This window comes from Dasypus novemcinctus, chromosome 20 (genome assembly GCF_030445035.2).
Source record: "Dasypus novemcinctus isolate mDasNov1 chromosome 20, mDasNov1.1.hap2, whole genome shotgun sequence".
NCBI lineage: Eukaryota > Metazoa > Chordata > Mammalia > Cingulata > Dasypodidae > Dasypus > Dasypus novemcinctus.
Genome location: NC_080692.1, coordinates 12,574,150 through 12,676,009, shown reverse-complemented (window position 1 = coordinate 12,676,009; position 101,860 = coordinate 12,574,150). Strand labels below are relative to the sequence as shown.

General features: G+C 37.6%; 2 protein-coding genes and 1 non-coding gene across 6 annotated transcripts; 2 read left to right on the top strand and 1 right to left on the bottom strand.

Moving 5' to 3' along the window:
• Positions 1-30,946: 30,946 nt before the first annotated feature.
• KIN (Kin17 DNA and RNA binding protein) lies at positions 30,947-69,102 on the bottom strand. Its single transcript, XM_004480072.5, has 13 exons — positions 68,932-69,102; positions 66,028-66,122; positions 61,393-61,436; positions 61,187-61,309; positions 59,237-59,418; positions 56,764-56,812; positions 55,803-55,860; positions 50,729-50,858; positions 48,836-48,886; positions 45,565-45,633; positions 38,066-38,165; positions 36,539-36,639; positions 30,947-33,425 (listed from the first exon to the last, which is right to left on the bottom strand). Exons 1-13 carry the CDS (start codon positions 69,043-69,045, stop codon positions 33,363-33,365), a joined length of 1,179 nt encoding a protein of 392 aa, XP_004480129.1. The 5' UTR covers positions 69,046-69,102; the 3' UTR covers positions 30,947-33,362.
• Positions 69,103-69,213: 111 nt separating this feature from the next.
• On the top strand, positions 69,214-96,268 carry ATP5F1C (ATP synthase F1 subunit gamma). Of its 4 annotated transcripts, none has more exons than XM_004480078.5 (10): positions 69,214-69,359; positions 83,833-83,867; positions 84,480-84,611; positions 88,257-88,461; positions 89,016-89,159; positions 89,288-89,352; positions 90,576-90,731; positions 91,037-91,133; positions 93,452-93,488; positions 94,157-96,268. In XM_004480078.5, exons 1-9 carry the CDS (start codon positions 69,304-69,306, stop codon positions 93,456-93,458), a joined length of 897 nt encoding a protein of 298 aa, XP_004480135.1. In that variant the 5' UTR covers positions 69,214-69,303; the 3' UTR covers positions 93,459-93,488; positions 94,157-96,268. The 4 variants fall into 4 exon arrangements, with proteins under 4 accessions (XP_004480135.1, XP_023440857.1, XP_023440858.1 ...); XM_023585089.3 differs by having other exon boundaries at positions 69,257-69,374; XM_023585090.3 differs by lacking the exon at positions 93,452-93,488 and having other exon boundaries at positions 69,257-69,374; positions 94,157-94,377.
• Positions 80,797-80,930, top strand: LOC111761052 (small nucleolar RNA SNORA72). Its single transcript, XR_002794528.1, has one exon. It is a non-coding gene; the product is annotated as a small nucleolar RNA SNORA72 (small nucleolar RNA).
• Positions 96,269-101,860: the final 5,592 nt, after the last annotated feature.

The window sequence follows — 101,860 nt, the reverse complement described above, 5'->3', positions numbered from 1 at the left end:
AGTTCATTCTGTTCACATGGCCAAAGTGTCCAAGCCAAATATAACACAACAGAGTAGGCTTCTGCCTATTAAATAACAGTCCTGCCTTCCCGAGATTACTCGAGATCACCTTAGAGTTTATGTTGCTCCCAAACTCTTGACTTACTTAAATCTACTTTGGATACTATCCCAGATGGCTAATTGCATTCCGTGTTAATGTCACCAAAGGAATTCTGAGGGTGTCATAATTCTACCTTCTCTGGATGCCCATCTGTGAAACACATTTCCCACAAATTTACATACCCCAAGCAGTCTTCCTTAGTAGTCCTTGTAGACCTTTAATTTTGTATTTATATAATTTCTAAAAAGACCATTTACGTTTTAAACTTTATGTTAAGACTTTATTTCAAAATAACTGGCAAGTTATGCCCTACCAAAATGCTAATGATATTTATAAGGCAATAATTAACCCAAATGTAAACAAAATTGGGTCAGTTTATTAGCTCTGCAATAGTATAGAGGAGTTTGGTGATAACGTGGAAGTCTGATCCATTATAATTCTGTGGTTTCTTTCATTTATTACTTTCTTTAAAAATGAATTTCTAAAATGGTTATATTTTCAAAGGCCAAAGTGGTAAAGTTACACTATTAGAAAAAATTGAAAGGTACATTTTTATGAAACCTTTCTATAATCTGGTAAAAAAAATTTTTTCATTTTTGAAAGTATACAACACTCCCCCTTTTTGCACATTCCTGACTCATATTTGAAAAACAAGTGCTTGTTTTTTTGGCCTAGTGTAAAATATTAAAGAAATGCCATTTCTATTTTCTAAAGACAACCCGATTACTGAAGAGTAAATAGCACTGCCTTTTAACTTCATTTGTCTATAAAATTGGTGACCAATGGTACATTTTCCGAAAAATCCACTGTCTGCTATCCACTTTCTATTTCAAAAATGCTCATATTCAATGCAAACCTCAAAAGTGGGTTCTTATCATTAGTTCTGTATCAGTAAAAAGTTGACTTCAAAACTTCTTTTAGATAAATTGTTTGACTCCTAATATTTTATGCTTGCTCCATTTTTAAAATGATGAAACTCTTGGGATTTATATTTATATGCAGAATATTGGGCAAAAGACGTATAAAAAACTGATTTAAAGTCAAATCCATGTATGCGATTCAAATTATCAAAACTTTTATTAATAGCTGGTGTTTTGAAAGTCATTGAGTGTAAAAATAATCTATAAATAACTGTTCATGTGTTCCCCTTGAGACATAAATATGCCTTCTCTACATAATTAGTTTTAAATTACAGTTAATCAATTGTGAATTTCAAATGATGGAACCAAATTAATGAGAATTAATGAGAATATACAGGGAACTATTCCACTGTCTACCTCCAGATTAGTTTCTAAAAGTATTATGTCTCTCAGGAATGAAGGAAGACAACTTGATAAAGACCTATATTTTGTTTATTCCTTGGAGCACTTTGTAACCTGTCGGTAGTTGATCAATATTTAATTTTGTATAGAGTAGCGATATTCAATTTAAATCTCAGCTGGTGTATGGCAGGGCTATTTGTTAGAAATTCTAATCTTTAGGACTTACATAACCTGTCTTCAAAGCTTTCCTAAGTATCAATCTAGACAGTTGCCGTTAAGCAAAGTTGATACATGTCATTGTCAGGAAAATGGAAACTTTGTGTTTGACAAAAAACAGCCTCTTGGCCCAGACCATACCTTTGTCATAAGTTTTTGTATGTTTGTGCTTTCAAATTTCTGAAGATTTAATAAATTTTCTTAGGGTTGGAAAAGTGCCAATCCAAAGAAACAACTAAAGAGAATAAAAAACATCTCATTCAATGTGTAGTAAAAATGAACTATGAATCAGGTGTTATGCAAGTCACAGTCCATGCTTTAAAGGATCACTTAATGGGAAACGGACTTTGGCCCAGTGGTTAGGGCGTCCGTCTACCATATGGGAGGTCCGCGGTTCAAACCCCGGGCCTCCTTGACCCGTGTGGAGCTGGCCATGCGCAGTGCTGATGCGCGCAAGGAGTGCCGTGCCACGCAAGGGTGTCCCCCGCGTAGGGGAGCCCCACGCGAAAGGAGTGCGCCCGTGAGGAAAGCCGCCCAGCGTGAAAAAGAAAGAGCAGCCTGCCCAGGAATGGCGCCGCCCACACTTCCCGTGCCGCTGACGACAACAGAAGCGGACAAAGAAACAAGACGCAGCAAATAGACACCAAGAACAGACAACCAAGGGAGGGGGGGAATTAAATAAATAAATAAATCTTTAAAAAAAAATAAAAATAAAAAAAAATAAAGGATCACTTAATACCATAAAAAGGGAAGCAGGCTTGGCCCAGTGGTTAGGGCGTCTGTCTACCACATGAGAGGTCCGCGGTTCAAACCCCGGGCCTCCTTGACCGGTGAGGAGCTGGCCCATGCCATGCCCATGCAGTGCTGATGCGTGCAAGGAGTGCCCTGCCACGCAGGGGTGTCCCCACGTAGGGGAGCCCCATGCACAAGGAGTGCACCCCGTAAGGAGAGCCGCCCAGCACGAAAGAAAGTTCAGCCTCCCCAGGAATGGCACCACACACACGGAGAGCTAACACAGCAAGATGACACAACAAAAAGAAACACAGATTCCCATGCCGCTGACAACAGAGGTGGACAAAGAAGAACACACAGCAAATAGACACAGAGAACAGACAACGGGGGGCGGGGGGGAAGGGAGAGAAATAAATAAAAAAATAAAAATAAAAAATACCATGAAGAGTGGCATCTTGTCTTCAGCCTGATCCCAACAGAAATAGCTGTAAGTAACTTCAGTAAGATTAAAGGGAAAATTATGTGGCTGTCTAAATACATATAAATGCTTGCATACTGTAAGAATGTAGTACCATTTTTTTAATTAACATTTTTTCACACTGGCCAGTTTTACTTTTTTTTTTCTGAAATATCCACAGAAGGGCAAGAAAAATCAAGGGTGCTGCCCTTTCCCGGCATAATGATTCAATTCTCCAATTAACGAAGGCTCAGTTACAATCAAGCATGACTCATATTCTAAATCCTGTGATTCCATTTTACCAAATTAGGAATTGAGATGTACAGGTATCAATTAATAGTCATTTACTGAGAATCAGGGAAGTTGGGCACATTTTTAAAATTATGTTTTTTTATTACAGAAGTTGTGAACTTACAAAACAATCATGCACACGTGTAGAATTCCCATACAACAACTCTTCACCAACACACCACACCATTGTGGAACATTTGTTACAGATTATGAGATATCGTCAGACTATTACCACTAACTATGGTCCATAGCACACATTTGGCATATTTTTCTATACTCCCTATTATTAACACAGTACATCTTTGGCATTGATGCAAAAATACTACAGTATTGCTGTTAACTATAATCCATATTTTTGTATTTTTCCCATGCTTCCCTGCATTCCCACCACCCTGCAATAGTGATGCACATTGGTTCTAGTTCACAGAAGGACATTCCTGCATTTGTACTATTAACCATAAAACTCATTCATCTCTGGGTTCACTGTGTTATTCAGTCCCTAGATTATTCTCCAGCTTTCTTTCAACTGACATTTACATCCCTAGACTACCGTTTTCAGATACAATCCCATCTTTAAATCAGTTGCTAGTCACTATAACGTGTTACCATCAACTCTATCCATTTCCACACATTTACAGTCAAGTTAATTAAAACTTCCACATACGTTAAGCATCAGGATTCCTTCACAGACCTCTCTTATCGCCTAATAACCTATAACTCCAAGTTTTAACTCCATGTGTTTATTCTTCATATTTAGTTCATGTTAGTGAGACCATTCAATATTTGTCCTTCTGTAGCTGGCTTATTTCACTCAGCATAATGTCTTTAAGATTCATCCATTTTAACTCATGTATCCCAATTTCATTTCTTCTTACTCTGGCATAGTATTCTGTTGTATATATATACCACATGTTGTTTATCCATGTGGTTGATGGACACTTGGGTTGTTTCCATCTTTTGGCAATTGTGAACAATGCCGCTATGAACATCAGTGTGCAGATGTCTGTTTGTGTCATAGTTTTCAGTTCTTCTGGATATATTCCTAGTAGAGGAATTTCCAGATTATATGGCAGTTCTATATTTAGCTTCCTGAGGAACCACCAAACTGTCTTCCATAAAGACTATTCCACCAACCATAGCACCATTTTACTATTCCACCAACAGTGAAGGAGTGTTCCTATTTCTCCACATCCTCTCCAGGCCTTATTGGTTTTTGTTTTTTGTTTTTAATAATGGCCATTCTATGAGGAGTGAGATAATGTTTTATTGTCGTTTTGATTTGCATTTCCCACAAAAGCTAGTGATAGTAAACACTTTTTCCATGGGTTTTTTTGGCCATTTGTATTTCCTCTTTGGAGAAATGTCTTTCAGTCTTTTGCCTTTTTCAGTTGGATTGCTTGCTCTTTTATTGTTGAGTTATATAGTCTCTTTATATAGAATGGAAATCAAACTCTTTTCAAAATGTGGTTTCCAAATATTTTCTCCCATTGAGTGGGCTGCCTTTTCACCTTCTTGATGAAGTTCTATGAATCACAAAAGTATTTGTGTTTGAGGAAGTCCCATTTATCCATGTTTTCTTTTATTGCTCATGCTTTCAGTATAAGGTTTAAGAAAGCACCACCTACCACCAGGTCTTGAAGAGGTTTTCCTACATCTTCTAGGAGCTTTATGGTTCTAGCTTTTATATTTATGTCTTTGGTCCACTTTGAGTATATTTTTGTAAAAGTGTAAGATAGGGGTCCTCTTTCTTTCTTTTGGCTATGGATATCCAGTTCTGCCAGCACCATTTGATGATTAGACTCTTCTTGCCCAGCTGGGGGGGTTTGGCAGGCTTACCAAAAATCACTTGGCCATAGATGTGAGGGTCTGTTTCTGAACCATCAATTGGTTACATTGGCTTATGTGTCTGTCTTTATGCCAGTACCATGCTGTTTTTACCACTGTAGGCAATATGATTTAAAGTCCAGGAGTGAAAGTCCTCCAACTTCACTTTTCTCTTTTAAGATGTTTCTGGCTATTCAGGGTCCTTTACCCTTCCAACTAATTTTGATAATCGTGTTTTCCATTTGTTTAAAAAATGATGGTGGAACTTTTATTGGGATTGCATTGAATCTGCATATCAATTTGGGTAGAATAGATATCTTAATAATATTTAGTTTTCCAAACCCATGAGTATGGAATGTTCTTGCAATTATTTATGTCTTTTTAAATTACTTTTAGGAATGCTTTGTAGCTTTCTGAATACAAGTGCTTTACATTCTTGGTTAAGTTTATTCCTAAATATTTGATTCTTTTAGTCACTATTAAAAATAGAATTTTCCCCTGACTTCCCCCTCAGATTGCACATTACTAGTGGATAGCAACACCACTGATTATTGCATATTGATCTTATGTCCTGACACATTACAGAAATTGTTTTTTAGCTCTAGCAGCGTTGTTGTAGATTTTTTGGGACTTTCTAGGTATAGGATCATATCATCTGGAATAGTAAAAGTTTTACTTCTTCCTTTCCAATTTGGATGCCTTTTATTTCATTTTCTTGCCTGATTACTCTAGCTAGAACCTCTAGCACTATATTGAGCAACAGTGGTGACAGTGGGCATCCTTGTCTTATGCCTGATCTTAATGGGAATGTGTTCAGTCTTCACCATTGAGTACAATATTAGCTGTGGGTTTTTCATATATGTTGAGAAAATTTCTTTCAATTCCTATCTCTTGTATTTTTATCAAGAAAGGATGCTGTATTTTGCCAAATGCCTTTTCTGCATCAATGGATAGTATCATGTGATTTTTTTCTTTGATTTTTTAATGTGGTGTATTATGCTGATTGATTTTTTTGTGTTGAAACACCCTTCCATGCTTGATATAAAACCCACTTGTTCATGATCAATAATTCTTTTAATGTGTTTTTGAATTCAATTAGCAAGTATTCTGTTGAAGATTTTTACATTCATATTCATTAGGGAAATGGGTCTGTAATTTTTTTTTTCATAATATCTTTACCTGGCATTGGTATTAGGGTGATATTGGCTTCATAAAATGAGTTTGGTAGTGTTCCTTCTTGTTCAATTTTTTGGAAGAGTTTAAGTAAGGTTGGTGTTAAGTCTTCTTCAAATGCTTGGTAGAATTCAATTGTGAAGCCATCTGGTCCTGGGCTTTTCATTTTGGGGATTTGTTTGATGACTATTTCAATCTCTTTACTTGTGATTGGTTTGTTGAGGTCTTCTATTTCTTCTAGTGTCAGTGTAGTTAGTTTGTATGTTCCTAGGAATTTTTCCATCTCATATACATTGTCTAGTTTCTTGGCATATAGATGTTCATAGTTATGATCTCTTTTATTTCTGTGGAGTCAGTAGTAATGTCCCCATTTTCATTTTTTATTTTATTTGTTTGCATCTTATCTCTTTTTTTATTTGTCGGTCTAGCTAAGGGTTTGTCAATTTTGTTCATCTTCTTGAAGAACAAACTTTTGGTTTTGCTAATGCTTTTTATTGCTTTTTTTTGTTTGTTTGTTTTCAATTTCATTTATTTTTTCTCTGGTCTTTGTTATTTTATTCCTTCTCCTTGCTTTGGGAATAGTTTGTTCTTCTTTTTCTAGTTCTCCCAGATGAATAGTTAGGTCATTGATTTTAGCTTTCTTCTTTGTTAATGTAAGCACTGAGAGTTATAAATTTCCCTCTCAGCATTGCTTTCACTGTATCCCATAGGTTCTTTAATTTTTCTTTTCCCAGTTAGGCCAGTAATTTATTAAGGGATGGTGAGAAATGGGAGAAAATAACAAATCATAGGTCCCAGGTAGAGAGGAAGGGGCTGAAGAGTGATAAAGTAGGTCAATTTATAGATCACAATTCCCCATTATAGATTATAAATGCCCAGGTTTTACCTGCATATTGATCCAGGCAGGGATGAAGCCAGAATAAGGCACAACAGGCACCGGGACAGGGTGAAGGAAAGAGCGAGCAAGACAGTTCCATAGGTTTTGATATGCTCTGTTCTCATTTTCATTCATCCTGAGATATTTATTGATTTCTCACAGTTTCTTCTTTGACCCACTGATTATTTAAGAGTTTGTTGTTTAATCTCCATATATTGGTGAATTTCCCCTTTTTCTGCCTCTTGTGGATTTCCAACTTCATTCCATCATTATCAGCTTTGTATAATTTCAATCTTGTTGAATTTATTGAGATCTGATTTGTAACCCAATGTGTAGTCCATCCTGGAGAAAGATCCATGAGCACTTGAGAAGAATGTATATCTTCTTTTGGGGTGCAATATTCTGTATATCTCTATTAGACTTAGGCCATTTATTATAATACTCAAGCTTTCTGTTTCTTTATTGATCCTCTGTGCAGATATTCTGTCCAATGCTGAGAGTGGTGTATTGAAGTCTCAAACTATTAATATTATTGTAGAGATATCTATTTCTCCTTTCAGTTTTGCCATTCTTTGCCCCATGTATCTTGGGGCATCCTGGTTAGGTGCATATACATATGATTGTTATTTCTTCCCGGAGAATTGCTCCTTTTATTAATATATAATATTCTTCCTTGTCTCTAATGGTTGTGAACTTACAAAACAAACATACATAACATCATACAGGGACATCATGCCTCATCCTACCAACAATACCTTGCATTGTTGTGAAACATTTTTAATTAAAGATTAAAGGAAGTGGATTTGGCCCAATGGATAGGGCATCCGCCTACCACATGGGAGGTCTGTGGTTCGAACCCTGGGCCTCCTTGACCCGTGTGGAGCTGGCCCATGCGTAGTGCTGATGTGCGCAAGGAGTGCCATGCCATGCAGGGGTGTCCCCCATGTAGGGGAGCCCCATGTGCAAGGAGTGTGCCCTGTAAGGAGAGCCACCCAGCGCAAAAGAAAAGTGCAGCCTGCCCAAGAATGGTCCTGCACACACGGAGAGTGACATAAGATGACCCAACAAAAAGAAACAGATTCCTGGTGCCGCTGAAAAGGATAGAAGAAAACACAGCGAATGGACACAGAGAGCAGACAACTGGGGGGGGGGGGGGGGAGGGAGGGGACGGGGAGAAGGGAAAGAAAGAAATAAAAAATAAATCTTAAAAAAAATAAATATAGATTAAAGAGCATCCTACCAAATACTACTACCAACCAAAGTATCTTATATTTGGTGTATTTTTTCCATCAACCCACCCTATTATTATTATTATATCATTTACATATGAACATACATAAACAATAAGTGTATAGTAAAAGTTGTGAATTTACAAAGCAAACATGCATAACATCATACAGGGGTCCCACACATTTACCCACTACCTATACCTTTCATTGTTGTGAGATATTTGTTACAAATGATGAAAGAATATCATCAAAATCTTTCTACTAACTATAGTCCTTATCTTACATTTAGTGTATTTCCCCCAAACCCACCCTATTATTATTTTTAAGTATATTTTGATGACAGAAGTTGTTAAACTTACAAAACAGTCATGCACATGTGCAGGATTCCCACACGATATCCCTCTATCAACATACCATACAGTGGTGGAACATTTGTTACAGATTATGAGATAATACCAACAGACTATTACCAGGTCCATAGCACACATTTGGCATACTTTTTCCATACTCTGCCATTATCAACACAGTACATCTTTGGCTTAGATGCATGCATATTACATTAATACTGTTAACCACAGTCCATAGGTCACTCTAGTTGTATTTTTCCCATCTTCTCCACATTTCCACCACCCTGCAATAATGATGTATATCTGCTCTAACTCACAAAGGACACTCTTGCATCTGTACCATCAACAATAATTCTCATCCACCTCTGGGTTTACTGTTTTATTCAGTCTCTAGATTGTTCTCTAACTTTCTGTCAGTTGGCATTTACATCCTTAGATTACCCTTTTCAGCCACATTCCCATTTATAAACCAGCTGTTATTCACTATAATGTGTTACCATCAATTCTATACATTTCCACACTTTTGCAGTAAAGTTAAAAAAATTTCTACTTATACTGAACATCAGTAGTCCATCTTAGTCCTCTTTTTTTATCTCCTTTAAGAATCCACTACCTACCACCAGGTCTTGAAGATGTTTCCCTACATTTTCTTCTAGAAGCTTTACGGTTCTTGCTTTTATATTTAGGTTTTTGGTTCATTTTGAGTTAATTTTTTAATAAGGTGTGAGATAGCAGTCCTCTCTCCTTCTTTTGGCTACAGATATCAAGTTCTCTCAGGACCATTTGTTGAATGGACTGTACTGTCCTAGCTGGGTGGATTAGACAGTCTTGTCAAATATCACTTGCCATAGATGTGAGGGTCTGTTTCTGAACTAGCAATTCAGTTCCATTGGTCTATATGTCTGTCTTTATGACAGTCCCATACTGTTTTTTACCACTGTAGTGAGGTAATATGATTTAAAGTCTGGAAGTGAAAGTCCTCCAACTTCATTTTTCTTTTTTAAGATGCTTCTGGCTACTTGGGACCCCTTACTCCTCCAAATAAATTTGATAATCATGTTTTACATTTATTTAAAAAATGCTGGTGGAATTTTGTCAGGATTGCTTTGAATCTGTATATCAATTTGGGTAGACTTGACATCTTAATGATATTTAGTCTTTCAAATCCATGATCACAGAATGTCTTCCAATTTTTTAGGTCTTTTTAAAATTTCTTTTAACAATGAGTTGTAGTTTTCTGAATACAAGTGCCTTACATCATTGGTTAAATTTATCCCTAAACATTTGGTTCTTTTATTTGGTATTGTGAATGGAATTTGTTTTTCCTGACTTCCTCCTCAGATTGCACATTACTAGTCTTTTAAAGTCTATTTCATCTAATGTAAGTATAGGTACTCAGGCTTTTGTTGTTGTTGTTACTGAATGTGTGGAATACATTTTCCAGGTTTTCACTTTCAGTCTATCGGTATCCTTAGTCTAATGTGAGTCTCTTGCAAACAGCACATAGATGCCTCATATTTTCTTATCCATTCTGCCAGTCTTTGTCTTTTGATTGGGGAATTTAATCCATTAACATCAATGTTATTACTATAAAGGCAGTTCTTATTTCACCCATTTTGACCTTTGGGTTTTATCTGTCATATTTTATTTTCACCACTCTTTTTCCATTTTCAGTTACTTTTACTGATATAATCTTTATTTCTAGACTCTCTTCCAGGCCTCTCTCTCCTGTTTTTTTCTTTTCAGACTGTAGAACACCCTTTAGTATTTCCAGCAAAGCCAGTCCCTTGGTTACAAACACCCTCAGTTTCTTTTCATCTGTGAATACTCTAAACTAATTTTTTACAGACAATCTTACTGGATATAAGATTCTTGACTGGAAGTTTTTCTCTTTAGTATCTTAAATATATCATACCACTGTCTTCTTGCCTCCATGGTTTCTGATGAGAAATCAGCATTTAATCATATTGGGTATCCCTTATATGTTATGCATTGCTTTTCTCTTGCTGTTCTCAGAATTCTCTTTGTTTGGCATTTGATATTCTGAGTAGTATGTGTCTCAGAGTTGGTCTATTCAGACTTATTCAGATGGGAGTACATTGTGCTTCTTGGACATATATATCCATGTCCTTTAATAGGATTGGGAAAGTTTCTACCATTATTTCTTCAAATATTTCTTCTGCCCCTCTTCCTTTCTCTTCTCTTTCTGGGACACCCATGATATGTAAGTTTGCACGTCTCTTGCTGTCATTTAGTTCCCTGAGACCTTGTTCAATTCTTTCCATTCTTTTAGTCATCAGTTCTTTTGTATGTTCACTTTTGGAGGCCATTTCTTTGTTTACCAATCCTTTCTTCTGCTTCCTCAAATCTGCTATTATACAATTCCAGTGTATTTTTAATTTCATATATTGCACCTCATTCCCATAAGATCTGCTATTTTTCTATGTATGCTTTCAAATTCTTCTTTGTGCTTGTGCAATGCTTCATAATATCCTTGATCTCTTCAGCCATCTCAATGAATTTATTAAGGAGATTTGTTTGAAATCTATGATTAGTTTCTCAACTCCTTTAGGTCATCTGGAGGCTTATCTTTTTTTTTTTAAGATTTACTTTTTATTTTATTTATTTTTTTCTCTTTCCCCCAACCCCCCCCCCCTCCCCACCCTGGTTGTCTGTTCTCTGTGTCTATTTGCTCCATCTGGAGGCTTATCTTGTTCCTTTAACTGGGCCATTTCTTCCTGTTTCTGGGTGTGGATTGCAATTGTTTGTTGGCATCTTGGCATATGGCTTACTAGATGTGTTCTTGGTGCAGTTTCTCTCTCGAGTTTAGGGCTTGATTGCCCTTTCTTCCTTGCTGGTTGTGTAGTCAGAGCCAAGGATGTAGTTGATGCTGTAAGCTGTGGAGGTCAAGCTGTCTGCATTGCCCAAGAGACAGATCAAGCTTCTCCTAACTTTCTCCTTTGCCAGGGGTAAGGACAAAACCACAGTGTAATAATCCAAGTTGTACAGACCTAAACTCTAGTTGCCTTGAGAGACTGGTGAAGCTTCATGTCCCTTCCTCCCTTGCCTGTGGTGGGAATGGAGTTGCAAGTTTGAGCAGCAGCCTATGCCATGTAGGTCCAAAATGACCACAGTTACCCCAGAAGACTTCCGACTATCCAGTCTGTGCCAACTGAATGTACCTGAAGTTACCTGGGAGGCTGGTGCAGGGCTAGAGGTGGGGCTGAAGCCTAGGCTAGGTTTATAGGCTGATCTGAGTGAAAGAAGCTGGTCCTTATTGTCATTGTGATTTTTCATTCAGCCTGCCTTCCCCTCATGCCAGGAACAGAGTCAAAATTGCAGCTACCAGACTCTTTCTGACCTGGAGAGCTTCAAACTTTAGCTCTTCTTAGGGTTATACTTCAGCCAGCTGAATTTACTAATCAGTAGCTGAAGTCCATGGCCAACCTTCACTCCCTCCCATTTTTGGGAAGTGGAGCTTCCAACTCCAGCTACAGAACAGCTCCTGGAGCTTGCACTGCCATTGTAGAATGATCACCAGCCTCTGCAGCATGTCCTGTATTTTCCCAGAAAGGCTGGTGCAGGTGTCCCCAGCTTCCTCCCTGCCAGAGGTGGGGCTGGGACTTAAGCTATAGCTGCAGTCCAATTTGGATGGAAGGAAACTTGTCCCTACAAGCACTGTGATTTTCAGTCAGCCCTGCTTCCCCTCATGTCAGGGGCAGAATTAAAATGGCAGCTACTGGCCTCTTTCTGACTTGCACAGGTTCAAACTTTAGCCATTCTTAGGGTTATACTTTAGCCAGCCAAGTTACTAATCATTAGCTGACGTTGGTCCACAATTGTCTCTTCCTCCTCCATTTTTGCAAAGTGGAACATCTAATTCCAGCAGCAGAAGAGCTCCCAAGGTGGCTTGCACCACCAGTGGAGGATGGGCACCAGTCATTGTGATGTGCTCTACTTATGAATCTTCTCTGCAGATGGGCAGTCTCCTTCCATTCTTTCAAGGATGTTACAGGATGTTCTTCTGGTCTCCTGGAGGCCTCAAACAGGTGCTTTAGACAGCTCTGGGTGATTAGTAATTGTCTCATAGCCTGAGTGGACTCTAGGAGCTCCTTACTCTGCCACCATCTTGCTGGTTATCTGCAGCTTTATTTTTGGTTACTGCATGTGTAGAATATCTTTTTTCCAACCTTCTGCTTTCAAACTATTGGTGTCCTTGGATCTAAGATGAGTCTCTTGTAGACAATATTGAGATGGCTCATATTTTTAAAATCCATTCCACCAGTCTTTTGATTGGGGAGTATAATCCATAACTTTCGATGTTATTATTATAAAGGCAGTTCTTATTTCACCCATTTTGACCTTTGGGTCATATCTGTCATATTTTATTTTCTCAACTCTTTTTCCATTTTCAATTACTTTTACTGATACACTCTTCATTTCTAGACTATCTTTGAAGTCTCTTTTTCCTGACTTTTATTTTCAGGCTATAATACTCCCTTTAGAATTTCCTACAAAGCCAGTTTCCTGGTTACATACTTTTTTGTTTATCTGTGAATATTGTAAACTCATGATCATTTTTGAAAGACAATCTTGCCAGACATAAGATTATTGACTGGAAGTTTTTCTCCTGCAGTATCTTAAATATATCATATCACTGTCTTCTTGCCTCCATGGTTTCTGATGAGAAATTGGCACTTAATTTTATTGGATATCCCTTACATGTTATGAATCACTTTTCTCTTGCTGCTGTCAAAATTCTCTTTGTCTTTGGCATTTGACATTCTGATTAGTATCTGTCCCAGAGTTGGCCTATTCAGATTTATTCAGAAGGGAGTATGTTGTTCTTCTTGGACATGGATATCTATGTCCTTCAATAGTGTTGGGAAATTTTTTACCAGTATTTCTTCAAGTATACCTTCTGCCCCTTTTCCCTTCTCTTCTCCTTCTAGGACACCCATGACATGTCTGTTTGCTTGTCTCTTGCTGTCATCTGGTTCCCTGATACACTGTTCAATTTTTTCCATTCTTTTCTTCACCTGTTCTTTTGTATGTTCACTTTTGGAGGCCATGTCTTCCAGCTCACTGACCTTTTATTCTGCCTCCTCAAATCTGCTAGTATATGCCTCCAGTGTATTTTTTTAATTTCATTTTTATTGTGACTTTCATTCCTATAAGATCTGCTATTTTTCTATGAATGTTTTCAGATTCTTCTTTGCTCATCCAGTGTCTTCTTAATATTGTTAATCTCTTTAGCTGTCTCACTGATTTTATCAAGATTTGTTTGAACATGATTAGTTGTCTCAACTCCTTTATGTCATCTGGAGCCTTATCTTGTTCCTCTGACTGAGACGTATCATCTGATTTCTTGGTATGGATGGTAAACTTTTGTTGGTGTCTTGGCAACTGGCTTACTAGCTCTATTCATTCTAGGTACAGTTTCTCTCTTTAGTTTAGGGCTTTCTTGCCCTTTGTGCTAGTAGGAGTCTTGGACGTAGTTTTTGGTACTGTAAGTTATGGAGGCTGAAGCTGCCCATATTGCCCCAGGGACAACTTCTCCCACCTTTCTTCTCTGCCAGGGGTAGGGACAGAGCCACAGCTATGTGTGGTAAACCAAGCTGTGCAGACCAAGACTATCTGTAGTTGCCCAGTGAGACTCACGAAGCTTTACCCCCTTCCTCCCCTGCCTGGGGTGGAAATGGAACTGCAAGTGTGGGCAACAATCTATGCTGTGTGGGTCCAAAATGACTACAGTTGGAAGCTGAGCACATTTTTAATTAGCTGCTCCAGATTACCAAAAGTTTCTGCTCAATGGCCTATCATTTCTTTTGAATATCAATTCACTAAACATTGTTAATTCCTATCCAACACACACCTTGGGTCTATACCTTTTTCTCCTTCTTCTATCTCTTGGATCTAGTGTATTCCCTTACATACCAGAGGCACTCAGTAAATGTTTGCTAATGAATTTTACTCTAATATATCCACAAAAATTTATAGGCATTTAGAAGCAGATTACAGGAGTTCCAGGAAGATGGCGTTGGACTAGGTCACTGCTCTTACCAAAGCAGTGGGGGAAGGGCAGCAGGTGTCTGAAGGCGATGCTTTGGTGATCTGCAGACCAGGAGGGAGTGGGGACAGAGAGGCCAAAATGAAAACTGTGAGTTACTCGCTCCCACAGTTGGGAACGGCATCCATACCCCACCTTTGAGGCAAATAGCTGCCTATTTGGAGACAGCGGCCGACTGAGAGGGAAGTGAATATTTTCCTCCCAGTAAAGAGGGAGGGTGCAGTGGAGGGCTGAGTGTGGTTTCTCTTCAGGGAGGTTAATCAGTAGGGCCTCGCTTTCAATACGGGCTTTAAGCAGCCTGGAAACACCAGCCAGTGGAGGTTAGAAGAGTCACCTTCATAGAAAGGTTCAAAAGAGTGCCATCAACTGGTGGGTCAGGAAAGTGCAGCAAAACAAGGCTTTTGGAGTCTCTCTTATTCCCAGGCCCCTTTGGATCTGGTCTGTGGCCCATTAGTGGGACCCTGGCCCTGCTTTGATAACTTAATCAGGGCATTCTAAGGATTCAGAATAAATTGAAACAAAAACCAAAGAAAAGTCATGAAACAAAACCACTAGGCAGAGAGAGAAAACATCCACCACAGTAAACTTACCAACATAATCAGATGCCTATAGACACTAGCAAAAAATTATAAACCTTAGAAGAAACAGGAAGAAACAGCCCAGCTAAAGAAACAAAATTAAAAATCCTAATGAGACTCAGAATGCAAAATGCTTAATCAATAAAGTTCATACAAATGTCATAAATCAATTCAAGGAGCTGAAGGAAAATATGGCTAAAGAGTTAAAGGATATTAAGAAGACACTGGGTGAGAACAAAGAAAGATTTGAAAGTTTGAAAAAAAAGGTAACAGATCTTATGGGAATGAAAGACATAATGGATGAGATTAAAAATGCATTAAAGGCATATAACACCAGATTTGAAATGGCAGAAGAACAGATAAAAGAATGAGATGACAGAACATCTGAATTTGATAAGACAGAAGAATGGACAGAGAAAAGAAAGGAAAAAATTGAACAGGGTCTCAGGAAATTGAATGAGAGCATGAAAAGCACAAATATATGTGTTATGGGTGTTCTGGAAAGAGAAGAGAATAGAAAAGGGACAGAAAGAAAATTTGAGGAAATAAAAGTTGAAAATTTCCCAACTCTTATGAAAGATATAAAGATCAATTTCCAAGAAGGTCCACATATACAAAACAGAATAAATCCAAACAGGCATACTCCAAGACACATGCTATTGAGAAGGTCAAATACCAGAAATAAGAGAATTCTCAAAGCAGCAAGAGAAAAACAATTCATCACATACAAGGAACACTCAATAAGATTAAGTACTGATTTTCATCAGAAACTATGGAGGTGAGAAGGCAGTGATATTATACATTTAAAATAATGAAAGAAAAAACTGCCAACCAAGAATTCTTTATCCAGCAAAACTGTCTTTCAAAAATGAGGGTGAGTTGAACATTTCACAAATAAACAGAAACTGAGCTTGTCACCATGAGTCTGCCTTACAAGAACTACTACAGGGAGTGCGGTAGCCTGAAAGGAAAAGACAGGAGAGAGAGGCTTGGAGAAGAGTATAGAAATGAAGATTATTAGTAAGGTTAACTAAAAAGGTAAAAGACAGACCACAGTAAGATATGACATAGGAAAGCCAAAGGATAAAATGGTCCAAGTTAAGTAATGCCTTTATAGTAATAACATTGAATGTTAGTGGATTAAACTCTGAAATCAAAAGACACAGACTGGCAGAATACATATTTCTGTGTATGTGTGCCATCCCTATACTGTCTATAAGAGACTCACCTCAGACACAAGGACACAAATAGGCTGAAAGTAAAAGGTTGGAAAAAGATATTTCATACGAACAATAACTGAAAAGGAGTGGAGTAGCACACTAATATCAGACAAAATAGATTCTAAATGCAAAACTATTATAAGACATGAAGGTCATTATATACTAATGATAGGTGCAATTCACCAAGAAAAAACGGTAATAAATATTAATGCATCTAACTAACCTGGGTGCCTCAAGATACAAGGCACACACTAGCAAAATTGAAGAGAGAAATAACATCTCTACAATAATAGTTGGAGGCTTTAATACACAACTCTCAGCATTGGAGAGAACATCTGGACAGAGGATCAATAAGAAAAAAAAGCTTGAATAAATTAAGTGAACTAGACCTAACAGACATATATAGAACATTGCATCTCAAAACAGCAGGAAATACATTCTTCTCACATGCTCATGGTTTTTCTTACAGGATAGACTATATGCTGGGTCACAATTAATGATTGAAACTATGCAAAGCACTTTCTCTGGTCATAAAGCAATAAAGCTGAAATCAATTACAGGTAGAGAAAGGAAAAATTAACAAATACATGGAGGTTCAACAACACTCTTAATCAGTGAGTCAAGGAAGAAATTGCAAGAGAAATCAGTAAATATCTTGAGAATAAAAATGAGAACACAACATAACAAAACCTATGGGATGTAGAGAAGGCAGTGGTAAGAGGGAAACTTATAGTCCTAAACACATACATTAAAAAAGGAGAGCTAAAATCACAGACCTAACTGCATACTTGGAGGAACTAGAAAAAGAAGAGCAAATTAATCCCAAAGCAGAAGAAATGAAATAACAATGAAACTGAAAACAAAACAAAACAAAAAACAATAGAATCAGCAAAACCAAAAGTTCACTCTTTGAGATCAACAAAATCAACAAACCCTTAGACAGACTGATAAAGAAAAAAAGAGGCAGGCCGCGGCGGCGAGAGGCGGACGCCGGAGCTGGGCCGGGCCGCTGTAGAGAGCGGAGCCGGGCGGAGCTGGGTCAGGCCGCGGCGGCGTACGGAGCCGGGCGGGGCCGTTCCAGGACGCGGCGGCGAGAGGCGGACGCCGGAGCCGGGCCGGGCCGCTGTAGCGAGCGGAGCCGGGCGTAGCCGGGCCGGGCTGCGGCGGCGTACGGAGCCGGGCGGGGCCGGTGTAGGCTGCGGCGGCGAGAGGCGGACGCCGGAGCTGGGCCGGGCCGCTGTAGCGAGCGGAGCCGGGCGGGGCCGGGTCGGGCCGCGGCGGCGTACGGAGCCGGGCGGGGCCGGTCCAGGCCACGGCGGCGGGAGGTGGACGCAGGAGCCGGCTGGGCCACTGTAGCGAGCGGAGCCGGGAGGAGCCAGGCCAGGCCGCGGCGGCGTAAGGAGCCGGGCAGAGCCGGTCCAGGCCTCCGCGGCGGGCAGCGGTGGGCGGAGCCGGGCCTGCAGAGAGGTTTCTGTTCTTTGTTGTTGTTTTTTTTTGTTTTTTTTTTTTGGAGCATCTGCAGTACTGGGGAGTTCGTGGGCCCTGGGCGGCCTATTGGGGGTTTGTGGGAAGGGAGGTGCTTGCAGACCCATTTGGGCAGACAGATGGGGGGTTTTAGGGCACAGCGGGGGGAAGTTGTTGTTTTAGATAGTGTTGCAATTGTGACACGTGTATACCTGTATCTCTCTTCCCCCTATCCGTTCCCCACCGTTTGCCCATCCTCTTTTTCTTTCTTCCTTTCTTCTTGTCTTTCTTTTTTTCTTTATTATAATTAGTTTTTTTTTTTTTCGGTTTTCTCTTTCCCTCTTGTCCCTCATCTTCCACTCATTTTATTTTAATTCAAGTATACAATAGGTGCTACAGGGAACACCTCACATTTGCTGGGTTTTCCCATCCTCCACTGCCTCATTTCTGTGTGAACTGATTTAGGCTACCTACACTATCCCCCTTCCCCTGCATCTTGATATCCACTATCATCTACTGTCTCTCCTATATTCCACCCCCCACCTCCCGTTCTTTGATCCACAAAGTGTCTAACTCTTAATTTCTAATACCTTTGTTCTGTTTTCTGTCTGTTATCCACTCTTGAAACTCCTACCTTTCTTTTCTTTTTCCCTCTCTCATGAAAACAATAGCTTTATAGTTCATACCATATTCCTCCCATATTCAGTCATCTACTTCATAAAAGGTACTCTACCTACAGCTATAAATCTATACAATCTACATGAATCTAACCTCCATCCTCCCAGATCTCATATTCTTGCTTTGTTAACATACATCACCAATACTACTTTACACTTTTCCCTTGCTTACACAATTGCCTTTCCCCAACACTAATACTTTCCTCTAAAGTGAACTTAACCAACAACAAGTAACCAGAATAAGAAGAAAAAAGTGACAAAGAGAAGAGATAACACCTATGCAAAAATAACAACTAATTAACCTCCAAGAGCAGACAAAGAAGCTAAGGAACTGATTAAATTCGTCAAAATAAAGAGATGACCAGAAAGCAACAAAAATCTACAAACCAAACCAATAATCAGGAAAACATGGCTGAATCCAATCAACAAACCAATAATCACGAAGGGGAGCAAAACTTGGCACAAGCAATGAAAGATCTCAGAACATTTATCACCGACAAATTTGATGCAGTAATGAAAGAGGTTAACAACATGAAGACATCACTCGGAGGGGAAATTGCAGACATACGCAAAAACATAACAGATATGATGGGAATGAACACCACAGTTCAAGAAATCAAAAATACACTTGCAGCAAATATCAGCAGACTAGAAGAGACAGAGCAGAGAATTAGTGATGTGGAAGACAGTATATCAGAAATCAAACAGATAGTAGAAGGGGTCAATAAGAAGATAGAAAAAATCCAATTAGGATTTAGGGACATGAATGACAATGCAAAACGCTCAAACATATGTATTATAGGCATTCCAGAAGGTGAAGAGAAGGGAAAGGGGTCAGAAGGAGTGTTGCAGGAAATAATGGCTGAAAACTTCCCAAATCTACTGAAAGAGACAGATGTACATATCCAAGAAGCACAGCGCACTCCACAAGTCATAAACCCCAACAGGCCCACCCCAAGACATATACTTGTCAAATTATCCAATGCTCAAGACAAAGAGAAAATCCTAAAAGCAGCAAGAGAAAAGAAAACCATCACATACAAGGGAAGCTCAATTAGATTAAGTGCTGATTTCTCTTCTGAAACCATGGAGGCAAGAAGACAGTGGTATGATATAGTCAAGGTACTAAAGGAAAAAAATTTCCAACCAAGAATACTCTATCCAGCTAAACTAGCATTCAAACATGATGGAGAGTTCAAAATATTCGAAGACAAACAGAAACTGAAAGAGTATACCAACAAGAAACCTCCCCTTCAAGAAATTCTAAAGGGAGTTCTGCAGGAAGAAAGGAAAAAACAGGAAAGGCAAAGTTGGAGGAGAGTATAAGACCAACAACAACAACAAAAAAGACAAAAAAAATATACAAACAAAATATGACAAACACAAATCCAATCAAAATATGGCTAACACAAATAATTCCTTGATAGTAATAACACTGAATGTCAACGGATTAAACTCACCTATCAAAAGATTCAGACTGGGACATTGGATAAGGAAATATGACCCATCCATATGCTGCCTACAAGAGACACATCTTAGACCCAAGACGCATGGAGATTGAAAGTGAATGGCTGGAAAACAATCATACAAGCTAACAATAACCAAAAAAAGGCAGGAGTAGCTATATTAATATCAGACAAAATAGACTTTAAATGTGAAACAATTGTGAGAGACAAAGAAGGATACTACATTTTAGTCAAAGGGAAAATCTGTCAAGAAGATCGAACAATCATAAATATCTATGCCCCTAACAAGGGTGCCTCTAAATACGTCAGGCAAACGCTGGAAAAACTAAGTGAAAGAATAGATACATCTACAATTATAGTGGGGGATTTTAATACACCACTATCAACTCTGGACAGAACATCTCAAAAGAGAATCACCAAAGAAACAAAACATCTGAATAGTATATTAGAGGAGCTCGACCTAATAGACATATATAGATCACTACACCCAAACACAGCAGGATATACATTTTTCTCAAGCGCACATGGATCATTCTCCAAGATAGATCATATGCTAGGCCACAAAGAAAGGCTGAACGAATTCAGAAAGATTGAAATCATACAAAACATTATCTCTGACCACAGTGGAGTCAAGCTGGAGATTTGCAAGGGACAGAAGCCCAGATTTCACACCACGATTTGGAAATTAAACAGCACACTCTTAGAAAAACAGTGGGTCAAAGAGGAAATCTCAAAAGAAATCAATGACTACCTTGAAACAAATGATAATGATAACACAACATACCAAAATTTATGGGATGCAGCAAAAGCAGTACTGAGAGGGAAGTTTATAGCCATAAATTCATATATCAAAAAAGAAGAAAGAGCAAAAATTGAAGAACTAACTGCACATTTGAAGGAATTAGAAAAACAACAACAAAGTAACCCAACAGGAAGAAGAAGGAAGGAAATAACAAAGATAAGAGCAGAACTAAATGAAATAGAAAGTAAGAAAGCACTTGAACACATAAACAAGACCAAGAGCTGGTTTTTTGAGAAGATTAACAAAATTGACAAACCTTTAGCAACACTAACAAAGAAAAAAAGAGAGAAGATGCAAATACACAAAATAAGAAATGAGAAAGGCGATATCACCACTGACCCCACAGAAATAAAGACTATCATAAGAGGATATTTTGAAAAACTATATTCCAAAAAAAATGACAATCTAGAGGAAATGGACAAATTCCTAGAAACACATAAGCAGCCCATATTGACAGAAGAAGAAATTGATGATCTTAACAAACCAATCACAAGCAGAGAGATAGAATCAGTTATTAAAAATCTCCCAACTAAGAAGAGCCCAGGGCCAGATGGCTTCACAGGTGAATTCTACAAAACATTCCGGAAAGAACTGACACCAATCCTGCTGAAACTATTCCAAAACATCGAAACAGAAAGAACATTACCCAACTCCTTCTATGATGCCAACATTACCCTAGTACCAAAGCCAAACAAAGACATCACAAGAAAGGAAAATTACAGACCAATTTCTCTAATGAACCTAGACGCAAAAATACTTAACAAAATACTTGCTAATCGTATTCAACAACACATTAAACATATTATACACCACGACCAAGTGGGATTCATCCCAGGTATGCAAGGATGGTTCAACATAAGAAAATCAATCAATGTAATACACCATATAAACAGATTGAAGGAAAAAAATCACATGATTATATCTATTGATGCAGAAAAAGCATTTGACAAAATACAGCACCCTTTCTTGATAAAAACACTCCAAAAGATTGGAATACAAGGGAATTTTTTGAACATGATAAAGAATATATATGAAAAACCTAAAGCCAATATTGTTTACAATGGAGAAATCCTAGACTCCTTCCCTCTAAACTCAGGAACAAGACAAGGATGCCCACTGTCTCCGCTCCTATTTAACATTGTCTTAGAAGTACTTGCTCGAGCACTGAGGCAAGAACCAGAAATAAAAGGCATTCAAATTGGAAAGGAAGAAGTCAAAATTTCATTATTTGCAGATGACATGATCCTATACATAGAAAACCCTGAGAGATCTACAACGAAGATTCTAGAACTCATAAATGAGTTTAGTAAAGTTGCAGGTTATAAGATCAATGCGCAAAAATCAGTAGCATTTCTGTACACCAATAATGAGCAAGATCAGGAGGAAATCAAGAAACAAATACCATTCACAATAGTAAATAAAAAAATCAAATACTTAGGAATAAATTTAACTAAAGAGGTAAAGAACTTATACACCGAGAACTATACAAGATTGTTCAAGGAAATCAAAGAAGACCTAAATAAATGGAAGACTATTCCTTGTTCATGGATAGGAAGACTGAACATTATTAAGATGTCTATCCTACCAAAACTGATCTACACATTCAATGCAATCCCAATAAAAATCAACGCAGCCTTCTTTAAGGAACTAGAAAAACTAACTATGAAATTTATTTGGAAAGGAAAGAGACCCCGAATAGCCAAAGACATACTGAAAAAGAAAAACGAAATTGGAGGAATCACACTACCTGACTTCAAAACATACTATAAAGCTACGGTGGTGAAAACAGCATGGTATTGGCATAAGGAGAGACACATAGACCAATGGAATTGAATTGAAAACTCTGATATAGAACCTCACATATACAACCACATAATATTCGATAAAGCCACCAAACCCTCTCAACTGGGAGAGAGTGGCCTATTCAACAAATGGTGTCTGGAGAACTGGATAGCCATATGTAGAAGAATGAAAGAGGATTACCATCTCACACCTTATACAAAGATCAACTCAAGATGGATCAAAGACCTAAATATAAGAGCCAAGACCATAAAAACCTTAGAAAGCAGTGTAGGGAAACATCTACAGGACCTTGTAATAGGAAATGGATTTATGAATATCTCACCAAAAGCACGAGCAGCAAAAGAACTAATAGATAAATGGGACTTCCTCAAAATTAAAGCCTTCTGCACCTCAAAGGAGTTTGTCAAGAAAGTAAAAAGGGAGCCCACACAGTGGGAGAAAATATTTGGCAACCATATATCTGATAGGAGACTTACATCCTGCATATATAAAGAACTCCTATATCTTGAAAATAAAAAGATAAACAACCCATTTAAAAAATGGGAAAAAGACTTAAACAGACACTTCTCCAAAGAAGAAATACAAATGGCAAGAAAGCACATGAAAAAATGTTCCAAATCTCTAGCTATCAGGGAAATGCAAATCAAAACTACAATGAGATACCATCTTACACCCATAAGATTGGCAGCTATGAAAAAAACAGAAGAATACAAGTGCTGGAGAGGATGTGAAGGAAGGGGAACACTCATCCACTGCTGGTGGGAATGCAGAAGGATCCAACCATTCTGGAGGACAGTATGGCGGTTTCTCAAAAAACTAGCCATAGATTTGCCATATGACCCAGCAATACCACTGCTGGGTATATACCCAGCAGAACTGAAAACAAGGACACAAACCGATATATGTACACCAATGTTCATAGCAGCATTGTTCACTATTGCCAAAAGTTGGAATCAACCCAAATGCCCATCAACAGATGAGTGGATCAATAAAATGTGGTATATACACACAATGGAATACTACTCGGCTGTAAGAACAAACACACTACAAACACATGTGATAACATGGATGAATCTTGAGAACCTTATGTTGAGTGAAGCAACCCAGACATTGAAGGACAAATACTACATGACCTCAATGATATGAAATAAACAAGCTGCTCTAGATAGCAAGAGACTGAACGATAGGCTTACAGGAAATCGGAGGGTGGAGGAAGGATATGAGCCGATGTCTGCAAGGGTGGAATTTAAGACGAGATGGTGGTAAGTATGAACACAAAGAAGAGATAAAAGGGGGGCAAGGGGTTGCCTTTGGTTGGGGCTTTGCGGGTTTGAGGGTGGCTGGGGAGGGACGGATGGGTAACGTTGCCCAAAAGTGGGGGGAGGGAGGGGTAGCATACGAACACAGGAGAGGGTCAGGTGTTGGTGGAGAGTAAAATGCCGAGAAAATCATATCAAAATATAATAAAGAGGGTTACCTGTTTAGAATGCTCGGAGGGGAGGGTCTGATGCAGGACGGGCTCCTGGGGAATGTCTAAATGCTCATTCTGCCAGAGTGGGTGACACCATGGGGTAGAAACCCAAGTAGTGAGAGTGGGGGTGGACCCACATCCTGGGGAGGACTAATGCCATCAAATAGAGGGAACTGTATCCCTCGAGAGAAAGGGTGGCTCCCAGGACATTGGGGCAGTTGAGCAAGTTAGGCCCTGAACACTATTCCATCTATCTCTGGAAGTGGCTCCTCAGGAAACGGAGGTTGGCTGTCACTGTGGGCACCAAGGTGGAAGGGAAAATGGACGTTAAATGTGTGGAACCAAAGTAAATGGGGGGTAAGAGAGGAGTTTCTTGAGAGTACACAAGGATGGATATAAAACATGTAATATTACACCATAACATGTAGGAGATGACAGACTGATAATGTAAACCATAATGTAAAACATAGGATAACTAAAAATGTAAAGAACTGTGTATCCTAAAGTATGCACCATAATGTAAGCACAGATGTTACCTTGTTAGAAAGCTAATGTCTCAGACTCTGTACATCACTTTAAGTAAATATGATATGAATAGGGCGTAAGAGTATCACTGTGGAAGGGAAAAGGTTTTCTGGTGGATGTGTGGGAGTGCTGTATATTATATATATACATTGCTGTGGTCTAGGACTCCTGTGAAGAAAAGCTGAATAATTAGGAGGGGAAAAAAAAAAAAAAGATAGGATGTGGAATTTTTTCAAGTCAACATTCTTTATCTAAGTTCTTTAACTTTATCCAAGTTCTTTATCTATCCTTTAAACCCATCGCTATATGCCATTCCCTAGTAAGGGACCATGACATTATATTGGGCTTCAAATTTCGGGGAGTTCTGGATCACAGAGTGTTTCAACAATGGCAATGGAGGGATACTGGTATGGGATACCAATGACAGGTGATATATGGCTGACAGGGAGCTGTACAGAACATATGTCCAGGGTGCATGGTAATGTTTGGATATACTCATAGTGGCAACAATTAAAAACCACAGCAGGGAGGGTACTGGGTTCCTGGCCAGTGGTGCTCTGTCGTGGTCCCTAGGGGAGCAGCGACAGTCTCCCAGGTACAGTGGCGGGGACCGGGAGGGAGTGAGGGTTCAACAGTGAGCCCCTGATGCTAATGACTATGCTTGTGAGCTGATAAACCTAAAATAAGAACAAGGCCTAGAGCAACATTGTGCCTGGGAATTTCCTCCTGTCAGCCTTCATGTTACTCAAATGTGGCCAGTCTCGAAGCCAAACTCAGCATGTAAATGCAATGCCTTCCCCCCAGCGTGGGACATGACACCCGGGGATGAGCCTCCCTGGCACCGAGGGACCACTATCAACTACCAACTGATGATGCAACTGGAAAATGACCTTATACGGAAGGTTCAATGCGGATCAGCAGAATATCCCTGTCTACATAAAATAACATGACTTTAAAATGCTGTTTGACCTAAAGTAAGGGGGAAATGGAAAGGAGAAATGAGTTTATATGGCTACGAGTTTCTAAAAAAGAGTCTGGAGGCTGGCAGAAGGATTGCCCTCATGCACAACTGAGCAGAGTCAGAGAGACAGATAAAGCAGATACAACCCCCAGATATTGGTTCCTTTGAGGGCTAAAGAGACCCATGGGAGTTATGGTCATGGCCGATGGGGTTAACTACCAGGGCAGATGGCCCCTCTTTGGAAATGGTGTTTATGTGTGATGAATCTGGACTCAGATGGGATCTCCCTTCATAAGACTTTCATGCTAATGTGCTGGAGGTGCAGTTAATGTTGGGGTTTAAGATATATTTAGGGGATTTGAATCTCTGGACTGACAATGTGATAGCCAGGTCCTGAGCCTCAACAGACTCCAACACCTACAATCTGAACTATTGGATTTACCACACTCAGCTAAGATGGAGTTGAAGAAGGACAACCACCACACCATGGAGCCTAGAATGATTACAACTGAAAATGGGAGGATTGCATCCAGCATCCATGTGGAATCTGAGCCTCCTCTTGACATAGAGGTGCAATGGACACAACCAATCCAATGTCCACATAGAAGAGGTGGCATTGGATTGGGAAAAGTGGACATGGTGGACGATGGGTATGGGGAAAGGCAGGAAGAGATGAGAGGTGGAGGCGTCTTTGGGACATGGAGCTGCCCTGGATGGTGCTTCAGAGGTAATCACCGGACATTGTAAATCCTCACAGGGCCCACTGGATGGAATGGAGGAGAGTATGGGCCATGATGTGAACCATTGTCTATGAGGTGCAGAGGTGCCCAAAGATGTACTTACCAAATCCAATGGATGTGTCATGATGATGGGAACGAGTGTTGTTGGGGGGGGGAGAGGGGGGCTGGGGGGGTGGGGTTGAATGGGACCTCACCTATATATTTTTAATGTAATATTATTACAAAGTCAATTAAAAAAAAAAAGAAAAAAAGAGAAGATACAAATAAAATCAGAAATGAGAGGAGGGATATTACTATGGACTCCACAGAAACAAAAGAGATCCTAAGAGGATACTATGAACAACTGTATGCCAACAAACTAGACAACATAGATGAAATAGACAAATTCCTAGAAATACATGACAAACCTACACTGACCTTAGAAGAAATAGAAGACCTCAACAAACCAATCACAAGTAAAAAGATTGAAACACTCATCAAAAAACTCTCCAAAATAAAGAACCCAGGACCAGATGGCTTCACAGGTGAATTCTACCAATTGCTCCAAGAAGAAACCAATGTTTTTTTTTTTTCAAGGTTTGTTTGTTTGTTTATTTATTTATCTCTCCCTTCCCCCTTCCCCAGTTGTCTGCTCTCTGTGTCCATTTGCTGTGTGTTCTTCTGTGACTGTTTCTATCCTTTTCAGTGGCACCGGAAATCTGTGTTTCTTTTTGTTGCATCATCTTGTTGTGTCAGCTCTCCGTGTGTGCAGCAACATTCTTGGGCAGGCTGCACTTTCTTTTGCACTGGGTCGCTCTCCTTACAGGGCATTCCTTGCGTGTGGGGCTCCCCTACGCGGGGTACACCCGTGCTGCGTGGCACGGCACTCCTTGCGCGCATCAGCACTGTGCATGGGCCAGTTTCACACGGGTGAAGGAGGCCTGGGGTTTGAACCGTGGACCTCCCATGTGGTAGGTAGATGCCCTATCCATTGGGCCAAGTCCGCTTCCCTTTAATACCAATCTTGCTCAAACTCTTCCAAAAAATTGAACAGGAGGAAATGCTACCAAACTCACTCTATGGAGCCAACGTCTTCCTAATACCAAAGCCAGATAAATATATTATTAAAAAATAAAATTACAGACCAATCTCTCTAATGAACACAGATGTGAAAATTCTAAACAAAATACTTGCAAATAGAATTCAACAGCATACAAAAATAATTATACAGCAGACAGGACTTTGCCCCAAGACAAACTGTATTTTTTAAATTGATTGTAATAGGATTTAGTACTTGCATTATTACTGATTTAAGGTTTTTTTCAAATACTGTAATGTCTTCTTGGAATTCAGAGGGTGGAGGGTAGCAGTTTGATATGGTTATGAATTCCAGAAATAGATATTGGATTATGTTTGTAATTTGATCTGTACCCAGGCATGACTGAGTTATGATTAGAACATTGAGTCCCCACCCCTTGGTGGGTGAAGACTCACAGATAAAAGGCATAGCAAAGGACAGAGTTGAGGGTTTCTGATGTTGGAGTTTTGATGTCGGCATTTGATGCTGAAGACTTAAGCTGGAGCCCCGGGAAGTCAAAGCAGAGGAAAGAGTAGCCAGCACCAGGAAGGAAGGAACCTTGAACCCAGAGAAACACACGCCCCAGGAATGTAGGAATCCAGGAAGCCTGAACCCTACCAGACATCGGCAGTCATCTTGCTCCAAATAGACTTTGGTGTGGGAAGTATGCTTTATGGCCTGGTATCTGAACGCTCCTACCCCAAATAAATACCCTTTATGAAAACCAAAAAAACACCAAAAACAAAACAAAGAATTATACACCACGATGAAGTGGCTTTTATTCCTGGTATGAAAGGGTAGTTCAACATAAGAAAATAAATTAACATAATATACTACATTAACAAATCAAAGGGAGAAAACCACATGATCTGATCATCTTGATTGAAGCAGAAAAGGCATTTGACAAAATCTAGTCCTTTCTTGATAAAAACACTTCAAATGATAGGTATAGAAGGAAAGTTCCTCAACATAATAACTGTCATTTATGAAAATCCCACAGCCAACATAATACTCAATGGGGAGAGGTTGAAAGCTTTCCCTCTAAGATTGGGAACAAGACCAGGATACCCACTGTCACCACTGTTATTCCACATTGTGCTAGAAGTTCTAGCTAGAACAATTAGGCAAGAAAAAAAAAAGGCATCCAAACTGGAAAAGAGGAAGTAAAACTCTATTTGCAGATGACATGATCCTATATTTAGAAAATACCCAGACATCTACAACAAAGCTGTTACACTTAATAAATTAGTTCCGCAAAATGGCAGGATCAATTCACAAAAATCAGTAGCATTTCTAAACACTAGCAGAGCAAGCTGAGGAAGAAATCAAGAAAAAAATTCCATTTACAATAACAACAAATGGTTTAAATATCTAGGAATTAATTTAACCAGGAATGTAAAGGATCTGCATTCAGGAAACTATGTAACACTGCTAAAAGAAATCAAAGAAAAGCTAAACAAGTGTTAGGACATTCCATGTTCATGGATTGGAAAAGACTGAACATTGTGAAGAGGTCAAGGCTACCCAAATTGATTTATAGATTCAATGCAATACCAATCAAAATTTGAATAGCCTACTTTACAAAAATAGGAAAGTCAACTACCAAATTTCATTGGAAGGGGAAGGGGTCCCTAATAGCCAAAAACACCCTAAAAAAGAAGAGCAAAGTTGGAGGACTCACGTTCCCTGACCCTGAAGTGTATTTAAAGCTACAGTGGTCCAAATGTGTGGTATTGGCATAAAGGTAAACACAGTGATCAATGAAATTTAATTCAGAGTTCAGAAATAGACCCTCCCCTCTTTAGTCAACTGATTTTTTTTTTTTTTTTAAGGTACTGGGGCTGGGGATTGAACCCCGGACCTTATATGTGGGAAGCCAGCACTCAACCACTGAGCCATATCGTCTCCCCAAGTTGGTTTATTCATTTGTTATTTTGTTTTAAGGAGGCACCAGGAACTGAACCGGGGACCTCCCACATGGGAAGCAAGTGCTGTACTGCTTGAGCCACATCCACTCCCATCAATGATTTTTGATAAGCCTACCAAGTCCACTTTTCTGGGACAGAAGTCTTTGACAAATGGTGCTGGGAGTATTGGATTACCCATAAGAAAAAAAATGAAAGAGAACATTTATCTCACTCCCTATTTAAGAATCAACTAAAATGGATCAAAGGACTAGACATAAAAAGCCAGGACCATAAAACTTTTAGAAGATAATGTAGGGAAACATCTACAAAACCTTGCAGAAGGAAAGAGTATCTTAAACTTTACACCCACAGCATAAGCAGCAAAAGAAAAAATAGATAAATGGGACTTCCTCAAAATTAAACACTACTGCATCTCAAAGACTTTGTGAAGAGGGTAAAAAGACAGTCTACTCAATGGGAGAAAATATTTGGAAATCACATATCCAACAAGGGTCTAATATCTATGATATATAAAGAAATCCTACAACTCAACAATAAAAAGTGACACAGAAAAATGGGCAAAAGTCCTGACTAGACATTTTTCTAAAGAAGAAATAAAAACGGCGAAAAACACACATTCAACATCACTGGCTATTAGGGAATACAAATCAAAGCTATAGTGAGATATTTCACACCTACTAGAATGGTCGATATTAACAAAACGGAAAACTAGTGTTGGAGAGGATGTAGAGAAATAGGAATGCCGATTCATGTTGGTGGGAATATAGAATAGTACAGCCACTGTGGAAGCTTGTTTGGGGGTTCCTAAGGAAGCTAGATATAGATCTACCATGAGACCCAGCAACATGGCTACAGGAATATACCCAGAACTGAGAGCAGTGACACGAACAGACATCTGCACACTGACGTTTACAGTGATGTTATTTAAAATTGCCAAAAGATGGAAACAACCCAGGTGTCCCTCAACCAATGAATGGATAAACAAAATGTGGTATATACACATGATGGAATATTATTCAGAAGTAAGAAGAAATGAAGCTGTAAAACATGACAATGTAAATGAAAATGGTTGACATTATTGAAGCAAGCCAGATACAAAAGGACAAATATTGTATGATTTTGCTTTTGTAAACTAAATATAATGCGCAAACTCATGGAGTTTATAGCTAGAATATAAGACATCAGAGAAAAGAACGCAGTTAGAAAATGGAAAGCTGAGGTTTAATCTGTACAGAATTGGTAAAAAAGTTGTTTGTAAATAAATGGAAATGGTAAAAACATATGGGTATGAGTGTTGTTGTTGTTGTTAATGAAAATGCCCTAATATTGATGGATGTGATGTAAGTGCGACTTGATGATTATACCAAATGCCACTGATCGTACACTTTAGATAAACTCAAACTGTATGGGGCATGAACAAAAATATAATACATTGGGTTACACCAAGCAGATTGAGAAAAACAATAGCTTATGGTGCTTTGAAAAGAGAAAAAAATGTCAATAAGATTTGATTTTAGGTGTCTGAAGTCATTTTGCCCTTCATTTCATTCTGAGATGATTTCAGGAAGATGTCAGAGAAAAGGATCAAATGAACGTGGGAATAACAGGAGGTAGGGATGAAATATTTTTTCTATGAAGTGAGATGATTCCAAATATAAATTTGGTGGAGGCATGTGTAATTTGTCAGGTTTTCTTTATTACACGATTATCAGGAAAAACAAGTCTCCCTATGGAAACTCTTTAGGCCAGATTTACATGAGGCTGGGTTTCAAAATATTATTGCTCTGCTCCACTTACTGCCACTACCACTCCCTACTTTTTATTAAATACCTACTATGTGTTGCGCATTGTCTGCCACTTACTATGAATTTTCTGGAGTTTTTAGAACCCTGCAAAGACATATATTTTTTTTTGACAATTTATAGATTAACAGAATTGAAATTCGAGAACATTAACTTCCAAGATTAAACAGCTATTGAACAGAATAGTCAAAATTCAAAAGAAAATCTGCCCAACTCCAAAACGCAGACCCTTTCCTTGATATTTTGTTTCCAAGTTATTATTTTTATTTATTTATTTATTTTTAACCCCCCCCCCCTTGTCTGTTCTCTGTGTCTATTTGCTGCGTCTTGTTTCTTTGTCCGCTTCTGTTGTCGTCAGCAGCACGGGAAGTGTGGGCGGCGCCATTCCTGGGGAGGCTGCACTTTCTTTCGCGCTGGGCGGCTCTCCTTATAGGCGCGCTTGCGCGTGGGGCTCCCCTACCCGGGGGACACCCCTGCGTGGCAGGGCACTCCTTGCGTGCATCAGCACTGCGCATGGGCCAGCTCCACAGGGGTCAAGGAGGCCCGGGGTTTGAACCGCGGACCTCCCATGTGGTAGACGGACGCCCTAACCACTGGGCCAAGTCCGTTTGGTAGACGGACGGACGCCCTAACCACTCGGGCCAAGTCCGTTTCCCTCCAAGTTATTTCTGAAACACTATTTCATCTGGAAAGAGTATCTGTAAAATTGACACCATCTTATTACTAATTCTTATACTGCTTCTTATAATGGACATCTATTATTTCTTTTGACCAGAATAGTGTCTCCCATCTTCTGACAGGAGAAGTTACATTTTCTTTAGGAAATCCCCCTTCTCCAACTCTTAGTCCAAGGGAGATGGCTCGGGGCTTGGGATATAGCCCAGGTTTGGCCAAAAATATTCCAGTATTCTTATTTGGAGTGATTTGTTCAGGTTTGGTTCAACAAGACTCAATTCTAGGCCTTTCCTTTAAACTGTTAGGGAAGCTAATCTTTCTTACTGGCGACACTGGAGGGTAAGATGTAAACCTGGAGATGTTGGCAGTGATCTTGCCATTGTAAGTGTGCCTGGGAATGGAGCCAGGCAGAGGGAGCCAGAGATGCTGCGACCAAGTTCTGATGAGACCGTTTATATTATACTTTGGACCCCATTGCAAATGAAGCGAGGGTCTACTTTTCAGTTATGTGAACTCTACATTTTCTTTTTCTTTTTGTTTGCAAAAGCAAGCATGAGGTGGGTTTCCTGTTTTCTGCATCCCTAAATAATATACTGCTCTACCTATTTGAAATGTCTAGGTTGATATTATCATAGCCTGTGAGACTGTAAAATGATAGCCACTTTGGAAAACATTCTGCAGTTCCTTAAATGATTAAACATAGTTACCACCTGACTCAGCAATTTTATTCCTAGATCACCAAGAGAATTGAAAGCATACGTTCATGCAAAAATTTGTGTATACAAATGCTTACAGAAGGATTATTCATAACAGCCAAGAAGTGGAAAAAACCCAAATGTCCATCAACCAATGATTGGATTTTTTAAAATGTGGTATATACAAACAAAGGAATATTTTTCAATTGTAAAAGGAATGAAGTTCTGATACATGCTAGAGCATAGTGAGCCTTGAAGATATGCTAGGAGTAAGGAGTCGTCAGTCACAAAAGACCACATGTGTGACTCTATAGGAAATGTCCAGAATAGGAAAATCCAGAAACAGTAGGTAAGTGGTTGCCAGGGACTGGGAGAAGGGTGCAGTGGGAAAAGACTGCTAATGGGGTGCAAGGTTTCTTTTGGGGTGATAAAAATGTTCTAAAATTAGATAGTGGTGATGGATGCACAGCTCAATATATTAAAACCCACTGAACTGTACACTTTAAATGGGTGAATTGAATAGTATGTAAATTATATCTCAATAAAGCTATTATATTTATAGTTCAAATTTACTCTGAAAGTATAGATTATATGAAGGATTTTCTCTAATTACATGATTCTAATTTTGTTTTGTATAAAACACTTTACAACAACATTTTTAATAAGGATTTTAAAAATCATCAAGTAAATATTACAAGGAAAATAAAAATATGAGGACAAAGTTACATAGTTTTGATACTTCATAAGACATAATTACAGTTCTATATATAAGTCTAGATAAACAATTAAACAGCACATTTAAATAAATCCATTTGTTTTATACAAAAGAAACGCCCTAACACAGTAGAGTCTGATAATGCCTTAGAGAACACCAATTTGATGCTTTGGAATTTTAATGTGTTGTTAACAAATTTTCAAACTCAGGCAAGTTTAGAAATGTCTTCATATTGAATTCCTTCAACTCTGCGTCCTTTTAAAGGGCCCTACAAATTAAAAGAATAGTTTTTTAAAAGGTTAAAAACACACCTATACTTTAAAGACATGAAAATGACACCACCTTTATGGATACAAATTTACCTTAAAATATCATTAAAGGAGCTAACATTTCTATACTAGAAAATTTAAAAACAATCTACCTCATTATCATTAAGAACTACCAGCTTTTCTTTAATGAAGAATTTGGAGAGACTGTGTTAATAAACACTGTGGGAGAGACTAGTCGTTCAGTATCTCCTCTGCTGCCTGGACAAACAGCTACTATGTCTCCTACCTCTCCTTCAGCATGGTCATAAGAGGGACCTTGGCCAATGGAAGAGTCCAGAAGGGACATGTGCCACTTCGAGGCCTGGCCCGAACACCCTCCCAGTTGGGTGCTCACTTTCCTTCAGCCTGCTGATGCACAGAAGCCACTTGCTGCAGATGGTAGAGTAACAAGTTGGAAGGATCCTGGGTCCACTTAGAAAAAAGCCACTCCCTAATCAAGACCACCCATTTTGGACTTTTCAAACAAGAAGTTAATTTCTATCACATTTGTGCCATTATCTTTTTTTAAAAATTCTTAACAGCAAATATCATTATTGTAAGTAATAAGATAGTCACACTTGAACATTAGTTTGCCTGCGTTGGTTGTGATAGGCTGTTCTATATTACAGAAAATAAGTCCAACTTCCCATATATTCTCTTCTTCCTTCCATATCAAAAAAAAAAAGGGAAGGGGGAAAATTTGATTAATAAAAGACATTGGCACTGGAAACAAATGCCAGTTTCTAAAAGCTGTTACTCTCTAGGAACAAAGAGGTAAAGAATTTGTGCTCTAGAGCCCAGTTGTCCCCAGATTCAAATCCTACTTATAGCAGGTGTTGAAACCTCTCTGCCTCAGTTTACTAATTCTCTCTGTGCCCTATTATCTCCTAATGGGAATAATAACAGTACCTACATCATTGGGTCGTTGGGAGGAATGACCCCACATAAAGTACTTAGATTAATATGAGGAACATAATATGAGTATGAACTCAATGATTTTTAACTTATTATTACTAAATTTCTTGGGTAAAATTTGAAACCCTTGTAATATTGAAGATGATGATGACAAGAATGAAGAACAAAACAATGACTCAAGCCTGGGACTTCTGATATATTTTTACTGAGACTCATACTTTCCCTTTAAAATGCTTTTTAAAATATCATTCATTTTCATATATAATAATGATCTTGTTTAAAGGAAATCAGTTCTCAGATAAAGCATGACCCAGATTGGACTCTTCATTATCACATTTAAAGGTCCATGGTCAATTACATTTTTATGATAAGAACTATAAATCCAGAGCCAGAGGTTACTAGGCAAAGAACCAAAAAGCTGAGGGTGTTTTTGAGTAATTTATTAGTATAAAAATCTTCTTGATATGTAAATTTCAAATATGATAACTGACATTAAAAAATAAGATATCAGAAATGACGTCTAAAATAGCAGAAGAAATCACTTAAAAAGTCCATGTGTTTTGGGGCAAACTAGAGGAAAATATGAGAACAAATGGGACAGACACACACGCACATACAAATACACAATTTTTAATGGGGCAGGGTACAAAAAAGAGAAAAAAACCACAAAAAATTAGCAGGTGGGTTTCCTGTTCTCAAAATACATTCTGCTTTGCAATCAACCAGAAAGGTTTTTTTTGGAGGATTTCTCCCAGTGCAGCCCTGTAAGCAACTGAAGCATTAGGAAGAAAGATGAAACTGTGGGGTTTACAGTGAGGGAGGTAAGAAATTAGCTCTTGATGAAAATTGTACAAACTGTGAACCAAAGGTATCTCAAATGAATCTAGAATATCTTCAATACTAATTAACTGTTTTGTGCTTCCTGTAGTTGAGAAGAAAAAGCAACACATAAATTTGATAGTGTTAAGAAGGTAAAAAGTAAAGGACTACCAATCTGTCAAGGAAATATGGGAGTGTTCCATGACCTTATACTGATATGTGTGAGAGAAAAAAAAATCTATTGAGTTTTTAAAAAACACTCAATGTGTTAATTGAAACTGATAAACTCCTATTGCCAGTTCCAATTCCCTTCTCCTCTATTTCCCCCTTATAATTTATGTTCGTAATGACAGTTTCTAGGTCAGAGATGGGAAAAAAATCCTCAATTTATTTATATGCAAATTCTCTCAAACAAGGACCTAAAGGGTTTCTCCAGAAACCCTTCCTGGGGTACATATTAGAAAACAGGTTGATGGATGGGCTGAGGGCGTCTATGAATGCAAAAAATTTGGTGGTTAAGTATAATATTTTGGAAAAAGGTCAAATTTCTCCCAGACTCTCCAAGAAGCCTATGGTCAAAGAAATATTAAAAATCATTGTCCTGGAGATGAAAAATCCTGTGATTTAGAGATAAAGACACGTAGCGTAGTATTGTAGAGTTCTAGAAAGTTAGACAATTAGGAAAAAGATAAGTTTCTGTTCTTCCTTCTGAAGACATTGGAGGCCTCACTTGGCCTCACTCAGATCTATCAGGAACAACCAGCTTTAAGACAATAAACAATCTTATTTATATGTGAAAGATCCTTAAAGTAATTACTTTATTGATCTCTGTTACTATACAACCTTTATGAAAGGTGAGACATTTAAAAAAAATACTGAACTAAGTGGATCTTTCCCCATTAACTGTATTTTCCCCACTTTTTTTATTATGCTAGAGTTTTTAAAATTACATATGTGGGTGGGGGGGGGGAAGTCAGGATATAAAACTTTACATATAACATACAATTTTATAAAGTAAAAAAGACTTGGAAAATAAGCAGACCAAAATATTAATGGGGGTTTTTACTGGGATGGAAGATTACAGGTAATATTTAAAATTATTTCTATTAAATTGTATTTTTCAGGTTTTATACAATGACCATACATTTCTTTCATAGTGAGAAAACAAAATGTTTTAGAAATAAGAGTAGTTGGAGAAAATAAGATTATAGATTTCCATATAAGAAAAAAGGTGAAAAAGCCCAAACTCTAAAATAAAACAAAAACCAAGGCCAATGAAAAGGAAAAATGGCATATTTTTAAAGTATTTTGAAATGCTTTTCTTTCTGTAAAAACTTACAGTTTCAATGACTATAGTAGCTGAAAAAGTCTTCTCATTGATGGATTCTAGGGTACCTTCATTTCCTCTATAGCCCCCATTTAGAACTAGAATTCTTTTTCCTACAATAAAAAAATAATATAAAATGCAATGCAAATAAAATATCCATTTTTTCTTCTACCTTCTTACAGAAAAATGCAGTTACACTAAATGAATATAACAAAAAACAAAACCCTTCTCTCAGAAGTTCTTCATCATTTTAAAACTAATATTCTAAAGAAGTTTGCTGATGCTTTGATTACTATAACATTATAAGCCTCTTCATTTATTACATTTATTTGTTAAAGGCATATGTTTTAATTTTAGATTGCAAGGGGTCTAAGATACTTGGAAGAAATGTTCAGAGTCCAGAAATAACCAGAAAAATTTCAGCTTACTGTTATCTTATTCCTTTAAAATATATAACATAGTTTTGCAGGTTTATAAAAATTTTAAATATGCCTACCATTTGACCACGACAGGAAATCATACATCCAAATAAAAACTTGTACATGAATGGACATAGCAGCTTTATTTTTAAGAGCCAAAAACTGTAAACAACCCAAATGTCCCCAAAAGGGTGGGTGGATATATAAATCGTGGTATAGCCATACAGTGCAAAACTACTTGGCAATGAAAAAGAATGGCTGATACACATGACAACATGGATGAATCTAAAATAATTATGCTTAGTGAAAGACACCAGAAAAAAAGCAGGATACACTCTATGACTTTCTTTATATTAAAATTCTAGAAAATGCAAACTACAGTGGAAGAAAGCAGCTCAGTCTTACCTGGGGGGCAGAAGAGGCAGAAGCAAAGGGATGGGATTGCAGAAGGGCTATAAAGGGAAATGACTGCAGTGACAAGGTAAAACTGAATAAATTGTATACTTCATAAGTGTGCAATTTATATATGTCAATTACATTTCACTGAAGCCAAAACAAAAAGTTTCAATGAATGTGTTTTTTTTTTGGGGGGGGGCAGAGAGGTGTGAGGAGGGGTAAAATAAAAAGATATGGTAAATGTAAGCTTTAGAAACTAACATTATCACTGCACCAGCAGTCATTCCCCATGAATATTTTGGGTCAGGGGCAAACATACTAACCAAAATAGTATATATATTTAGAGATGTATAAGAAAAGTACCAAAATAGGTAAAGATGATTAAGGGAAAAAAATGCAAAATATAGACTTATACATTACTATCTCAGATAGCTAAAACAAATACATTATCCTCAATATGATAGATTTTGTCCATAAATCTGTATTTTGCTTCAGGGAAAAAAGGAAGGAAAAGTATTAATGCCACAGAACAATTTTATAAGAAGGCTGATCAGCTACCGAGTTACCTGAGGTCAAACAGGGATCAGTTACATTGGCAGTTACGTATTACTGAAAAGGAAACTTCTGTCTATAACATCAAGTAATATTAAAAACACTACAGCTTTAAGAATGGAATCATTCATTTTGATCGCATATACATTAAATAGTGAGCAGAAAGATTTACCTGGTGCTGGTATTACTGTTTCTAGATGAGTCTGGTCAAGTTTCAACTTGTCTCCAGAATCAATCATCTTTACAACAGCTGTATATTTGTCAATTACTTCCTGCCATGTAAAATTAACACTTTTATACGGAAGAAATATATGAAAGAAATTTTTAAAAGAACAGAAATAAATAGAATGAAAACAAATGAAATTCCAAACAAAGGATAACAGTCAATTTAGTAAGTACAGTAAGCTGTACTATTTTCTAACTTCCACACAATGTTTCTCAGTTTATAGTTAACAAAAACAGACTCAGGAGAAGTCGATATGGCTCAACTAATTGGACGCCTGCCTACAACATGGGAGATCCCGGGTTTGGTTCCCGGTGCCTCCTTGAGAAGGTGAGCAGACAAGAAGCATCTGGGGGAGGAGGGTGATTAAAAAAAAAACAAAAAACCAAAACCCCTAAGGAGCAGATATGGCTGAAGCAGTTGAGTGTCTGCCTCCCACATGGGAGGTCCGGGGTTCAATCCCCAGCCCTAGTACCTCAAAAACAAAACAAAACAAAACAACAATATCACCTCAATTCAAAGCTTAGTTAAGGTTTTCATGAAGAAAGAATAAGAGACTGATGATCTTATAGTAAGACTTTAAGAATATATAGGAATAAGTGAGATTGAAAATACGTTTGGAGGAAGGTGGGGCAAGATGGCATCTGATGAACTTAGCCAGCAACAAGAAAATAGAGTAAGAAGAACAAAGTGAAAAAGAGAAGTCATAACACTTATGCATGAACAACAACAAATTAATCCCCAAGACTAGACAAAGAAGCTAAGGAACTGATTAAACCCGTCAAGATAAAATGATGACCAGACAGCAACAAAAAACTACAAACCAAACCAATAATCAGGAAAACATGGCCAAATCCAATCAACAAACTAAAAACCAGGAAGAGGAGCAGAACATTGGATAAGTAATTAAAGATCTCAAAACATACATTAGAGACCAACTTAATGAAATAAAAGGAAGAGATTATAAATATGAAGAAAACACTTGGAGAGGAAATTGCAGACATATGCAAAAAGATAACAGATATGATGGTGATGAACACCAAAGTTCAAGAAATCAAAAATACACTCTCAGCAAATAGTAGCAGATTAGAAGAGGCAGAGGAGAGAATTAGCAACGTAGAAGACAGTACATCTGAAATCAAACACATAGTAGAACTGATCGATAAAAAGATAGAAAAAAATCTAGTTAGGACTTAGGGACCTGAATGACAAAGCAAAACACACAAACATATGATTATAGGCATCCCAGAAGGAGAAGAGAAGGGAAAGGGGACAGAAAGGGTGTTGGAGGAAATAATGGCTGAAAACTTCCCAAATCTACTGAGAGAGATGGATGTACATGTCCAGGAAGCACAACGCACTCCAAACACCATAAATCCCAACAGGCCCACCCCAAGACATATACTTGTCAAATTATCCAATGCTCAAGACAAATAGAAAATTCAAAAAGCAGCAAGAGAAGAAAGAACCATCACATACAAGGGAGACTCCATAAGATTAAGTGCTGATTTCTTGTCAAGAAGGCAGTGGTATGATATAGTCAAGGTACAAAAAGAAAAAAATTTCCAACCAAGAATACTCTTCCCAGCTAAGCTAGGATTCAAAAATGATGGAGAGTTCAAAATATTCACAGATAAACAGAAATTAAAAGAGTAGGCTAACAAGAACCTTGCCCTTCAAGAAATATTAAAGGGAGTTCTGCAGGAAAAGAGAAAAAAACAGGAGAGGCAGAGTTGGAGGAGAGTGTAAGAGCAACAAAAAAGACAAAAAGAGAAGGAAAAACCAAACCAAATATGACAAACACAAGTCCAAACAAAATATGGCTAACATAAATAATTCCTTGAAAGTAATAACACTGAATGTCAATGGATTAAACTCACCTGTCAAAAGATACAGACTGGAAAATTAGATAAGGAAATATGACCCATCTGTATGCCGTCTACAAGAACCACATCTTAGACCCAGAGATTCATGGAGATTGAAAGTGAATGGCTGGAAAACAATCTTACAAGCAAACAATAACCAAAAAAAAAGGCAGGAGTAGTTATATTAATATCAGACAAAATAGACTTTAAATGCAAAACAATTGTGAGAGACAAAGATGGATACTACATATTAGTGAAAGGGATAATCTTTCAAGAAGAACGAACAATCATAAATATTTATGCTCCTAATAAGGGCGCCTCCAAATACGTGAGGCAAACACTGGAAAAACTAAGTGAAAGAATAGATGCCTCTACAATTATAGTGGGAGACTTTAATATGCCACTATCAACTTTGGACAGAACATCTCAAAAGATAATCAATAAAGAAACAAAAATTTTGAACAGTATATTAGAGGAGCTGGATCTAATAGACATATACAGATCACTGCACCCGAATACAGCAGGATATACATTTTTCTCAAGTGCACATGGATCATTCTCCAGGATAGACCATATGCTAGGCCACAAAGAAAGGTTCAATGAATTCAGAAAGATTGAAATCATACAAAATAATATCTCTGACCACAGTGGAGTGAAGCTGGAAATCTGCAAGGGCCAGAGACCCAGATTTCACACCAAGATATGGAAATTGAACAGCACACAATCTTAGAAAAACAGTGGGTGAAAGAGGAAATATCAAAAGAAATTAATAACTACCTTGAAACTAATGAAAATGACAACACAACATACCAAAACTTATGGGATGCAGCAAAAGCAGTACTGAGAGGGAAATTTATAGCCATAAATTCATATATCAAAAAAGAAGAGCAAATATTGAAGAACTAACTGCACATTTGGAGGAATTAGTAAAAAAACAACAAAGTAAACCCACAGGAAGAAGAAAGAAAGAAATAACAAAGATAAGAGCAGAACTAAATGAAATAGAAAATAAGAAAGCACTTGAAAAGATAAACAAAACCAAGAGCTGGTTCTTTGAGAAGATCAATAAAATGACAAAACCCTTCATTAGACTAACAAAGAAAAAAAGAGAGAAGATGCAAATACATAAAATAAGAAATGAGAAAGGAGATATCACCACTGACCCCACAGAAATAAAGACTGTCATAAGAGGATACTTTGAAAAACTATATTCCAACAAAAATGACAATTCAGAGGAAATGGACAAATTCCTAGAAACACATAAGCAGCCTATATTGACGAAAGAAGAAACTGATGATCTCAACAAACCAATCACAAGAGATAGAATCAGTCATTAAAAACCTCCCAACTAAGAAGAGCCCAGGGCCAGACAGTTTCACAGGTGAATTCTACAAAACATTCCGGAAACATCCACCAATCTTGCTGAAACTCTTTCAAAAAATTGAAGCAGAAGGAACATTACCTAACTCATTCTATGATTACCCTAGTGCCAAAGCCAAACAAAGACACCACAAGAAAGGAAAATTACAGACCCATTTCGCTAATGAACCTAGACGCAAAAATTCTCAACAAAATACTTGCTAACCAACAATACATTAAATGAATTATACAACATGACCAAGTGGGATTCATTCCAGGTATGCAAGGATGGTTCAACATGAGAAAATCAATCAATGTAATACACCATATAAACAGTTTGAAGGAAAAAAATCACATGATTCTATCTTTAGATGCAGTAAAAGCATTTGACAAAATACAGTACCCTTTCTTGATTAAAACACTGCAAAAGATCGGAATACAAGGAAATTTTCTGAACACGATAAAGAGTATATATGAAAAACCCACCACCAACATCATTCACAATGGTGAAATCCTAAAATCCTTCCCTCTAAGATCAGGAACAAGACAAGGATGCCCACTATCACCTCTTCTATTTAACATTGTCTTAGAAGTACTTGCTCGAGCACTGAGGCAAGAACCAGATATAAAAGGCATTCAAATTGGAAAGGAAGAAGTCGAAATTTCATTATTTGCAGATGACATGATCCTACACATAGAAAACCCTGAGAAGTCTACAACAAAACTTCTAGAACTCATAAATGAGTTTAGTAAAGTCGCAGGTTATAAGATCAATGCGCAAAAATCAGTAGCATTTCTGTACACCTATGATGAGCAAGCTCAGGAGGAAATCAAGAAACAAATACCATTTACAATAGTAAATAAAAAAATCAAATACCTAGGAATAAATTTAACTAAAGATGTAAAAAACTTATACAACACTGTTCAAGGAAATCAAAGAAGACCTAAATAAATGGAAGAATATTCCCTGTTCATGGATAGGAAGACTAAATATTATTAAGATGTCTATCCTACCAAAACTGATCTACACATTCAATGCAATCCCAATAAAAATCAACACAACATTCTTTAAGGAACTAGAAAAACTAGCTATGAAATTTATCTGGAAAGGAAAGAGGCCCCAAATAACCAAAGACATAATGAAAAGGAAAAACGAAATTGGAGGAATCACACTACCTGACTTCAAAACATACTACAAAGCTACAGTAGTGAAAACAGCATGGTATTGGCACAAGGAGAGACACACAGACCAATGGAACCGAATTGAGAGTTTTGATATAGATCCTCACATATATAGTCATATAATATTCGATAAAGCCACCAAACCGTCTCAACTGGGAGAGAATGGCCTATTCAACAAATGGTGCCTGGAGAACTGGACATCCATATGTAAAAGAATGAAAGAGGATTACCATCTCACACCTTAATCAAAAATCAACTCAAGATGGATCAAAGACCTAAATATAAGAGCCAAGACCATAAAGACTTTGGAAAGCAGTGTAGAGAAGCATATACAAGACCTTGTAATAGGAAATGGCTTCAAGAACTTCACAACAAAAGCACAAGCAGCAAAAGAAAAAATAGATAAATGGGACTTCCTCAAAATTAAAGCCTTCTGCACCTCAAAGGAGTTTGTCAAGAAAGTGAAAAGAGAGTCTACACAATGGGAGAAAATATTTGGTAACCATATATCTGATAGGAGACTTACATCCTGCATATATAAAGAATTCCTATATCTTGAAAATAAAAAGACAAACAACCCATTTAAAAAATGGGAAAAAGATTTAAACAGACACTTCTCCAAAGAAGAAATACAAATGGCTAAAAAGCACATGAAAAAATGCTCCAAATCTCTAGCTATCAGGGAAATGCAAATCAAAACTACAAGGAGATACCATCTTACTCCCATAAGATTGGCAGCTATGAAAACAGAAAACTACAAATCCTGGAGAGAATGTGGAGGAAAGGGAACACTCATCCACTGCTGGTGGGAATGCAGAAGGATCCAGCCATTCTGGAGGACAGTTTGGCAGTTTCTCAAAAAACTAGCTATAGATTTGCCATATGACCCAGCAATTCCACTACTGGGTATATACCCAGTTGAACTGAAAACAAGGACACAAACTGATATGCACACCAATGTTCATAGCAGCATTGTTCACTATTGTCAAAAGTTGGAGTCAACCCAAATGCCCATCAACAGATGAATGGATAAATAAAATGTGGTATATACATACAATGGAATACTACTCAGCTTTAAGAACAAATACACTACAAACACACGTGATAACATGGATGAATCTTGAGAACCTTATGTTGAGTGAAGCAACCCAGGCATTGAAGGACAAATACTACATGACCTCAATGATATGAAATAAATAAACCAAGCTGCCTCAGAGGAAAAAAAAAAAAAAAAAAGAATATATAGGGTGAGGGATGTGGCTCAAGCGATTGGGCTCCCGTCTACCATACGAGAGGTCCTGGGTTCGTTTCCCGGGGCCTCCTGGTGAAGGTGAGCTGGCCCATGTGGACAGCTGGCCTGAGCAGAAAGCTGGCCCGAGTGGAGAGCTGATGCAAAAAAAGAGACAAGGGAAGTGGGCTTGGTCCAATGGATAGGGCGTCCGTCTACCACATGGGAGGTCCATGGTTCAAACCTCCTTAACCCGTGTGGAGCTGGCCCATGTGCAGTGCTGATGTGTGCAAGGAGTGCCGTGCCATGCGGGGAAAACCCCACGCACAACGAGTGCACCCCGTAAGGAGAGCCGCCCAGCGCGAAAGAAAGTGCAGCCTGCCCAGAAATGAGCCTGCACACACGGAGAGCTGATGCAGCAAGATGACACAACAAAAAGAGACACAGATTCCCATGCTGCTGACAACAGAAGTGGACAAAAGAACATGCAGCGAATGAACACAGAGAACAGACAACTGGGACGGGCGGGGGGAAGGAGAGAGAAATAAATTAAAAAAAAAAAAAAGAGTAGGAGATTGAACACAATCAATTAAAAAAAAAGAGAGAGAGAGAAAAAGGAGAGACAGGGAAGCGGACTTGGCCCAGTGGTTAGGGCGTCTGTCTACCACATGGGAGGTCCACGGTTCAAACCCCCGGCCTCCTTGACCCGTGTGGAGCTGACCACACACAGTGCTGATGTGCACAAGGAGTGCCGAGCCACGCAGGGGTGTCCCCCACGTAGGGGAGCCCAAGCACAAGGAGTGTGCCCCGTAAGGAGAGCTGCCCAGTGCAAAAGAAAGGGCAGCTTGCCCAAGAATGGCGCTGCACACACAGAGAGTTGACACAGCAAGATGATGCAACAAAAAGAAACACAGATTCCCATGCCGCTGACAACAATAGAAGCGGACAAAGAAGATGCAGCAAATGGACACAGAGAACAGACAACCAGGGCCGGGGCAGGGGTGGGGAGAAATAAATAAATAAATCTTTAAAAAAAAGGAGAGACAATGAGAGACACAATAGGCCAGGGAGCTGAGGTGGCTCAACTGACTGAACACCTCTCTCACACATCGGAGGTCCCAGGATTGGTTCCCCAGTGCCTCCTAAAGAGAAGATGAGATGACAAGCAGACACACAGAGCACACAGGGAATGGACACAGGGAGCACACAGCAAATGTAAAAACAACTGGGGGGGTGGAGGGGGATAAACAAATATAAATAAATCTTAAGAGAAAAAAAAAAGAAATACATAAGGAGAATAATTTTGCCTGTCTTAAAGTACTAGAGAAGGGTAATTCGTGCATGCGCAAGGCGGTGAACTAGAATGAAACAACACTTAGGAAAAGCAAAAGGGAGTAAAGGACTATAGTACTGATATGGATTTTAAAATCCTAAGGCAGCCAAAAGATAGAGTCTGTCTGCAAAACACAAAGGTCTCAGGGAGCATCTGGGGCATAATTACATTGCCCATGATTAACAATGAGCATATATCTTATTATCAAGGCATGCACACAGTTCTTTGTTCAAGAGGCGATGATGGAATGTCAGGCATATTATTTGTCAAGGAAGAAAACAGACCAAGGTTAAGTATAAACTAAGCTTGGAAATGAAATATTACTCCATTCTGAATTCAGCTGTAGCCTTTTACGGAACCATCGAGAACATCAGCTTTAATACTCTTGCTACTAGGACTCAATTTCCAAGGAATATCAAAATAGCTTCACTCAGTCATCCACCAGTTTTATCACATTCCATTCATGGCTTCATGTCCTTACCTTAACAATACCCTTTTTCTTATGATATTTCTCTCCAAGTTTTTTGGTCACAATTTTCACAATAATTTCCTAAAAAATAACAACCAAAAAAAAAGAAGATAAAAGGAAAATCATAAATTATCTTTTCCATCTTACTCCATTTTACATCATGTTCACCAGAAGTCAGAGTAAAATGAAACTTCTCTGCTAAGAAAAAAATTAAGGGATTTCTAGCCTTCCCAACCACGGTAAAAATTTTCTTTGAAATTTTTTATTTTTCTTTCTATTCTTTTGTTCAACATGGTTACCAAGAGGAAAGTAATATATAAAATGGCTGCTTTCTACAGTAAGTTTTCTTGAAACCTATGACTTTTTACTTATAAAATCTCAATTCTATTTATTCGTCTTTCATAGATAGCATCTTTCTTTCTCTCCATTCAAAGAAGTGAAAAGTGCCAAGGATGTTAGACAGCTGAGTATTTCATCCTGATAAAACCTCAGATCACAAGCATCTCACTAGGAAATTGCAAGAAACTGGAGCCTTTGAGCTTGAGCATGACATTTTTCACAATGTTATTTTCTTGTTACATTGTTTTTAGTTTTGATACAGACAGGATTCCTCTAGATTAGCTCTAGCTAAAAAAGTACCTTTCTTCTGAGCATCTGATTCTCAAATTGGAAAGAAATCAAATCTGGGCTTGTTTCATATTAATGAATTTTCAGTTTGCTTCTTTATTGTTGTTTTCCTAATTTGGATTAGCTTTTTAAATGGCTGATAATGAAAATTAAATTGCTTGATTTATTGCTATATTCGCTGCATGATTCATGCTACTTCAAGCAAATAAAGAGGTACTAGATGGTCACAAGTTCATTAAGCCATGCTAAATATTATATTAACAGAAATTTAGTAAGGACTTTGAAGAGAGGATATTTAAGAGGAGAAAGACATCTTTAAGAGAAGACTTAGCTGTCTTCTTCTTAAGCCTCTACTCTACTAAGACTTTCTAAATGAAGCCAATTAATGCCAAAACAGCTTTTCTGATTTAGCCAGAGTATTTCTGGGCTAAATTTCTCAAAAGCCCTGACGGGTGCACACTCTAGTAATGCAGAGACCACTTATTACATCATGGTACTTACTGACCCTTGCTCACAATAGATGTGTTCAAAATATTTATTTTTCTGAGTTTAAAAAATAAAGCCCTATAAGTCTATCTTGGTGGGCTGCTAGTTATTTTAGCAAACATATTGCCCACCTTAAAATAAGAGACATGTTGATTTCTTAGGGCACTATTAACAGATCCTCACTTTTAACATAGCATTCTAAAGAACTATGAAAAAACTGGAATATTTTACTACACAAGAAAACTATCGGATAGAAACTTAAATTTAATTGAAAATATTGTAAATGGGAAGAAAATTTGGGGACTAATTAAAACATGGAAAGTTGCTTTTATTTTTTTCTGTTTTTGCTCTTTTTTTTCCCCTTTAAACCAATGTTTTTCGTTTTTGTTTTTGGAGGCGGTGGGGCCAGGGATTAAATCCAGGACCTTGTATGTGAGAAGCCGGTGCTCAACCACTGAGCCACATCAGCTCCCCTAAGTTGGTTCCCTCATTTATTTGCTTGTTTTTTTGTTTTGAGGCAGCATCGGGAACCAGACTTGGGATCTCCCACATGGGAAGCAGGCACTCAACTGCTTGAGCCACATGTGCTCCCCTAAATGAATGGTTTTTAACTAGGAATCATTTGGGGACTTAGTGAAAATAAGCATTTCACCCCAGGAGACTGAACAGATAGTAGCAAAACATATGTATTTTGGAAAAAAAAATGTCTCCAGCAAATGAAGAACCTTCTGGTTAAGAACTACTATTTTAAGTCAAAATTCTTGGTTACATTTTCATAAACAATATATGAAGCTATTAATATTTAAATTCTAACTACTTTAACAGAGAAAAAAAAGCATAAACAATGAAATAATTCATAGATTGTTTCTTCTTTAAAGTCCCTTCAGTTACCAATTTTATAAAAAAGAAAATTAGAGTTTTCCATCCCATGACACAAGTTTACAATGACATAAACTTCTACTCCCAGATAAGACTCCAAGACTAATGCAGATCAGGAGGCAGTACTGTTTAGGAGCTGAGAGTACAATCTATAGAATCAGACTGCAGAGAAATACTGGCTCACCACTTACTTAAAATGACCTTGGGAAAATCATCCTACCTTAGGTCTCAGTTTCCTCAGCTATAAAATGGAAACGATAACTGTAAAATTACCTTATAGGATTATTATGAGAATTAACTGAAATAATTCATATGAAGAGCTTATTTTTTAACAGAGCAAATATTTCCATATTAGATAACTTATTTCATGATCCTTCATATCATCTTTGGGTAGAAATGTTTTCATTGTATAAGACATAAACTGAGGAAGCGAACACATTTTCAAGTTAGTGGGATAATGACCGAAGACTTGAATTAGAACATTGGACTTCTTGATTCTTCAAGGTTATTATTCAACTTATTTCTCAAATCAGCAATTATCTAAATAATACATTATGTTTCACCCTCCTGTTATTGATCAAACCAGCTTCAATAAGAATAACTAAGGCACTCTTGAAGTTTTATGACAACTTCACATCTCAGTAAGTTCAAAACAGAGTATTAATAAGTAATAATTTAAGGAAATAATAATAAGTAAGCAATAAAACATAAAGTTTCCTTCAATTTGTAAAATATAAACCTGCTTATTGGGAGTGGATGTAGCTCAGTTGATTTCTGGCTTCCCGGGTACAAGGTCCTGGGTTCAATCTCTGGAACCTCATTAAAAACAAAAACAAAAACAAAAAGAAAACAAAACCCCTGCTTTTTTCCTACAAAGTATCTGAATAGATATTGTAAATTCAAAAGCTGGAAGTTGAAGACAAGTATCTTCGCATTTGAAATTCTACCATTTAATCCCATTTCTGAAAACACACCCCTTCATCTTATAGCAAAAACTGAAAATAATTCCAGGCTTTCAAAATATATAATAGAAGAGATCCTCAATTCAGGCTGTCCATAAACAAATTTAGCACTAAACTCCAGGAACATTACTGGCCTATGAACATGAGATAACCTTCACATACTGGTGAAACCAATAATAAAAGATCAAATAGGAAGGAAATTCACTCAAGTTATAAATCTATGTAATTTACATATATTTGAGAAATTCGGTTATTTATGCCAAACACTATTCAACTCATTTGCTTAAATACAGATTTGGCACTTTAAGGAGCTCCAAATGAACACTTACCGGCTGCAGCCAATAGTCTGTTCTGGCAGTTCTTTTCTTTTCCTCTTCAATCTATAGAACACATAAGAAATTTATAAAATTCTCTGTAAAATCCTTAATTTATTTCAAAAACCATTTATTAGCAAAACAATTCCATAAAAAGACCACTCCTATAATTTACAAGTGCTGATAAAAACAGATAAGTGTTATTTAAAGCTAATTTTTGGTTTTTAACAATTCTTGAATTAAAATGAATCCAAGACTCTCTATTTAGTCAACTGCCCAAAGTTAACCCCAAGTACCAACCTCAATGGAATGGAACAACCTAATTCCTTGGTTAATTCCAAACCTCATTCTAAGTCCTCCAATTTCCATTGTAAATAAAGAGCAGTCCAAATATAGTGTGTATTATATTCAAAGCAGGTGGATCTGGCTTTCTATTCACTTTGAATTGCTTTGAACTCATGGCATACAAGAACTCTGTGGTTATGTCCCTACTTCTCTCTCTAACGTCATCTCCAACCACTCTTCCCTCCACATTCACGGTGCCCCATCATGGGGCCTTCCCTTCAGACCCTCATTCTAGTAAACCTCTTTCCTGCCTCAGCCCTTTCCACGAGCTGTCTCCCACTCTCATACTTCCTCAGCACTTAGCAGTCCATAATTACTTACTGGCTCGCCTGCTTCTTGTATGTTTCCCTCACTAGAATGAAAGCTGCATGACAAAAGGAAACTGTGCTTTTCTCCGTCCTGGACCTTGCACCCCATGTCCAGCACATAACAGCTACTCAATATTTGTTGAATGATTGGGTGATAACATTCCAGTGTATGTCTCTTATATTATACTCTAGGTTTTTTAGACTATGCTGTATTATGTGAGGACTCAGTACTAGGGAAGACTGAACGAATAAATGAAAGGGATGGGGAGATTAGAGAACATGATCTTAAAGAAGAAAAGTTAGTTTTCGTTTATTCATTTATTCTTTCTCTTTTCCTGTACCTCCTCTTTTCCTCTTCCACTTATTTCATAAATTCAATGGTAAAGTAAGGCTATGTGAAGGGAGAAAAGAGTCTTTTTAAAACCTTCTCCAGAACAACCCTAGAGACTTGGGTAGATTTAGAGCCAAAATATGTTCCTAATCCAGCATAAGAAGAGATTTTTCTTTTTTTTTTTTTAATAAAGTCATATTTTATTTGATAACAACTTAACTTTGATGACAGGTACATTGTACATATACTTTACTTATACCTCTACAGACAAAGAGGGAGCTTTCATAAAAGGATCAACCTAAGGGAAAGATATAGCAGTTGTAAATATATGCACATTTAACACCTAAGTCAATTTAGTATCTAAAGTAAAAAAAAAATGATCCTATCTGAGGGACACCCCTGTCAAAAGGAGGGGGAAGAAGAGATTTTTCAATCTTGGTAGTTCTATTCAGCAACTTAGTCATCAGGTTAAACAGCCATCAAGATAAATTCAAACTACTTCACTGCTTTCTCTTACTAGCTAGGTGACAAGTGGCAGAAACAACAGAGTACGAGGATAGAGGAGGGAGAGCTGAGGAAGGAGGGATTCCATGGAGGGTCCCAATTTCAAAGAGCCACAGAAGGTGATAAAAGCTTATATTTCTAACTTCAATTATCACTTCTTTTTGAACCCTGCTGACCATAACTGCATGGAAAGTTGCAATGATAGCACTTTAGGCAAGAAAATAAACCTAATTAAAGGGGGCTCTCACTCTGTATCGGCAAACAGAACTGCAGCTAGACTCCTTATCCCCAAAATAGTATACATAATGTTTATAATTTTATATTAATCTAGTAATTAGTGAGTTATTTAATTTTCCTGAGATCTAAGTCACATCATTTCTCTAACTGCTAAAAATTCAATAGGCAATTCATAAACTGTACCTCCATGATTTCATCAAGTGCAGATTTCTTTTTCTTCTTTTCTTTTGACTGTGCTGAGCTATGGGAAGCTTCTTTTCGTTTCACTGATGCTGCAGACCCTATTGTCTTCAATGCATTTGGTCCCAAAGAACTGATGGAATGAAGAATTATACATGTCAGCAAAAACTTGAGCAGATAAATGCTTTATAATGTACAAAACTAAGAGCACAGAATAATTTGTTACATGACTAAGGGACAACAGATTAGTAAAAACAATAAAGGGTATGTCTGTATCTATGGGACTATAGCTATTACTAGAAACACGGTGAGAACATTTAAGCCTTCCTGTTTTTAACTCCCTACCATCTTCTCCTCACTCCTTTGGTGAATCCGACTTTAATTAGTGGAGCAGGGTGGTTACAGTTTAGGCTTAGACCCTGACAGATTAGGATTTGAGGCTAGTTCTACTATGACCCTGAGTAATTAATTTCTTTAAGTATCAGTTCTTCATCCATAAATAGCCTATGCTATAACACTGCTCTACTAATTATTAATTACAGTAGACATACAGTAGCTCAGTTGCAAGTTCTGAATGAGATGTTTGGAAAAGGACTGGTAGAAGCCTAGCACATTACTCTAGGTTCTGTTTTTCTAGAGTAAAAAGATGAACATGTCACTTAAAATTTTTTTTATCGCTTCTGACTCCCAGGAGTTGACACCATAAATTCTACATTCCTTCACTTCAATATAAAATTTTTACCACTGGCCCCAGAACACCTTCTAGTCCCTATCCCTCATTTATTATGTGCACTGACCATTCTGAACAAATAAATGCTATTGACCGGGCCCTGCTATATGTTTCAGCACCTGCAAATTTGTACATGAGGGTTCTTTGATTGTCCTGTTTTGAATCACCATAACACATTGTTCTGTACCATATTCCACCTTGCATCATAATCATTTGTATAGATGATTGCTATTTCTAATCAGATTGTAATCTCTAATAGAGGAGAAATCATATTTTCTTTTTCCTTTAAAGTGGTGGTAACTACCTCATGACTCACACAGAATATGCTCAATTAAAGTTTGCTGATTAAATGAATCTTACTAGGTTATTTAATTGATTGTATTCACAAAAGATGAATATTTACACAGACCTACCATGGAGATAATCAAAGAGGGAAATCTGATTACTAGAAAATACAGTAGAATTATTACTTCTCTTTATTTGTATTTAAAGAGAGCATTGCACTTATAGTGGCCAGGTTAGTTTAATAACTCATATTCTTTTTTTTGCTTTTTTTTTTTAAGATTTATTTTATTTTATTTTCCCTCTCCCTCCCACCCCAGTTGTCTGTTCTCTGCTGTCTGTTCTTCTTTTTGTCTGCCTCTGTTGTTGTCAGCGGCATGGCAATCTGTGTTTCTTTTTGTTGCGTCATCTTGCTGCGTCAACTCTCCGTGTGTGCAGCGCCATTCCCGGGCAGGCTGCACTTCCTTTCATGCTGGGCGGCTCTCCTTACTGGGCGCACTCCTTGCATGTGGGGCTCCTCTACGCGGGGACACCCCTGCGTGGCAGGGCACTCCTTGCGCGCATCAGCACTGCACGTGGGCCAGCTCCACACGGGTCAAGGAGGCCCGGGGTTTGAACCGCGGACCTCCCATGTGGTAGATGGACACCCTATTCACTGGGCCAAGTCCACTTCCCCATATTCAGTTTGATGTCAGCTAAAATCCCTTCATCTTTTCCATGTAGGGTATTTTAGTTCAGGATTCCCCCATCCTATTCCTATGGAAACTGTTTTCTCTTTACTTAAATTTAAGGCTTTAAATGTATCTTTGTAAAATTTCACTTATTGAATTTTTCCTTTGTTTAATCCTTTGAGCATCATCTTAAGTTCTGATTCTGTTATTGGTCATATTCACAGGTTTGTGTCTGTAAATAAGATACATTGGTTTTGAACAGAATAAGTCCACACAGAGATAAACCTTTCAAACTCCTGCTTAAACGTTCTTGAGATTTGGATGTACTTTTTTAAAAAAAGATTTATTTATTTATTTATTTCTCTCCCCTTCCCCCACCCACCCCGGTTGTCTGTTCTCTGTGTCTATTTGCTGTGTCTTCTTTGCCCGCTTCTGTTGTTGTCAGCAGCATGGGAATCTGTGTTTCTTTTTGCTGTGTCATCTTGTGTCAGCTCTCCGTGTGGGCGGCACCATTCCTGGGCAGGCTGCACTTTCTTTTGGCGCTGGGCGGCTCTCCTTACGGGGTGTGCTCCTTGCCATGGGGCTCCCCTACACGGGGACACCCTTGTGTGGCACGGCACTCCTTGCGCACATCAGCACTGCGCATGGGCCAGCTCCACACGGGTCAAGGAGGCCCAGGGTTTGAACCGTGGACCTCCCATGTGGTAGACGGACGCCCTAACCACTGGGCCAAGTCCGCTTCCCCCTGGATGTACTTTTGAGTTAGGAATCCACCCAGTTTAGCAATAATCCAGCACACAATCAACCACAGTAAATCCACAAAACAGGCACTACTAATCCTAGCAAAAGAGGAGGTAGGATTTAGTGGCTATTTTTGGCTCTTAGTGATACCCTCTTCCTCCTCACATATTCACAGACTGCCAATATTCTACTGTTGGGCAGTAGGAAAGGTATACTAGCCTATTATTTTCTAATAAAAGATTACTGTTGTAGTAACTGGAGTAGATTCCAGTGCTACTAAAGAAGATGGAGGGAAACGGACTTTGGCCCAGTGGTTAGGGCATCCATCTACCATATGGGAGGTCCGCGGTTCAAACCCCGGGCCTCCTTGACCCGTGTGGAGCTGGCCATGCGCAGTGCTGATGCGCGCAAGGAGTGCCATGCCACGCAAGGGTGTCCCCCGCGTGGGGGAGCCCCACGCGCAAGGAGTGCGCCCGTGAGGAAAAGCCGCCCAGCATGAAAAGAAAGAGCAGCCTGCCCAGGAATGGCGCCGCCCACACTTCCCGTGCCGCTGACGACAACAGAAGCGGACAAAGAAACAAGACGCAGCAAATAGACACCAAGAACAGACAACCAGGGGAGGGGGGGAAGTTAAATAAATAAATAAATCTTTAAAAAAAAAAAAAAAAAAAAAAGAAGATGGAGGGAAACAGAAATGGGAATTAAGCAATCTTTCTTCAAGCAATGGAGGGGTGCTTCTTTTTTATGCCTCAGCATAGTCTAAAATGTCCCTTTTTGGTATCTACATTGTTTGGTTCATTCTGAGTTTCAGATAAATCATGAAATTGATGGACATATTATTACAGATAATTGGAACTGACAGAACTTAGTCAAAATAGGCAGCGGACTTGGCCCAGTGGTTAGGGCGTCCGTCTACCACATGGGAGGTCCACGGGCCTCTTTTTGACCCGTGTGGAGCTGGCCCATGCGCAGTGCTGATGTGCGCAAGGAGTACCGTGCCACGCAGGGGTGTCCCCCACATAGGGGAACCCCACATGCAAGGAGTGCGCCCCATAAGGAGAGCTGCCCAGCGCGAAAGAAAGTGCAGCCTGCCCAGGAATGGCGCTGCACACACGGAGAGCTGACACAACAAGATGACGCAATAACCGCAACAGAAAGAAACGCAGATTCCTGTGCCACTGACAACAACAGAAGCAGACAAAGAAGACGCAGCAAATAGACACAGAGAACAGACAACCGGGGTGGGTGGGGGAAGGGGAGAGAAATAAATAAATAAATAAAATCTTTAAAAAAAAAAAAAAGAACTTAGTCAAATAAAACTAATCGTGTTATTGACAATATTGGGAGGCTTGTCATAGGGGTGGTCAATTTGGGAGCCACTGGAATCAATCTTAACATTCATCTGCACGAGGGAGTAACAAATAAGAAAGGAGAGTGGGAAAAGTAGTTGGTTATGATATATTCTAGTCTGTCTTAAAGGTCATATCACACTGGAATTAGAAAATTCTTATTTCCAAATATAAACACATGCAGAGTCCAAAAACCAATTTCTTGATGATATCTAATATAGGTGCTACTTTTGAAATATTCTTTTCATCAAAGTTATGACACTAGGCAAGTCATTTTAAAGCAGTTACATACTGGGGCCAGCCTGCCTATTTCCTCCAACCCTCCCAACCTCTTATTTAATCATGCAATTAAGCACTGTCCTTTAACCTAACCAAAAATGCCAGGCTGAGTCTAAATAAACAACATGGAAAATGCTAAGTAAAATAGAAACCGTCACCCAACTTAGTGCTAAATTCCAATAGACACCAGTACCAGTATCATGTCTTATTCAACTTTTAAAATTGCCATCACATAACTCTGCATGTACCACACACTGCAAATAGTCAACAATATTTAGTAAAAGAATACATAAGAAAGCAAGAAAGGCAAATATGAAGATTGACTCAAACTACCTGACTACAAACTATACCAGGGATCGGCAAACTACAGTCTGTAGGCCAAATCCAGCCTACCACCTGTTATTATGAATAAGGTTTTATTGGAATATGCTCATTCGTTTATGTACAGTCCTTGCTTTCACTACAAAAGTAGTGTTGAGTGGTTGCAACAAAATCCAGATGGCCAGCAAACCCTAAAATATTTACTATCTGGTCCTTTATGCTCTATAATATACCACCTAGAAGAGAAGGAAATAGCAATTATTAATTGTGTACCTACCAGTGCTTTTACACTTTTCTAGATGCTAAGGATCCAGGCAAAGGACTTAGCCTTTACTCTCAGAAAATCACAATACAAGCAGGGAAAACAAGAAATGTATACCCTAGCTAAGATTTAGACTGAAATAAGTGCTGTGACAGAAAAATAAACAGAATTATAGTAGCACAAAAGGAACCACTAAATGGAGGATTCCTGGAAAACCAAAAGTTCATCCATATGAAGCATTTCATTAAAATAAGCTTTCCTCAAAAGACAGAATCATATCATCACAGGCAAATTAAGAAAAGAACACTGGCTAACAAAAAGAAAAAACCAAAGAAAACCACAACCAGAAAAAAAATAATTCACAACACTGCTCTCTTTAAAATATAGTAGACAACATTTCAAAAAATCCTTGAGTTTTAAGGTTACTGCTCATGTTGCTCACCTTGATTTGGAAGATGCTGCTGCTGAACTACAGGCTCCTTTATTCAAATTAAATGTCACTGGAAGAAGAAATTGTTATTCCATATAAATTTCAGGAAATTATAATAAAATATAGTAAGTTACCATAATGTAGTCGCATAGAAATCTATGAACATTTTAGCAAATGACAGCTAAAATGCTCCTATTCAGAGACGATACATTTTGTCAAATGTACTAGAGTGGTGCTTATAGAGCTGGAAAGGATCTTACGTTCTCTCACTACCGCAGACAGCACTGGTGGCTTCCCACCCCATTACCCCACTGCTTTGCTAACAGGACTCCAGGTTCGTTTAGGTGTCCATACCTCTCACAAGTGGCTCATGGGAGAGAACACCACCTTCAGCTCTTGGGTAAATTCTGATAGTCTAAGCCCATCAAAAGGATCCCATTCCCCTGTCCAGTGATGGACATGTGATGCAATTCTGGCCCATGATATTCAAAAGGAGTCTGCTGGTAGGGGGATTATTGCTTTCTCTAAAACTTCCCTTGCTCTCAAGAGGTCTACAGAAGAGATCCTCTGAACAATGCTGTGTCTAGATAGATAGCCAGAAGTGCTGGTAGCCATTTCGTGCCTAAGAGGGGAGCTAGCCTGAAGGCAAAGCCTACGCAAAGAGGTGGGAAAAACAGCCGTAGAAAACACCCCTGAGCTGCTGTTGGTATGGCATCCAGGAGCACTTAGAGCTTCTGGGATTCTTGTTATAGCAAGGTATTGTATTTCCTTATTGTTCAGGCTAATTTTAGTAAATTTTGTTACTTGTAACTGAAAGCATCCCATCCAATTCATTGCTATTACCTTTTCATTTTAAAGATGAGAACAATGAGAAACAGCAGATTAAAATGTCTTACTTCCAGACATGTTGCTAGGTTTGGCAGAGCCAACATGAAAGCATCCACATTTTTTAAAAAGAGAGAAAAAAAATTACCTTTTTCTTCATCATTTTCTCTACTTAATTCTGTAAAAATGGGGGCCTCCTACACATAAAAAAAAAAAAGGTTTGAAAGTTTTGGTTCAGAGTGACTTTACTATCAATATTAAACAGTCCTAAATTAAGACTTACTATCTATGTTACAAGGTAGCTCTAAGATATAACTCTACAACAATTAAGAGCCTAAATAAGAAATTATATGCATTGCAAATATTCTCCAATTAAAAATTATTTGAAAGGGGAATAATCGTTTTTTTTTTGGTGTCAAACTGTAGAAGTTTGCCTCTATTTTTATTACTACTACAATTTAAACAGGAAACAACAAAAAAGTAAAGTAAAAAAGGACTCTTAGATTGAGGGTTACTTTAGAAAGTAAACCCTTTCTACATTGTGGGGTTAATTTAATGTAATGATTAAGCACTTAAGACTAAAACCAGGCAAAACTGCATATAAAATCCCTGCTACTTATTAACTGTATGATCTCTGTCAGTCTCATCATCTCCCTTAAGCCTCCACTCCTCTATCTTCAAAATGGGGATAAAGTACATCCTTAGAGTTTTATAAGGGTTAAATATGATAATATATAGCAAATGCTTAGAATAGTGCCTGCATAGTAAGAGCTCAGTAAGTGGTAATTGTTGTTTCTACTACTAATAAAAGCTATTCTTGAGACAGAGCAAAAATATTCTTTTCTTAAGCAATGTTCCACATTAGATTTCACAAGGGAAGGCAAAAGAACAGTCTTACTTTTAAAATAACTGATATATATAGAAAGAGGAAGTGCTGATCAGTAGGATTTCACCTGCCTTTAGAGTGAAGATACTATTTATACCTGAAAAGTATAAAATAACCTGTAGGTTTTAGTAGTATTAATATGAAGCTAAAACATCACAAAACAATGTTATTCCAAAAAGTAAACTACTTTTCTCTATATAAGATGATACAATCTTTCTCATTTCCACAGTAGGAAATTATAACTTTTTCTCTATTGACAATAAATTTTCAAATTTTAAAAAGAAAAATTTCAAGAATAAAAAGCTCTCAGTCTTACATAGGAGTTTAAATAATTTTATAATTACAGTTATTTCAGTATTGTCCCTTTAAATTTAGTATAGAAAATCTCTGGAAGATTGTGAATATGTGTACATTAATGTAAGTAATACCATAATACATGAACACAAATATATTCACTCACTTCATTGAGAAGTTCAATTAACATAGTATAAAAATTGATTCATAAACTGGTGCTTACCAATGTCTTAACCTTATCACCTGCTATGTCTTGCATCACTCCTTAAACTAAATGTACAATAATGATCACAGCAGCTTTAAATAAATAGCAAAAAACTGAAAATAAGTCAAACGTTCCTTAACAGGACAAAAGATAAATTGTGGTATAGTCATATAATACTACATAGCAATTTAAAAAAAAAAGAAAGAAATGTCCATACAATAAAGTACAAGGATAAACTGTACAAACATTATATTTGAGTTAAAGAAGCCAGACAGAAAAAAAATACAACTGCATGCTTCCATTTATATGAAGTTCAAGACCAGAATAAATTTATCAATAGTGGTTATATCAGAGCAATGGCTCCTTCTGGGGTAGCAGGGTATATTAACTGGGAAAGGATGTAAAAGAACCTTCTGGGATACTAATATGTTCTATGGTTTGATCTGGGTGGTGGTGTGTGTGTTTACATAAAAATTAATTGGGCTGTATACTTAAGATCAATGCATATGATACACTTCATCATTTGTAAGCTCTACTTCAAAAAGTAAGTTTTAAAAATACTAAATAGTGTCACGTAGACAGCAGGCTGTATATTTCTGACCACACAACTTTCAGTATGCAAGTGCCTTGAGGGCAGAGACCTCTGTATCCTTTGTCCACTGCTGTATCCCAGTGCCTAGCAGAGTGCCTCATACACAGAAAGCGCTCAATAAAGTCGTTGAAATCAATGCCTTGACTTGAGTTACTCTAAAATCTAAGCTACCTTTACCGCGCTTTCCCTCCTCCATTTATGTGGGTTTTGGCCATTAATTTTTCAAGACTCCTCAAGTCAGGAGTCATATCTACCTGCAAATATCCTTTGTCTTTCCCAGGCTGGAATAGTGTTGATCCTCTATGTCCCCACACACTGTTTATCCCTAGTGTTGCATTAGTTACAGTCAATTGAATCTATCTGTTTATATGTCTTCCCCATTAGGTATTAAGTCTATTTTAGAGACAAGGAAACTGAGGCTTAGAAAGTTTATATTACACAATATCATGATGCTAATCAGTTAGGAATACAACCCAGGTTTGTCTCCAAAACTTATGCTTTTACTCTACCATGACCACTCTCCTCTTAACTAAAAAATGATACCTACAAAGCTCAATTCAATGCTTACAAAAACAAGCAATTTTACATCTTTAGACCTTGCCTTTCTAAATGATACTGTTTTTCTAGATGGTATTGTTTTTCACCTGTTCTTTTCCTTCAAGACCTCTTCTCACTTGCTCTTCAATAAATTTGGCAGTTTTTTCTTCATCATCAAGGTCCTGCTTTTTCTTTTTCTCTAGTTCCAGTTGGCGACGGATAGTTTCCGGGTCCCTATCTATGTATTGGATATACCAACCTTTTGGTGTCTCATCAACTTTGCACAAACCTTAAAAAAATAAAAAACATCATATACTTTTAGGCAATCAAAGCTAAATCTAAGTATAAATTTTTAAAAATGCCCTATTTCTTCATTTACTCACTTATTCAAACATATTCAAATAAACTAATTTATGCACACATTAAATTTTCATTCTTAGAATTGATGAAATTTAGGGACTTTAAATGGAATATTTTCCTGATCTTTAAACAGAAAAAAATTACTATTCTGATTTTTATATTGATAGGTTGAGGCAACATATTTAAAAAGGGAAACACATAAAAGTATTATTTTGCATAGTAATAACTCAAATACGTCTAAGTATTTAACATCTAATGATACTCTAACTTATATAAAAATTATTCCCTTTATTTAAAATAGAGTCAAGTAACAGTGAATAAAGTAATAACTTGGCCCAAAATTTCTTTCTTTCATACTTTCTTTACATTATCAAGAATGTAAAAAGATAATTTACAGAACAGAAGAAAATATTTGGGAACCATATATCTGATAAGGATCTAATACCTAAAATATATAAAGAGCTCTTATAATCCAAAAACAAAAAAATATAAACAACCAAATTTTAAAATGGGCAAAGGACGTGAACAGACATTTTTTGAAAGATACAGTCATGGTTAATAAGCAGCTGAAAATATGCTCAATATCATTAGTCTTTAGGAAACTGTAAATCAAAACTACCACAATGAGATACTAATTCACACCCATTAGGATGGCTATAATAATAATCAAATGAAAAAACTGGAAAATTAACAACTGATGGCAAAAATGTAAAAAAACTGGAACCCTCATTCATTGCTAATAGGAACTTAATGGACAGTCACTGTGGAAAACAGTTTGGTGGCTCCTCAAAAAGTTAAGACATAGAATTATCATAAAACCTGGCAATTCCACACTGGAATACACACTAGTGAACTAAAACCAGGGACTCAATGAGATACTTGGACATCAATGTTCATAGCAGTTATTATTCACAATAACCAAAAGGTCGAAACAACCCAAACGTCCAACAGATGAATGGATAAAGAAAATGTGATATATACAAACAATGGAGAGTTATTCAGCCTGAAAAAGGAAAAGAATTTTGATGCATGCTAAAACATGGGTGCATCTGAAAGATATTAGGCTAAGAATAATAAGCCAGACACAAAGAGACAAATATTATATGATTCCTCTGCTATGAAATATCTAGAATAAGTAAATTCAGAGTCAGAAATTAGAGCAGAGGCTCCAGGGACTGAGGGGTGGGAGAAGTGGGGAGTTATTACTGAATGGGTATAGTTTCTATATAAGGCAATGAAAAAATTTTGACAATGGACAGTGGTGGTAATAGATGTTGGAGATAGTAGCACACCATCGTAAATGCAATAAATCCTCTGAATTGTACATCAAAGATAGTTAAAATGGCAAATTTTATGTTATATTTACTTTACCACAATAAAAAAAGGTCTTCAGAGGGGATAAGAAAAGTTTCCTAAAGTAAAATGAATATGAGAAAAAAGTGGAAGAGACTGCTAATAAGACTTAACCTAAATGAGAGGATGCAGCAGTATAGATACACTGTCAGAAGAACAATTCAGATCTTCATATTCAACTGATAATAAGCAAAATCAATTTTATGCTTCTCTCCTGCCGTTTTTTTAATTGCCCTACTCATCCTCTTTTTTCTATAAATTGAATTTATATAGAAAGTATGACAATTCTCTCTTTCTGCCTGGAATGGAGCCACATGACCACTATTCAAATAATCTCCTCTTACCTTCTCTGCCCAACCACTTCGTAAAATCAGTCAGAGTTTCCCACTGAGTAGCATTCATATGGATGTGCTCTCGGTGGCTGATATATTCATTATATACAATGTTGTTGTGGACTCTCTTTGTGCCTAGGAACATAATTAACACTGTTGACCCTGAGAAGATTATAAAATTGCAAAGTTATTATTTGTACAATACTTAAGATGTTTACCAAAGCGTCTCCTGAGGAGTTCTAGAAAGTCATTTCGAAATTCCCTATTAAAGAAAGAAAGGAAAGCATTAAGATAATTTGTACAAATACACAGTTGAGACTTCCTGAAATTAAACAATCATATGGATTTAACATCCAAATGATACACAAAATGTCTATATGAATATCTGCTGGAAAAAATGAACAAGAAAAGAATTTCAAAAGACTATTGCTTTCAAGAATTAAATCTAAAGGTCAGCTTGGAGGTGAAATTTTTTGTCTTGGCAAAGAAGCCACAGCAAAAGTCACCAAGCACATTTGGAGAGGGTCCTTCATGAAGTCACCTAGTGTTACTCAAAGTGCACTTGATCTCTGAAAACAAAACAGCCTTTATTCCTAATGAAATTGTACCTCTGAACCAAGTACAGTATGTTAATGCTAGATGGGTATAGGTGAATGAAACATAAATCTTGACCTTCAAGGTAATTACAGTCTAATAAAAAGCAATCACAATAGAAATCTGAAAAAGAGATGCAACAAAATATCACAGAAAGAGCTGAGGGAGATGCCCAGAGGTGATATTTAATATGAGCACTAAATGTATAAATTGGACTTTTATAGGTGAAGAAGAGAAGGCTATTCCCAGCTGGCACAGAGACATGAAAGTATGACAATCAATCTAATTAAGCTAAAGTTTAGGGCAGATGAACATGAGAGTAAGAGAGCTGATAGCATAGAATATGATGGGAAGATGTGATTAGAAAATAAGTTTAGGGCTAATTTTTGAAGTACTTTAAATGCCAAACTAAAGAGGTTAGGTTTTATGCAGGCACTGGAAAAGCATTAAGGAATTTAGTTTGGAAATTAATTTGTTAAAATCTGTGATTGTTCTGTATTTCAGAAAATATAGAACAATAACTGTCAAATTGTTATTTGTAGGGACAATTGTGTCCCTATACCACAGCATCAGTATCATTTAGGAACTTGGTAGAGTACAGCAGAGCAGGTGTAGCTCAGTGGTTGAGCACATGGTTCACATGTACAAGGTCCCAGGTTCAATACCCAGTATCTCCTAAAAAAAGGAACATGGTGGAAATCCAAATTCAAATCCTCCAGACCCACTCCAGATGATTTACTGAATCAGAAACTGTATACAGGTCTGCCTTTCTGTGTTCTAACAAGCTTTCTGGATGATTCTGATGCATGTTAAAGTTTGTGAACCACTAATACAAAACATGCACAGGAGGAACAGAAACTGCAGGTTGGGAGACCAGTTAGGAAGCCACTGAAATAATTTAGGTAAGAGATGATAACCATTTCTAGGGCAGTGAGAACAGAAAGAACTTAAGTCTGAAAGACATCGTGTTGGAGAATCAACAAGAGGGAAGAGGTTAATAGGCATCTGGGTAGTTATTAGCCAGCACAGGATAAGAAACAGGTTTAGTGGAGAGAATACTGACTTCAGCTTTAGAAATGCTGTCTTTGAGACAGCTGTAGGAACACAGATCAGAATTTTCAAGGGAAAAAAGAATCTATAACTCAAGACGGATGTCAGGAATGAACTTCAAGAGTTGGGAGTCATCCACACGTAAAAGCATGACATAACTCAGGGAGGCTGCGTAGAGTGGGATGAAAACAAGTGGACAACTTGAAGAAGAACAGGGAGAGGAAGAAGAATAAATGAAGAAAATGAGCACAAAGAAGGAGTAGTACAGGAAAACTATGAAAGAACATGAAAAAGAGAGGTGCTTCAATTATGTGTAAACAGCTTTAGCCACTGAAGAAAGATCAAAGACGAAGACTCTTCAGTAGATTGACAGGGGCAGAAGTCAGATTACAGTGGCCTGAGTTCCAAGGGAGGCAGGAAGAAAGAAAATGAGGGTATGTGGCTCTTGCCAGGTTGGTATTTCCCAAAGATAGTATATGTACCCTGGGGAATTCAGCATAATTTCAGGAGGTTCACAGATAAATGCACCTTGCCTTTTATACTGTGTTACTTTTATCAATGGTACAAAAAGCAATGGAGGGCAAAACACTCAGCATCTTAGCACAAACCAAGGTAGTAGTACCAAACTGTACTGAGAGTTGATGCATTTTTCATCACAGGCATTCACAGTAAAAAAACATTGTTAGTTTCATCTAGAATGTCCGTGTTGAGGCAGTAAAAATTGTCGTAGATCTCAATCCTAGAGATACATCTTTCTAATATTCTGTGTAATGAAGTAGAATTATACATAAACTACTTATGCTATACAGTGATGGTTTTGAGGAAAAGCACTTACGCAATTGTTTGACCTAGAAGCTGAACTACTTTTTTCACAGAACACCATGGGTGTGACATGCTTCCCAATACTTACGGATGTTTCTGATGAGCTTGGTGCTGGTACTTTATGGTTTTATGATATTGTAAAATAAAACCTATCACAATTTGGAAGATCTGCATAATTCAATGAATCAATTATTTTCTAAATGACTGATGCATAACATTATAAAATCATGCATAGGTACAAGATTCATTCAAAATAAAAGCTAGGGAAACGGACTTTGGCCCAGTGGTTAGGGCGTCCGTCTACCATATGGGAGGTTCGCGGTTCAAACCCCGGGCCTCCTTGACCCGTGTGGAGCTGGCCATGTGCAGCGCTGATGCGCGCAAGGAGTGCCGTGCCACGCAAGGGTGTCCCCCGCGTAAGGGAGCCCCATGCGCAAGGAGTGCGCCCCGTAAGGAGAGCCGCCCAGCGTGAAAAGAAAGAGCAGCCTGCCCAGGAATGGCGCCGCCCACACTTCCCGTGCCGCTGAGCCGCTGACGACAACAGAAGCGGACAAAGAAACAAGACGCAGCAAATAGACACCAAGAACAGACAACCAGGGGAGGGGGGGAAAATAAATAAATAAATAAATCTTTAAAAAAATAAAAAAATAAAAAAAAAAATAAAAGCTAAACTTAAGTGGATTTTTATGTAACAGTACAAAAGTTCACTGATATAGTTTCAAGTTCTACATTGCAATTAATCTTTAGAAAACTACCAATGGTTGTATTCGGTGTGATATCAAAGAAAAATATCCAAAATTATTTGAAAAGGCTATTAAAATACTTCCACCTATCAACTACATATCTATAAGAAGGCTAGATTTTCTTTATATGTCTCAACCAAAACAATGTTTCAGAAGAAACTAAATGCAGAAGTAGATGCGAAAAATATTTTCTATTAAGTGAAACACTGAAATGATTTGCCAAAAGGTAAAACAATGCCATTCTTAACTCTAATTTTTTTTTGTTTTGTAAAATGTTATCTTTCATTAAAAAATTATTTATTTTAACATGTAATAGGCTTAATATTGCTACTTTTATTAATAAGTGAATAAATACAATTTTTAAATTCTCTATTTCATTTCTGGTTTCTAAGTATTGATAGATATAACCCACATAAACAAAAGTTCTTTGGAGTCCTCAATAATTTTTATAAGTATAAAGGGGTCCTACAACCAAAACTTTGAGAACAACTCATCTGGAAGTTTGGGAAGAAAGAGGTATATAGGAAGAAGCTAAATAATAATAACAGTCATAATAATAATTAGCAGGTAATATTAATTAAATATTGGGCACTGTTCTCAGCACTTTAAAATTATTAAATCAACAAAATAATTTTAAAAAATTTTAAGAAAGTATGAATTCATAGAATTTTTATATAAACCATATGAAGAAAAAAAAAATAGTAGGAGGAGGGTACTATTTTTATTTCCATTTTACAGATGAGGAAACCAAAGTACAGAAAAATTAAATTGCTCACTGTAGCATTTGATATAGTTATGAATTCCAAAAATAGATATTGGATTACGTTTGTAAACTGGTCTGTACCTGGCATGATTAAATTATGATAAGGGCTTTGATTGGGCCATGTCAGTAGTGTGTTGAGTCCCTGACCCTTGGTGGGTGGGGACTCACAGATAAAAGACATGGCAAAGGACAGAGCTGGAGGCTTTTGATGTTGGAGTTTAGATGTTGGAGTTTGATGCTGAAGTCTTAAGCTGGAGCCCTGGGAAGTAACCACACAGAGGAAAGAGAAGCAAGTCCTGGGGAAGAGAGAAACCTGAGTCTGGAAAGAAGCAAGGCCCAGGAAGAGAGGAACCTAGGAAGCCTGAACCCTCGCAGATGTCAGCAGCCATCTTGCTCCAACATGTAAAAATAGATTGGTGAGGGAAGTAACTTATGCTTTATGGCCTGGTATCTGTAAGCTCCTACCCCAAATAAATACTCTTTATGAAAGCCAACAGATTTCTGGTATTTTGCATCAGCACCCCTTTGGCTGACTAATACACTCACCCAAAGTCACCTTGCTCATAAGTAGAAGAGCCTGGATTTGAAGTTAGGCAATTTGACTCCAGAGCCTGTACTCTTAACCACAATTGCTTTTGGTTTAGAATGAGAGCTAATGTTTGAAGGTGAAGGAAGGAAGGACTAAATAATGGGAATGTTTTCTAACAAGTTCATACTATGATAAATTGTAAAAAGATGAAAGACTGATCAAGAGAGGATATAGCTATCATGTTAATATACATATAAGAAATAAGAGACTCTCCAATATAAAAAATATTCAGTATCTATTAAATGTCAACTAAATAAAGCTTATGAGATAAGGATGTCTTTGAGTTACTTACTCTGAAAAATAATCCATAAACTGCTGAGGATTTTCTGAAGCCAGCAAGAGTTGTCTCTGATGAGATTCAGACATACAGTGACACTTAAAGCCATTCTACAAAAAAAATGTAAAAGTAAGAGTTAAATTCTGATTTCATTAGCTCATCATAATGGACTCTAAGTAGAAGTATTTAATTAAACCCTAAAACTGCTCACTGGTGATAAATGGTAAAAACACACAAACACACATCATTCTGTTCTCTAGTTGTAACCACCCTATCAGGTTTTTTGTTTTTTGTTTTTTTTAAAGGAGGTACTAGGGATTGAAACCAGCACCTCATACATGGAAAGCAGGCACTAAACCACTGAGCAACACCTGCTTCCCTAGTTTTTGTGGGTTTTTTTTTTATGGAGTTGAGTTTTGCAAACCTGCTAATCAACAAATTATCCTTGAGATTAAAGAGAGAAAAATATTGCTTTAGAAAACAGACATTAGTAAGAAACAGCTGGTCAAAATAGCAGAAGAGTGATTTAATTTTGCAACTCAATCTAAAAAATTTTTATTGAATACCTACTTCATAGAGAGTTTTACACAAGTGCTTCTAGGGGATATGACAAAGTAAACTGCATATAATGAATTGCTCTAGGGAAACTACTGTACTCACTTTCCCTTACTTTAGCTCTTTATCCAAAATACATGGGAAGCGGACTTGGCCCAGTGGATAGGGCATCTGCCTACCACACGGGAGGTCTGCAGTTCAAACCCCAGGCCTCCTTGACCCGTGTGGAGCTGGCCCATGTGCAGTGCTGATGCGCGCAAGGAGTGCCCTGCCATGCAGGGGTGCCCCTGCATAGGGGAGCGCCACATGCAAGGAGTGCGCCCCCTAAGGAAAGCTGCCCAGTGCGAAAGAAAGTGCAGCCTGCCCAGAATGGTGCTGCACACACAGAGAACTGACGCAGCAAGATGACACAACAACAAAAAGGAGACACAAGATTCCCATGCCTCTAACAACAACATAAGCAGACTAAAGAAGAACACTTCTAGCAAATGGACACAGAGAACAGACAACTGGCGTGGGGTGGGGTGGCGTGGGCTGGGGTGGGAAATTTAAACAACAACAACAACAAAAAACAAAAACAAAATACAATGCTGCAGAGGACATAAACCTATGTTAAATACATTTACTCTATACCTTCTTCAGATGATAGCAAAAAAACAAAAGTTTTGACTTAGTTTCTATTTCTTCCCTCCCTCTACCATGAGATGGCTCCCTCATCTGTTTGTTGTTGTCTGCTTGTTTCTTCTTTAGGAGGCACCAGGAACCGAACCCAGGACCTCCCATGTGGGAGGTGGGCACCCAACTGCCTGAGCCACATCTGATCCCCCTTCTATTTCTTCTACTTAATAGTTGAACCTAGTCCTTCACTAATAATGCCTCTCCTCCTGTATTCCCTAATTCATTTAACAGCACTACCATATACCCAATCACCCAAGCCAGAAACAGAACGTCATCAAGTCAATGTCAAGGGAGGAAAAGGAGCAGAGGAGTGGGCTCCATTCTAAATTTAGAGAGAATTAAAAGTCCTAATAATCAAATTCAATTCATGATTTTTGATTGACTTTTGGTTTGAAAAAAAAAAAAACAGCTTTACTAACATTGCAGAGACAAATGAGGTAATGTGAATGTGGAGTGTGCATTAGATGATATTAATTTGTCATGTGTGATGACATATATTGTCATCACCCTGATATTTTAGAGATATACCTGACATTTGTAATTTATTTCAGAAAAAAGTAAATATGGCAAAATATTTAAAATATTAAATCTGGGAAATGCATATTTGGATGTTCATTATGAGAGTCTCTACTTTTCTATGTGAGAATTTCGTCTAGACTTACACAAAAAGAACCAAAGAATAATCAAAGAGTAACTGTATCAGCTTTACATCTTTATCAACTTTACAGGTTTATTCACTCCCCACTTGCAGAAGCACTCGCTTAAATTATTCCCATTGCTTCCTTACTGTTCTTCTGCTCTTACCCAATCCAATCTCCAGAGGAAAAGATGATCACATCACTACCTTGGTCACAATTCCCCAGGGGGCTCCATCCTGCATCTTATTAGGGGGGAAAAGGGTAAACTCCACAGCTTGGCACACCGGCTTTTCAAGCTCTGCCCAAAGGCTCCGTGAGCGACTTCAAATATCGTTTAAGACTAACAACCATTGAAAATCAGGTACAGTTGTTATTCCCACTTTACAGATAAGTGAACAGGCAACAGGCAAAGAGAACTTAATTAACCTAAGATCATATGGCTAGTAAGTGGCGAAGCGAGATTTCCTCATTTTGACAGTCTGAATCTCGGAGTCTATAACTTAACCACAATTATCATTCTGGGCCTGGCAAGGTGTAGGTGTTCAACAAATGCTTCTTAAATGAGAAGTGTGGAAGAGTTTAGTATTCCTTTTTCACCTGATCCCGAATAGAAGGATGAATTCTAATCGTTCTGTTTCTTAAGAGCCCTGTCAAGTCAGAGATAATTATTGTTATTGCCGGAATGCCCAGCACTGCACTATTCACCATTTTAATACAGCTGGAGTAGGATCGCTTTTTTCGAGAGCTGCAAAGCCTCTTCCCATTTCATTTTTCTTGGGGCGAACTGCGGAGGATTAGGTGTCAAAGACCACTGGTTTCCCGGTGGGTCAGGTTTGGAGGAAAGGGTGGTTCTATTGAGTCTGGAAGTTGTGGCTCGCCCTGTGCAGATCCCAGAAGCACAGTCTCTCGGCTTCATCACTAGGTATCGGAGATCAGACCACCCTAAAGCCCCGGAGAAGGAATTTGAAGCCAGGTGTCCAGCGCGACCCTCTTGTGAAAGGACAGGGAGCGGGCACGGGACAGACGGGGCCACCCTGGGTCCATTTACCTCGTCCCGGCACTGCTTCTGGCACATCTGGCAGTACCAGCGCAGCTTCTGAAGCCCCTTGGACTTTATCCTGTTGGCGATGGCCTTGGGGGTAAGAAAATCTGACTTTCCCATCGCGACGACTGCTCCAACAACTTCTCGGACCAGGTTCCCAGCCGACCGGAAGCGGAACTGGTCCGGCGGAGGTGGGCGGGGCAAATGCCAAAGGCAGCTGAGGAAGGAGGTGGGTCCCAACGCTCGCGATGTTTCTCTCCTCTTGGCGGGAGGATGCGAGAATGAAGGAAACAGCGAGGTGGGCGGGGCGTTGCGGGAGGCTTCCGCGCAGGCGCGGTAAGTCTCGTTTGACCGACCTTCAGCGAAGCTGGTACCACCATGTTCTGTCGGGCAACCGTGGTTGGGGTCTCGGCCTGGGCCCTGCAACCGCAATGGTATGGCGGCTTGAGGTGGGAACGGGAGCTTTGAAGGGGTGGAAGAGTTCGGTCAGGTGGGAAGTAGAGGGGAGTGGGGCGGCGAGCGCGGGCAGCGGCCTCAGGGCTGGGCCTCCTCGTCCAGCGGAGGCCCCGGGCAGCTGGGGCTATAGGAAGCTCTGGGAGCGGGAAGGGCGCGCGCGGAGGCCGGAGACTGCAAGGCCGGGCAAGGTCACGAGCAAGCCACGTCTCTCGGGGCTGGATGGGGCGGAGTGGGGGGGAAGGAGGAGAGGGTCATCTTGGACCTTGGGGATGAGCCGTTAGTCTGAATCAATTTCAGGCGAGGGTCTTGAATTCATTCATCTCATAAATGTTCACTGAGCGCCTACTAGGTGTCAGGCAGCTAGTATTGTGGAGTCCTTAGCAGGGCTAAGAAAAAAATCCAGGGGAAGGTTAAGTTGTGCTTTATGTCCTTGACGCCTTTTGAAACCCTCCAGGGCTGGCCACAGTTGAAAGCGTCTCTAACTGTTGATTCAACCGCAACGCGCTTTAAGCACCTACTATGTGTATAGCAGGGCCTTTGCTGGGTACTGGAGAAACGAAGGTGAATAAAGCAGTTGACCTCATGGGGTACTGGCGGTTTGGGTGCTGAAGGGACCTTAAAGATATGTCTCTTTGAATCTTTGGGGGAAGGGAAAGACATATAGCTCTATCGTGAAACCATCGTGCCGAAGCAGTAATCCTGAAAGGCCATGAAACTCCCAAGGTCCTGGGGAGGAGGAGATAGGTGGGCTTGAGTGCCATTTGCTAACCGCCATGCAGGTAAAGGGTACTACAAGTTTTCCTTAAGCATCGGTTCCCAGAAAAAAATTTTTTTTTTCGTTTTATACGTTGTTTTGAGTATTCCATAGCTTAGGAGTTTGTTCCTACTAATATCACACGTGTATATTGAAGAAAGTGGGATTTGCAAACGATTGGCACAGGCTCTAAATATCCCTGCTGGAGGAAGGAAGCAAAAGCATCATTTGTCTCCCATGATCGCTGGGGATCACACCACAGTTTGGATAATGAGAGTGTACCTTTGATTCAAAGTCAGAATAACCTCTCTCCTCACCTATAATTCCTTTTATTAGACATTTTACAGAGCACTGAACAGCACAATTCCAAATGATAAAGTGCAGGCCAGTGCACAGGCTGGGTAATTGAGTACAGTTTGGGTGTGTGTGTGCACAGACATACAAGTACACACATGCATAAGTTTGAGAAGAAAAACTTGCACATTTCATTGTCCTGCAAACAATAGTATTTTACAGAATTATGTACCTTTTAAAATAACACCATGGTGCACATTCATACATACTTTATTTTCCTAGTCAATGAAGCAAGTCAGTCTTTAAAAGAAAGGGGGGTGGTAAGGAAAAGGCTTGCACCAATGGGTTTATTTAAAAGGAAGCAAATTAAACAGCTATGCCAGTAACAGCAGATGTCTAGTTATAATTCACTTCCCTGAATGCTGATTAATATATTCATGAACAGGATTGCATAGTAGAAGGTCTAGGAATAATAGTAATATAAAAATTGGTTCATGACTGATATTATATAATAGGATAAAATGTTCTGAGGCTAGCAGTAATCTGACAGTCTGGGAAAATTTCAGATATTGGGCTAAGGGAGTTGTAGGCTGTATCCTGGTTTGATAGTATGGGAGATTTCTAAGGTGCTCAGGCACTAAAACATATTTTCATATCTTAATTTAGGTGATGGGTATATAAAAAGCATTAACTGAAAGAAATACTTTTTCACTAAGCAAAGAATTTGTAACAGTGTACAAGGTTTTCAGGGTAGTGAGGTAATTAAATCTGATGTGAAATATCTACATAAAATTTTTGTTGGGTTTGTCTTGGAAGTCAGACATTTGTTTTCCCCTATACTGCAAAAGAATATCCATGGGAATGACAAAATCATGTAGTTGAGTTTGCAGGTTGTGCCATTCATTTAATCTTGCTCAGCAGACATTTGTTGGGTATTTGCCCTGTACCACATAGGCAAGGTGCTAAAATGTGTGAACAAACAGACCTGGTCTCATGAGCTTCAGGGACTTAAGAACACAGTCCCTGGCATGCAGTGGTGTGGTACTCAGCAAACACAAGTTCTCGCCTTCCTTCCTATCCTACTCTGCATTACTGCTGTCCATCTGTCACAAGATTTTTAGAACTTTTAAGTAATACTCATGTTGATCTTTTTAAAAAGGTAGTTTCTGCAAAGTGTTACGAATGTGGTGATACACAGGAAAATTACAACTAATGTAATGTATGGTCAATAGTTAACAGTAATAGAGTAATATTTTTGCAGCAGTGGAAAAGATTTATCAGTTTTAAGGGACAGCACACATGGATCTAAGGGAGTATGAGATTTTTCCTCTTAGAGTAATGAAAACATTCTAAAATGACTGAGGGGATGACGGCACAACTCTGATGAAAATGAGAGCCTCTGAGTGTCCACTTTGAACAGATTGTACAAACCATGAGACTGTATAACACAGGGAATCCAGGAATGGAAGATGAACTGTAGTTAGCAAATATGAGAAAAGTTCTCTCCTGAACTATAACAGATATTTAATACTAATACAGGGTGTTATTACAATAATCAGATAGGTTGGGGGGGAAGTACAGAACTATTACTAATCACTTATTTATGTATGTTCAAGTATGAATGATACACTTCACTCTTTTTTTTTAATGAAAAATATCTCGGGTGGGGTGGGAAATATAGTTTCCCCCAAAAAAACTCTTAGGGGAACCACAGTCAGCAAATAAAGGTCTTTGTCCTTACTGTAATCCCTTTGGAACATTAATTTTATATCAGTAGGTTATGAATAGCAAACATCCATGTGCCACTATGTAAAGCAAGTCCTGTCCTCTTCATTTCTACACATTCCCACCTCTCTTTCCTTTCTCTATCCATTAATTATTGCCTTTTAAATTAAAAATTAAAACCACCTTAATATTTCACATACCACAGAACTGTTTTGGAAAGGTGAAAAAAATTTTGCCTTTATAGAATCATAAAGAGGCATTTCCTCATTTCTGTTTTGGTTATTGAAAGCTTTTTAAAAATGCAATTTATTATTATAGTTTTTTAGGGGGAACTTGCAAACATTTATTAAACATTAGGCTTCATGAAAATCATAGTAGAATTATTTTAATAGTTATTTAGGGTATCAATAAGATACCCTAAATATTTTTGGAAATTAAACCTGCTTTTAGAATAGGTATTTTAAGGAAGCATTGAAGAAAATGGAAATAAGAAATATGAAGACTTTCTGGTTTTACTGGCCTTGAATCTGGGGAAAATGCATTTCTATTTGCTTGGTGTTCAATATTCTCTAAAATGGAACTGTTTTATAATAGGATTCCAATGGCCATAAATTGAACCACATACACTGAAAGGAAAAGAGATGGAATATCAGAAGAGAAAAGCCAAAGATTGTCATCTGAGACCATGAGAGGAGATGCTTTTTTATGTACGTTAAAAATGTGAGGCATCAGGGGATAGTGTAAGAGATGGACTCTGGAGCCAAACTGCCTGTGTTTGAATCTGACTCTGTCACTTAGCTGGTAGATGACTTTGGGCAAGTTTCTTTGTGTTTCTATACTATTGTTCATTGATTAAATGGAAGTAATAATAGTAACAATTCCATAGGCTTAGAATGAGCATTAAATTAAATAAGTCAGTTTTTGTAAAATATCTGGGACAGTGGAAGAAATACTGGTATGGATCCAAATATATATATGTAGTTTGTACATAAAATAGTAATGAAGGTTTATTGTACTTGCCAAAAGAAGAAGTGATCATAAGTGGTAGTTGGAGGAGAAGTGCAAGGGAGTCAGTTTTGGGTGGAGAAGCAGGTGATAACTTTGAGGCACACATCTGATATCAGAATCAGACATTTCATAATTTTCTTTTTAAGAATTAGCAGGTGCTGCTTCTCCCATAGTTTTTATATTATGCAGCATTGTCCACTCCTTAAAAATCTCTCAAACTATAATTTCTTTCAATGATGGATCATTCACCTTGTGGCCTCACTGATTCCTCTTCCACAGCCTTCTTCACATCTTTCAACAATGCTCTACAATCATAGTCGGAAAGGGCAATTCCACGATCTATTTGGTTCTCCGTCCACTGTACTTGATAAATTTCAAGTTTCCTCACATAATCTGAGGATTTCTCAGTACATGACAGAATTTCCTAGAACATAGAACTTATTCAGACCTTCTGCTCATTTGCAAAAAAATCATATATTCAGTAGAGTAAGCTATCTCTATGAGCTCTGTTCAAACAGCTCATAGTTATTCTGCATTCAGAATGTACTTAGAAAAAAACTAAGTTGGGGAAACGGACTTTGGCCCAGTGGTTAGGGCGTCCGTCTACCATATGGGAGGTCCGTGGTTCAAACCCCGGGCCTCCTTGACCCGTGTGGAGCTGGCCATGTGCAGCGCTGATGCGCGCAAGGAGTGCCGTGCCATGCAAGGGTGTCCCCCGCGTGGGGGAGCCCCACGCGCAAGGAGTGCACCCATAAGGAGAGCCGCCCAGCGCGAAGGAGGGAGCAGCCTGCCGAGGAATGGCGCCGCCCACACTTCCCGTGCCGCTGACGACAACAGAAGCGGACAAAGAAACAAGACGCAGCAAATAGACACCAAGAACAGACAACCAGGGGAGGGGGGGAATTAAATAAATAAATAAATCTTTAAAAAAAAGAAAAGAAAAGAAAAAAACTAAGTTGTAGCATAAATAGACAGTGAAGGCTAAATATAGGAGCGTTTCAAAACAAGTGGAATTAGGGTATGCACACAGCAGGAAGAATCACAAAAGATGCTACCTCTATATATCTCTCATATCTGGCATACTTGTGAATACATTCAAACATGACATGCAACTCACATTTGTTCCATATGGTGTTCTCTGGCTAAAATCTTGAAGACCATGTCAAAATGTCGTTTCTTTTTTTTTTTTTTTTTTGCAGTACCAGGGCCAGAGATTGAACCCAGGACCTCCCACTTAGCCTCATCGACTACCCTGAGTTGATTTTTTCATTTGTTTGCTTGTTGCTGTTTTTTCCTTATTAGGAGGCACTGGGAACCAAACCTAGGACCTCCCATGTGGGAAGCAGGCACACAACTGCTTGAGTCACATCCACTCCCCAAAATGTCATTTCTTATACTGGAAATTTAGTGTTTGGGGTGAAAAGTTGTTACACCGATAAAAGAAGTCATCCCCCAAAATACTGTTACTTTTCAAGTGTCATTAAGAGAAAATATTTTTAATGGAGCAGTCAGTATATCAGATAAACCTTAGTCTGAAACAACAGTACTTGTCAGTTTATGACAGCTGTCATCCTTTCCTTTAGTAGATTCATTCTTACAACAAAATTTCATGTTTTTCATATGGTCTCCTTCCTCTTTTCTTATTTCTTTTATTCTTTTCTCTATGCTGGTTAATACCAGTACTGTAAGGTAGATAAGTCATGTGGTTTTTAAAAATAACTATGTTATGACTTTCCAGACTTAATAAAAGTATGGATCATATGGTATATATTCTACCATAACCCATGTTTTTTAGTTATAATTACTAGGCCTTTATTTTTAGTGCAGTTTTAGATTTACAGAAAAATTGAACAGATAGTACAGACATCCATATCGCACCCCCAGCTCCCCACCCCAGACAGTTTCCCTTATTGATGTCTTGCATTAGTGTTATACATGTTACAATTACAGGGCCAATATTGATATATTATCATTAACTAAAGTCCATCCCTTGCCTTAATGTTCTTTATGTTGTACAGTCTATGCTTTTTGACATTATTATGGTAGGTACATGTCATTGTAGTGTCATACAGAATAATTTCACTACCCTAAAATTTCCTTGTACTCTACCTATTCATCCTTTCCCAATCCCTGGCAATTCTTATTTCTAGTTTTGCCTTTTCCAGAATGCCATATAATTAGAAAAATACAGTATGTAGCCTTTTCAGACTGGTTTCTTTCTCTTAGTAATAATGCATTTTAGGTTACTCGATTGTTCATAGCTCTATCGCTCATTTCTTTTTATTGCTGAGTAATATGTCATTGTATGGATGTAACACAGTCCAGTTATCCATTCAAGTTACTGAACCATTAAAGGACATTTTGGTTGCTTCCAATTTTGGAAAATTATGAGTTAAAGCTACTGTAAACATTCCTGTGCAGGTTTTTGTGTGGATATAAGTTTTCAACTCATTTGAATAAATACCCAGGAGCACAACTGCTTTGTAATAAACTGCCAATTTCTTCCAAAGTGGCTGTCCTGTTTTGCATTCCCCCCTAGCAGCAAATGAGAGTTTCTCTTGCTCCACATCTTCATCATCATTTGGTATTGTTAGCTTTTTAAAATTTTAGCCATTCTCCCATTCTAATAGGTGTATATGTAGTGGTGTTTTATTGTTTTAACTTGCAGTTCCCTAATGATATATGATGTTAAACATCTTTTCATATGTTTATTTGTCTTCTGTGTGTCTTTGGGAAAGTGTCCTGATCTTTTGCCCACTTTGTAATTGAATTGTTATTGATAAATTTTATGATTTCTTTGTATATTTTGGATACAAGACCTTTATCAGATATGTTTTGCAAATATTTTCTCTCAGTATTTTAGTTTTCTAATTTTTTTTATTTTTTGAGAGCAGTTTTTTGATTTGTTCATTTCTTGCATTTGAAATATTCTTCGATGACATCCTTGGCCTGAGATTCTTTGCCATAGTCCTTAACAACCACACAACTGCAGCCACCTACTTTACGGGGTTTGTCCTCTCTATCAATTTTACAGAGGCCTACTCATTTACCTAGTTTCTTGTTGTTGTCAACCTTAATTAGGTTGATTTGGTGCTCAGCACAAAGGGCCTCCACCAGCTTGACATACATGGGTTCATCACAGTTGGAGGCAAGCACACAAAGATGGGCTTGGCAGCTTCGCGGATCCCACGTGCTAGGCCATCGTGGATAAGGGCAGTATTCAGCGCCTCTTGTAAAGCAGTGTTGACGTCCATTACACCTCCAGCAACAATGCCTTCCTCGGCCATGGCAGTGGGTTACAGGTGGAGCCAAGTCTTGAAATCCCCGAGCCTCCTCCTCCATGTAGCTCCGCGGCAGCAGGGAAAGAGGTAGTTTTTTAAAATCCAGCTTTAACAATTTTTTCTTTCATGGATTGAACTTTTGGTGTTGTATTTCAAAACTCATTGCCAAAGACAAGGCATCTAGATTTTTTTCTATGTTGTCTCCTAGAAGCTTTATAAGTTTGAATTTTACATTTAGGTCTATGCCCCAGTTTTAGTTAATTTGGGGGAAATGTATAGGGTCATTTTCTAGATACATATTTTTGCATGTGTATGTACAATTGTTCCAGCACCATTTGTTGAAAAAATACTCTTTCCCCATTGAATTATCTTTGCTTCTTTGTCCAAGATCATTTGACTGAGTCTACTTTTAAACTCTGCTCTCTTCGATTGATCTGTCTATTCTTATGCCAATACCATGCTGTCATATTAACTGTAACTTTATAGTAAGTCTTGGGGAAACAGATTTGGCTCAGTGGATGGGAGGTCCAGGGTTCAAACCCAGGGCCTCCTAACCTGTGTAATGAGCTGGCCCACGTGCAGTGCTAATGTGCACAAGGAGTGCCGTGCCATACAGGGGTGTCCTGCGTAGGGGACCCCCACGTGCAAGGAGTGTGCCCTGTAAGGAGAGCTGCCCAGCACGAAAAAGTGCATCCTGCCCAGGAGTGGCACTGCATACATAGAGAGCTGACGCAGCAAGATGATGCAACAAAAAAAAAAGAGGCACAGATTCCCAGTGCTGCTGACAAGAATATAAGTGGACACAGAAGAACACACAGCAAATGGACACAGACAGTGGACAACGGGGGGGGGGGGGGGGGGGGAGGGGAGAGAAATAAATAATAAATCTTTAAAAAATATATATATATAGTAAGTCTTGAAGTCGAGTAGCATCAGTCTTCCAGTTTTGTTATTCTTCAGTACTGTGTTGGCTAGGTCTCTTTCCATATAAACTTTAGGATGTTTGTTGATATAAACATTAAAAACTACAAAATAATTTGTTGGGGTTTTGCTTGGAACTGCATTGAATCTGTAAATCAAGTAGGGAATTGACATCTTAACCACAGTGAGTCTGTATTACCCATGAAGGGATTATCTCCATTTATTTAGATGAGATTTCTTTCATCAGGTTTTGGAGTTTTCCTCACATAGATCTTGTATATATTGTATTAGATTTATACCTATTTCTTTTCTTTTTGGTCATTATATACAGGGCATTGTATTTTTTATTTCACACTCCAGTTGTTTGTTGCTAATATATAGGAGAGCAATTGACATTTGTGTATTAACCTTTTATACTGTAATCTTGATATAATTGTTCATTAGTTCCAAGAGGCAAATTTTTTTTGGCAATTCTTTGGGAATTTTTACATTGACAATCATGTCATTTGTTTAAAAAGATAGTTTTCTTTTTTCCTTCCCAAGCTGTATACCTTTTCTTGTCTTATAGCATTAGCTAGGACTTCCAGTACAATGTTGAATAAGAATGGTGGGGTGGGGGTGGGGGGCTCTGCTTATCTTGTTCCCGATCTTAGGTAGAAAGCATCTAGTTTGTTACCATTAAACTGTAGATGTTTGGGTTGCAGAATTTCTCCTCTATTCCTAGTTTGCTGAGATTTTTTATCATGAATGGGTGTTGGGTTTTGTTAATACTCTTTCTGCATCTATTGATATGATTTTTCTTCTTTAACCCTGTATGATGGATTGCAGTTTTCAGATGTTGAATTAGCCTTGCATATTTGGAATAAATCCCTCTTGGTTGTAATGTGTATTTCTTTTTATACATTATTGGATTTGATTTCATACTGTTTTGTTGAGGATATTTGAATCTTTGTTCATGATAGATATTGATCTGTAGTTTTCCTTTCTTGTATTTTTTTTTTGGTTTTGGCAATAGAGTAATGCTTATCTTGTATTAAAAAGTGTTCCCTCTGCTTCTGTTTTCTAGAGGGGAGAGTGCAGAGAATTGGTATAATTTCTTTCCTAACTGGTTGTTAGAATTCTCTATATCATCTGGGCCTGATGCTTTCTTCTTTGGAAGGTTACTAATTATTTATTCAATTGCTTAGTAGATATAGTCCTATTCAGTTTATCTTTCTGCTGTGTGAGTTTTGGCAGGTTGTGTCTTTCAGTATACTAGGGCATTTCATCAGAGTTATCAGATTTGTGGGCCTAGAGTTGTTGATAATATTTATTATTCTTTTAAGATCCATGGGCTTAGTAATGATGAACCTTCTTTCATTTCTGATATTAGTAATTTGTGTCTTATGTTTTTCTGGGTTAGCCTAGCTAGAGGTTTATGTTCTCAAAAGTCAGCTTTTGGTCTGCTGATTATTCTTTACTGATTAGCTGTCTTTAGTTTTCTTTGGTTTCTGCTCCAATTTTTATTATTTCTTTTCTTCTGTTTGCTTTAGGCTTATAATGCTTTTCCTTTTTTGGATTTCCTAAGGTGGAAGCTTATTCATTTTAGATCTTCTTTTCTATTATGTCCCTTCAATGCTATAAATTTCCTTCTGAGTCTGATTTCTCTGCATTTCACAAATTTTGATAAGTTATATGTCCATATTTTAGTTCAAAATATTTTTAAGTTTCTCTTGGACTTCTTTTTTGGCCCATGTGTTATCTAGAAGTGTGGTGTTTAATCTCCACATATTAGGATTTTCCAGCTATTTTTCTGTTGATTTCTAGTTAGTTCTTGTGGTTTGAGAGCATGCATTGTATGATTTTCATTCTTTTAAATTTGTTCAGTTGTGCTTTATGGCCCAGATTGTGGTCTATCATGATGAATACTCTGTATGAGCGTAGGAAGAATGTGTATTCTACTGTTGTTGAAAGAAGTAGTCTATATATGTTGATTAGATCTAGTTAATGATAGTGCTGCTTGGTTCAGCTATATCCTTAACTGGTTTTCTACCTGCTGGATCTATCATTTGCTGACAGGGATGTTGAAGTTTCCTACTGTGCTAGTGCTATTTCAGTTTTGCCTCGTGTATTTTGATGCTCTGTTGTTAGTGTATATATGTTCAAGATTGTTATAAATATCTTCTTGTAAAATTGACCCCTTTTCATTATGTAATGACACTCTTTATCCTGATAGTTTTTCCTTGTTCTGAAGTCTGCTTTGTCTGAAATTAATATAGCTACTCCAGCTAATTTTTTAACTTAGTGTTACCATGTTTTATCTTCTTCCATCTCTATGACATTTAATCTATACGTGGTCTTTATATTTAAAGTAGTTTTCCTGTAGACAACATATAGTTAGATCTTGTTTTTTTATGGATTTTGATGACAGACTCTATCTTTTAATTGATTAAGTTAGATCATTCAAATTTAAATATGTGATATAGTTGGACTAATATCTACCATGTTTGTAACTGTTTTTCTATTGGTTGTTCTTGTTCTTTGTTTTTTTAATCTCTTTCTGCCTTCTTTGGTTTTAACTGAGCATTGTATATGATTGCATTTTCTCTTCTCTTTTAGAATATCAATATACTTCTTTCTAAAAAAACTTAAGTGTATGCCCTAGCATTTGTAATACATATATATAACTAATCTAAATCCACTTTCAAATAGCACTCTACCTCTTCATAGGTAGTGTGGGTACCTTATAACAAAATATTCCCAGTTCTTCCTGTCCCATATACCTTTGCTGTCATTCATTTCACTTATCCATATGCTTTAATCTCCCAATACATGGTTATTATTATTGGCTTTTTAAATTCACACACCATACAGTTCATCCAAAGAGTACAATCGGTGGCTTTCAGTATAATGACAGAGTTGTGATTCATCACCCCAACCAATCAATTTTAGAGCCTTAACAAACAGTTACATATTAGATCATTTAAGGATAAGAAAAATAAAAGACTTTATCTTAATGTATTCCTTCTCTGATGTTCTTCCTTTCTTTATATAGATTTGAGTTTCTGGCATATCATTTTCCTTCTCACTGTAGAACAGCTGTAAACATTTCTTGCAAGGCAGGTCTACTGGTGACAGCCCCTCAGTTTTTGGCTAGAAAAGGATAATTTCACTTTTGAAAGATAATTTCACTGGATACATTATTCTAGGTTAGTGTGTTTTTTTCTTTCAACACTTTAAATATTTCACTCCACTTTTACATGGTTTCTGACAAGAAGTCCAATGTATTTTTTCCTTTTTTAGGAGGTACCAGGGATTGAACCCAGAACCTAATACATGGGGAGCAGATGCTTAACCACTGATCTACATCTGCTCCTCAGTGAGAGGTGGTCTTTTCGTTTGTTTTTAGGAGATACCGGTGTTTAAACCCAGGACCTATACATAAGAAGCAGACTGTGAATATTCTCGCTGCCCTGATTTTGTGATAATCAGGGTAGGCTGAACATGCGTTATATTAGAAACCATGCATGTGTCCCTAGACCTAGCTTTTCTCCCTAGGGCTGGTTTTTAGAATGCTGGTGATAAACCAAGCCTGATTTATTATATGACCATCCTGTATGGGAAATGACTAACTCAAAGTATCTTTGACCAACCTTAAGAGATAAAGCAACTACAATAACTTTGAAAATAACCAGTGCTAATTTTGCAGTTATTCCTAAAGAAGGGAAAATTTGTGATTACCAGTTGCCATTAAAATGAATTATAAAATTAGTTTTATTTTCTAGAAAAAGAAAAAAAGCAGGCACTCAACCACATGAGCTACATCCATTCCCCCAATGTATTAAAAAAAATCAATTTTATTGATACATATTAATAAAGCATACAGTTCATCCAAAGTGTAAAAGTGTATTTGGTATTATCACATAGTTGTGTGTAATTCTTATCCTTGTTCCTCTTTGGGGAAGGTTTGTTTTCCTCTGTTTTTTTCAAAGAAATTTTCAGTTTCGGTTTTCTGCAATTTAAATATTATGTACTTAGGTGTAGTTTCTGTTTGTTTGGTTTTTTGTGTGTGTGGGGTTTGGGGGCATGCTGTATTTGTCCTACTTGGAGCTGAATTCAGAAGTCACCTAACCTTTTTTTTTTTTTTTAACACCACCATATTGTGGGCATCTTTCAAGGTTGTTTTGACATGATTTTTCATGGCATTCTCATATTTTGTATTGATTGACTAACAGATTTCATATTGTTGGACACTTTGGTTTTCATTGTTACAAAATGTACTATAGGGGGAGCGGATATGGCTTAAGCAGTTGAGCTCCTGCCTCTCACACGGGAGGTCCCAGGTTTGGTTCCTGGTGCCTCCTGAAAGAAAACAAACAAAAAACAAATGAAAAACCAACTGAGAGAGCACTGGCTTCCCCCATACGAGGTCCCAGGTTCAATCCCTGATACTACAAAAAAAAAAGGGTACCATAGAGAGTCAATCTCATAGCCGAATCTTCTCATACATCCTTGAAAATCTCCAAATTTTAAAATTATTTTGTATTTTATTTTGTGCATTGAAATGAGCTTAATACTATTTCCAACTTATTGTCAGTATCTTAGTACAAAAAGTCCCAATTTAGGAAATGTTAAAAAAATATCATGGAAACTTCTTGGGACTATGAGGAAGCCATTTTGTCCAATATTTTAAATTCAAACTAGCAAACTAGTGAGTCTAAGTACCTGGAGTCCTCAGAGATAATCAACTTTTTTGTAGGTATAGAAATTATTTTTTTATTTCTATTAGATCATTTTAAAATTGAGAGATTATTCGGCCAGCTTAATAAAAAAACAAAGTGCATGTTCATTTTCCATGAAATAAATAAAGACAGTTAACTAAGTAGCTCACTTGCGTTGCCCTATCTGAATGTCTCTATTAAAAGTCTGGCATGTTTTTGTTTTAAATTTTCCCATTAAAAACATTATTATGGAATGATATCTTGGTTCCCAATTGAATAGATCAGAGTAGCAGCTACTCCTTCCAGCGGAGCTTTTGGGCTCATTGTGTCCATCTACTCTGCTGTCTTCACTTACATGTTACCTGTCTGGTCCCAGCAGGCATTTGAGTGTGACCTCTGCCTTTTTATTATGCAAGTTTTCATTTGTAATAAGCCCTTTCCTTTCCTTTTTTATCCTATGCTTAAGCCTCAAGCTCAATCCTTACTTCTTTCAGGCTACAACCTTATTTCCCTCCCTCCTTCCTTCCAACCCAAACTCTGAGAAACTATTCAGCTTTCATTGTCTCTATGCATAATTCTTACCAATTTTCTGTTCTAAGCCATTACATTGTTGATTTGTTGACAAGTTCTGTTCCTAAACTTTTTCTTCTAATTCTGCCTGCTTTTTTTGGAGGTGGCGAGAGGGAGGTATCAAGTGCCATGTCCTATTGATAGTTTGCAAATCTGTATCTCAGATCTTAAAATCTCTTCTTATTCCTGGACCCAGTGAACATTTCCACCTGGCCCCATGGTCTTCTTAACTGTCTCAAATTCACAATTCATTGTCTGTAAGGAGATCATCACTACCAGTTTTTCTCTCTTAGTTAAAAAAAAAAGAAGTTATTTAGGGACCTTAAATCACACTATTTGATTATCTAGTCACATGCTATTAGTGCTTCAATTATGTCAGGATGTTAGGGTTGAAAAGGAGCTGGAGTTTTTATGGAGACATGCAGATTAAAACAGACAAGCAAAGAAAAACTGGGCAATCATGTAATGCAGGTAAGCTTTAGCAAATGCCTCCATTAACATTCCATTGAAGTGAAATAATTTTGACGTTTGAGCGTAAGCACTTCAAAGACTGTAGGAAAAATATTTAATGTAGCTTTTATGTACATCTAAGTTTTCATGGATCTTGTTTATGAACTAGACACCATGCCTATTTACCAGTGCCTAGAACGTGGTATCTGCTTAGTAAATGTTGAGATGACCTGAATTGGAAAAGTTAAGAATCCCTTTAAATGAACCATATATAAATTTTATATTCTAACATGACTAGAATATGTTAGAATATCTAATTGAGTCTAGATGTTGTTTTGAAAAGATTGCTGTGAACTAAGGGAGTCAAGGAATGCTTTTTAGAGGTAGCCTCAGTACAGTAGGATAGCTTAACAGGGGGAAGGCCCTTTCTCCATGGCAAATATGAAGATACTGTGGCTGATATATGGAGGTGGAGTATAGCATGTGTGAATGCCATTGTGACTTAAGTGAAAGGTTTGTGTTAGAGGTGAAGAAAATAAAATGAGGCCTTCAGTACAGGGTTTGATGTTGGTATTAAGGATATACACACATACACACAGACACATAGTCATACCTTCAGAGTGCTGAATTATGATAGTTTCTTTTTGGGGCATTCCTTATATACATATATTAACTTAGAAAGTTTTTCTTGTATAATGGAGCTATTTTTCAAAAAAACTGAAATATTTTTTAAAACCTTTATTCTTAGGACCCAAGTTCGAAATATGGCAACTTTGAAAGATAGTAAGTACTTTGTTTTATCTTAAAATGTAAATGAAGAAAAAAAAGAAATTTTACCAAATAATAAAAATACTTTTAAAAATATGCTGTTTTAGACAACTGTATATTTGGTTAAAATTGATCAAATAAATCTATGTTGTATGTGTGGGCATGGAACTTGTTTTGTAATAGACCAGTGTGAGGTGACATGCGAGAAATTTTTGTTCTGATTCTGTTGCTTAAAGGATGATGATAATTATATAATTGAAAACAATTTTTACATATATGAAAGTAATGTTATGGAGTGTATGGTTAAAGGCTGATTTTTAAATTATTTGGTTTTTGTTTCTTTTTGTTTTCTTCTGTAAAGGCTTTTTTAAATACCATTTAATGTTTTAAATGTATAATGTACTATTTTCTTACATTGTCATTTTGCCTGTCCTAAGAAGCAGCTACGTTTGCCTTCTTTTATTAGTACCAGTTCTAATATTAAGCTTAGTTTAACATCATCCATTGTTTTTTGGAAGAGAATGGGCTAATTATTTTCCCTTGTACTTTAGAAAAATATTTCAATAAATTCACAAATGAAATTATACTATAACTCCTTTACTTTAACACTGCACTTATATTTTTCAGTTACCAGGCGACTAAAGTCAATCAAAAACATCCAGAAAATTACCAAGTCTATGAAAATGGTAGCAGCAGCAAAATATGCTCGAGCTGAGAGGGAGCTAAAACCAGCTCGAGTATATGGAGTAGGATCTCTGGGTAAGAGTGTATATAATTCAAAAATCATGGAGAACTGCTTAATGTAAGAAGATCACTGATAATTTTTATTACATATTTATTATGATGCCAAACCTATTCATTTAATTTTCACAGCAGCCCTATGAGGCGGGAAGTTAGTGTCCCCACTTCACAGATGGGAAAAGTTAAGTAACTTGCTCAAGATCACATATAAAAGTGGCAACATGCCTGTTTGAACCTACGTGATGTGGCCTCAGAGCCTGTGTGTTTATTAACTACTAGATATTACTAGGTTCGTTTATTTTAAATTCTGAAATTTCTCCTACGTCACTAAATGCACAATCAAAGGAAACTGCAAATATAGTGCATCATACACAAGGCTTGACTTCACCCTGCTACCTTGGGTTATGGTGCTACGTATGGAGCAGGTGGCTGTAGGTGGTACCCTGCCCTGGAAAGGTGGCTGCGCAGTCACAGATGGGACTCATGATAGTGCTTTGAGAATGACTGATGCACAAGCAGGAAGAAACTGAAAGTCTTCATTTTAAAATTCTTTTCCTCATCACTAGGTCTTATCCTTTTAAAAGCATGAAAGGCATTTTTTCCCTTCTATTCAAATAATACATTCTTGATTTATCTTGTGAATGGAAAAGAGATATGATGTGGTGGTTTAGAAAATAATTTGTGTTTGCTTTTAAGTTGTTTTTATATTATTTCACTATGAATTTGGTTGATCTTGTACATAAGCAAAATAATGAAGCTTATTTTCTAGAATGGGAACAATAAAACTGAAGAGCTGAAAAATTCCCACTAAGCCTGTATCATATATTTCATCTCTTAAGTTTTGCCATCATCACTCTGTCTCATACTAATTTAAGGCCACTTAAAGTCTTCTTAACTTTTTATTAAGGAAAATTTTGTACAAAAATGGAACTAAATAAAATCATACACTGAACCCCCCTTCCCCAGCACTCAGCCTCTATAATCTCAATTCAAGGCCATACGTACTTTTAAGATTTGGGCTCATATCTTCCCATATCTGCCCAAAGGCAGCCAGAATGACCCTTTTAAGTCATGAATCAGATTATGCTGCTCCCTTGCCCCAAATCCTCCAAACGCTTTCCCTTACCATTAAAATAGAATTTACCATTACATATTACATGTGACTACTTAATAAAGATGTTACTCCTAACTTTTACAATTCCATATTTTTGATCCTCCAATTGCTTTCCCTTACCATTAAAATAGAATTTACCATTACATATTACATGAGACTACGTAATAAAGATGTTACTCCTAACTTGTACCATTCCATATTTTTTATCCTGTCCCTGGCTGCCCCTGCTGCTCTCATTACTGAGCACTCCTCCCCCCATGCACACTACTATCCCTGCCCTTTCTTCTGCTTAGAATGCTTTCTCCTCCATGGTCTCAGCTCACTGCCTCACTACATTGGTGCTCCTCAAGTGCCACCTCCTCAAGAGGCCTTTTCAGACCACCTTATCCCCAGTGGCATCTCCTTTCATTACTTCAGGTATCCGTTATAGCTCTTTATTCTTTGCTTCCTCACCTTTACCACATCCTGGCATATTTTGTCCTCATTTACTTATTTTATTATGTGATTCCTCCACTAGAATGCAGGCTTCTTACAAGCAGGGACTTAAGAGCATTCCTGTATCCCCAGTGCCTAGAAAAGTACCTGACTCAGTAGGTGCTCAGTAAACACTTGAGGGAATGAAGACCAATAATATAAAAGTGGGAGTGGTTAAACATGAACTTTATAAGAAGGCAAAACCTGCTTTTTCCAAATTGAAGATAATATTAGATGTATAATTGCCTTGTGTCATAATTTGCTTGTGCTCTTCCATATTTTTCTTAATATGCATTTGTACTTCTAAAGAAAACTTTGTATGAGAAAATGATAGAGCATGCAGCCTCAGTTGAAATGGCTCCTTGCTTTAAAAGGGTCATATTTAGTTTCACCTAACAGGTATCAAGGAGAGTGGATATCTAGGTCTTAGCAAGTCTTATCAGCTGCAGCCCATCTGCTCTCATGGATCTCATTCTGTACCTAGCACAACTAAGCACATTGTTGGTGGTTCAGTAAATGTTGGTTGAATGACTCTCAAGTCTCACCTAGAATAGGACAGTAATGGTCAATTTATTTAAGACTGTATATCTATAACCTTAGCTACCTAGCATATGTAGAATGTATGGTATAGTAGGCTCTCAATATTTACATCTCCTTGTGGCTTCCTAAATACTAGATTTCTGAACTTGATTACTCAATCTAAACCTATTGTTCAACTTTGGAAAAGAAAAAGTTTCTTTAAAAATTACTCTCCAGCCTATTTATATGAAAAAAGGAAAGTCATTCCATTATTCATGTTTATTGCTGATTTGAATAGTATAGTAAACTAGTTCCCCAAAAAAGTCTGAAACCATAAAATGACTCATTTAATAAAGAAACCAGCCTAGATATCTGATTAAAGTATTTGTAGCTTAATATTTAAAAAACCCAAGTCTGCTTCAAAGTCCTACAAACTAAAAAAGTGCTAACTGCTAGATATTAAGTGGCTAATAATTTTAAATATTTTAAAATGTAAAATGGCATTTTATGCTGTACAATGTAAAACTCAAAAAGAGACTTCTCCCCACTCCCTCAAACTTTATAGTTGAGTATTTAACTTCTCTTTGCTTTTCATGGGTCCTCAGATATTAAAAATTTGAATCATTGCTCTATACTGAGAAAGGTAGCAGTAGGAATTTTGTTGAAGTCACTGTGTGGCAGCCATGAAAATGTGCCTTGTAACTGCCTAGAGCTGCAGAAATCCCTATCTGCACTCACACTCAGACCAGGTTTCCAGTGGGCTAACCCAGCCAGTTACTGAGCATACCCAGTACCTATTTCTTGGGAAATAGGGAGCTCCTCTGGCTGGCTGTCTTGGTCTAGGGACTCCCCACCAGCCTTGCCAAACTTGCCTTAGCCTGCATGGTGGTCTAGGAAGCTTCCACCCAAGCTTTTTTCCTCTCTTTCCCAGGCCTGCATCAAGGTCTGCCAGCTCTCTCAGCCTCTTATGGCTTCCTTCATTTGTTTTTCTCTTAGGCATTTCACCTCCTAAAATCCTTGGGTATTTAATCCCATTTAACTCAGTCTTGGCCTCTGCTTCTAGAGAAATGGAACAACAAACAAAATGAGATGGTTAAGGTAATAGCAAAAATTAAGTGGCAGCCATTAGTTAAAGTAGGTAGTTTTTTATAGGAACTTGATGTGCAGATTATATAAGCAGTTCAATAAATATTTGCTTTTAGTTGTGTACTAGAAATGTCTCCCGAAGTCTGACTTCTAGTTAAGTGTGTACCTCTATAATTCTGGTCCCTTTACAAGTTCTGTAATTGTACTTGAAATTTCTTATAGTCAATATTTAAAATAAAGTTGGCCATTAATTGGCCTTTATAAACCTTTGTAGAGATTTATACCTTTATGGTTTTCAGCCTGATTGTAAACCGAATAAGTACATGCTTTTGAGTATACTAATCAAATGCCACCTAAATTTAGACACATCATTTTAAAACAGCCAGCTCTTTTGTAAACTATGGTTTATTGCTCTAATTAGTCCTGATTGCATATTAAAAAATTGTCGCCTTTATTGTTTTGTTTTTAAGCTCTATATGAAAAAGCTGATATTAAAGGACCTGAAGACAAAAAGAAACACCTCCTCATTGGCGTATCCTCAGATCGAGGACTTTGTGGTGCTATTCATTCCTCAGTTGCTAAACAGATGAAGAGTGAGGTGGCCACGCTCAAAGCAGCTGGAAAAGAAGTTATGCTTGTTGGAATTGGTGATAAAATCAGGGGCATACTTTATAGGTAATTTAAATACATATTGTTTGTGTTCAAAAGGGTGTAAGCATGAATTAAATGAAAGTTTCTTTGATAATTTATTTAAGCAGGGTGTCTTTTTGGATACTTATTCTAAGAGATGTTGTTTTGTTTTATTTTACCCAGACTAGATTAGAATATAGCTTGCCCTCTTTTCTCCTTGTCTTTGGCTTTCCCTTCCTCCAAGCCACAGATTGAATGCAAAGGGGAATATCAAACACTATTGCCATTAAGCCAAATGAGGAATCTGAGGAGATATCACAACCTGGAAATCTTAGAAATGAACAATAGTTCATTAGAATTGGGAGGAGGAGAATAAAGGCAAAGAGCGATATAAAGAAAAGCCTAATTTCTAGTCCTTAGTTCTTTGCAGGTGTTGAAGGAAATGAAGAAGCATGATAATGATGGGACAACTTAACTCAGGGAACATATCCCCTGCCAAAAGCTAATCTACAGTGATAATGTTTATCCTTATCCCTTTTATTCTTTCAGCAGAAGTATTCTGTTAAACTATTTTATGTGATTCCTTGGTTTTCTTGTAGGACTCATTCTGACCAGTTTCTGGTGACATTCAAAGAAGTGGGAAGGAAACCTCCTACATTTGGAGATGCATCGGTCATTGCCCTTGAATTATTAAATTCTGGATATGAGTTTGATGAAGGATCTATCATCTTTAATAAATTCAGGCAAGATAGATTTAAAAATCACAGCTTTTTTGTGTTCATGAACTGAATTTCTTTTAAAATAACTACATGTCCATTAGCTGTTTAAAAATTACTGTTTAGAACTTTACATTTGCTTTTGTCATTTCCAGATCTGTCATCTCCTATAAGACAGAAGAAAAGCCTATCTTTTCCCTTAATACCATTGCAAGTGCTGGTAAGTAGTTTTTGTTTGGTAAGAATTTTTGCTGTGTAGACAGGCGAGATTTGTACCTTAAGGAAAATAATGTTTGTCGGGGTAGTCTGTTTTCAGTAGCAGCAAAATGATCTAGGGCTGTTTCTAATACCATCTGTTAGTGGCTTCATAAAGCCACTCATCATTTGACAAATCTTCCATTCCTTCATGGTTGGAACAAGTAAACATTTATTGAAAACCATAATGAGAAATGCTTTCTGTCCCTTAGGGTCTGAAGGAGCCTAACCAGAAGTTGTCCTTGAAATCTATATTTGGAACTTTACCTTCAGAATGGCTAGAGTAGAGATGTGACCAGTGTTCACAATTAATCTATGTTGACCCACTCAGTTCTTTTGCTTTATTGTTTGAACAGAGTCATCATTGCTCAATGAAATGCCTAGAACTAATATTTTTTAATTCACTCCATTTTTCTAAGTTGTTCTCCCCTTTTGATGATTCATCTATTCTGAGTTGTATACCTTTTAACATCTCTGACATTGGGATGCCTCTAATAGTCAGTGGCAAGTCATAATTTTTAACTGGCTGTGTGTTTTCTTTCTTAGAGGAACATAAATAGGTGTTACAATTGATAGCATCTGAAGTTTGATGAATTGTACTATTTTACCACTTCACACTACTGAACGAATTTTGAAGTATGTTGCTAAATTTTTATAACACTAAAACAAATATGCTTATCAACATGTAATTCTCCCAACATTTTATAGTTTAGAAAGGTTTTCCCTTTCTCATTTTCCAGACTAGACGCTTTGATATTTCTCCAATAATCAGTTAAATTGGGATTTTTAGTGTTAAATTATATTGATTTGAGCTCTTTCATTCATTTCTTCATTTAAAACATGTATTGAATGCTTGCTGCTTTGTTTTAAGCAGTCTGCTAGGTACTATTCAGAGGACTTTGTACCCATGAAATAGTGGAAAATTTATTTTAAGAAAGTTTTTATTCCTACTCTGAATTAAGTTAAGCACTTGAAGTAGAATATCAAATGCTCTGCCTACACATTATATTTTGCTGGAAATTTGATATAATCTATAGTGTAAAAATAGATGAAACTACTAGAACAGATTCTTTTAAACTATCTTTCTGCTCTATAATTATAAAGGATTTCCATGGTAGTAAGGTGTTTCTAATTCCATCAGTCTTTTTTCTGTGTAACTTAAAAGAAATGTATCATTTGTTTTAACAGAGAGCATGAGTATCTATGATGACATTGATGCTGATGTGCTGCAAAATTACCAAGAATACAGTCTGGCAAACATCATCTACTACTCTCTGAAGGAGTCCACCACTAGTGAGCAAAGTGCACGGATGACAGCCATGGACAATGCTAGCAAGAATGCTTGTAAGCGCACAGTGTATTTCCTCTGAGAGTATTGTGTTGCTGAAAACACCTTGGAGATCCTAGCATCAAAGCCATTAACATTCTTTAAGTAGACCAAGAAGCTAGCAATCCATAGATCTAGTCTTGGGATCTGCCATTAAGTCTACAAAATTTTTTGATTGATTACTAACTCTCACCCTAAATTTTCTCATTTGAAAATAAACTTAGAAAAATAACATTCTCTGCCTCACACAGAAGTATATCTTACTTGAGGAGGCAAGTTATTCTTTTCTAGTTTTAGATTTTGTTTATTTGTTTGTTCGCAGCTGAGATGATTGACAAATTGACTTTGACATTCAATCGCACCCGTCAAGCAGTCATCACGAAAGAGTTGATTGAAATCATCTCTGGTGCAGCAGCTCTGTAAGTAACAGTAGATTTCCTTCTGAGAGATCTTTCTCATCTCTCCATGTCTGCTTGTTTTCCTTTGGATGCATAAAGTTTTTTGTTTTGTTTTGTTTGCTAAAAATGAAATGATCCATTGCTTAATCTTCTATGCTTACTCTTAGGATTTAAAGACTTATCAGTGGGATCTTTCCAGTTTATTCTAATTGTTGCAGCTGAAACATTCAGTCTTGGTTTCTTCTATTTAAAGATTACTATATCGTTAGCATTAGACACAAGGATGTGGATAGTTCAGTATTGTTTATAGAACAGAAGTCTTTTTTCTTTTGGTAACATTATGAAACAAGTAAATGGAGCTTTCTGAGTTACAGGACTGCTTTTAGTTTTGTTTTTACTTGAAACTAAATCATTTATTGGCGGTAGGGTCCAAGAAGTTTTTAATTATTAGTTTTGTATCAGTATCAAATAATATATCCCTTTCCTCAAGAAAATTTCTTCGTTGTCTAGAAGTTTTCATATTTGTGAAACTAGGGCTAAGATAATGGGAATTTTATTCAGAAAATTATTAAATTGAACGTCCACTATGCACTAAGTATAGTGGCATTGTAAAGGTCAAGGATGTGAGCCTTCCTTTCAAGGCATTTATGTTTTAATTGGATAAGAAAAATATACAGATAATTTTGAAGCAAAATAAAATGCGTGGTGAGTTTTCTCTGACTCATTCCCATTTACCTACAGCTAATTAGTCACCAAGTTGGACACGTTTTACCTTCTGAATAGCTCTTGAATTTTTTCCCTTCTTTATGCCCACTTTCTTAATTCAAATCCTTGTCATTTCCCTCCTGATTTAAAAACATTTTCTGAGTACCTCTTAAGTGCCAGACCCTGGATCATTCTCTGAGGATATGGAGGTGACGGTATCTGTCCTCAGAGACCTCACAGTCTTCAAGGGACAACAGGCATTTAATAAAAAATTACAGTAGAGCAGGGTCAGCAAACTGTGACCTGGAGCTAAGATTATTTTTTACATTTTTTTAAGGGTTGTTAAAAAAGAGAAAGACCATTTGTGACCCACACACTCTAAAATATTTATTGTCTGGCCCTTTCACAGAAAAAAAAAATTGCCACCACTTACAGTGGAGTGTTATAAGGAAAATCAGTAAAGCATTAAGAGGAAAATAATAGAATCAACCCTGTAATATATAATCATCTGGCAAAAAGTTTATGATGATATAGGCAATCTTACTTGTGTATCAGCCTTCTCTCCAGTTTAATCTCTTACCTCCCTTAAACATCATCCACACTGATTGGTCTTCAAATATGTCATGCTCTTCCTCACCTCCAGGGAGAAGCCCAGGCTACTGCTTTTGTCTGAAATGCCATTCTTCTTTTCCTTGTCTCCTTGAGTCTTTATCTGGCTGCCTGTGCCATCTGTAAAGTAGAAACTAGTACAAGGGTTAAATAATTTTATTATCATTGTCCTCCTTGCTATATGTCCTACTGCTAATACCAGGCTGGTATTGGTTTTTGGGTGAGAGAGAGCCTGCAGGAAAGGACTGTGTTCTGCAGGGTTCCCAAGTGTCAGGAGCTCACAGGGCTGTATGAAATCTACCAACCCAAGGACTTCTTTTGCTCTTGAAAAGGAAGGGCTGGGAATGAATTGCAAATTGAGGACCAAATTATTCTTTCTTGATAAGGAATGTAGGAAACCTGCCTAAAAAATATCAAAATTAAAGGAAAGAAGGAGTAGGGGATTATGACATAAAACTAATTGTAAAAAAGAGAATTCCAGTAATTGGAAATCAATGAAAAAATTTTTACTTTTCTGAAAGTGTAGTCTCAATACTTATACAGAAAGTTTTTGTGCACGCTAGTAATTGGATTGTTTACGTGAATGGGTTTGCATGCTGTGTTATCTTATCGGTTATTCTGGATAAAGACTTTAATATTTAACACATTTAACTATTTAATAATATAATAAGAAACAAACCATTACATTTGAGGTGTCAAGTATTAGTTGCTAGCCTAAAAGATTTTAATATATTGTATGCTATAAATATAGAAAAGTAGTGATTTAAATTACGCTTTCATAGTCTTGCCTATTTGCATGAACATTGTTTTTATTGCTTCTAACAAGGTTGAAATTTATAACGATCATTAAATCTGTTTTAGAGAAATATTTTGGTAAGTATTTATAGAATATATTCACGGGAATAGATGAAGAAATGGACCTTTTTTACTTGGGAGTTATATGTAATTAATGAGCATGGATTGGATTGCTTCTTGACCTGCTTGTTTTGTGTTTGTCTTTGTTTTTTTCCTAATATAATAACCAGGAATTAATGAAAATCAAGTTTCATCCTCAGATAAGAGGTAAAGTAGTAATATTTCACACACTCTTTCCATACCCCTCTAGAAAAGAAACATAGCCACATATAATTGAAGCCAAATTAGAACTAGTAAAGCTGCTTCTCTGTTTAGATTGATATGTTGATATATAGATGGAGCCAGCTTGGGGGAGCATATGGGTAATGCTAGTGGGCTTTTTTTTTTTCTTTCTTTTTTTAGTTTTGTATTTATTAAATTAGTTGATCATAGAAAACCTAGATTAAATGGTTGGATGAGACACAGAAGGAAATAAACTTGAGAGTAGAGAATTGGCATTTTTTAAAGAGGCTCTCAAACTTCAGGTCTCAGGACCCTTTTATATTCCTAATGTCTGATTTAACAGAAGATAGCTGGATTATCCTCTTCCTGCATTCATTCCAGTTGCGATGTCACAAGTCATGTAGGCTCTGTAAAACACTACACTCTTGAGAATGAGAGTGAAACAGGCAAATAACATTATTATGAAAATAGTCTTGCCCTCACAGATCCCAAAGAGTCCCCAGGCCAAAATTTGAGAACCATTTGTATAAAGTAATATTTTATGATGTAAATTCAGTTTGTTGAGTCCCACATTAATACCTCTTATCTCTTGAGAGTATTATTTTCCCAAAAATATTGTTTGATTTTTACTTGTTCTGTAATTCGTTTTTCAGGTAAAGAAGAAGAATTAAACCAGCTGATTTTGTTTAGCTTACTGCTATCCTTGTCAGAAGAAATTGTTGGTTCATTGTTTAAAATTACTGAAGACAGCAAGATATTTGTAAATTATCTTATAATAAATAACTTACAATAAAAATATTAGTCTGTCTTATTATATAAGAGCAAGAGTTATGGTTTTAAAAATTAAATGATATTAAACATTTAAAAATATTAACATGCTACTGTTATCATTTGTGGTAAGAAGATACTTTCTTATAGTTGTTTTAATAACCTTAAGAAGGATAGCTTCATTGGAGTCAGACAGATCTAGGTAGAAGTGACAAGCTACAGGTGCATACATCCTCCTGACCTTCAAAGAACTGCCAACAAAATTGAATAAAAACACTGCTGGAGCCATTTGCTATTTCTCAGATCTGAGTAAATATTTTTTCATGTCTTTTCTAAGTATTGAGAAGACATTCAAGTTTGTTTTTCACTCCTTACTCCTCTTTAGATAACCATTTAGATTTTCTACACAACTAAGTGGCCATGTCAAAATTGCAGTTTTTTCCTATTTGTTTGAAGTGGGAAACTGTCTTTATTACAAAGTTATATACATAAATTCCAACAGTACTTCAGAACTATAAATATATATATATGAAATTAAAGCCAGGATACCACAGTAATTGAGCACTTGCTTCACATTTATGAGGTTCCCGGTACCTCCAAAATATATATATATAAATTGCAAGTCCCCATTAGTCTCATTTAACAATTTGTTATATATTCTTGATTCTAAAAACCATTAAATAAATAAGTATATATTTAGAAAGAATTCAGTATTATTTTATCAACAACCATAACAGTGTTTCATAAAACACTTTCATGTTTTAGTTTCATAAAAGTGAACTGAACTAGAATCAGTTTAAAAATTGATCGGCAAACACAAGTCTGTGATGAGCACAGTGCTGCTGTGTTAAGGGAAGGCAGTTGCCAAGAGAAGATGCGTGGAGCAGAATCTCTGGGTCAAGGTCTAGCTGCCCTGAAATTTTACCAGAGCCACTTCTGGCTGGATTAGAGGCATCTGGCAGAGTTAGAATATGAACTAAGTACCAGATACATTTTAGGAATGTGAGCAAGAACTGAGTGCCCTGCAGTTCTTTTTGTTTTTTAATTTATTTAACTTAATTTGGCCTAACCCAGTCTCCAGGATAGCAGAACACATCTCTGGGGGTGAATTGAATGTCCTAGACAACATGAAAAGAGGAACTTAAGTCCATAATCTACATAAGTAAAAAATATCCTGGGTCAGGTTCACCTAGGTATACTGTCCCATGCTCAGAAAAGGGCGATGGCAGCCCTAGTTTATTTGGCCCTGGAGCATGAATGCTCCCATCTCACCAAGTTGCCCTCTGGTGCGTAGCCGTTTTGCCAACCTGAGAATTTCCTTTGCCTTCTGTGTAAGACCTAATTTCCTATAACTCACATTTCCATCTCTTGTTTTAAAGGTGTATATTCTCCAGGTACACAAGATGTAAACTTTTTAATAACTTGCATATCTTAAAATTTCTATTCTATCCTCCTATTTAAGTGATAGTTTACTTGGGTATGGATTCTAGGTAAGAAATTGTTTTTCCTTCAGAATTTTGAAAGCTTTTGTTTCATTGTCTTCTGCCTCCATGTGACTTGAAAAGTCTTGAAGCCGTTTTGACTTGTGAACCTTTGTGGCATTTCATTTTCTTCTCTTGAAAGCTTTTATGCTTCTTTACCACACTGTTCTGAAATTTCCTGATGATAATCTTGGTGTGGTTCTATTTTCATACATCGTGCTTAATACTTAAAGTGTAGAACTGAGTTTAAAAAGAAACTACAATCTGGTAAAATTTTCTTCAGTTAATGTGTTCCTTTTTTCTGCTCTCTGCTCTTTCTCTGAAAATTCTGGTTTTTTGAATGTTAAAACTTACGGATTGGACCTCTATATTTAATAATTTTATTTTTTACTTTTCTCTGCATGGTTTATTTACTCCAAGTGCATTTTCTCTTTGTTTTGATTGTTTCACATCCCAACGCAGGTTAGAAAACGTTTTCTGTAAAGAGATAGTAAATATTTTATGCTTTCCAGGCCACATTTGGTTTCTGTCATGTTTTGTGCTTTTGTATTTTACAACCCTTTAAAATGTAAAAACCATTCTTGGCTCCTCGGCCTAGTTTGCCAGCCTCTGTTTTAAATTTTCCTCAGATGCCTGGTAATTCTCAGTTATTTGCCATGTTGACTACAGGTGGACTAGAAGCTCTGTACTTGTGCATGGGGCTCCGTGAGCTTCATTTGGGAGGGCTGGGGGAGATGATCGAGTTAGGCCGTTTATTTAGACACTCCAAAATTGAGTATCTAGGTCTTTCCTGTTGGTCTTGTCAAATTCTTCAGAGAAACCTCTTCCAACCGCCTGCCTGGACAGGGAAGGCCTGAATGCCAGGAACCAACTTAGGGATAGGGCTCAGAATCCCAACATTCAGTAACATAAAGCCCCTCTTTTCAACCCAGGACACGTACCATCAACACTTCAAGGGCTTGATATCCTTCAGTCCAGAAACCTTCTATTCTTCAAAGAATAGGCTTCTGCCAGGGTTGGGGAGGGGTTATCACCCAGGGTGCCAAATGGGTGGAGGAAAGAATCAGAATCCAGCCTCCAATTAGGTTGCTGTTGTTGGCCTGTTGTCTCCTTTTCAGCTCTCATCTACTGAAGTTTTAGAGTATGAGAAAAATGAATTAGTATATTTGTGAGTTTAATTTGTCATCTTTAAATGGAAGTCCAGGAGATAGTTCTTACAGGAAAGAGGTAATATGCATATACTTGGACATTCTATATTGATAACATAAAGAACTATTCGGTAGACATGAGTTTCTAATTTTTAACTTCTATGCAAATGTCAAATGGGCATCCTTGGACAAGTCTGCACGCTGGTATGTATAAAATTTAGTAGACCCTGCCAAATTGCTCTAAAAAAGATTATAAATTTGCACCAACAAAGTATGAGATTGACCCTCCCTACTCTAAAGCTTTGTCTAACAATACTTAATGAAGGTAAATGATATCTAATTGCTTACTCATTTACCATAACAGTTCTTTGTTTACAAAAGATGTCACCTATCACGTGTAGAAATTTAAAATGAGGAAAACTTCAACTGCTGTTGGATAAGAATGCACCATTTGCTTTTCACTCTACTTTTAAAAACCATCTGATTAGCTATATATATAAAGGAATCCAGTATCCAGTGTGGGGAAGTTTTATTAGAAATTTTCCATTTCTCCTGCACAATTTTCTTACCGACCCAGCATAGGGTCTTGAGAAATAAAACTGAGCAAGGATTTATAAATTTATTGCTTTACCAAGAACACGTAAGTGAAGATAGTTTCATATGCAGAGAGCAGCGGTTAAGAGAATGGGCTTTGAAGCAGAGTGAGTGAGAATCCCAGCACAGCGCTTACCAGCTGTGTGACCTTGAACAAGTTACATAATCTTTCAGTACCTTGCTTTAATGTAAAATGGAGGTTAAAATAATACTTAACTCATAGGGCTTTATGAGCATTAAGTGAGTGCATATTTGCAAAACCGAACAGCATCTGACACATCGCAAGTGCTGTGCCCATGAAATATGGCCTCATCTATGTAAAACTGATCATTAATTTAATGTATTGATGAACCTGTATGTATTGACACTGTTGAGCTCTGAAGATACAGTAATAATAAAACACTTTCCTAAAGGAGCTTACAGTCTAGCAAGAAAAGCAGATGGTGACAAAATGTGATAAATGTTGTCAATGGTGAACACATAGGAGGGACACTCAACTCAGTTTGGGGGGAAGATAAGACTGAGAAGGCTGCTCTGCCTGGAGGAAGTGATGTCAATTAAATCCTCAAGGGACAAAGACCAACAGTAGAAATAACTACTGGGGCAAACTTGTGAGTGTAGGAAGGCATTTCAGGCCAGAAAAAGCCAAATATACACAGCCTAGAATCAAAATGCTCAAAAACACATTTTGAGAACTGCTAGCAAAGAAAAGGGGAAAGGGGAGATAAATCTGGAAATGTTAGAAATTACAATGATAAATTTTACATTAGTAAGATTCATTACATAATTTAAAATAAACTATCCTTTTTTTTCTGAAACCATCTAGACTGTACCTGATGAGCCAGCTCTGTTAATAGTCTAGGATTGAGTTTCCATTATTGCAAATCCTGTTTTCTAAGAATTTACCCTTTATGAACTTTTGTTTCCTCTACTGATTTAATAAGGAATATTTGCAACTTCCAGAAACTATCAATATTGGAAACTCAAGCTTGAAAAGTGCAGTTACTGAGATCCTGCCAGCACCAACTGAATAAAAAGACGCCATTGCAGAAATTAGGTTGCACTAGTCTCAGCTGTGAACCCATTGTTGGCAATGACCTTGTCATCTTGTCTGCAGCTTTTCCATGTTGGTTTTGGTTCATTTCCTCATCCATCGGGATAGAATGTTGAGGATCAGGGCTCTTACCATCAGTCAAAGCTCATCTCTCAAGAAGAAAATTCAGTCTATAAATCTTGTGAACAATTGACACTGCTCCTAGGGAAAGCAGCTGCTCTCCGTTCCCACTGCTACAGCTCTTGCAATAGGTTCTTGTTCCCTTACATCCACTTCTCACCTCTGTTCTCTTAATTTTAAACAGCTTTGTTGAGATATATAATTCATGTACCAGACAATTCACCCTTTTGAATGTACAATTCAGTGGTTTTAGTATATTCAGAGTTGTGCTCTAATCCATTCTATACACCATTGATGAACTCTTCTAAAAAGGCACTTGTTTATTGAGGACTGACTCTATGCTGGATGCTACACTGTATGCAGGGGACTTAACAATGAATGAGAAGGACACAGTTCCTTTTTCAAAGTGTACAGCCTAAAGAAGACAAAACAATAATTACAGTAGTATGACAAAGTATCAGATGTCACCTTTTCGCACAAAACCTGTGCTGATTGTTATCCACAGGATAAACTGCAAAATGAACCCCTCCATAATTTCTAACATTTTCTTCATGTAGTGTATTATCTGGCCAGTCTTTTATTTCCTCCTTCTGTTCCCTGTTAAGGCCTCAGGACTTTTACTGCCTGTCTGACCCCCTTTCTGGCTATTCAAACCTTACCCATGTTTCAAGGCCTAAATGAAACGCACCTCCCACAAGTTAGTCTCTCTGTCCCTTGATTGGAAACAATTACTTTCTCCTATTATTTTCTTACTGCTGCTGTAACAAAGTACCACAAACCTAATGACTTCAAACAACACACATTTATTATCTTACAATTCTGGAGGTCAGAAGTCTAGAATGCATCTCACACAACCCAGGTCAAGGTCAAGCTGTGTTAGCTGGAGGTTCGAGGGGAGAATCTGCTTTCTTTCCCTTTTCAGCTTCTAGAGCAGGAGTTCTAACCGTTTTTGTTCTATGGACCCCTTTTCCAGTCAGGTGAAAACCATGGACCCATTACTAAATGCACACTATACTGAATATTTAATAAATATACCAGAGGGTGCAGAGACATTGAGGGAGGGAGATGGCAGTAGCATAGCGGCCAGATACGAGCCACCCAGCCCTCCACTTCCACATTGTCGCTGTCACCGGGATCCTTCCATTTACGTGTGTTAAGTTGTAAACCTGCTGCCCACCTGCAAATCCTCTAGTCCACTGGTTCTCCATTGTGCCACCCACCACTCCCAAACTTTCAGCCATTATTTAGGTAAGAATTTTTGCTATGATTTGTGCTGAGAGTAGCAAAGTAGCTAGTGTTTTTAAGTTTATTTTCTATCAGACTTGATTCTGTACATACCTATTTTGTGTAGATGGGCCACACAATACATAATTTTAAAAGTAAATTAAAAACGTTTAAATATATCACACCCACACCAACACATCCTCACAAGAATAATGTTTTTTTGAATTTCAATTACTGCCTATTGACTCCGTTAAGAAACCTTATCCTAGAGGCTGCCCGCATTCCTTGATTTATGGCCTTCCGTTTCCAAAGCCAGCCAGGCTGGTAAGTCATGGGCCATCCTTCTGGTTCTGACTCTTCTGCTCCCTCAGCCATTTAAGGACCCTGCGATTACACTGGGCCCACCATGATCATCTCCGTATCTTATCATCAGCTGGTTAACCACCTTAATTTTCCTTTCCCACAAATGTAACATAGCCACATGTTCAAGAATTAGGAGTGGGCATCGTTGGGCCCCTTACTCTGCCTGCCACATTCAAGAGGCCTGAAGCATTACATCTGTGCCTTTCCTAGAGTAACTGCCATCTGATACCTATCGTTTCGTTCCTATCTTAGTTCCCCCGACTATCCTGGAAGCACCTTGATGACAGTCTTTAGGCATTTTAGTCTCTTATCCCCATAGCATGCAGTAGTGCTCTGTATAGAACGGGAAGCAACTACAACATATTAGCCATCTTCAAGTCAACCTGATTCCCAAAGGATTTTTCACAAAACAAAACTAAAAAGACTATTTCTAGAAGAAAGCACGCGAAGACCCAAAGTCAAGAAATTAGTTTGACTGCTCAGGGATGTGAGGAGGTAGTGATGAGAGGAAGCGTTCATTACGGGCTTTAAGAAGCAATGGCACTGTAATAAGCATGAAGGCTTTGAGACCCACTGAATTTGTTTTTCTTAGATTTATTTTTTATTTCTCTCCCCTTCCCTGCCCATCCCCCTCAGTTGTCTGCTTTCTGTGTCCATTCATTGTGTGTTCTTCTATGTCTGCTTGTATTCTTGTTGGCGGCGCCGGAAATCTGCGTCTTTTTGTTATGTCGTCTTGATGCGTCAGCTCTCCATGTGTGCAGCACCATTCCTGGGCAGGCTGCCCTTTTTTTGTGCTGGGTGGCTCTCCTTACAGGGTGCACTCCTTGCATGTAGGGCTCCCCTACATGGGGACACCCCTGTGTGGCACGGCACTCTTTGCGTGCATCAGCACTGCACATGGGCCAGCTCATCACATGGGTCAGGAGGCCCTGGGTTTGAACCGCGGACCTCCCATGTGGTAGGCAGATGCTCTATCCATTGAGCCAAATCCACTTCCCCTCGAAATGTTTTAAAAGGAGTAAGAGTGCAATCAGATTGGAACTATTCTAGAACTATTCCTTTGATAGAGCTGGGAAGATGATTTGTTGGGGGCAAGACTAAAGGCAGGAATATGATTGCCGTGATCCATGTGGGAAAAAAACAGTGACCTGACTTAAGGTAGTGGCAATAGGGAAAAAAGGAAATGTCCAAATTTGAGTGATACCAATGACCCAGAGAAGGCTTTGTGAGGGCTGAGACAGAGCAACCTGTGACTTAGTTCTAAGTATCTGACTTAGGCATCTTGGTAGATGGTTGAATTACTGAGATGAAGGCTATATAGAGTGATGAGTTTAGTTTTGCATGTCCATCACACATGAATTAAATTGAATTGTATAGGGCTCATCCAAACAGTTCTTAGGTGCAGATCGTTACATTACCATGAAGTTAAGGAAAAATCTGGACTAAAGTATTATATTTGGAATCATCTTTATATAACTGATAATTAAAACCACTGGGGTGAATCATATGATTCATATGCACATTTTCCCCTAGTTTTAGCCTCTAAAAGGGCCCTGAAGCACAGATAACCCTGTAGTAGTAAGGGTCACCTAGCACACATATCTT

Bases quoted from the DNA above. Each gene is read 5' to 3' on its own strand.
- ATP5F1C (XM_023585089.3), top strand. From the start codon at position 69,304: ATGTTCTGTCGGGCAACCGTGGTTGGGGTCTCGGCCTGGGCCCTGCAA. The intron at 89,160-89,287 runs GCAAGATAGATT...TGTCATTTCCAG, and splicing joins ATCATCTTTAATAAATTCAG to ATCTGTCATCTCCTATAAGA. The intron at 89,353-90,575 runs GTAAGTAGTTTT...TTGTTTTAACAG, and splicing joins TAATACCATTGCAAGTGCTG to AGAGCATGAGTATCTATGAT.
- KIN (XM_004480072.5), bottom strand. From the start codon at position 69,045: ATGGGAAAGTCAGATTTTCTTACCCCCAAGGCCATCGCCAACAGGATA. The intron at 48,887-50,728 runs GTACAGTTTATG...TGTGTTCTATAG, and splicing joins CACTTGATGAAATCATGGAG to ATTGAAGAGGAAAAGAAAAG. The intron at 45,634-48,835 runs GTAAGTGTTCAT...GTTATTTTTTAG, and splicing joins CAGACTATTGGCTGCAGCCG to GAAATTATTGTGAAAATTGT.